The sequence below is a fragment of the Scylla paramamosain genome, chromosome 4 (genome assembly GCF_035594125.1).
Source record: "Scylla paramamosain isolate STU-SP2022 chromosome 4, ASM3559412v1, whole genome shotgun sequence".
In the NCBI taxonomy this organism is placed as follows: domain Eukaryota; kingdom Metazoa; phylum Arthropoda; class Malacostraca; order Decapoda; family Portunidae; genus Scylla; species Scylla paramamosain.
In genome coordinates, this window is record NC_087154.1 from 23,070,205 (window position 1) to 23,214,383 (window position 144,179).

The 144,179-nt window shown below is 38.0% G+C and overlaps 4 protein-coding genes and 1 long non-coding RNA gene across 9 annotated transcripts in view; 3 read left to right on the forward strand and 2 right to left on the reverse strand.

Annotated features, from left to right (window-relative positions):
- Positions 1-1,337: 1,337 nt before the first annotated feature.
- LOC135099877 (putative uncharacterized protein DDB_G0286901) lies at positions 1,338-62,479 on the forward strand. Of its 3 annotated transcripts, XM_064002504.1 has the most exons (8): positions 1,340-1,482; positions 1,786-1,921; positions 25,636-26,694; positions 29,598-29,759; positions 33,879-33,990; positions 45,818-45,987; positions 55,457-55,619; positions 59,839-62,479. In XM_064002504.1, the coding sequence occupies exons 3-8, from the start codon at positions 25,664-25,666 to the stop codon at positions 60,556-60,558; spliced, it is 2,358 nt and encodes a 785-aa protein (XP_063858574.1). In that variant the 5' UTR covers positions 1,340-1,482; positions 1,786-1,921; positions 25,636-25,663; the 3' UTR covers positions 60,559-62,479. The 3 variants fall into 3 exon arrangements, with proteins under 3 accessions (XP_063858576.1, XP_063858574.1, XP_063858575.1); XM_064002506.1 differs by lacking the exon at positions 29,598-29,759 and having other exon boundaries at positions 1,338-1,482; XM_064002505.1 differs by lacking the exons at positions 1,340-1,482; positions 1,786-1,921 and adding an exon at positions 2,034-2,157.
- On the reverse strand, positions 30,608-64,232 carry LOC135099881 (uncharacterized). 2 transcript variants are annotated; one of them, XR_010268412.1, is made up of 4 exons: positions 63,770-64,232; positions 46,639-46,858; positions 36,260-36,323; positions 30,608-31,306 (listed from the first exon to the last, which is right to left on the reverse strand). It is a non-coding gene; the product is annotated as an uncharacterized LOC135099881 (long non-coding RNA). The 2 variants fall into 2 exon arrangements; XR_010268411.1 differs by lacking the exon at positions 36,260-36,323.
- A 2,088-nt stretch (positions 64,233-66,320) lies between these two features.
- On the reverse strand, positions 66,321-71,007 carry LOC135099879 (uncharacterized). The gene is made up of 2 exons (XM_064002509.1): positions 70,250-71,007; positions 66,321-69,767 (listed from the first exon to the last, which is right to left on the reverse strand). Exons 1-2 carry the CDS (start codon positions 70,966-70,968, stop codon positions 69,608-69,610), a joined length of 879 nt encoding a protein of 292 aa, XP_063858579.1. The 5' UTR covers positions 70,969-71,007; the 3' UTR covers positions 66,321-69,607.
- Positions 71,008-79,918: 8,911 nt separating this feature from the next.
- LOC135099878 (uncharacterized) lies at positions 79,919-104,272 on the forward strand. Of its 2 annotated transcripts, none has more exons than XM_064002508.1 (7): positions 79,919-79,972; positions 82,636-82,735; positions 86,532-86,716; positions 91,986-92,138; positions 98,324-98,590; positions 98,776-98,904; positions 103,769-104,272. In XM_064002508.1, the coding sequence occupies exons 1-7, from the start codon at positions 79,934-79,936 to the stop codon at positions 104,003-104,005; spliced, it is 1,110 nt and encodes a 369-aa protein (XP_063858578.1). In that variant the 5' UTR covers positions 79,919-79,933; the 3' UTR covers positions 104,006-104,272. The 2 variants fall into 2 exon arrangements, with proteins under 2 accessions (XP_063858578.1, XP_063858577.1); XM_064002507.1 differs by lacking the exon at positions 79,919-79,972 and adding an exon at positions 81,221-81,286.
- Positions 104,273-120,771: 16,499 nt separating this feature from the next.
- The window catches only part of LOC135099882 (beta-TrCP-like), a 26,424-nt gene continuing 3,016 nt past the window's right edge, over positions 120,772-144,179 (forward strand). The window contains exons 1-11 of the mRNA XM_064002510.1: positions 120,772-120,930; positions 123,931-124,294; positions 129,069-129,255; positions 129,365-129,470; positions 130,431-130,541; positions 130,750-130,818; positions 131,187-131,378; positions 136,104-136,247; positions 140,325-140,443; positions 140,800-140,910; positions 143,169-143,247. Coding sequence (XP_063858580.1) covers positions 120,886-120,930; positions 123,931-124,294; positions 129,069-129,255; positions 129,365-129,470; positions 130,431-130,541; positions 130,750-130,818; positions 131,187-131,378; positions 136,104-136,247; positions 140,325-140,443; positions 140,800-140,910; positions 143,169-143,247 — 1,527 coding nt within the window. The 5' untranslated portion in view covers positions 120,772-120,885. The remainder of the gene's footprint in view (positions 120,931-123,930; positions 124,295-129,068; positions 129,256-129,364; positions 129,471-130,430; positions 130,542-130,749; positions 130,819-131,186; positions 131,379-136,103; positions 136,248-140,324; positions 140,444-140,799; positions 140,911-143,168; positions 143,248-144,179) is intronic.

Consider the following 144,179-nt stretch of genomic DNA (forward strand, 5'->3'; position numbering starts at 1 on the left):
TGTGTTAAGTGTGCTTAAAAGTACAGTAATCAAAAAAATAGTTGAGCATAGAGTTCTTTGGAATCTGATAAAGGAGATAAAAGTAAAAAAAACTGGGATAAAGGGGGTTACAGAAGCGAAAATATTGCAAAGGATTGTGACTGAGAAAATCAAGATGAGAAGGAGAACCAAATGCAAATATTAGAATTAGGAATGTGAAAGTTCATAAAAGGGGATGGAGATTTTGGTACGAAGTTCAGTGAAGAGAGAGAGAGAGAGAGAGAGAGAGAGAGAGAGAGAGAGAGAGAGAGAGAGAGAGATGGGGGGGAGGAGGGATGATGAAGTTTGGCTCAAGTCAGGTATCCATGGTTCAAGTAGCACTCAGTTCTTATGATTCAATTACTTGACTGATCTGTATGCCGAAAATGTAAAACAGACCTTCAAACCATCTTTATCTATCTATCTTTTATATATATATATATATATATATATATATATATATATATATATATATATATATATATATATATATATATATATATATATATATATATATATATATATATATATATATATATATATATATATATATATAATATATATATATACACACACACACACACACATTATAAATAAGTAAGCACATAATTTACATGTCCTGTGACAAATTTGAACCTTTAAGTAGCTCCACCAGCGTCCTGTTAACTTGCCATTCACCAAAAAATGATGTTGCCCTTCTGAGTCAAAAGTAAACATTCGGTACTCGGTTTACTCGGTTTTGGAGTGTTATCAATACCGAATTACTCGGTTTGCAGAAAGTACTCGGTTCGCCCATCTCTAACATTGAGTAGGCTGTCCTCCAAGTCAGATTAGAGTTCTTGTCAGCATTCAAACTAGGACTTCAATATTTCTCTGTTTTCCCGCCGCTTTAACAATATATTATAATCTAAGGATTTTTTATTTATTTATTTATTTATTTATTTATTTATTTTTATTTTTTATGAAGCTAGATTGGGGAGCTCTCATCTGCTATTTTTCCTTTGTTTTTATTTTAATTAACTAGTTAATGAATTTTATTAATTTGTTTATTTTATTTTATTTATTTATCTATTTATTTATTTATTTATATAATGATTGTTTGTTCCACTTCTTAATGGGAGTAGAGGGTGGTGATGTCGCTATCGACTATATACACCAACAAGTTAATGGATGTCTGAGAGTTCACAGTCTAGGGCAGTGATTCTCAATGTGTGTGTCGCGGAACACTAGTGTGCTGCCATTATCTCCTTGGTGTACCGCGAAAATTTGGGTGGGATTTTGATTTGTGTACATAATATAATGAAACTATTGTAAATTATAATTTTTATCTATCAAGGGTCTCAACAGTCAAGAGTTGTGAAATAAATTAATAAGAAGGAGCATGAAGAATGGCAGGATAAGTGGTAAGGTTAGAGGAAGGATAGCGTCAAAAACGCGGCGTGTCGTGTTTGATCACGGGCATCCGTAAGTTCCTTTTTTTTAATATTATTTATCTGTTTATTTTAGATTTCATCCGTGATTTTTGGAAAAGATGAAACATTTGAGTCATGATATAACATGAATAAATAAGACTTTGTGCACGAAAACGTTCTAAAAAAACTTATGTAGTACGTACCTAAATGTAATACTAAAAAAGATATACATTACATATCTGATAATTTCTTGAAATAATCTATACAAAGTATCAAAGACAATCTCTTTATAATTTGCTTTGTCAATAAGACAGGGATATTATTTCCAAATGGGTAATCTGCAGTGCATTGACAGCGAGTCGAGCCACAGCATGGTCGAATGGCTTGTGACTTCTCCATCTTGAATGTTCCTTCCTGCCACCGTGACGCAGCGAGGGATGCGCTGTGTGTGATTCTGCGAGCGTCGACCGCGTGGTGCTGGGAAACATCTGGTGCGTATAGACATCTATCTCTGACAATTTGGTTACTCTGGATCTAATTTATAAGTTGTAAGAGGACCTTGATTATATGTGTCATGAGTCCGTGTGAGAATAAATGGTAAGAGTACTGCAGTGTGTATGCTCACCAGATCGGTTGCTTATTTGCCAAGCAGCATGGCACGTGAGTGAAAAGCCATCATACTGAGGGGTGGAGGCGGTCAAAAACGTGCTAGCATGCCTTTCACCAGGTGGGAATATTAGCTGATGGCATTGAATTTTGTGTATGTAGTGATTACTTATCTACGTGATAATGAAAGAGACAAGAGCTGCAGCTCAATTGGGGTCTCACCTCATGGTGTGAGACATTCACAATTGTTTTTAAAAATGTCAACACTTATGCTATTGATTAGCTCTTCCATTATTTTCACTAAATCTAACGTATCTTAACCAAGCCGATGTAGAAGTCACCATTAGGGATTGAATATATCTTGATTCAGCTTAAAAGTTTGACCAAAAAAGATAAGTACATTTACATAAAAACATGGGATAATGATAACCTAATCACTGAGCCCTCTTGAATACATAACCTAATCACTGAGCCCTCTTGAATACAGTACAGTGATATGAGGCTCACTGAGGGCCCTGTTGCACTACATCCTTGTGTTACTGTGGACCATTGAGGCCAAAAAAGTCAAGGCTGGCCAGAAATCATCTGTGCCGTAGTAATCACGTACATACAGAGTTATGTGTCTCACACACACACACAAAAAAAAAAAAAATAAATAAATAAATAAATAAATTGAGTCAATAGGGTAATGAAGTTTTGAAAAAAAAAAAAAAGGTAAATCTTACCAGTAGTGGCGGCTCTTGAATTCTATCTACGCCCCTCTCCAGGAGTAGCAAGCTTGGGACCTAGTAGGAAAACTGGGATTTAGGGTGGGAATGCCAAAATAAGCCAGATTTAGGAAATCTTTTTTTAAAAAAATCTAAGGATAAAAACCTCATTTTTAAAGAAAATAATAGCTAACAAATAGGGACTATCACCCCCTCCATACTGACCCTCCATACCTGAACTAGCCGGAGGAAGGGGGTTTTGTTCCCCTTGGACCCCCCTTAAGAACTCAAACCTAACATTACCTTCCCTAAACTAACATTACCCAACCAAGTATTATCTAACCTAACCTAAACTAGCTGAGGCCTGGATGACCTCTTAAGGACTCTAGTTTATCCTAACCTAACCTAAATTAGTCTGGGAAGGGAGGGAGGGGTTGCTCCTGCTGGCCCCCCCTTTATGGACACTAATCTAATTTAATACTACACCAGCACACCACACTAGCAAGAATGATTTGGAAGTACTCACAAAATTAAAATATACAGATCATTGGGTTTCCCACTGTAGCGCAGGAAAAATAGAGTAGACCCAAATCGCAATCTGTACGCCTGTCTGATGCCATGAGAAAATATAATTGATATGGCAGCTTCCCTGCTGCCTTTCATATCCTTGCAGAGGACTACACATGGACTAATTCCAAACTACACATGCCATTTGAATTAGTTGCTCTAAGTGAGGAACAGATGTGTCACACACAGTCTTATTTGATTACATATTAACATGACAATTCATTTGCATCCAGTGCACCAGAAATATCTGTCAATAATACAATGGTGAATAAAATACATGCCATGGGATTAGTTACTGTGGTGATGTGATGCAGTCACAGTACCCGCATACCAACATACTAAGACACGCATTACACTGTATCCCTCCAAGTGAGCTTCATTGGCATGGACGTGGAGTTTATGATGTGGCACAACATAAATTGTGTCACGTTTAACCCCAAAACAAAACTACCACACCTGTGTTGTATAGTGAGTATAGGTAGAACAGTAGATAGACTAAAAAAGTTCAAGACACCAGGACCAGATGAAATATATCTCAGAGTACTTAAGGAATGCAAAGAGGTTATTAGTGAACTGTTAGTTTCTGTCTTTAGGAAATCACTTGAGTCATGTGAGGTACCAGTAATGTGGAGGCAGGCTAATGTAGTACCCATCTTTAAGAAAGGAGATAAAACTTTAACATTTAGTTATATACCTGTCAGCTTAACTTCTGTTGTTGGTAAAATAATGGAGTCAATAATAGCGTAGAACATTAGGGAGCATTTAGACGAACCTAACTTGATAAATCAGTCACAGCATGGGTTCATGAAGGGGAAGTCTTGCCTTTTGAACTTGTAAACTTGTTGTTACAGTAAAGTTTATGAGGCAGCAGATAATGGTGATAGTTATGACATCCTATATCTGGACTTTAGTAAAGTGTTTGACAAGGTATCCCATCAGAGGCTCCTAAGAAAGGTTAGGCCACACGGGATAGATGGGAAGGTGTTAGGCTGGATAGGGTCATGGCTGAGCGACAGGCGACAGAGAGTTGCAATAAACAGCTCTTAAATGCGAGTGGGGTCATGTAATTAGTGGGGTGCCACAGGGATCAGTATTAGGGCCATTGTTGTTTTTAATATATATCAATGACTTAGATAGTGGAATTAGTAGTGATGTTAGTAAATTTGTGGATGACACAAAGATAGGTAGATTAATAAGGTCAGAATTGGATGCCATCGCCTTGCAGGTAGATTTAGATAGGATGAATGAACGGACAGACAGATGGCAAATGCAGTTTAATATCAACAAATACAAAATACTTAGTGTAGATAGAGGAAACACACACAATAGGTATACAATAAACATCGAAGCTTCGGTAAGTTTAAGGTACAAAAAAATTTAGGAGTTATAGTTAGCTCTGAACTCCGTCTAAGAAAGCAATGCATAGAGGCCAGAAACAGGGCAAATAGGGTAATACGATTGATTTTAGTAGTGTTAAAAATAGAAGGCCTGAAGTAATATTAAAGTTATATTTGGTGCTGGTCAGACCTCATCTAGACTATGCTGTGCAGTTCTGGTCCCCACATTACAGGAAGGATATAGGTCTGCTAAAATCGGTGCAAAGGAGAATGACTATAAGGATACAAGGGATGAGGAATATTTCTTACAGGGCGAGACTGAAGGTGGTAAATTTACATTCTTTAGAGAGACGTAGGTTAAGAGGGGACCTGATAGAAGTCTTTAAGTGGCATAAGAGTTATAACAAGGGGAACATAAGCAAAATTCTTAGGATCAGTAACCAGGACAGAACAAGAAATAACAGGCTCAAGCTTGAAAAATTTAGGTCTAAAAAAGAGATAGGAAGAAATTTGTTCTCAAATAGAGCAGTAGATGAATGGAATGGACTCAGTGATCAAGTTGTTAGTGCTAAGACAATAGGAAGCTTTAAGGGAAGAGAAGACGGATTTATGGATGGGGACGATAGGTGGAAATAGGTAGATATATTTCATACAGGAACTGCCATGTTCCAAGCCGTTCCAAGCTGCAAGAAGCCTGATGGCTTCTTGCAGCTTCCCTTATTTCTTATGTTCTTATGAGTATTCATCATCATATATGCATAATTTAGCTCAGTGGTTCTCAAGGTTTTCCAACTAATGGAACCCCTTGCTTGTGCCGGTACTCAGCGGAACCCCCTACAACCCCATCACCCATCACCCTGTATAGCTGGAAACTATTCTCCTTATTGGTGGGACTCCCTCACACAAACACACACACACACACACACACACACACACACACACACACACACACACACACACACACACACACACTGCAACTATATAAAAGTGCAGTTTAGTATGTACTCAACATAAAAATTCTGACCTTATTTAATTTGATGGGTGAGCTTGTTTCTGGGAAGAGACCATCAAAATCTGGAAATATGTTTGTTAACTGCAGATGCATATCAGGTGCTGCATCCAACTTTCTTCAGTATTTGTTTTTGGTTGCAGTGTAGCAAGAGAAAGCTGCTTCACTTATGCATGTTGTTGCAAGGGGTATAAGATGTTTCAATGCTCATTTTGCTAATTCCGGGTACTTATGCAATAGGTTTGCCCAGAAAGGAAGGAGAGAGTTATATTTAATTTTCAAACTAATGTCATTTGGAACATCAATTAGCAGTTCTTTTCAATCACTGACATTGTTTCATCATGTTATCTGCATTTATAAATGGGTTGTGTAGCCATGCCAGAGGGTCTGATTGCTTTGGAAAATACTCTTTTAGGTTATCCTTTAATTGCTGTAGGTGCAAAATCTTGCAGTCTCTTGTATTATCAGCCAGTTCTAATGAGTTTTCATTCAAGAATGCATGGCAATTTGGCAAACACTCCATCTCGTTTTTCTTTATACAGCCAATCCAGAACTCAGTTTTAAGAAGAAAGGACTCAACCTTGAACATTCAAAATATTGATATTAGAACCTGGTAATGATAAGTCAAGCCCATTTAATTTTTTAAAATATATCTACAAGATAGGCCACCTTACATATCAGACTTCATCAATGAACTGGGGTGACAGAGAAGACTTGCGATCTCTGAGAAATGCTTCAGTTTAATTTATCAGTTCATGCACACGTGAAAGAATTTTACCACGAGATAGCCAACACACCTCTGTATGTAACAGTAGAGTTCTGTGAATGGACCTCACCTGACACAATGAAACAAACACCCGAGAATGAAGAGGCCTAGCCTTGATGAAATTTACTACCTTGACTACTTCATTAAGTGTCTCTTTTAGATCACTTGGCATCTTTTTCACAGCTAGTACCTCTCAATGAAGGCAGCAGTGTCTGTGCTCCATAGCTGGTGCAATGTTTTTATGAGACCAATAACATCCTTTACTGGACCTCTCATTGCCTTTGCACCATCAGTGCAGACAGTAATGCAAAGGTTCCACCTAAGAAAATTTTTGGTGAAGAAGGTGTCCAAGATCTTAAATATGTCCTCTCCTCTTGTCATTTTGATAACTTGGCACAACAGCAGATCTTTGTGCACAGATTCACCTGAAACATACCATACAAACACAAGGACAGCTAGACCTGCAATGTAAGTAGATTCATCTAATTGAATGGTGAAGCCCACAGATCTTGTTTTTATGCAATTTATTAACACTGTTTCACAGTTTTCTGCCATCTCTTTCATTTGGTGTGATATGGTGTCAATTGATAATGGTACAGTGTCAAGAATCTTACTGTGTTTCTCTCCTAACATACAGGAGATGACATCTTTCATGCATGGTTTCAGTAAAGATTCTGTGATCATATGAGCTTCACCAGCCTTAGCAGTGTGGTAGCTTATGTGGTATTAGGCTTCAAGTGCATTTCCATTGTCTTGGTAAGCAAATTTCTTGATGGAAGCAATATTCCCTTTTAACTGATCTTGTTTTCTTATGAAATAATCACTGTTTGTTAACTAGCTGTGGGTGCTTGGCTTCAAGGTGCCTCCTCAATTTTGCAGGATTCAAACTATTATTAGCCAAAACTTGATTACATTCAACACATTGTCCATCAGGAGCATTTTCATCTCCAACTGACATGGAAACAAATTTTATGTAACCATCATCAAATTTATGCTTCTCTGAATATCCAGTATCTAATTTAGCTCTTGATTCTTGTGCCATAGAAGTAGAGGTATGTGGTTCATGCAGGGATTCTGTTACATCACTAGCTGCATTTGTCTGTTCAACACATTCAGTACAGTCAGTAGAATCAGTAGATGTATCATGTATATCATTTTGCACCTTCAGCCATAAGGTGTGGTATTTCAATCAATTCTCCATCATAGAAATTTCATACAGCAGTGAACAACACAGTAATGCAGTGAAACATGTGTCATGTGGTCTAGCATGACAATATTGACTAGCAGCAGTGGAGTGGATGGGACTGGGATGCGTACAAATGCCGAACGGACCTGTACACTTTACGTACAGTCTCTCTCTCTCTCTCTCTCTCTCTCTCTCTCTCTCTCTCTCTCTCTCTCTCTCTCTCTCTCTCTCTCTCTCTCTCTCTCTCTCTCTCTCCTCAAATGCAAAATATTTCATCACTTCCATATTTTGTATTATCCATTCATGTTCAAACATTTATATAAAAAAGACTAAACTTTCATCATATATATATATATATATATATATATATATATATATATATATATATATATATATATATATATATATATATATATATATATATATATATATATATATACACACACACACACACACACACACACACACACACACACACACACACACACACACACACACACACTATTCGCTACGGAACTCTTGAAAGGTCTTCACAGAACCCTAGGGTTCCACGGAACACAGTTTGAGAACCAGTGATTTAGCTGATCCATGAGGAGCCACTATTGGTAAAATTAACCAAAATGAATACCTAGCAACAACAGAGTGCCACTTAGCTGACGCACACTGTGATGGAAGAAGAAACAAGGGGCCTCCTGTCACTTATAAAGCCTCTCTCACTATTAAACCAAAGCATTAAACATATTTACCCATAGAATGTTTTCTGCTTAGAATAGTGTAACCTTCCATTTCCCAGAGTTTCTGGAGAAGCTCATGAATCACTCTATGTAGCTTTGCACTCAGCAGTGTATCAGTGTATTTCATTTGTCCATTACTTGAGAGAACAGTTCCTTCTGTGCAAGTGGCTTGAGGAGTTTCAGACTGTGAGCCCTGGTGCATTAGAGGGAGAGTCTTGGGACTTGTGGGAAGTATGTACTCCATTCAGCTAGACTTCCCCACTTGAGGAGGTATGGAATGTTGTCCCTGCACCAGTACTCTTTTCAAAAGCTTGAGATCTTTGTACTGCAGCCACCCTTACTTCCTTTTGTGGTGCAAAGCCTTGCTTCTCCAGCTTGGCTTGCAGATTAGCTTAGATAAAATGCTGCAGTGAGGAATGCACTTGGCATTTTATGCACCTCCACACTTGCTTGATGTGATGGCATTGAATTCAGGATGAGCAGGTTGCAGGTGAATCACCTGTTGGCCCCACTCACAGATTATGTTGTCTACTGTGTGCTAGGGTTCTGGCTGGTTCTGTTGGCAAATGTACAGTAGCTCTGGCTGTGTGGCACCAGCAGATAAGGGTTGCCTGTGGTGCTTCAGCCACTTTTTTTTTTAGATTCTGATTGTCTTGACATCTCTCCTCACTTTTTTCTTCATTAGCTTCTGCAACATTCGTGTTCTTAGATCTAATTTTCAATCTGTAAAACACCACCTCTCCTTTTCTAAACCTCATCTTCTTTTCCTCACTGAAACACAGGTGTCTGAGGCAACTGACAGTAGCTCCTTTTCTGTTCCCTCCTACTTTCTCTAACCTCATTTTTCAATCCAAAGCTGGATGTTGCGTTTATGTGCACAACAACCCAACCTGCTCTTGTGGCCATGCTCTTGAATCTTCTGAGTTTTCCACCATCTGGCTACAACTGCAGAGTCACTCTCAAACAAAATTTATCAGTGCTGTATATCTCTCACCTGACTCCTCTGATTATAAGAAAATAAGAAATTCTTTGACTACTTAACTTCCAAAGTGGAGCACATTCTGACTGTCTTCCCTTTTGTGGAGATCTCCATTCTTGGGCACATTCTGACTGTCTTCCCTTTTGTGGAGATCTCCATTCTTGGAGACTTCAGTGTTCACCACCAGCTTTGGCTTTCCTCTTCCTTCACTGACCATCCTGGTGAACTAGCCTTCAATTTTGCTATCCTCCATGACTTAGAGCAATTTGTGCAACACCCTACTTGTATTCCTGATTGTCTTGGAGATATGCCCAACATTCTTGACCTTTTCCTAATCTCTAATCCTTCTGCTTATGCTTTCACCCTCTCTCCTCCATTGAGCTCCTCTGATCACAATCTCATATCTGTATCTTGGCCTTTCACTCCAATCCCTCTTCAGGATCCCTCTAAGTGGAGGTGCCTCTGGGGTTTTGCCTCTGCTAGTTAGGGGGACCTGAGGAGTTATTTTGCTGATTTTCCTTGGAATGACTACTGCTTCCATGTCAGAGACCCATCTCTGTGTGCCGAGTGCACAACAGAGGTGATAGTGTCTGGCATGGAGGCGTACATTCCTCACTCTTTTCTTGACCTAAACCTTTCAAACCTTGGTTAAATACAGCCTGTTCTCATGGTATACTTGGTAGAGAGGTGACCCACAAAAGGTACTTAAGCTTTCCATCACCAGAATCTCATGCACTTTATATTTCTGTCTGGAATCATGCCAAGTCTGTTCTCCAACTAGCCAAAAACTCCTTCATTAATAGAAAATGTCAAAATCTTTCAAGATCTAACTCCCGTTGTGACTTCTGGCATCTAGCCAAAAATATCTCTAACAACTTTGCTTCTTCTTTCCCTCCATTATTTCAACCAGAGGGCACCACTGCTATCACACCTATTTCTAAAGTTGAACTCTTTGCTCAAACCTTTGCTAAAAACTCTACCTTGGACGATTCAGGGTTTGTTCCTCCCTCTCCTCCACCCTCTGACTATTTCATGCTACCCATTAATATTCTTCGCAATGATGTTTTGCATGCCTTTGCTGTCCTTAATCCTCGGAAGATTTATGGACCTGAAGGGGTCCCTCCTGTTGTTCTCCAAAAATGTGCCTCCGTGCTTGCATCTTGCCTAGTCAAAATCTTTCAACTCTGTCTGTCAACATCTACCTTTCCTTCTTGCTGGAAGTTTGTCTACATTCAGCCTGTTCCTAAAAAGGGTGACCGTTCTTATCCCTCAAACTACCATCCTATTGCTTTAATTTCCTGTCTCTCAAAAGTTTTTGAATCTATCCTCAACAGGAAGATTCCTAAACATCTGTCACATCACAACCTTCTATCTGATCACTAGTATGGTTTCTGTCAAGGCTGCTCTACTGGTGATCTGGCTTTCTTTACCGAGTCTTGGTCATCCTCTTGTAGAGATATTGGTGAAACTTTTGCTGTTGCCTTGAACATATCAAAAGCTTTTGATAGAGTCTGGCACAAAGCTTTGATTTCTGAACTACCCTCCTATGGCTTTTATCCTTCTCTATGTAACTTCATTTGAAGTTTCCTTTCTGATCGTTCTGTTGCTGCTGTGGTAGACGGTCACTGTTCTTGTCCAAAATCTATTAACAGAGGTGTTTCTCAGGGTTCTGCTCTGTCACCCCCTCTCTTATTATTCACCAATGACCTTCTAAACCAAACTTCTTGTCATATCCACTCCTATGCTGATGATACCACCCGGCACTTTTCCATGTCTTTTTCATAGACATCCAACCCTTCAGGAAATAAACAGTTCATGCAGGGAACCCACAGAATGCCTGATTTCTGATCTTTCTAAAATTTCTGATTGGGGCAGAGAAAACTTGGTATTGTTCAATGCCTCAAAAACTCAATACCTTCATCTATCAACTTGACACAATGTTCCAGACAACTATCCCCTCTTCTTCAATGACACTAAACTGCCCACTTCCTCTACACTGAACATCCTCGGTCTGTCCTTTGCTTATAATCTAAACTGGAAACTTCACATCTTATCTCTAGCTAAAACAGCTTCTATGAAGTTAGGCGTTCTGAGACGTTTCCGCCAGTTTTTCTCACCTCCCCCCCCCCCACCAGCTGCTAACTCCATATAAGGGCTTTATCCATCCATGTATGCAGTATGCTTCATGTGTCTGGGGGGTTTGCACTCATACTGCTCTTCTAGACAGGGTGTAATCAAAACCTTTTCATTTCATCAACTCCTCTTCTTTGATTGACTGCCTTCAGCCTTTTTCTCATTGCTGCAATGTTGCATCTCTAGCTGTCTTCTACTGCTATTTTCATGCTAACTGCTCTTCTAATCTTGCCAACTCCTCCTGCAGCCTTGCTGCACAAGACTTTCTTCTTTTTCACCCCTATTCTGTCCACCTCTTTAATGCAAGAGTTAACCTGTATTCTCAATTGTTCATCCCTTTCTCTGGTAAACTCTGGAACTCCCTAACTGCTTCTGTATTTCCACCTTCCTATGACTTGAATTCCTTCAAGAGGGAGTTTTCAAGACACTCATCCTTCAATTTTTTACTACCATTTAGGACCCTTTTCTGGGACTGGCATCTCAGTTTTTTTTTTTTTTTTTTCCTCACCCAGTGTCCCATCTACATAAAAAAATAAAATAAAATAAATAAATAATAATAAAATCTTTCTTAGTTGTATGTAAGTGACTTACACCATCATCAGCTGACTGTGGTACAGTGCATTGTCCAGCACCAGTATTGATGGCTCAGTTAGTGATGGTAACACCTGTATTGTTAGCCATTGTAGGAAAAGTTTACTATTTATCTTAATGGTAGTCACTGCTGGTGTTCTTTGCTGGGAAGCAGGATTGAATTCGGTGTGAGTCGATTGGTCATGCCAGCGGTGACTACGTCATTGCAGTAGTGTGACACAGTGGATTCATAATAATGCTGTCAGTGGTAGGAGTATCACTTGTTATTCAGAACTCTGTGGGGGTGGAGCAAAGAGAGTGATGTCACAACAACATCACTGATACCTTCATGCACCTGGCAGGTGGCTGGGTCCTACACACATTCATTTATAAAAGTAATTGGGTTTATTATCCACTTTTGTTACTTGACTAGTGTCAAAACTTAGCAGTGTCTGAATCATGCTTTTGTCAAAGTATGATCCAAATTCATCAGGTTTTTGGAAAGCTATTCCTGAAAAATAATGTGAAATGCTCAGGAGTTTCGTGGAAGCTGTTTTAGCAAGAGAAGAGATGTGAAAAAATTTCCAGTTTAGGTTTTTAGTGAGAGTTCAGTTATGTTCATTGTAGGAGATGGGGACAGTTGAGTGTGATTGAAGAAGAGGGCTTAGTTTTTTTGGAATCTTGTGTTGAGTGGGTAGATGAAAGAACTGTGTTTTTAAGAATGGAACAACATTCTATGACCTCTGTGTGAACCTGTTAATTTCTGCCAAGTTGGGTGTCTGACAAACTACCTTAAGAAATGCAGTCATTAGTGTAAAAATGGATAAGACAGGAAATTTGATGGAGAAGATATTGTTATTACTTATACTAATTATTGATGCATAATTTCATATGCCTAATTTCCCTACCCAGTATAGTAAAGCAAACCTACACCTCTTTCAAGATTATTCTATGAACCTCACTCCCCTTCACCATGGGAATGGACCCTCTCTGTCATTTGTGTTCATGTGCAATGGACACACTGAACCATCACCAACCAGTCCTCAGTTAATTTTTATGTGCTGCATGGTTGACACCTTTACCTCTTACAAGTAAAGCTATCTTCCTAATAGCCAATTTAAGGCTTATGTTGATCATTGGAAATGGCATGACTTCAGTACAAAGAAGCCTTTTAGATCATCTGGAGGTTCAGTTGAGAAGATGCACCAGGAAGAAGGTTCATCTTCTGATCCTTCAAGGTCTAGGACTTAGGGTGACTGGAAGAGGAGGCAGTTAATGGCCTCTTGTGTTGGTCATTTTAATTTTGCTGAGCAAATGCTTACTGTAGTGGAGCAGAGGGAACAGGTATTCTCCCAGTGGGCCGTAGTTGCTCAAATTGCACATGGGGTAATCTTTTTTTGGGCATGGTTGGGAATGAGCATGGTAGTAGGTATCATTCCTGAGAGTTTATGCTGGCTCCCTCTTCCCTTGATCCGTCCCCTTTCGCTCCTAAGTCTGCCTCATCAGGGTTGTCCTTTTGGTTGTAGGGATTCCATCTTGGTTGATTTTAAGGCTGTGGGGGATCTTGCTAGGAAAAATGTGCAGGTGCTATAGCAGGTGGTGGCTTGTCTTCAACAGCACTGGCAGGAGTTGGGAGAGGATTGGATTTTTTATTTTTTTATTTTTTTTATGTAAGAAGGACACTGGCCAAGGGCAACAAAAATCTAATAAAAAAATGCCCACTGAAATGCCAGTCCTGTAAAAGGGTCAAAGCAGTGGTCAAAAATTGGTGGATAAGTGTCTTGAAACCTCCCTCTTGAAGGATTGGGGGAGTAGAGTGGCAAAAACTCTTTGCTCTAGGTACATTCTTCCCTTCTTAATGGATCCTCCTCTATCAAGTGCCATTGTTTAATTTCTAACTTATAAGGTATGGTGTTCCCTCGCTATTTGCAGGGGTTACATTTCAGAGCTTCCCGTGAATGGCAAAAATCTGTGAATCTGAGAGACTACACCTGCAAGTCTCAAAAATACCTATTATATTTCAAACTATTATATTTCAAACCATTTAAAATTCACTTTATCACAATAAGAAATACAATACACTGTAAAATGAAAGGGGACTAAACTGATATGTATAGTAAACCCATGATATGATGAATTTTGGGTATAATGACCCCTTTAAGGCCTTCAAACACTCATTTTATTTAATGAACTGAACAGCTTATTTCAGAATTATCAAATGCTTGCTTTATTTTACAAACATCCTAGGTCTTAAAATGCTGGAGTGTTTTTTTTTTTTTTTTTTTTTTTTTTTTTTTTTTATGTAGGAAGGACACTGGCCAATGGCAACAAATCTAATAAAAAAATGCCCACTGAAATGCCAGTCCCATAAAAGGGTCAAAGCAGTGGTCAAAAATTGATGAATAAGTGTCTTGAAACCTCCCTCTTGGAGGAATTCAAGTCATAGGAAGGTGGAAATACAGAAACAGGCAGGGAGTTCCAGTTTACCAGAGAAAGGGATGAATGATTGAGAATACTGGTTAACTCTTGCGTTAGAGAGGTGGACAGAATAGGGGTGAGATAAAGAAGAAAGTCTTGTGCAGCGAGGCCGCAGAAGGAGGGGAGGCATGCAGTTAGCAAGATCAGAAGAGCAGTTAGCATGAAAATAGCGGTAGAAGACAGCTGGGTATGCAACATTGCGGCGGTGAGAGAGAGGCCGAAGACAGTCAGTTAGAGGAGAGGAGTTGATGAGACAAAAAGCTTTTGATTCCACCCTGTCTAGAAGAGCAGTATGAGTGGAACCTCCCCAGACATGTGAAGCATACTCCATACATGGATGGATAAGGCCCTTGTACAGAGTTAGCAGCTGGGGGGGTGAGAAAAACTGGCGGAGACATCTCAGAACACCTAACTTCATAGAAGCTGTTTCAGCTAGAGATGAGATGTGAAGTTTCCAGTTCAGATTATAAGTAAAGGACAGACCAAGGATGTTCAGTGTAGAAGAGGGGGACAGTTGAGTGTCACTGAAGAAGAGGGGATAGTTGTCTGGAAGGTTGTGTCGAGTTGATAGATGGAGGAATTGAGTTTTTGAGGCATTGAATAATACCAAGTTTGCTCTGCCCCAATCAGAAATTTTAGAAAGATCAGAAGTCAGGCGTTCTGTGGCTTCCCTGCATGATATGTTTACCTCCTGAAGGGTTGGACATCTATGAAAAGACGTGGAAAAGTGCAGGATGGTATCATCAGCATAGGAGTGGATAGGACAAGAAGTTTGGTTTAGAAGATCATTAATGAATAATAAGAAGAGAGTGGGTGACAGGACAGAACCCTGAGGAACACCACTGTTAATAGATTTAGGAGAAGAACAGTGACCATCTACCACAGCAGCAATAGAACGGTCAGAAAGGAAACTTGAGATGAAGTTAGAGAGAGAGAGAGAGAGAGAGAGAGAGAGAGAGAGAGAGAGAGAGAGAGAGAGAGAGAGAGAGAGTGAGAGAGAGTTGGCTGACACAGTCAACCACATATTTTTGAAAGGTGGTAAGGTCCACCCCCTCCCCCCAGAGGCTAGCTACACCCTCTGCAGTGACATCACACATGGTTAACTCCTGATTGGCTGCTGCCTGCCTCTCTCTCTCTCTCTCTCTCTCTCTCTCTCTCTCTCTCTCTCTCTCTCTCTCTCTCTCTCTCTCTCTCTCTCTCTCTCTCTCTCTCTCTCTCTCTCTCTCTCTCTCTCTCTCTCTCTCTCAAATGTTGCATGCATGCATGTTGCATCAATGTGTAAGTGTTAAAATAAACATGAGTCTTCTCGAAGTCACAAGTGAACAATATGTTGTGTTCAGGACTGTTGAATAGGGAATACCAGTGTAATATCAGTATTGTATTGATGTGTGTAATTTATGATAATTGAAAGAATATCCAGGCTCTTTGGCCAAAAGACTGAGCTGGTGGTGACATATAGCAACTCTGAAAAGTCCCCATTTGTTAGGTTAGTTAAGAAAAAAAAATCTATGAATACATAAAGCCATGAATGCTGAACTGAGAGTGGTGGGGGAACACTTTATATTCTGAGTGTTACATAGTGTTGGGTCTTACGGTGAAGGAAATGATGAGGAAGATGGCTATAGAGACAACTGGACCAGGTTCTATGCTTGCATCTTCCTTGTGCCCAAGATAACTGGAGGCAGGAAATGGATTTGCAGTGTGACAGTACTCAATTGTTACTTGGTGGTGATCCTGTTCTGCATGGAGTAAGAGTCATCAATCTTGCAGTTAATGGCCGATTGGGAGTGGATAGTGTCCTTGAATCTGAAGGATGTGTACTTTCAGGTTCCTATTCATTCTTGTTGATGAAAGTACATGTGGTTTGTGTGACAGGGCAGGGTTCACAATATCAAACCCGGTGCTTTGGTCTCACTTTTGCCCCTCAAGTATTCAAGTATGTGGAGAGACAGTTTCAGAGAACAATTGGGGGGAGCCCATCAGGTCTGAAAGCCTTCTGAGGGTTAAGTCTTACAAAGGCATAAAAGTCATCATTGTGAAGAATCTTAATAGGAGGCATGAAATAGTTACAGGGTGGAGGAGAAGGAAGAAAAAGCACTGAATCATCCAAGGTAGAGTTTTTAGCAAAGGTTAAATTTTAGTTACATTAGACGTGTCTTTTGGTGAAATAAATAAAACAATACCTTGATTCTAATTATGGAGGGTAATTGTAATTAGTGTCCATAAAAAAATTATAACAATTATTTTTTAGACATTTTGATAGACAACCTCACAACAATTATTTTTCATATATAAAATTTTTATATCTACTGCTTGTTGTAAGAGATATCCATTACTAATAAGACAAAACAAAAGAATAAATGTAAATAAAATAAACATAAAAAAAAAAAAATATATATATATATATTTATATATATATATATATATATATATATATATATATATATATATATATATATATATATATATATATATATATATATATATATATATTCCATGCTGGCAATCCCACATGGGATGGCCCAGACAAAGCACCATGCACTCTCATGCACATAATTCACACTCAGCTCTGTAGATCCCCAGTAGAAAAGGATAGTCTCATGTACCACCATACTTCACCCCAGGAGCTTTAGGTTTAGCACAGCTGGCCACATTCATCAAATAAATAATTGGATAGAATGAAATAAACTGATTATCTAATTCATTAAATAAATAAATTGAATAAATGAAAATAGAAATAAACTTGTAGCCGCACCGGCTGGGCATCAATTGGCTCTCAGGTGATCTGTTTTACTGATCACACCCATCATCGTAGGGTCGAGGAAAGGCAGTTCTCTCTCTGACGTTTATTGATGAGGTAGGCATGACCGTAAGAACTGCGAACAAGTTCTCGGTCTCAATTTCTTACAAAATAACATTATACACTGATATTAAACACTTTCAACATATTACAATATTCATTAACAATACATGCAATTGACTTAGCACTATGACAATCAGTTTTTACTACAAAATTAAAGTATTTACCTCGGTCACCATCCTGCCCGTCTTTGTCTGAGTGCGACTTGGCCGTGAGTGATGCCCGAAGGCGACTAGCAGGTTAACCCCACACTACCAACAAGTGAGCATCGGCTTCGGTGCTTAATATAGCATTAAATACTGATACTCACACACATTACACGTTTTCATGCAAATAGAAAACTATTGAACATTTCACTTATATATGCCGAGGAATAATCACATGAGGTACATACGCTTTACACACAGTAACATGGCTCCCCTAAATTGTGTAACAATTTACCTTAAATTAAGATTAGTATGTACCTTAAAACTAGGATTAGCACATAATATGTTTTGTTACATTGGCTCCTTGGCGGGGATGCTCCGGTCTATTATTATGCATTACCTTCTAACAGCAATACTAGACTATGTATTGGCCTCTCTATGATGGTCCTGTTTGCCTTTATGTGTCTTCCCTGGTTGTCGAGATTACAGTCTGAAACCAGGACCTTAACCTTTCTTACTAGGCCATCATGATCAGGAGATACTTCTGTTACTCTTCCCAGTTTCCACTGGTTCCTTGCTAAATTCTGATCTTTGATGATAACTATGTCATTTACACTGAGATTCCTCTTTGGTGTTGTCCACTTATTTCTAAGCTGTAGGAATTGCACATACTCCTTTTTCCACCTGGACCAGAACTGGTTGGCCAGGTATTGTGCTCTGCGCCATCTCTTTATGCAGTACAGGTCCTTCTTAATGAAAATGCTTGGAGGAGGCAGTACTACCTTTGTTTTCATAGTTAACAAATTACTGGGTGTCAACGGTGTAAGACTTTCTGGGGAGTTAAGATGGTCCACAGTTAGGGGACGACCATTAACTATATTTTCTGCTTCAACTAGGAAGGTTCTCAGATCTTGGTCATCTAACTGAGTACCATGCTGATCAAGCAACACAGAGAGTACATTTCTCACTGTGCGTATCTGCCTCTCCCAAACACCTCCCATGTGACTGGAATTGGGTACATTCATGTTAAAAACAATCCAGTCACACTGATCTTTCACGAGTTCTTGTCTGACTTTATTGTTATTTAATTCTTTTAAGCATTTCTCATACTCTGATTTGGCTCCTACAAAGTTAGTTCCTTGGTCACATCTCAACTGTCTTACGGGCCCTCTTCGTCCTACAAAGCGACGGTATGCACTTAGGAAGGAACTTGTATCCATGCTGTTGGCTGTCTCTATGTGCACAGCTCTACATGCCATGCAAGTAAAGAGCACTCCATATCTTTTAAGCTCTTTACGCCCCTCTTTGACATAGAAAGGGCCAAAGAAATCTACTGCTGAGTATGTAAAAGGAGGTGATGGTTCTAGTCTGTCAATAGGCAGGTCTGCCATCTTCTGTCCCTGTGTTGTACTTCTAACTTTACGACAGATAATGCACTTTGAAATGTGCCTTGATACTAGGGATGATCCTCCTACTATCCAGTATCCACATGACCTGATTTCATTTAAAGTTATGCCCCTGCCTTGATGATTTGTCCTTTTGTGATGGTGGCATATTATCAGCTGGGTTATGTGAGATGTTTTGGGGAGGATGACTGGATGTTTGGATTCATCTGTCAAATTAGAAAGCCTCAATCTTCCTCCTACTCTCATGATACCATTTTTGTCAATGTAGGGATCTAACTTATAGAGGGAACTGGTCTTGTCTATCACTTTTGTTCCCTTGCCATTGTCTCCTTTAATTAAAGAATTATGGTTAGCAGATGATTTCAGTACATTTATTTCCTTTTGGAATGCCTTTGATTGCAGTTGTTTTATAATTACATTTTCAGCTTCTGACACTTCTGCTACATTTACTGGCTTATATGTGTTCCCCTTTACTTTAGTAGTGCCATCACCTTTTCCTCTGAAGCTGTTCAGAAGCTTGAGGCATACAGCAACTGCCCTCTTTGCTTTAAACCAATCTGAAAAATACTCAAGTCTTTCTAGTATATCTGTGGGCTGTTGTGTACCTACAGCATGGCATACAACTTTCTTCACTTCTGGATCATTCTCACTTATGACCTTGTACTTGGAATGGCTATCCATTTTGCTATGTTGCCAAAGGAATTCTGGGCCATTCCACCAGATCTTGCTATTACACAATTCATCTGCTGTCATGCCTCTAGATGCATGATCTGCTGGGTTATACTGTGTCTCTACAAATTTCCACTGATCTGGTGAAGTGTGATCTCTTATTGTTTCTACTCTATTTGCAACATATACATGGAATCTCTTTGCTTCATTTGCAATGTAACCAAGGACTACTTTGCTGTCTGTCCAAAATACTTCTTCCACATTATTATACTCAAGTTCTCCCTTCAAGAGTTTATGGATTCTAACTGACACCACTGCTGCTGCTAGTTCTAGTCTGGGAATTGTTATGGTTTTTAGAGGTGTGACACGTGACTTTGCCATTACTAATGCACAATGAATTTGGCCAGTCTTGCTAATTAATCTAATATATGAGCACTGGCCATATCCCTCTTGACAGGCATCTGAAAAGTGATGGAGTTCAACCTTTTCTACTTCCCCAAAGTCATCAGGTTTGTAGCATCTAGGTACCTTTAACTGATCTAGTTTGTGCAGCTCATCCTTCCATTTTATCCATTTAGGTTTGACATAATCTGGCACCTCATCATCCCAATCAACTGCATTCTTACATAATTCTTGTAAAATTTGCTTTCCAGTCAGTATGAGAGGTGACACTAGACCTAATGGATCATATATAGAGCTCACTGTTGACAGAATGCCTCTCCTGGTGAGTGGCTTGTCTTTCAGCTTTATTCTAAATTGAAATGTGTCAGATTCTATGCACCACTCAACTCCCAAAGTTCTTTCTATAGGCAGTGTGTCTTCATTCTTACTAAAATCCAAACTTTTAATTCCATCTGCTCTCTCATGAGGAGAAATTGCAGCTAATACATCTTTGTTGTTTGACAAGAACTTATGAAGGTTAAAACCTCCCTTGTAACATAATTCTTTGCTCTGCTGAATAAGAGTGACAGCTTCATCCATTGTAGCTACTGACTTCAAACCATCATCAACATAAAAGTTGTTTCTTACAAACTTGGCTGCATCAGATCCACACCCGTAGTCATCTGCAGCTTTCTTAAGAGCAAAGTTGGCTACACTTGGAGATGAAGTAGCTCCAAACAGGTGAGCTGTCATCCTGTATTCAGCTATCTTATTATTAAGGTCACCATTTTCCCACCAAAGGAATCTTAACATGTCTCTGTGTTCTGGGTTGACTTTCACTTGATGGTACATTGCTTCTATATCACATACAAGTGCAATGCTTTCTTGCCTAAACCTACACAACACTCCAATAAGTTTGTTGGTAAGGTCTGGGCCTTGTAACAGGTGACTGTTTAATGACTGGTTCCTGTAGTTTGCACTACAGTCAAATACAACTCTCAACTTCTTTGGCTTTCTTGGATGATAGACTCCATGATGTGGAATGTACCAGACCTTACCATCATTCCTAACTAAATCCTTTGTCGGTACAACCTCTGCATAACCCTTTGTAATCATATCATCCATGAACACTTTGTAATCACCTTTGTGTTGATTATCCTTCTCAAGTTTAGCTCTTAACTTCTTGAGTCTCTGCTCTGCTAATAGTTTGTTGTTTGGAAGCTTGACCTTATCATCTTTAAGAGGAAGGGGCAACTCATAATGGCCATCCTTCAGCTGATGTACTCCTTCTTTCATCTTACTCATAAACCTTTTATCTTCATATGATAATGGAGTGTCAGCTGACTTTCTATCACTGAAGTCAAGTTCAAACATATCTCTCACTTGAGAAGGATTAATCATCTCTTTGGTTTTAGTAGGAACCACTAAGAAATTAACCCTCTTTTCTTCATTGATTTCTACTTCTTGTGTCACTGTTCTGTAGACTACCACTGTATCCTCCAATGGACTTGAATGGGGTGAGATTTTACCAATGATCCCCCAACCTAGCTCTGTCCTACGAGCATAGGGATGCTTCTTACTATCACCTGCTATTTGCTCTTCTGCCATAATGGCTTCTGCACAATCAAGACCAATGAGAAGTCCTATGTCAATGTTTGGGTCATATTTCATTAGTTTGTCAGAGATTGCCTTTAAGTGGGGCCAGTCACAAGCAGTCTCAGGCCTTGGTATCTGACTCCGTCCAGCTGAAATGTTTTCTGTTGAATATGCTGAAGGGATTGATATTTCCGCTTCTTCATTATAACCTCTTACTTTAAGTCCATGAATTTTGATAGAATCAGTGATTTGTTTTCCACTTATTGTGTGGATATTGAGTGACACTGATGGTCCACTAACTCCCAATTTATTCAGAGTGCTTTCCTTGATGAATGAAGCATCAGACTGCTCATCCAGCAGGGCATACACTAAAAATTCATTCTCTTCGTTACTAACATGATGTAACCATACAGGAACTATCATGGTGTGCATGTCATGTGTCACTGATTCTGTAACTTTGACCTTATTGGCTACTACTGTGGGTTTATCATCGTTAGGCTGAGTTGCTTGTGCTGGCACCTTTTGGCTCTCAGTTCTTGTCATGTCATCATTGTGAAGAGCTGTGGGATGGTATCTCTGACATACTTTACAAACTTTCCTTCTTCTACAATCCTTTCCTTTGTGACCCATTTTTAGACACCCTGTACATAACCGTTTTTCTTTAGCAAATTTGTACCTAGTATTACCATCAAGTTTGGCAAATTCCTTGCAATCATCTAAATCATGATCCTTTGTACAGTAGTGACAGAATCGTCCTTTCCTTTCCTGGTCCTTGGGATACTGTTTGTTGGCTTGTACATTTACTTTACTTTGGAATGACCACATTGGTTTTTCCTCAATTGATTTAGCCATGAAAGTTCTACTCCCTCTATTCTTTGTCATGATGTTTGATTCCCTTGGTTTCCAATTGGTTGCCCATGTTTGAGTTTTGATCCAATCATTTACTTCCCTACTTACTGAATTCCAGGAAAGAAATGGATTGCTTGCTCCTTTTGCTTCTTTCTGGACAAATTCACATAACATTTCAAAGGGTGGGTGGTGCTCTTCATTGCTACTAGAAGTGTTATTACTGTTAGTATCAAGATATATCATCGCTTGCTTTCTCCAGTCATGAACAACATGTTCAGGGAGTTTTGCTAGCACCTTTCTCTGCTCTCTCGGATCATTCAGAAATGACAAATAAGAAGTGTGTTTCATTGCAGCTAAACAGCACTTCAAAAAATCTGAGAATGCTGTTAATGCTGGACCATTATGCGGAGAGATTGGTAGCCAATTCATTAACTTATTTGTGTAAGCATCAGCTATGATGCTTTTGTTTCCAAATCTATCACTAAGAATTTTCTTTGCTTGCACATAGTCAGCATCAGAGTTAAAGTGCATTAACATTTTAATGGCATTCTTTGCCTCACCAGTTGTATACCTCTCTAAGTAGGCAAGTCTCTCTTTACCAATAGGAGTTTTAGACTCTACATAAGTTTCAAAGTTTTTCAACCAACTTGGAAATTCCATGGGTTCTCCATCAAAAGTGTTAGGCTCTATTGGAGGGAGGCTCCACTTGGGATCAGGTATGTTGATTGCAAAGGTTCCCCCAGGATGGGAAAAGGATTGATGATTCTGTCTCACATTATTCACATTATTAGGCATGTTGACATTATGAGTGGGTCTACGAGAGCTTGGTACAAGACTTTGAGCTGTAGGGTTGAGATTTATTACCTGAGGTTCACTAAATATTTGTCCATCTACTTCATTTGTCATCAATTCATTATCTCTATTGCAAGAAGAAGGTTTCTGTGGGTCATGGAATGTAACATATTTGTGAGGCATGGCATTGTCACTTTGTTGATTTGCAATTGCTTGTGCTTTCATTTCATTTTGTGACTCTATGTATTGTTGAAGATAACTTTGCTTCTCTACACTTTCATCATTACCTGGAAGCATTTTTACTTCTTCTTCAACTAAGCTAAGAGCATTAAGTTCTGCACTAGCAACTGCTAAATCTCTCTCTTTCTTTTTCTTTGAGAACATTGCTTCGTCTCTTGCTAACATAACTTCTGCATCTGCTTTAGTCTTAGCTAACATAACTTCTGCCTCTGCTAAACTATCATGATATTCCATTTCCTTTCTAAGTCTGGCTACCTTTGCTGCTGCTTCTTGCTTTCTTTGTGCTGCTGATGAACGTGATGAAGTAGATGAGACTCTAGAATGTCTAGACCGTTTGCTGGAACAAATTGATCCTCTGTCATTCTTTAACTCCTTTCTTTTACATTCTATACTTTCTAATATTTCATGGTGAACTTGTTGATTGTGTTCCAGCTCTTCATTTAGCTCCTCTGACCTTTCTGGCTCTAGTTCCACCAGCTTTGTGTATTCCACATAATACTGATGAAATGCCTCTATTACTTCACTTGACATGGGCTCTAATTCAAAGGGGCTAATTACAAATTTTAATCCTTTCTTAATTTTGCTGGTAACACTGCTCCATTTACGCTTACAGGACTCTGCTCTTCCTTTGGTTACACTGACTTGATATTCTCTTCCTTTATCGGTTGGCACTCGCTCCCTGACACTAACTTCTTCAATACAAGTTTGATCCCTGTCCACTTGCTCACCCTCACCTTCCCTAAGGGCATCTACGGCATTAATTTCCTCAGTATCAGACATATCTAACAACTTAATTGTGTCAATACTGAGACAATGAAAGAGCAATTTAAAATTACCACTCTTAATACTAGCTAATTGTGGGTAATTTTCACTTAGGCTACTCAATTCAGTGCACATACATACTATTATACTTTCTTGCCTGTGACCATGGGTTCTACAAAATGGTGGCGAGGCACAGTGGGTAGAAGGGAGTGGTTGTCGTCAAGGGTAGAGCTGACCCCGGGGCCTCAGAGGTCAACCTATAGGCTTACATCAGCGTCCCCTCGTCCTGTGACTCACTCTTGCTACGGTTTCACATGGAGCCAATTTCTTGCTTGTAGGCCGAGTTCTTACTGTAGCCGCACCGGCTGGGCATCAATTGGCTCTCAGGTGATCTGTTTTACTGATCACACCCATCATCGTAGGGTCGAGGAAAGGCAGTTCTCTCTCTGACGTTTATTGATGAGGTAGGCATGACCGTAAGAACTGCGAACAAGTTCTCGGTCTCAATTTCTTACAAAATAACATTATACACTGATATTAAACACTTTCAACATATTACAATATTCATTAACAATACATGCAATTGACTTAGCACTATGACAATCAGTTTTTACTACAAAATTAAAGTATTTACCTCGGTCACCATCCTGCCCGTCTTTGTCTGAGCGCAACTTGGCCGTGAGTGATGCCCGAAGGCAACTAGCAGGTTAACCCCACACTACCAACAAGTGAGCATCGGCTTCGGTGCTTAATATAGCATTAAATACTGATACTCACACACATTACACGTTTTCATGCAAATAGAAAACTATTGAACATTTCACTTATATATGCCGAGGAATAATCACATGAGGTACATACGCTTTACACACAGTAACAAAACTATTAAAATCAAATATAGTAAGATTAAGTAGTAAATAAAATAAAATGAATAAATAGACCAATTAAAATTAATTAAAAAGTTTATTTGGAAGTGGAAAGACTGTGAGAATTGGTGAGGCTCATCTGGTTTAACATTCTAATAAGGTCAACAAAGTTTCTGTACTACTCCAGCAATAGTGTGAAACTTTGCAGCAGTACTAGAATCTACTACAACAACATTGTTTGGGTGAATTATCTTTATTTCAATTGTTACAACAGAGTAGGAAAAAAAGCAGTATTGTGTTATGTAAGCAATTATTGGCATATGCTGATATCCTTTTCTGAATCCCTACATGGATTCAGGGACCAGTGTATGCATACAGAATGGAAGTGATAAAGAGCCATTGATGTTTAGCAGCTTCTTTGATTCTTAGGGGAAGCTGATCTTCAGTTTAGTGAATTAGTATAATTTTTTTGTTTCTTTATGTAAATAAACAGCTTTATCACATGTTTAGAGGATTTATTTCTAGATTAGCATTTTCATTAAAAATAGTAATTTATTGGTTTACAGGTAACGGGAGATCATACTGAACAGTTCAATGGAGGAATTTCATGAAGAAAACATAATCATTGACATAGAAGATGACAATGATGGTAGTGAAGAAGAAGGTGGCAACAATGAACAGGAAGATAATGACAGTGATGAAAATAAAGAAGGCAACAACAATGAGGAGGAAAATAATGAGAGTGATGATAATGAAGGCAATAATGATGAACAGGAAAATAATAACAATGATGATAATGAGGAGGGCAATAATGATGAGCAGGAGAATAATGATAACAATGATAATGAAGAAAACAGTAGTGAGAATGAAAATGATGAGAATAATGTTTGTGAAGAAGACAGTAACAATGAACGGAGTGATGTATCAAGTAATAATGGAGATAATGAGAACAGTGATATGGAAGACATACAAAGAGTGAAAGCTGAGACACACAATCAGCAATGCATTGAAACAAGAGTTGATGTGGAATGTATTCCACAGGCCAAGAATGGTCCCAGTTGTGAGAATAGATCCACTACCTGGAATGGGACTCCTCAGAGTAAAAATGCACATAAAAAACAGAATTGTAAGAAATGGAAAGGGAAGGGAAAATCAAGCAATGCAACTGATGGAATGAAGGTTCATGAACTGTGTCATAGACAAGGTCATAAAGCATACAAGAGTGGTGCTTGCAGGAAAAATGTAGCCAGTGTTAAAAATCCTCCCAACAGCAAGTGTCCTGATGCTTCTGGTGGAAGTTTAATAAATGTGAACAGTTCAGTACAGCAGAGTAATTCTAACCCAAAAGATAAAAGCATCAGCAAAGGTGGTAACAGTCAAGTTTGGAAGAACACAAGCATTGATAATTTGAACAAAAACAATAACAGTAGTAACACCAACAACAGTTCAAGTGGAAATGATAACAAATATGGAAGCAGTAATGACAGTAACAATAAAGGAAAAGATAACAAAAATAACAACTTTAATAATAACAATAACAAAAATAATAACAAAGGCAACAATAATAACTACAACAGCAACAAGAACCAGAGCAACAACTACATGAATAACAACAACAATAAGCAGTAAGTACAAAAATCTATTTGATATATAGGTTCTATTCCTTTTTCTTTTTTTATAACTCTTAGGTTAATTTTCTTGTGTATGCATTTCTTTCTCAATTTTTGTAAAGTAATGCTCCCCCCCCAAAAAAAAAAGCACAAAAACTGCCTTTTTGAAGTTACAGGTTTCTTTTCATCCTAGAATCATGAATTTGGTTTCCACCACGTACCTTGTAGGAAAAAAAATTACACCATTGCACCAAAACCATGAATTGGAATTTCAACTCATATTCCTCTTGCATACAAGGTGTGATCAAAAGTTGCAAGGCTATATTCATTAAGTGTATCAGGTGAAAAAATTACCTATATCCTCTCTGAAATAATTACTTTATATATATATATATATATATATATATATATATATATATATATATATATATATATATATATATATATATATATATATATATATATATATATATATATATATATATATATATATATATATATATATATATATATTTCTCTCTCTCTCTCTCTCTCTCTCACTCTCTCTCTCTCTCTCTCTCTCTCTCTCTCTCTCTCTCTCTCTCTCTCTCTCTCTCTCTCTCTCTCTCTCTCTCTCTCTCTCTCTCTCTCTCTCTCTCTCTCTCTCTCTCTCTCTCTCTCTCTCTCTCTCTCTCTCTCTCTCTCTCTCTCTCTCTGCTTCTGCCATGCATGGAACACTTACTGCAAATAATGTTCTTCAAATGAGTCAAGCACTGTTGGCAATTTGCTTTTGCTCTTATCACAGAGTGCCAAAGCTAGCAAAATAATGTGAATGGAGGTAATGGAAGTAACACCTGGTTGTGGTGTAGGTAAACAACTACTCTATCTGAGTTTATTGTGCATTATGAGTGGGCACTTGCCATGTCTGGGCACAAACATAATCCATTTTGTTTGCAATGGAATCCATCTCAAAAATTTTTTATCACCAAGTATGTAAGTACTACTCATGTCCAACATCAGTCTTCAATACTGAGATACTACCCAGACTGCTTATCACAGCGGTCATTTTGCTTTGATTACCCTACCTAGCACTACGAGTATGTGTAATCCTTTAACACAAATTTCTTCTTACATTTTTTTTTTTTTACAAATCTCAACAGTCTGGACCATGTTAGCATCCTACAGTGCTTGTTGAGGTCAGATTTCTTGATTCTTTATCAAATATAATGGATTTTTCAGATTCATGAGTTTGCTATTTGTAATATGTGACTTTTCACATTGCACAGTGAAAGTCAGTGAAGGCGGTGTAGTGATACATGGTGGGACTTTTCTCTGTCCTCAGAAAGTGTTTTCTCATACTGGCAGTTTGAATTCTTTTTGTATTAGGCATTTTGTCCTTATCTATGTCCATTATATATATATATATATATATATATATATATATATATATATATATATATATATATATATATATATATATATATATATATATATATATATATATATATATATATATATATATATATATATATATATATATATATATATATATATATATATATATATATATATATATATATATATATATATATATATATATACGAGTATGATTCTGTGTAACCAAAATCAAGCCGGGAGAAAGTGACTAACCGGCATCCTTCCCCAACACTCCTACCCGCCGCGCGTCACGTTTCTCGGTCTCAGTGTGTTACTGGCCAGCGGAGAGTTCGTTTTTCCTGGCTTTGTCTCAGAATTTCTTTAGCTTTTACCATTATTTTTGCTGTCCTTTTGGGCGTGCTATGCTCTTTGCATGATGCCTGGAAACCGTACAAAGCATGATGATGTCGTGAGAGTTGTTGAACTCCACAAAGTAGGTAAAAATAATCGAGAAATAGCCCATTTAGTTGGATTGACAGAATCAACTGTGTCCAGACTCCTTAATAAATGGCGTGTGGGTGGCAAGGGTGATTTTGTGCCCACCCACAAACATGCTGGGGGCAAGGCCCTTGCTATATCTCCAAAGGCTTTAAGGCTTGTAAAGCGTCAATTGGACCTCCAACCTTCTATTACTGCAAAGGAATTGAAGGAAAAGAACCCTAAACTTCTTGGAGGAGTCTCTATTAGGACAATTCAAGAAAATATTCAGAAGCGCTTAAATTACTCGAAAGTTAAAGCACGTGTTAAGCCCTTGGTCACTGCCCGACAAAGGGCTCGACGCGTCAAATTTGCCAAAGAATACAAAGACTGGGACATTACAGCCTGGAGAATGGTACTTTGGACTGATGAGGCGATCTTTTGTATCAGCGAGAGCAAGGGAAAGAAGGTGTGGAAGTCTCCTGCTGCTAAACACCCACCCTATCTCATGGTTTGGGGTGCCTTTGGCTATGGTGGTTTGGGAAACCTTGCAATACTCCCTAAGGGCCAGACTGTCAACTCAGAGCGCTATATTAAACTTCTGCAGGAGAATTTGGGAGAGTGTTTTGCAAAAACCGGATGTGAGATCCTGCAGCAGGACGGCGCCCCTTGCCACACCTCTAAGGCGGCAAAAAAATGGCTCAATGATTGTGAAGTTGAGTATATAAGGGATTGGCCTGGTCAGTCACCCGATATTTCCCCCATTGAAAACTTGTGGGGCATCATGAAGGCACGCCTTCGTCAGGAGGACACATCAACTATTCCTAAGCTTGAATTAGCCATTCAGAAGGTTTGGGATGAAATACCTGCTTCCCACTGTCAGAATTTGGCCGATTCAGTCCCAAACAGACTTAAACAGGTCATTAAGGCCAAGGGCTTCCCGATCCCCAAGTAATTTTGAAGTGTAGGTTTTTATTTTATTTTTTGGATTTTTTTAATAAATGAAATTGAGTTTTTTCTGAAGTTTGCACTACGGTCCGCGCTAACTGTATATATATATATATATATTTCTCTCTCTCCTAAAGAAAGGGTGAGCAGTCAACCAGAAACCTCCTTAAAGAAGCAAAAGAAGTTGTAAACACCATCTTTAAGAAGAGGTTGTGCATGCAGCCCTTGGACAGTCCCATACTCAAGTTTCACTACAGACTTACAGTGCTGTTGTTTGTGATACTGTACACAATAATACAGTGAGTAGTATTTCCAATTTTAATAGCTTATATTTGATAGATTTGAGAAGTATGAATGAATGTGAGATTTAACATGGAATAAGGCATTGCATAGTGTGGAAATTAGTTAATGAAGAGAGGCATTTGAAGTGACTGCAAAAGTTAGAGCAACATGAACATATATGAATAATGTGGCGAGGATACTTCCACAAATGGTGTCAAGTGTGGAGAGCGTGAATGGGTAAAAAGAAAAACTGTAATGGTTTGGTCACTTGGACCATTTTGAAGAATGAAGAGTTTGCAAAGGAAGTGTATGTGAGTGAGATCAGAGATCCTAATTAGAGAAGGCCACTTGGAAAGTGGGTGGATAGGATAAAGGAGTACATTCATGAAAGACAACATTCTCATATTATTTGGATTGAAGCAGGTGCCACATAATCAGTTGTTATTAAATTGATCATGGAGGTGTGTTACAAACAGGTCATTTGTAGAGACTTTTTTTTGTCTGAATAGATTTTTAAAACTTCCAAAGCCATGATTTTTCAGAAATAACATCTTAAGTACTTTAAAATGTTTCTGTGGGAAAATGTTTTATCAAAGCATTCTTTATCGGAAAAGATAAATCAGTGTAAAATACATATATAAAGTTTTGAGTAAAGTTTTCTTATCTTAACATTCCAAAATAATTGTCACAATAGAAAATTTTATTTGTTATGAGGTCCTGTCCTTACTATCTGCAGTCTCGAGGCACAGGAGACAGAGCCGCATTGTCCATATAACTGGGTTCAGCGTTGGTATTGGTAGACATGTAGCTAGTTTTCTCCAGACTCAGGCAACCCATTATCCTACGTGGTAGTGACATACCTGGGTACACGAAACATGTTTATTCACTAAGCACAGGCCACAATACAGGGCACATTATAGGGCACAGTTACATGGCACAGGCAACACTCAAATTAACTCTCACATTGGTTCTCAAGCATATGGCATGTCTGTCCTTCCTCAATTGCTTACATTCTCCAACTGCCAGCTTCATCCCATGCCATGCTGGGCCTCAAGGCCTAGCTTCCTGCACATGTCAACAAAAGTGGGGGGCCAGACTGACACATGCACCCCCGCACACACACCACACAAAGACATAATTACACTACATTACATTACTTATCCTAGTACATTTTATTCCTTTGCAAAGTAGATTATTAGGTGACTTTAAATTTCAAGACAAAAAATGAAGTTTACCACTTAAAAGACCTGTTAAGACAAAAAAATTGAAGTTTACCACTTAAAAGACCTGTTAAGAGATACACTGAGTAAAAGAGAAGTATACTGAAGATTATTCTTAATGCAAAATAAAAGTGATAATTTATTTTAAGAAAATGTAATTTTAGAAAATCTTTGGAAATAATAAAGAGTATTATAAATAAAGATCATAGTGTTTTGACAAACTTGAATTCTACAATCACTGCTTTTCTTCCCCCAACTCCTTCTTCTTGTATATGATAGGTGAGCTTTAACAGTTGATAAGTTAACAATTATCACCAATTCATGTGTGAATCTGGGCTGCCTGTCTGAAAATTAGAGGAATCCAGTCAATGAAGAGAGGCATGACAAATATTGCATATTATCCGAGTGTAAGCCTCCATTGAACAGACTATTACTTTTAGTCTCTCAGCCACTCTCAAAATATTCACCATTGTATTCATCCAAACTTCAGCTTTCTCAGCTTTTTATTTTTCACCACCTCTCACACTTGCTCAAGAATTCCTTTGATTCTCTTAACTCATTCAATTCTCTCTCCATTCCAACTGCAATCTTATGTTCACCTGCCCCTTGTACATTCATCACTCCCTCAAAGTACTCTGCCCATTTCTTGACCTAGAACAACCTTCTTATTTCACATTCTGCCATCCTCATCTCATCTCATCTCTCTCTCTCTCTCTCTCTCTCTCTCTCTCTCTCTCTCTCTCTCTCTCTCTCTCTCTCTCTCTCTCTCTCTCTCTCTCTCTCTCTCTCTCTCTCTCTCTCTCTCTCTCTCTCTCTCTCTCTCTCTCTCTCTCTCTCTCTCTCCACTTCCCAAACACTTGCTTATTCTGCTGAAAATCACTGTCAGTCTCCTATCTTACCTCTCATCTCCATTCAGTTTTGCATCATCCACTACCTATTTTGGATTGATTCTTTTCTTTATATCTTGGGGAAATTATGGATATAAATGAAAATTAAATCCAAATTTACCTGAAGTTCATTCCTGTGTTACACCTGCTGCTGGACCCTGTTACTACAGTAAAATCCCTCTTATCTGGCATCAACAGGACCGCCGACATGCCGGATACTTGAATATTGCCGGATACTTGAATAGAAGTGAAATTATGTCCACAGTCACCACCCTACACTCACGCATCTTACCATAACAAAGATCAGCTGATCTGATCAGCTGCTTAAGTGTAAGCACAACACACTTCTTCTTTTCTACAACTTTAGGCATGATGAAGGCATCAGGCAATAACCAGTGCACACGCGGGACTGAGTCACTGAGTAAACACAGTGCAGTGGGCTGCGGGTGGCGCGAAGCAGTGCACTCTGGTGGCAAGGGGACAAAGTATGCCTTGTGCGGGAATTTTAATCGATATTATGAGTACACATTGATTTTTTATTGATTTTAAGGCTTGGGGAAAAATGTGCTGGATACTTGAAGCTGCCAGATACTCGAATGCTGGATGAGAGAGATTTTACTGTATTCTAGAAATGGCCACACCTAAATATAGGAACTTCTGAACAGAAGTCATGATGGTAATCAAATGGTAATTGTTCTCCTAAACCTACTGACATTGATGTTCTGCAGGGCACCGTCCTATCACCTACCTTTTTCCTATTATTCATAAATTATCTCTGTCAGACTTCTTGTCCCATCCATTTCTAGGTTGGTGACTCTACCCTGCACATTTCACTGTCATTCACCATAAACTCAACTCATTAGGCATTAAACAATTAATGCAAGGAAGCCACATAATAAGGGCAAATCTTATGTTGTTCAGTACCACAAAAAACTCGGTTCCTTGATCGATCTATTCCATACAACCTTCCAGACAACTATCCTCTCTTGAATTTGCTAAATGCCTACCTCCCCTCCTGCAACCTTGCTGTACAACTAAAAACAATGTATCTTGGCTTGTTGAGAGACATGTGTCAACACACCACCCAACACTGCTTTGCCAAGGACCTGAAGGTGCCCTCATGTTCACTTGCCAAAACACATCACTATGGACTTTAACAAAATAGTCTCAAGTTTTCATCAAGGACAAGGATGAGGACAAGTTTTGAGGATGTGGCAGAGAGACTAAAAACTAATGGAAATAACTTCATAAATTAGTACCACAGTGAGCAAATGCATCAGCTGAATCTACCTTGACATGCTTGACTGGCCTGGCAACTCACCAGATCTCAACCCTGTTAAAAATTGTTGGTTCTACATGAAAAGAAAAATATGAAACTATGAAACATTTTCAGTTCTGTGCAAAGTGTGAAAAAACAACTTGGATTGCAATTATTTCAAGAATTGCAATTATTTTAAGAAATTAAGTGCTTCTATGCTTAAAAGGCTACAAATGATTATAAAAGCAAAGGATGGATTCATAAAATACTTATAAAATGTTGCCACAAGGATGATGCTTGCTTATTTCTCCAGTTTTAATATAACTGATGGGAACAAGAGGGGATGGGTGCAATATTTTATTTAGTTATTCATTATTTGTTTATTTTTATTTATTTATTTATTTTTTGTGTATACTGTAGTTGCAGCTTTTCTTAATTTAACATGATTTAGCAAGCATCAAGTGGAGTATGTTGAACTAAAATAACTGAAGGGCAGAATGATAAAGATGCTCCCTCCTCTCACTCCTGCTACCTCACTGAGAAAGATGGCCTTAGCAAATCAACAAGTTATGAATTACTGTAAGCCAGTAGGCAGTGTAAAATATTTTATAACAAATCAAGGGATCAGTGTATTCTAAACTGGTTTGCTTCCTCCAGATGCAGAAAGTATATTCCTGTATGTCTGTTGTTTCTTTGTTTAAAATTGTTAACATCTATTAGCATATCTTTTTAGAAATATCCTATATTTAATTAATTTAATTTCTTCCTCAGGGCCGGTTGGATATTTAAGGAATCCATCTTCTGTGTGTATGGCAATAATGCTGAGGCTACAGTCTCATACTATATCAAGAACTTTTGCCTGACATACCCCTTCGTAAATGAAGTATGGATTAACCAATTTTATTATTTTAGCTGTTACTTTCATTATTCTAACCCATCTGCCTGCATAGGACATTCATATTTAAGTTTGCTGTTTTCTTTAGCATTATAAACATCATATCTATTATTCATTTATTTATTTATTTTTTTTTTTTAAATCCATGTATTCATAATTTCTTAAACAAACCTATATATCTTCAGACCTATTTAATGATATGAAATTATATTGTAATACAGTAGTTCTGTCATTGGGCCCTGACAGATTTAGCTTCACCCTTTTTGATGATGATGATGTCACAGCCTGCTCAACAATCATGCCATCTGCCAAGAGCAGACTTTGTGCTACAACTTGGAGTAATATTTTTTGTGTGTAATTACAGCCAGCTCTCAACATCATGGATTCAACATTAATGGATGGCTCTGTTACTTAAACCTCACAAATATTGAGGGGTGGTTGTACTTTCCCTAGCCATCTGTCTGTGTCTCTTGTGGTGATTTATAACATATATTACTGGTCTTCAGATTTGGAGTAAACACCATCAGAAACATAATATCTTTGATCAAACTGTATGTAACTTGAATTTATGTGTCAGTACTTCATTTGGAAGCACACAACATTGCACTGTGGCTTTCAAAGAAAATTTCTTCATTGTTAGTTTCTTCTGTCATTTATTTTTATTTCTTACAATGATTTGTAATTCCTCTACATTACTGATACTCATAGCTAGCAAAAAGACCATCAGAAGTATACATTCAGAGTAAAAATGAAACATCTGACTTCTTCTGGCTTTCTTCTGGCTTTCCTTACTGAGTCGTGGTCATCCTCTTTTAGAGATTTTGGTGAAACTTTTGCTGTTGCCTTGGACATATCAAAAGCTTTTGATAGAGTCTGGCACAAAGCTTTGATTTCCAAACTACCCTCCTACAGTTTCTATCCTCCTCTCTGTAACTTCATCTCAAGTTTCCTTTCTGACCGTTCTATTGCTGCTGTGGTAGACGGTCACTGTTCTTCTCCTAAATCTATTAACAGTGGTGTTCCTCAGGGTTCTGTCCTGTCACCCACTCTCTTATTATTCATTAATGATCTAAACCAAACTTCTTGTCCTATCCATTCCTACGCTGATGATACCACCCTGCACTTTTCATAGACGTCCAACCCTTCAGGAGGTAAACATATCATGCAGGGAAGCCACAGAATGCTTGACTTCTGATCTTTCTAAAATTTCTGATTGGGGCAGAGCAAACTTGGTATTGTTCAGTGCCTCAAAAACTCAATTCTTCCATCTATCAACTCGACACAAGCTTTCAGACAACTATCCCCTCTTCTTCAGTGACGCTCAACTGTCCCCCTCTTCTACACTGAACATCTTCGGTCTGTCCTTTACTTATAATCTGAACTGGAAACTTCACATCTCATCTTTAGCTAAAACAGCTTCTATGAAGTTAGGCGTTCCGAGATGTCTCCGCCAGTTTTTCTCACCCCCCCAGCTGCTAACTCTGTACAAGGGCCTTATCTGTCCATGTATGGAGTATGCTTCACATGTCTGGGGGGGTTCCACTCATACTGCTCTTCTAGACAGGGTGGAATCAAAAGCTTTTTGTCTCATCAACTCCTCTCCTCTAACTGACTGTCTTCAGCCTCTCTCTCACCGCCGCAATGTTGCATATCTAGCTGTCTTCTACCGCTATTTTGATGCTAACTGCTCTTCTGATCTTGCTAACTGCATGCCTCCCCTCCTCCTGTGGCCTCACTGCACAAGACTTTCTTCTTTATCTCACCCCTATTCTGTCCACCTCTCTAACGCAAGAGTTAACCAGTATTCTCAATCATTCATCCCTTTCTCTGGTAAACTTTGGAACTCCCTGCGTGCTTCTGTATTTCCACCTTCCTATGGCTTGAATTCCTTCAAGAGGGAGGTTTCAAGACACTTATTCATCAATTTGTGACCACTGCTTTGACCCTTTTATGGGACTGGCATTTCAGTGGGCATTTTTTTTATTAGATTTTTGTTGCCCTTGGCCAGTGTCCTTCCTACATTAAAAAAAAAAAAAGATTCTTCCCTTCCCCCCACCCATCCTCTCTCTCTCTCTCTCTCTCTCTCTCTCTCTCTCTCTCTCTCTCTCTCTCTCTCTCTCTCTCTCTCTCTCTCCTCTCTCTCTCTCTCTCTCTCTCTCTCTCTCTCTCTCTCTCTCTCTCTCTCTCTCTCTCTCTCTCTCTCTCTCTCTCTCTTGCATGTGAACACATTTAACCCCCAAAAATACTTTATATTCACCATCGTGTCTTCTTTCTTCTTATCCAGAAGTCTCTAAGTGTTGTGGTTATAGAGAAGCAGCAAACTGAAGAGGAGAGACTTTATATGAGCACACCACTTGCCTGCCATATCTCAGAATCACTGTTATTGTCTGTAGCCATGGTGAAAGTGGGACTAAAGCTCATATGCAGTGTTGCATTGGACTGCAACACTTATTGAAAACAAGCTAAATTTGGTGTAAAAATAGCTAAGTGGTGTTGATTGTCTCCAGTCCTTGGTCAGTAAAGTGGCTATAACTATCTCTGGTCCTTCAGGTGTTACAGTTTTAAATTTCATACATGAGAGAGAGGGAGAAAAGAAGAAAGTAAGACTTCATCATATGTTATATTGCAGTCACTCTTAGTTTGATTATGAATGTGTACTTCTAGTGGTGTTTTATCCTAGCTATGAATATCAGTGATATAGAAGAATTACTAATCATGGAAAGTGTTAATAGATGACTGAGGAAAGTAACGGTAAAGAAATTGTGTTTGAAAATAATGGTGCAATGTTTTGTGTGAATGTAGTGCAGCCATATAAAAATTGCATGCAGTCTGATCATAGATATTTGTTTCTGTTTCTAATAGGATTTACTCTACACTACCCTGAGCTTTGTGCTATCCGAGTTTTGTGATCCTTGAGTTTCACACTCAGTCCTAAATTCTTACTATCCGGAGTTTTATGCATTATCACCCTGACTCTCACACTGCTTTGACAATTATTGGTCACATTTATCTACTGTCAGCATCATGTGTAGATACAGAGTAGGACCTGTATATATTTCCCCACCCATTCTCTCTCTCTCTCTCTCTCTCTCTCTCTCTCTCTCTCTCTCTCTCTCTCTCTCTCTCTCTCTCTCTCTCTCTCTCTCTCTCTCTCTCTCTCTCTCTCTCTCTCTCTCTCTCTCTCTCTCTTTGTGTATGTGTGTGTTTATTTACCTAGTTTTATAATAGAGGGTTTGAGCAGGGCTCATAATGTCCTGTCACCATATCTATGTTTATCCTGAATTTTCTTAAATTTATGCACTTTTGGTGCTGTAATTACCTCCATTTAGACCGTTCCAGATATCCACAGTTCTGTGTGGAGAAGTGTACTTCTTGATGTCCCTCAAACACTGACTCTTCCTGATCTTTGAGTGTCTTCTCGTACATCCAGCTTCATCTTCCAGCAACGCCAGATCCTGCTTGTCTATCTTCTCAGTGTGGTTAATTATTTTATACATCTTTATTAGATCTCCTTTTTCTCACCTAACTTGCAAGGTTGGCAGTCCCATTTCCTTCAACCTCTCTTTGTACGTTAGGTCTCTCAGCTCTGGTACCATCCTTGTAGTTGTCCTCTGAATTCTTTCCAACTTCTTTACGTCTTTCTTCATATGTAGAGACGAAACCACTGCTGCATATTCTAGTTTGGAACATAGCATAGTGGCTATAATTTTTTTCATCTTAGTCTTATTCATGTAATGAAATGCCACCCTAATATTTGTTAACATCTTGTACGTTGAGCCAAATATCTCATTTATATGCAGTTCTGTCTTGAAAAGCCACTCCTAGATCTTTTTCCTTCTTGGTTTTCTTTTTTACTTCTTCTCCCATTTTATAGTCTCATGCAGGTCTTTTACTCTCCCTATTCCATCACATGGCATTTCTTAGCATTGAATTCCAATTTCTACTGCTTGTTCCACCCATAAATCTTGTTAATATCTCTTTGCAACTCTATACAATCAACATCGCTTTTTACTACTCTTAACAATTTTGTATCATCAGCAAACATATTAATAATATGATTTGTCAGACCCTCCTTCTTATCATTGATGTATATTTGGAACATAATGGGTGCTAACGCTGACCCCTGTGGTACTCCGCTTGTTGCGTTAATCCAACTTGAACAGGTGTCTCTGATCACAGTTCTCATTTCTCTATCCTTTAAGTAGTCTCTCATCCATTTTAGCATTGCCCCTTGCAGTCCTCCTGTATGTTCCATCTTCCTCAATAGTCTTTTATGTGGAACTTTATCAAAAGTTTTTTTGATGTCCAAGTACACTGCATCTACCCAGCCATCTCTGTTTTTACTTCATCTATTACTCTTGTATAGAAACTTGGTAAATTTGTCACACATGACCTTCCTTTTCTGAAACCAAATTGACTATTTGTTATAACTGTTTTCTTCCAAATATTTCACCCACTTTTCCTTGATCACTATTTCACAGATCTTGCCTACAGCATTAGTTAGCGACACCAGTCTATAACTTAGTGGCTCAGTTCTCTTTCCTCCTTTGTGTATTGGCACTATATTTGCTCTCTTCCACTCTCTTGGTACTCTTCCCTCTATCAGTGAGCTGTTAATAACATCTCAGATTGGCTCCACCACTTGTTCTCTACATTCCTTTAGTGTCCAGCCTAACACTCCATCAGGCCTCATTGCTTTTCTGACATCCAACTTCTCTAACAACTTGCCAATTTCATGTTTTTGCACCAAGACTTCTTGTAAACCCCTCCCTGCCTCACCTCCTCATTTAGTTCTGTAAAACCCACTTCCACATTGAACACAGACCTGAAACTCATTCATAATTTCACTTATCTCTTCTGCTGTTTGATATATCCTTCCTTCCTTTTACTATCTTATTAATGGTCTCTCTGCTTGTCATTGTTCCATTGATATATCTGTAAAAAAGCTTGGGGTCTTCTTCACATTTCTTTACCACATCCTTTTCAAATTGTTTCTCCTCCTTTCTTCATATTCTAACATATTCATTCCTTGCCTCCTTATATTGCTCTCTATTATTTTCATTTCTTTGTTTCTTCATTTTCTTCCAACCTATATCCTTTCTCTTTTTAGCTTCTGCACATCTAGCATTATACCAAATATGTTTGCTCCTCCTTACTTTACATACAGGTCCATATTTCTGCACACCATCATTGTACTTTTTCAGGAATGTTTCGTTTTTCTCTTGCACTGTCTTGCCTTCCATAAGTCAATACTCCCAAAGAATTTTCTTAACTCTGTAAAATTTGTCTTTGCGTGATTTAGTCTCCCATTTTTATAATCCTCTTTGCATGATAGAAACTCCCAGTCTTGCAGTACCACTTCCAACACCACATGGTCACTTTTTCCTATTGGGCTTAAGTATTTAATGGTTGGACTGGACTCGTTTTTTTTGTGAATACCAAGTCTAGCATAGATGGTTCCTCCTCCCCTCTGTGTCTTGTAAATTCCTCCATGCATTGGTCCATTGTATTCACCATGGCTAACTGTAGCATTTCTTCATTCTGCAGTCCAGCATTTCCATTAACTTCTATCTCCGAGTTTACATTTTTGCAGTTGAAGTCTCCCACTAGTAGTATTTTACTGTTGCCTAGGCACTTCAACACTTCCTTTTGCATTTCCTCGTGATCCTCCAGACTCCATGTGTTAGTCTTTGGTGGCACATACATTAATATGATCCTCCTCCTCCTCTCTCCCACTGGTCCTGATTGTTATACCTCCACCGTGCCATCCCCATATTGCACTTCTTCCACATATTTATCATTTCGAACCATTGTCAGTATTCTTCCTCCTCCTTTTCCCTTTCTATCTCTCCTCCAATAATTATATCCCTCTTCCTTAAAGCTTAAATGGACTTCCTCTTTTAACTTTGTCTCAGTTAGGCACAGCACATCTGGTCTATTTTCCTTTAAGTAACCCGTCTATGTTTGTATACATTACTCTTAATGTACTACTTCTCCCACCACATGCAATTTGTCTGTCTGCTGCTGTGGTTCTTTCATTTCTTGTTCCTTTTCCCGAATATACCATTTCCTTAGTCTCATATCTAGTACCCTCCAATAAAATTTCCTCTTCTTGGTCTCTGTCCTTCTCTTGTTTTTTCCTTGGCTTCATTTCTCAGATCCCACTCTTTTTCCCTTTCTTCCAAGTTCATATCCCTTTTTACCCAAATATTCTTATATTCTGAACTTTCAGCCAGCTTCCCAGATCTTGCTAGGATCTCTTCTACTGCAATTTGGGATCTCATTCTCACTTTTAATGGTCTTTTACCTCCTTCACTATATTTTCCAATTCTATATGCTTCTTCCACTTCTCATTGTGATCCCTGTTCCTCACCTTGGACCATTGTAATAATTTTCCTTACCAACTCCTCTTCTCTCTCTCTGACAGACTGTACTGTTTTTTTTTTTTTTTTTTTCTCGTGCAGTCTGAAAAAGATCATACATTTCTTCTTATCCACTGTGTCTCTCACCAAAACCTCCTTTTCTTTAATTACCTGAATGACTGTGTCCTTGGTCTTTTCCTGTATTTGGTTTTTGTTGTGTGTGTGTGTGTGTGTGTGTGTGTATTTATCTAGTTGTGTTTTACAGGAAAAGAGCTATGCTTGTGCTGTCCTGTTTCCATATCTATAAGCATCCAGCTTAAATTTAAATTCATGAATATTTGTTGCTTGTACTGCTGTTTCATCAAAGTTGTTCCATATTTCTATGCTTCTCTTTGGGAAACCATATTTCTTGATATCTCTTCTACTTGCTGTTTTCCTCAATTTCACTCCATGTCCTCTTGTATCTCTTGTGTCTCACAAAAATAAGTCTTCTTTGTCAACTTGATCCTTACCCTTTAAAGCTCTGTATATAGCAATCAGGTCCCCTCTTTCTCTTCTCTCTTGTAATGATGGAAGCTTCAATCTCCTTAATCTTTCTTCATAGATTAAATCTCTCAAACTTGGTTCCAATTTGGTTGCAGCTCTTTGGATCCTTTCTATTTTCCTTATTTCCTTTTTATTATGGGGTGACCAAAGAACTGTGGCATATTCCAGTTTTGGTCAAATCACATATTCCATCAACTTTTTCATTATCTCTTCATCCATGTAAGCAAATGCCCCTTTCATCTTTCTTAGTAACTCGTAGGTTTCCCAAACTATTTTGTTTACGTTTTTCAAGTGATAAATTATCACTAATTGTAATTCCCAAATCTTCTTCTTTGGTTTTCTTAATTTCCACTTCTCCCATGGTGTAGGAACTTGTCAGTCTTCTTTTGTTTTTTCCTAATTCCATCACCTTGCATTTCTTTGCATTGAATTCCATTTCCCATTTCTTACTCCAAGCAATATGGATTTGACAATCCATATTGCTTTCCACTTTTTTCAATAATTTCGCATCGTCTGTAAACAGACTTATATAACTGTCAACCTCATCCACCATATCATTGACATACACCAGAAACATTACTGTTGCTAAGACTGTCCTCTGTGGTACTCCACTTGTAACTCTACACTATTCTGACTTTTCTCCCTTTATTACTGTTCTCATTTCTCAGTCCCTCAAGAAGTCTGTAATCCAATTCAGTGTGTTTCCTTGCAAACCCCCTATATTTTTAATTTTCCATAGCAGTCTAGTGAGGTACCTTATCAAACACTTTTTTTTTTTAGGTCTAGATAAACACAGTCTGCCCAACCCTCTCTCTCTTGAATTATATCAATTGCTCTACTATAAAAGCTCACTAAATTCGTGACACAAGATCTTCCACTTCTGAAACGAAACTGTCTGTCAGTCAATGTATGTGTTTCTTCTAAATATTCCATCCATCTGTTTTTAACTATTCTTTCTGCTATTTTTGCCCTCCACACTTGTTAGGGACACTGGTCTGTAATTCAATGGATCTTCTTTATTACCTCCTTTAAAAATGAGCACAATATTGGCTCTCTTCCAGTCTAGAGGGATTTTTTCTTCCTTAAAAGAACATACTATAGTATTGTGTATACTTCCTGCCAGTTGTTCACAACATTCCTTAAGTATCTATTTCTAAAGCTGAACTCTTCACTCAAACCTTTACTAAAAACTCTACCTTAAACAATTCTGGACTTGTTCCTTCCTCTCCTCCACACTGACTACTTCATGCTACCTATTAAAATTTTTCGTATTGATGTTTTCCATACCCTTGCTGGCCTAAACCCTTGGAAAGCTTATGGGCCCCTCCTATTGTTCTCCCAAACTGTGCCTCTGGCTTGCACCTTGCCTAGTCAAACTCTTTCAGCTCTGCCTGTCAACATCTACCTTTCCTTCTTGGTGGAAGTTTGCCTACATTCAGCCTGTTCCTAAAAAGGGTGACCGTTCTAATCCCTCAAACTACCGTCCTATTGCTTTAATTTCCTGCCTATCTAAAGTTTTTGAATCTATCCTCAACAGGAAGATTCTTAAACACCTATCACTTCACAACCTTCTACGAGTATCTGATCGCCAGTATGGGTTCTGTCAAGGCCGCTCTACTGGTGATCTTCTGGCTTTCCTTACTGAGTCTTGGTCATCCTCTTTTAAAGATCTTGGTGAAACTTTTGCTGTTGCTTTGGACATATCAAAAGCTTTTGATAGGGCCTGGCATAAAGCTTTGATTTCCAAACTACCCTCCTATGGCTTCTATCCTTCTCTCTGTAACTTCATCTGAAGTTTCCTTTCTGACCATTCTATTGCTGCTGTGGTAGACGGTTACTGTTCTTCTCCTAAACTTGTTAACAGTGGTGTTTCTCAGGGTTCTGTCCTGTCACCCACTCTCTTCTTATTATTCATTAATGATCTAAACCAAACTTATTGTCCTATCCACTCCTATGCTGATGATACCACCATGCACTTTTCCACGTCTTTTCGTAGACATCCAACCCTTCAGGAGGTAAACATTTCATGCAGGGAAGCCACAGAACGCTTGACTTCTGATCTTTCTAAAATTTCTGATTGGGGCAGAGCAAACTTGGTATTGTTCAATGCTTCAAAAACTCAATTCCTCCATCTATCAACTCTACACAACCTTCTAGATAACTATCCTCTCCTTCAGTGACACTCAACTGTCCCCCTCTTCTACACTGAACATCCTCAGTCTGTCCTTTACTTATAATCTGAACTGGAAACTTCATATCTCATCTCTAGATAAAACAGCTTCTATGAAGTTAGGCATTCTGAGATGTCTCCACCAGTTTTTGTCACCCCCCCAGCTGCTAACTCTGTACAAGGGCCTTATCTGTCTATGTATGGAGTATGCTTCACATGTCTGGGAGGGTTCCACTCATACTGCTCTTCTAGACAGGGTGGAATCAAAAGCTTTTCGTTTCATCAACTCCTCTCTAACTGACTGTCTTCAGCCTCTCTCTCACTGCCGCAATGTTGCATCTCTAGCTGTCTTCTACTGCTATTTTCATGCTAACTGCTCTTCTGATCTTGCTAACTGCATGCCTCCCCTCCTCCCGCGGCCTTGCTGCACAAGACTTTCTTCTTTCTCTCACCCCTATTCTTTCCACCTCTCTAATGCAAGAGTTAACCAGTATTCTCAATCATTCATCCCTTTCTCTGGTAAACTTTGGAACTCCCTGCATGCTTCTGTATTTCCACCTTCCTATGACTTAAATTCCTTCAAGAGGGAGGTTTCAAGACACTTATCCATCAATTTTTTACTACTTCTTTGACCCTTTTATGGGACTGGCACTTCAGTGGGCTTTTTTTTTTTTTTTTTTTTTTTTTTGCCCTTGGCCAGTGTCCCTCCTACATAAAAAAAAAAAAAAAAGCAAGCTTTATGAAGTAATAATTAAAGATAGGTGGGTACAATATTTAGAAGATGAAAAGATAATTACAGAAAAGCAATTTGGATTCAGGAAAGGAAGATTCTGTCACAAATCTACTGAGCTTTTATATGAGAGTAATAAATGAAGTACAAGAGAGGGAGGGATGGATTGATGCAGTATACCTGAATCTAAAAAAAGTTCCCACAAAAGTCTTATGTGGAAGTTAGAGAATGAAGGAGAACTAAAGGGATCAACATTGAGATGGATGGAGGATTATTTACAAGGGAGGTAAATGAGAACAGTAATCAGACACACTAATTCAAGTTGCTGCAAGTGACAAGTGGGGTACCACAAGGATCTCTTGTTACCTATTATGTTTCAAATATATGTAAATGATATGACAGAGGATCTAAATAGTTATATAATCCTGTTTGCTGATGATGCAAAAATAATGAAAATAATAAAGGATGAAAATGACAAAATGACAGCAAGGAGTTGCAGAATGGCATTGACAAGATACATGCATGGAGCCAAAGATGAAAACTAAAATTAAAGCCAGAAAATGCCATGTGTTGGAAATAGGGAAAAGTAAAAAGAGACCTTCATGGAATTACAAAATGGTAGAAGAAATAATAACAAAAAGTAATGAAGAAAAAGATTTGGGAGTAATGATTCAGGACACACTGTCACCGGAAAGGCACATAAATGGGATATTCAGCTCTACGTACAGCTTGTTAACAAACATTAGGATAGTGTTTAACCACTTAGATAAAGGAATAATGAAGAAAATTATAATAAGCATGATACCACCTAAATTGGAATACACAGCAGTAGTTTGGGCTCCACATAGAAAAAAAAGATATATGGAAACTGGAAAGAATACAGAGGATAGTGACACGGATAGTACCAGAATTGAGAGATTTAAGCTATGAAGAAGGACTAGGAAGAGATGGGGTTAACAGCACTACAAGAGAGAAGAGAAAAAGGAGAGCTGATAACAATGTATAAATTAGTAAACAATATAGAAAGAACAGACAGAAATGACTTGGTACCACAGATGGAAGAGGGAGAGACAGACGAGGAGGCATGTAAAGAAAAATGAGTGAATGTTTGAGCAACATCAAGAAATACAGCTTCCCATATCAAACTGTTGAATTATTTGAAGGAAGAGGTGGTTGTGGCAAACAGTGTACACATGTTTAAAGAGAAACTGGATAAATATGGTTATGGAGACAGGACAAAATGAGCTTTGGCCCCTGCCTTGTACAATACAACTAGGTAAGTACACACACACCCACCCCACCCACCCACCCCACACACACCCACCCACCCACCCACCCACCTACCTACCCACCCCACACACACCCACCCACCCACACACACACACACACACACACACACACACACACACACACACACACACACACACACACACACACACACACACACACACACACACACACACACACACACACACACACACACACACACACACACACACACACACACACACACACACACTGGTACTGTATTTTTGAGGTAAGGGAGTAAAGTGGGAGAAAAAAGTCAGCTTCTTCATGAGCCAGAATGAATAAGCACTTTTTCTGTGTTTTTAATACCTCAAGTTTTGTGATCCTTAAGTTTAGCACTATACCTTAGGAAGAAAGCAAGCATGAAACTCAGGAAGGTAGTGTAGTTATAAAAACCAGTAATTATGTAAGTGTTACAGATTATTGAAGGGGACATAAATAGGCAATATAGAAAGGTGATTTTTAAGAAATGTATTATTCAAGGTTATAATGCAAAGTTTTGTGTCTGCTCTCAGTGGGAAATGTCATGATAGTTGAGCAGGTCATGATGTCATATGAGCATGGCTTATTTTGCCCAGGCCCACTGATGTGACTGTAGTGCTTCACAGCTATATAGTAATGGTTTTCTTCAGTGTTATTTCCACTAGGTTTAATTTTTTAAATTTTTATTGAGCTTTACTAAGTGAAGTTATTTTTCAGGATCAAGATGATGATCAGAGTCAACGGCGCTACCTCTTATTTTATCGGTGGACACACCACTCATTTTTGATCCTAGCATCTCTGTTTTACATTCCACGTGTAATTGCCAAGATTTTAGATAACCCTCGCCTCAAGCAGCTGGTGCATGACCTGGCTCTGGGAGAACATCGGTAAGATTGGGTTTATATGAACTATATTTTATGTTGAATATATACCTTATATGTTGCTGTAAAAATTTGATCCATCCATTGATATGTTGGTATTTCATGATTGTAGTTTGGTTCCACTATTGGCCCATGTTACATGTTCACTTTAGTTCTATTTACTAAACTCATATAACTGTGTATGGCAGTGGCAACTTCAGCCTGCCTTTCTCCACACTGAACTTGTATCACAGGTGGCTGCAGCCTGACCTGTTCTTCACAAAATTCACATCACTGTGTATGTCAATGGCTGTGGTGTAACTGCCCTTCTCATTAAACTAACATTATTATGGGTGGAGCACCATATGACCATGAAGTTGTGGCATCTTCTCTTTCTAAAATCAGTCACGGAAATTACATTAATCCCTCTATTATTGCAGGTGTTACATTCCAAATCCCCTGCAATAGGTGAAAATCTGTGAAGTAGAAAATAATGTACCGTATTTTTTTTTTTTATATAATTTGTATATATTTATTTTATTATTATATATTTAAGCTTTTTATAAATTTGCCTCACTCTTATAAACATTTTCTACACTCTTAAACACTTTTTAAACTCAGGCTTACTTTTAGACACATCCTTAAATATAAAAATAATAATAAATTCGGTGTACTCACCTGTGAAGATACTACAACTTGACTGATGATGATGATGATTAGCTGTGCAGTACTGAACAATGTAGAGGATGATGATGTATGGAAGATTTTGGCCAACAGATCAACACACACAGGCAGCGCAAGGCAAGGGTTTGTTTATGTTCAGGAAAACTGATTGTACTGCACATTGCCTATCCATCTTCATCCATCCATCCTTTTTCATGAAAATGTACAAAAGCACCTGGTGGGAATTTTATTTTAGGATTAGTTTTGCACTCAAAGATGAAGAAGGTATTTTATTCATTGTAGTGGTATATCACTGTCTCAGTTGTCTGGTGCTCACTGACCTAAACTTCACCAGTCTTATACCACCATTATCAGCTAAAAAACATTAAATTCAAACCAAAATTTGGGGCTCATCTCTGCTGAAATATATGTAAGTTGAATCAAGGGTGTAGAGCTTCATCTCTATGAATTACAATAGTGTATTTTTGTTTATTAACTTTTAGGCCAGAAAATGCTAATTTTACCACAGAAAAATAACTGTCAGCCACAGAAACCTGCAATATACTGAAGACTGTGATATAAATCAGCCAAAAAAATCCGCGATGTATTGAAGGCATGATAGGTGAACCTGCAATAGTTAAGGGATTACTGCACTGTGGGTGATGGCATTAGGGGTGTACTTGCTCCCCTGATGTTGGTGTTACCCTAGTGTTTTTTGCAGACTTTTCTTTGACTTGTTGCAGCCCATCCCTGCATTAGGCTTTAAGTTCCCCACATTAGAGTATGACTTTGAAGTAAACTAACTCCCTGTATTAGAAGTGATTCACATTTAAATATTGTGCTTTAGTGGCAACCTGACTTTATTACAAAAGGCAGTCATTGTTTATGACATCATATATGTTCAGTACATACTTGTAAGAGGTACAAGAAGGCAGAACATTTTAACATTTTTAGCAACAGTAAGGAGAATGAAAGAAGTGAAGTAGATAAGAAAAATAAGACATTAATATGCGTAACAAGAGTTTAGAAAACAGAAACTAAAACTAAAGATTTTGGGGGGGCTACAGATCAAGTGTGAAAAAAAAACTTGTTAAAATTTTTGTTACTTATTAAGAAGTTCAGTATGGTGAGTTGAGAAGCTCAACAAAGTTTTGAAATGGGTGTAGTCAGGCAGGGGATATGGTTTTGCCCTTACATTCCGCTGATGGCCTGCTTTAGACAAGATTCAAGTTTGAGTTTTAAAGCATTGTCAGAAAATAACTCTGGTTCTGACCTGGCTGAGACAGGGCCCACAAAAATTAAAGTGAAATATTTCCAGATTACCTATAACATTTTTTATGCATATAACTGAAGATAATAAATCAGTAGGAGTTCATAAAACATCTAAAGGATGATGAATAAAAGCCAGTACAGTAAAAGTAATTGAACATCCATGCTGAACCATTCTGCTGTAGAAAGGCAGAATGCAATAACTCCAAAAATGTGATTTTTTACAAATTTATTATCTACAGAATCAGCAGAGACAAACATGACCATTATGATGGGTTACACCTATCTTGTCTTTATACCAAGGTCTCAACTGTGTTAACTCCACAACTTCTCTCCAGTATTTGAAGACAAAATGCATTGTGACTATTAACAATCACAGTCAGAAAGCATTAACCCCCTGCCACTAAGAACATTCTGCTTGAAATTGGCAAATGCATGAGGGAGTTGATGCCTTATATCATAAACTTGATGCCTTATGCTATCAAATGAACATGATTCAACAGGCATAGTTGGGGGTGGCAGAGGGCACTGCAACAAGTTGAGTTGGGTCAACCTCCACAATATCAGCTGATTTAAATCAAGACAACCATGGTTTTGTGACTGAAGTAAGACAAGTAGATTTCACCACAACCCAGCAAGTTTGTCACAGAAAGGAATCCTATTAAAAGATCCAGAAACTCTAAAGAGAGGCTGGACACTCAGAGAAAGAAGCATCCACTTTTGCCCTGTGCTGATAAAGCAGGAAGAAATGTACAACACAATTTACAGAAGAGGAGAAAGACAAAATTCATGAAGTATTTTGGAGCATGCATCATGACACAAAAGCAGTGGTTACTTTCTAGAATTAGTAAAAGACATGTTAAGAGAAATAGGCCATCAGCATCAGCAAGGACAGGAAAATCTTATTCCCTTATCTATACCTTCATTATAACTGGGGGAAGGAAATACAGGTTTGCCAGACGTTCTTTGTGCAAACTCTTGGATACGGCAGTAACAGAGTTATTGTTGAACTGTTGAAAAAAAAATCTAGAGTCTACTGGCAGGATGACCATAGCACACCCTGACCAGATTGGCAGACACATCCCCACAAATAAGAAAGATAATTCCATTATTGTGATATTATGACTCCAATGGAAAATTGTCAAAAAAAAAAAAAAAAAAAGTTAAGGTATCGTGAGCTCCTTATGACTTCAGTGGAAAATTGCCCCAAGGCTATATCTTCAACTAAGAAGAAGTAGTTGAGAGGCTACCATGTAAAATGCCTCTGAACAGATGAAAGTTCTGAGTGTCAGAGAGACCTAACAGCAAAGATCTACTGAACTATGTGGGCCCAAAATAAACTTTGTTTATTAAGAAGGGATGCTTCCATAAATGTATTTTCTTGAAACTTAATTTATAATTACAGGGTATGTGACAGCGAACACGATTTGTTTAATGTAGTGTTCGTTATGGCAAATGTGTGGTATGGCAACTGAAGTACCTATGGGAAAAAATTTATTGGTTCCAGGAAACCAGAAAATAATATAAAACATTCCACAATTTTTGAAAAATGCATCAAAATAAGTGCATTTGCACAATAACACAACAAATATATACAGTACCCTCCTGAATTTCACACCTAGTCCTAAATTCTTGCCATCCCGTGTTAGTGCATTATCACCAAATTTTGTGCTGCTTTGACAAGTATCAGTCACATTTACTTACTGTTGACATCATGCTTGTACATATAGTAAGCCCCCATGAGTTGGAGCACTGTCTCTCTCTCTCTCTCTCTCTCTCTCTCTCTCTCTCTCTCTCTCTCTCTCTCTCTCTCTCTCTCTCTCTCTCTCTCTCTCTCTCTCTCTCTCTCTCTCTCTCTCTCTCTCTCAAAGTAAGAACAATCCTAAGGATTTCTAAATAGAATGAGACTGAGAGTGAAAATGGAATTACTTATACAAGTGAGAAAGGATGAAGTGAAAATGATAAAATGAAGGGGAGAGAGAGAGAGAGAGAGAGAGAGAGAGAGAGAGAGAGAGAGAGAGAGAGAGAGAGAGAGAGAGAGAGAGAGAGAGAGAGAGAATCACCCCCTAGTCCATTATGTCAGACAGATAAGGGGGAGGAGAGGTGACAGGGAGAGAGGTTTGAGACAAGACAAAAGAAAGGAGAGGAAAAAAGAAAGGAGGAAGGGACAGGTAATGGATAGGTGAGCAGTGGCTTGCACAGCTGGTGAGTTAGTCTTGCAAGTTTTAGTTCATTATTCCAATTAAATTTTCATTAAAATTTCACTACTTGCACAAATGACAAATTTATCTTGCCAGTTTTAGTTCATTATTCTAGTTAAATATTTATTAAAATTCCATTGCTCGCACAAGCGGCGAGTTTGTTATGTCAATTTTGGTTTATTATTCCAATTAAATATTTATTAAAATTTTAGTGCATTATTGCATTTGTATGTTATAACAACTGTGCATTGTTACATGCCCTATTGTACTTCTGTTAAACAAATTTGATATTTATATACTGTGCAGTAAGTTTTGTGTGTGAATTTATAATGACAGGAATTATTAATGCTGTGTTAATAAAATAAAATTAGTTGCTTATTTTATTTTAATGAAATTCTAATGATTAGAGTGCAGCATTGACACATACAGTAATATGAAGCATTTAGGGTAGGAGAGGAATCCTCACCAGTTTGGCAGTTTTGAGTTTAAGGTCGCATGAGAAAAGCACAACCCTCCTCTACAAGAAGGCATAAGTTGTAAAGTGATTTGTGACCATCCAGGCTATTTATTGAGGGTCGAGAGTTGATTTCTTTTTGTTGAAATATTGTCAGACATTGTTCTGTCTCTGAGCATAGGAGAGGCATCCCTGCCTCACTGGCTTGCCAGTGTGGCCTGCAGTGCTGCCCCAGCCAATCAGTGTGAGTGTGGGAATGTTGGCACACTAGTATCAACATGTGGCTGTCCCTTTAAACATTGGGATTTAATTATGTGCTTATCAAGCAGATTTTGCAGGAAATACAGTGCCAAGATGAATGATAGCAGCAGTGAAAGTGAGGTGGAGGTTCTGAGAGTCTTTCAGAAGTGGCAGAATACATGGAACAATGGAATACAATGGCAGGAAAGTATAAAAGAGAGAGTGGGAAGGTTTAAGATTCACAGCATGATGTAACTGTGGTGGCTTAACAAGTTGGTCTTGCTTGTAATTGCCATCAGAAGTGCTACATGTTGGTAATGAGCATGTGAAAGTGATTTTAAAAAATTGCTGGGGTCTGCTCACATGATAAAGAAAAAAAAAAAATCTTATCTGGCCTTTTATTGGGAAAAAAAAAAAAAAAAAAAAAAAAAAAAAATATATATATATATATATATATATATATATATATATATATATATATATATATATATATATTGAGGGTGTATATGAGTAGGAGATTGTCTCTGATGCATGTTTTGTTGAAGGTGATGGCTAATTCAGCATTGGCGATTTTCTTTAATAAAGTCTCCTTTTTTCTAAGAACTGTCTGATTCTCTTTACTGATGTTTGAGATGAGTTCTCCATAGGTCATCTGTGCTGCCAGATCTGGATTTTGGGTCAAGGTCTCTTCCTCAGTGGCAGTGGAAGTTGTTGTCAACATCTAAGTGGTTGAGAAGTGAGTGATGAGACAATTCAGCGCACATCCTTTTAGGTTGTGGTTGAGCAGGCTGGGGTGCTTGTCCTCTCCTCTGATTAGTCATCGCCTGCATAGTTGTTAACTCTTCCTATGCTCAGGAGGACCTGTGTGTCCTGAGTTTGTAAATTAAATTTTGGCTCCATGTTCTTGATGTGGAGTGCTTCTAGTATTTGGAGGTGTCCTGGATAGCAGAAGCCGCATGCTCACTCTCCTGACATTAGTGTTTCCATGCTTCAAGCTACAGACTTTTCTGTAGCTTGTTGCAGCCCATTTCCTGTGTTAGGCTTTTAAATTCCTGCATTAGAGTATGACTTAGAAGCAAACGTGTTACATGCAATACATGTTAGAATATTGCACATTAGCAGCAACCTGACTAATATATATATATATATATATATATATATATAAACACACACACACACACACACAAAACTTAGGAACATTCAGAGATACAAGCGAGAGATGTGGCTCAGAAGAAATCCTGAGTTATCTGTAGCATCAAGATTAAGATCAAGTGTTGTCATGTTTATACTTTCCAAACTGCTACATCATGCTGAATGTGAGAACAGAATGCACACACACACACATTGCTGGCATAAATAAATATTTTGTCAGTGGTTTTGTGATCTTGGAGTTTAGTGTTATGGCTTTGGAATAAAGCAAGCATGAAACTTTATAGGGTAATGGTGTATAAGTTCAGGAGTGTCTGTACATATATGTTGCAGGTTGGGAATAACATGAAAAAATTTTTCACTTTTGGGTTACTACTGAGACTATTCCTCAACAAGATTTGGGAATTTACTCAATAATTAGTATTATCCCATTGCAGACTTGTAGCCCCCTTTCTTTTCCCTTCTACTTTCTCTATTCTCATTTTCAATCAAAGCTGGATGTTGTGTCTGTTTACACAATGACTTAACCTGCTCTTGTGCCCATGCTCTTGAATCTTCCAAGTTTTCCACCATCCGGCTACAAATACAGAGTCACTCTCAAACTAAATTTATCTCTGCTGTATACCTCTCACCTAACTCCTCTGACTATAAGAAATTCTTTGACTACTTAACTTCCAAAGTGGAACACATTCTGACTCCATTCCCTCTTGCAGAGATCTCCATTCTTGGAGACTTCACTGTTCACCACTAGCTTTGACTTTCCTCTTTCTTCACTGACCATCCTGGTGAACTAGCCTTTAACTTTGCTATCCTATGACCTAGAGCAACTGGTGCAGCACCCTACTTGTATTCTTGACTGTCTTGGAGATACATCCAACACTCTTGACCCTTTCCTAACCTCTAATTGTTCTGTTTATGCTGTTACCTTATCTTTTCCGTTGGGCTCCTCCAATCACAATCACATAACTGTATCTTGTTCTGTTGCCCTAATCTCTCCTCAGGATCCCCCAAAGCAGTACCTCTGGCATTTTGCCCCTGCTAATTGAAGGGAGCTGAGGAGGTATTATGCTGATTTTCCTAGGAATGACTACTGCTTTCATCTCAGAGACTCATCTCTGTGTGCTGAGCGCATAACAGAGATGATAGTGTCTGGCATGAAGGTGTACATTCCTCACTCTTTCTCTAGTACTAAACCTTCCAAACCTTGGTTTAACACAGCCTGTTCTCATGCTATACTTGATAGAGAGGTGGCCCACAGAGGGTACTTGAGCTTTCAATCACCTGAATCTCGTGCTTTATATTTCTGTCCGGAATCATGCCAAGTACGTTCTCAAACTAACCAAAACTCATTCTTTAATAGAAAGTGTCAAAATCTTTCAAGATCTAACTCCCTTCATGACTTCTGGCACTTAGCCAAGAACATCTCATAACTTTGCTTCTTCATCTTTCCCCCTTTATTTCAACCTGATGGCACCACTACCATCTCATCTATTTCTAAAGCTGGATTCTTCTCTCAAATCTATGCTAAAAATTCTACCTTGAATGATTCAGGGCTTGTTCTTCCCTCTCCTCCACTTCAGACTACTTCAGGCTACCCATTAAGATCCTTCACAGTGATGTTTTCCATGCCCTCACTGCCCTAAACCTTCGGAAGGCTTATGGACCTGATGGGGTCCCTCCTATTGTTTTCTGAAACTGTGCCTCCATGCTTGCACCTTGCCTAGTCGAACTCTTTTAATTGTGTCTATCAACATTTACCTTTCTTTATTGCTGGAAGTTTGCCTACAATGAGGCTGTTCCTAAAAAAGGGTGACAGTTCAAACTACCGTCCTGTTGCTTTAATTTCCTGCCTATCGAAAGTTTTTGAATCTATCCTCAACAGGAAGATTCTTAAATGTCTATCACTTCACAACCTTTTATCTGATTGCTGGTATGGGTTGCATCAAGGCTGCTCTACTGGTGATTGGCTTTCCTTACTGAATTTTGGTCATCCTCTTTTAGAGATTTTGGTGAAACTTGTTGCCTTTTGATAGAGTCTGGCACAAAGCTTTGATTTTCAAACTACCCTCCTGTCTTTTATCCTTCTTTCTATAACTTCATCTTGAGTTTCCTTTCTGACTGTTCTATTGCTGCTGTGGTAGACAGTCACTGTTCTTCTCCTAAATCTATTAACAGTAGTGTTCCTCAGGATCCTGTCCTGTCATTGATTCTCTTCCTATTATTCATCAATGATCTTCTAAACCAAACCATGCCCTATCCACTTCTACGCTGATGATACCACCCTGTACTTTTCCACGTCTTTTCATAGATGTTCAATCCTTCTGGTAGTAAACAGTTCATGCAGGAAGCCAAAGAATGCCCGACTTTGAACCTCTCATAAATTTCTGATTGGGACAGAGCAAACTTATTGTTCAATGCCTCAAAAACTCAATTCCTCCATCTATCAATTCAACACAGCCTTCCACACAACTATTCCCTCTTCTTCAGTGATATTTGACTGTCCCCCTCTTCTACACTGAACATTCTTGGTCTGACCTTTACTTTTAATCTAAACTGGAAACTTCACATCTGATCTCTAACTAAAACAGCTTCTATGAAGTTAGGCATTCTAAATCATGTCCACCAGTTTTATTCACTCCCCAGCAGCCAACTCCGCATAGGGACCTTATCCGTCCATGTATGGAGTATGCTTCACATGTATGGGGGTGTTCCACTCATACTGCTCTTTTATACAGGGTGGAATCTAAAGCTTTTTGTCTTATGAACTCCTCTTCTCTAATTGACAGTCTTCAGCCTCTTTTTCATCACCACAATGTTGCATCTCTTGCTATCTTCTACTACCGTTTTCATGCCAACTGCTCTTCTGATCTTGCTAACTGCATGCCTCCCCTCCTCCTGCAGTCTCGCTGCACAAGACTTGTTCTTTCTCTCACCCCTATTCTGTGTACCTCTGTAATGCAAGGGTCAACCAGTATTCTCAGTTATTCATCCCTTTCTCTGGTAAACTCTGGAATTCCCTGCCTGCTTTGACTTGAACTTCTTCATGAGCGAGGTTTCAAGATACTGATCCTTCAATTTTTTACTATTGCTTTCGACTCTGGGCACTTTCATGGGGTCTTTTTCCAGTTTTGTCCTGGTGTCCTTCCTACATAAAAAAAAAAAAAAAAAAAAAAAAAAAAGCTGAAAACAAACTTCTTCAGTAGTATTTTGGCATTAGGTCCAAAGTCATCTTGTGATTTGTTTATATAGACAAGACAAGTTTATGAAAAATTTCTAAAGTTCATTGCAGTCAACTGAAGTGTTCTGCACAGGATTGTTTATAAAGCACATTTTACTTTGACCTCATGTAATCTACAAGCTGGTCAAAAGTATTTGACGAGGACAGGAATAAAAAGTGGTTTACTTTTTTATGTTCAACCTTTAAACTTCAAAGTGCGTCCTTGTGACTCAACTCACTTATCTTTTCCTTCCCAGTTATTGGCATTATATCTCATCGTTAACAAACTTTGTTACTTTTCAGGTATGATACTTCAAAGTGGGAGCAAGACACTAACATGATGCTGCAATACATGAACAGTCATGCTTCCACTCATGGCTATCTTTACTTCTGGCTCATTATCTGTCACATGGTGGCTTTGGCTGTTGATTGTGCAGTTTTTTTTTATTTTGACTACATGCTTCAGGTTTGTTCTTCAGTTTTATGCATATTTGGATTTATGAGATGAAAAGAGTTAGATAACATTGATAAGGTAAATATTATAATTGTGGAAAGCAGAGGGTGCATATGTTTGAGGCAGAGTGTGTAATGTAAACTTTATATATACTCATACCTTGGTACTACAGACTTCTCTTTATTGGATTTTGGAAGTAGGTGACAAAAATCTGGAGTAAATGATGAGAGTCCTGTGCGCTACAGCTGGAGTTGTGGCAACACTAGACATGTTCCGCTGCTTTGTGAACTGACCATTTGTTTGCAGGCGATCACTTTGCTTACATAACTGTTACAACATGTGTAGCTCATTGCTCCATGGTTTTTGCCGCTTTTCATGTGTTGGGTTTGAATTATCATAATTTTCTATAAACATGCTGTCCCATGGTATCCATGGTAACCATGGTTGGTACCCAAGAGAGTAACAGCAGTGATGAGGAAGACAAGATGCTGGTGACATTGCCAAAACTATTGGAGGTGTGTAGCTGTATGAACACTGTGCTACAGTTTGTGGAACACACCAAGAATAGAGATATCACCATCTATTATGGAAATTTCTGAATTCTTTGAGAAGCCATAATTAAAGAACAATTTCTAAGTGGCAAGCAATTCAAATTAGACAGCTTTTTCAAACCAGTACAGACTCTCCGTTCACCTGATGCATCAGTGGTACCAGCCAGCTTTGCAGCTCGTGATGTACTGCTGCTTGTAGGCTGTGCTGGTGGTACAGATGTATCAGTAGTAGGTGAATAGTGTGAGGTAGAGGCTGGTGGTTTGTTAGGTGACAGTGAGGGTGGACAGGCTGGTACTGCTGGTGCATCAGGTGAACACGGATTCTGTACTGGTTTAAAAAGCTAATTTTAATTGCTTGCCACTTTGAAATTGTTCTTTAATTATGGCTTCTCAAAGAATTCTGAGATTTCCATGATGAACAATGATATCTCTATTCTTGGTGTGTTCCACAAATTATAGCACAGTGTCCATACAGCTACATGTCTCAAATAGTTTTGGCAATGTCATCAGCACATTGTGTTCCTCATCACTGCTGCTACTCTCCTGGGTACAGGCCATGGTTACCATGGATACCATGGGATGGCATGGTATACTTGATTAAAAGTACAATACAGTACAATACATCTATCTTTCGTAATGTAATTGTTGATATTAGCTATTCTTAACATTTAGTATCAGTACCTATGGACAGTTGGTTTCATCAGACCGATGTTCCCTCATTTTAGTCTGTAGTAACAAGGTGTGAGTGTAGTTTTGGGACAAGTAATAACATAAACAATTTGTTAAAGACTTTTCTCTTAGCCATTTCTGTCTTTTCATCTCTCATGTATTCTAAATACTCTTTCTTGCAGTGATTATTCACAAGAATAAATGAATAAGCATTATGATGACTAATTAGGCATCATGAGGAGGAGTTTTGTAAAAAAAAAAAAAAAAAAAAAAGACCCAGAAGGAACTACTGTATATTTTGGCATATAAGATGACACTTGAATCATCCTAAAAACAGACAAAAAACTGGATCCTCCTTTATGTTGGATACAAAATAATGACCTTAAAGTTTTACACAAAATGCCATTGTAAATAAACAAACTTATATCATGACTTTTGAGGAAGTTAGACATAGTAAAATAGGAATCCGTTTTGAGAAAATGCACTGAAATGTGTTCTTGTTGAAAATGTGTAAACAAAATTTAATGTAGTACAACTGCTGTCATTGTATACAAATAGACAAAGTAGGAGGCTGTACAAGTATTCCCCAGCTTTTTTCCAAGGCTAAAGAATGAGCTATATAAAGATCTTTAAGGCATGGCCCCCAAGCTAAGCAGCAAAGGAAACCAGCTTACAATGTTGTATAGGGATGAAGTCCATATACTGAGAAAAAAAATTCAAGAATGTCAGTGTAATCAAAGAAGCATAATATATAGAAGAGAATTGTGGTCAACAGCTCAACACATGCAGGCGGTGCAAAGTGCAAGTTTGTTTGTTTAGGAAAACTGATTGTACTGCCCATAATTTTACACAATCTTCATCCATCCATCCTTTTCATGAAAATGGACTTAAACACCTGGTGGGAATTTTATTTTAGGTTCAGTTTTGCATTTGAAGATGGTAACTTATAACTGGTAATACATTCAAGGTAATTAATTAATTTTACTGGTATATCACTGTCTCAGTTGTCTGGTGCTCACTGACCTAAACTTCACAGATGGTTTGGTAGTCTTATATCACTGATATCTGCTGAAACCATTAAATTCAAACTGAAATTTGGGGGTCATCTTATCTGCCAAAATATATAGTATGTTTGCTGTTCTGAGTGAAAAATTTAGGATATGGGAAAAATAAATATTTAGTATACAGTCTGCCCTCAACATTTGTGGGTTCAAAATTCACAGATTTCATTATTTGCGGATTGGTGCTAGAAGGAAAATGAATATGGATTAGATTTTTCATGGGTTGCTACTAATTCAAATCTTGCATGCAGCACAGCTCACCACACATGCACATGCATGCATGCAGCCCCCCTACACCAACCTACTGCCAGGTAGTGTTATCAGATTTGCATGTTTTTGGTGTTCATTGTGAACATTTCCAACTTCATGTAAATTGTGTATATTTCCCACTGCTGCCTAGCTGTCCTTCTCCCTTGTTCTCACATAAAGATAGTGTAACCATGTTCTCACTAGCATCATCACATTTTAACCATGTTCCCTGAAAGAGCTTCCAAGACATCTTGCCATGACTGTTTGCAAAATTGCATAATAGTGGAGGAGTCCTGGCTCCATATCAACCACTTGGAACTCCTGTCAGTTTTTGACATCTTTTGGCACTTTCCATTTGAGTTGAGGGCTTGACTGTTTCTATAGTAGCCACCAACACAGCTGTTGTCTATCTAGATGATGAGGCCAGAGTCTCTCTCAATGTAGATATGAGACTTACTCCAGTGGGACAAAGACCAGTGTTTGTTCCAGGCCACTGCAACACTTGCAGACCTCACCAGGGAATGGGTAAACTCAGTATGGATTCTTCACACAGTGGTGCATAAGAATTTCCACCTGTGGGTGCAGTTTACCACCTCCCAGACTATACAACTTCAGTCTTTGTATCTCCACCAGTGGAGCCAGGAGCATGGCATTAGGATGCCTTCTTCCTGTGGGACAGATTTGATGTTATGGTTGCAGACACCACAAACAAGGTAAAGAGGGCCTGCATCATTGCCTTGAGGCAAGGAGGCATCAGTATCAAGGAGATTGCTACTCATGTTGGCAGCTACAGAACCAAATACTCACAGCACACATGGAAAACATGACAGATAATAAAAATTTATGTATGGTATATTTTTATGTGACATTTAACACGTGGTAATATCATCATGGGCATCAGTGACAGCATGGATATGATGGGGCAGACTGAGGGCCAGTTTTCAATGTAGCTGTGATCAGTTTCTCACCACAGCTGCAGGATGGCTTCCTTGAGGCCTGGCACTGAACTTGTGCTCTTGTTCTTCAGTCCATTCTTGATGAATAACCAGAAATTTTCAATCTGCAGTCAGGTCTGGTGAATGATCTTGTCCTTCTGTCCATTTTTGATAAAGAACTAGGCATTTTCAACTGCAGTAAGGTCTGGTGAGTTGCCTGACCATTCAATCACAGGTATTTCATTGTCTCAGCCATTTTCTCCAGTCACTGCACTTGTGGGGAGGCATGCAATCTTGCAGAAACACACTACATGTTTAGTGAAGATAGAAAAAACTGTGCAAGTGATTCTTTAGCACAACTAAATGATTGTCATCATGCATTATTTGATTTGGTGATAAAATATAGAGGTCATCTGCATCACGCTGAAAACATCCCAAACCATTATAGAGGCTGAGTGTTTCACTGTCCTCACTGTGCACTGTGGGTTACATCTGTTGCTGCCTAGTGGTTGTCGCATACTCCTGCCACTCACACCCAAGCATCTGAAAGTGCTTTCATGGGGGGGGGGGGGACTTTTTCCACTCTTCAGGGGTCCAACTCATATCATGTGCAAAATTTCAGCCTCTTATTCTTCATATTCCCACTCATGTTTCTTCTTCAGGCCAAGAAAATGTCACTAATGTGAATGTTGGTGATGATTGTAAATGCCCAAATTTAAAATTTTAATTCATTAATTAATCAATGTACATATTTATTTATTTTCAGGGACACTTCATGGATCTGGTGTATTCTGCATACCCTCTCCACAGGGACCCACAGTTTTTTACAGATTATTTGTCCCGTACATTTCCTCCCTTTGTGAGATGTAGACTTGAAAAACAGATACTGATCAATAATGAACGTGAGGAAGAGCTTGGCTGCCACCTCCTCTTGATGGATATATATGATAAAATGTTTGTTGTGATATGGTTGTGGTTAGTGTTTCTAATTTTGTGCACAACCATTACTTTACTTGCTCTTTGCTTGTGGGTAATACCTCCCTTCAACCGACTGTTCCTAGATATACGGACAAATTCAAAACATTTGAAAGAAACGAGAAATAAGATTGTAAAGCAATACTGTTTTTCTGATTTGTATGTTCTGTACCTGATGAAGCGTCACAGAAGTGAGACTCAGTTTTCTATGTTAATGTCAAAACTTATCCATTCTGAAGAATCTTACGATATGTCGTCGACATTAAGTAAGAAAAAGAGTAAAGTCACCTTTAAGGATGAGATGATGTCAAAGACTGATCACTTGCTGGAATCATCACCAAGCTCAGGAAAGGAACAGTGGTGTACAAAGAACACACTCCATTATAGTCCAATATTTCCACATGATGAGGCCTTACGCAGCCGCAGAGTTGACACCTCAACTCCTTATTCTGATTATGATGCTGAGATTTCTTTTCCCAGAAACTTCATCAAACATGAGTATAAAGTATAGGTCCTATATAAAGAAAAGTATTTTTCAAAAAATCACAAATTTGCTAAAAGATTATATGGGGCATCCTGTGAGTTCAAGAACATACTTCATAATATGGTAGTTTGTGATTCTTAGTGAAAAATACACATATATTGTGGACTGAATAAATCATTCCAGCAGCATTTCTGTGCTCAGTGAATACTTAGAACCAAGTCTTCATAAACACTCTTTCAACAATGTTAGGTCATGATTTCAGTGAAGTTAAAGTTTTCAAAATATGTGTGTATGTGTTCATATGCGCTTACCTAATGTACCTGATTTAGTAAAACTGGTGGTGTTCTGCCCCTGCTCCCCCCCCCCCCTCTCTCTCTCTCTCTCTCTCTCTCTTCATAAACACTCTTTCAACAATGTTAGGTCACAATTTCAGTGAAGTTCAAGTTTTCAAAATATGTGTGTATGTGTTCATATGCGCTTACCTAATGTACCTGATTTAGTAAAACTGGTGGTGTTCTGCCCCTGCTCACCCCCCCCTCTCTCTCTCTCTCTCTCTCTCTCTCTCTCTCTCTCTCTCTCTCTCTCTCTCTCTCTCTCTCTCTCTCTCTCTCTCTCTCTCTCTCTCAGTTTTATGGATATTACATGATTTCATAATTTTGCCTTCCATCCTACCAAAACCTCTATTTGGTGATGGAAATTTTTGTATTTGATGTGCATCTCTTTCCTTACCTTCAATTTATGCCTGCTTATATTTCCACTTTCTAAGACAAAAAATTATTTGTTTAAATCATTCACCTCTTTGACTGTGGTATCAAGGTGATTTAATTTTTTTGCACTATTTGATGTGTATGTTTGTGTGAATTTTTTTTCTTCAGATCATTAACCAGTGATATTTTTATACATGTTTTGTAATGTTTCATGATTCATTTGAATTGTATCCTTGAATTATTTGCTCCAGTATTTTTTTTCTCATGGATTCATTTATTATGATTCATTTGAATTGTATCCATGAATTATTTGCTTCTGTATTTTTTCTCATGGATTCATTTATGTACTTTTATTTTTCTTTGTACTTTTTGCATATACAGTACTCACAGAGTTATCCAGTGCAGTACCTTTCTTTGCATATACTGGTAAAGTTATCCAGTACAGTGCAAAAATTCTCTAAATTGTTTTTATTTATTCTTAATTTTATTTTTATTTTTAATTGCATTTGATAATGTAATACTCTTGTTATTTAGTTCTTGTAATTATATTTTTCTCTTACAATACAGTAGTAGGCTTACATTCTTTGAATGTGTATTTATAAGTTTGTATATTTATATTGGAAATACTTTATAATGATTATTATTCTTCATGATAATGTATTAGAGATAAGACCAGAATGCTTTTGTAACTTACTGTGAGTCATAAAACTGTAAGTTACTAAAAGGAAAGGGGGTAAAGAACTTTAAATTATTATCTTGGGATCTACTACATACCTACAAATATTAATTTTTATTATTAGTTATTTTTATATGTTATAATTTTGTTTTCAATTTTCTTTGGCACCTCTTCCCTTTGCAAAATTTTGTAAAGAGATTGGTTTGCATTATAGCCAGTAGATATTAGGGCAAGTCTTAAAAAAAAAAAATGTGCAGGCATGTAGCCTCAGGAATGTGGATGTCAACCAGCTGTTAGGTGCCTTTCATTTATTATTTTTACTTTGCTTTAATATTAATTATGTGTCTGCTTATTTATTATTTTCTTTAGCTTCCTAGGTGTTATCTAGGATGTATAGGAGGTAGCAAGTTATATGCATAGAAAATTAATGAGAAGGTAAAGTCTGTCAACTAATTAGTAGACATCTTAGGATTACCTTATTTATGCTAGTTTTATTATTTTTTGGAAATAGTTTTGTTAAGAAAAAAAGTAATATGCTCTCTCTCAAATAAAAGTAATAGCTACATTTTTATCCTGTTAATCAAAAACACTAAAACATTTGTAGAGGAACTTGTTCTGCCTTGTTGTTATGAGAGGGCAGAGGGAGTGATTGGGTAGCTACAAGGATGCTGTATACTAGGGTCTTTGGTAGTGGTGTGTGGAGGAGGATGGCCTCTGTTTTCTTCCTTTCTGAAGCCTGGATATATATATATATATATATATATATATATATATATATATATATATATATATATATATATATATATATATATATATATATATATATATATATATATATACACACACACACACACACACACACACACACACACACACACACACACACATATACACACACACACACACTCTGGAACCTTGGTTTTCGAACTTAATTTGTTCCTGAATGCCATTTGAAATCTGAAATGTTCAAAAACCAAAACTATCTTCCCTATAAGGATCAATGTAAAATAGATTAATCTGTTCTCAGACACCAGTCCACCATGTCTTAGCAGGTAATAACAGTTATTACCTGAAAACAAACAAGGTTTGATGCTCAGGAACAATCCCAAGCCTCCTGTGGTTCTCTCTATGACCCACAATGCCATTGCTACTGCACAACTGCATTTTCCCCAGAGCTTTTCCCAGCAGCAAGGTGTCTAAGTGTCATGATCAGCTTCATTTTGGTGGTGTGTGGGTTGCCTCTCTCTCTCTCTCTCTCTCTCTCTCTCTCTCTCTCTCTCTCTCTCTCTCTCTCTCTCACCCATGAAAGAGAATGCCTGCATGGTCTAAACAATATTTTTTGATGAGTTCTGTGTTACCAAGTTCATTCAATACATCCTTTCTTGATAAAAAAAAATTCTAAGCTGATGTTGTGGAGCAGCCATCTTACCATTGGGAGCGTCAGTTACTGACGCTCCCAATGCTAAGATGGCCACTCGACAACATTTCCAGCTTAGAAATTTTTTATCCAGAAAGATTGAATTACTGTATTATCTTCTGTGTCTCTCCTCCAGCATCATGCACAGGCCACAGGAGCCACTCAGTGTTGGCCACAAATGAGGTCAGTGTCTATGGATCTCATGGAAGTAGCAACTGTCTGTACTTTGTGAAGCCAAAGCACAAAAAGTGCAGAAAGTACTGGGTGTATCTGATAGTCAGTAACAAATTTATTGCATGGAGCATTCCACACATTATTTTTCTGTAATATTCTTGTCACTGTATTCCTTCATATTCAAATCATAAAGTGTTGCTCTCTTCTCCCTCTCTGCAATCAATATTTTAGTCAAACAACTCTTAAACTATTCTTCCCACTCACAGAAAGGAGTACTTGACTGACAGACAGGACAAGACAGTGTGAAAGCAGCAGGAGGAAGGATGGCAGTAGCTGATTGTGGCTTGTGTGCATGCTGCCACTGATAATGCCTTCTATTGCTGGCCACTGTGGCTGGCCATAGTGGTGTGGTTGAAAAAATCGCTCTGCCAGCCACAACTCACCACTTTTTTACAGCTGCTGGGAGAAAAAAAAGCCAATGTGAATAAAGCCATATAGATGTATGTGTTCTATATTTAACCATTTTTTTTGAGATGGGCCACTGACCACAAAAAGTGGCTCATGTGAATGCAGCCTAAGCTGCACCTCATTCTTGTCAATTTTCTTCACTTTACCATGTATTTAATATGTTAGAGTTTTGTTCGTTTCTTCTTGTTTTATCCTTGAAGCAGTAGTCGAGGAAAGTGGACAAATAAGAGAAAAGAAAACAGCATGGTGACATAAAACTACTCTCTACAGAGGCTTGTGACCTCTTCTGCTTTATATCACTTCATAGGTTCTCCTTCCCTTCAGTGTTCCACTGTGGTCCTCTTGTTACCTGCAGAAAGAGAGCAAAGAGCACAACACAGGGAACAAAACTATACAACTTGCATGTCCATCCTCTCCATGCCTGTACCAGTAACTCTTTGGTCTCTCTCTCTCTCTCTCTCTCTCTCTCTCTCTCTCTCTCTCTCTCTCTCTCTCTCTCTTTGGTACAGGCCCAACACTGTGAGGACTCTGCCATCCTCCTCCTCATCTTTTTCTACAGTTGCTGTTATGGAGCCTATCAACCTGTCTCTCTCTTCTTCATACTTAACACACTCAACCAGGAAATGTTCCAGTCTCCCTCACCCCTCTGCAACCTAATGCCCAGTATAAGTCATGATCTGCTGATGCACCATGCAGCCCATCCAATATTATGCACTATTACTTTACCTATAAATCTTCAATGATTAGAAAAATGTAAAGATGGTCACCAAGATGAGCAGAAAAGGATGCCTTGAAAGTTGAAACACTTGTCTGCTATTTTTATAGCTTGGGATGTGCATGTGATTGTCTCAAACAGAATTCCAGTCCCATCCACATGCTTAAACATGAAATATGTTACTTCACAATTGTGTTACCAATACAAACCACATGTGGGTTACACAAATTTTCTATATGCTTAAAGCTGAGAATTATGTCACATGACACTTTCAGAATTGTGTAGAACACAATTGTGAAACGCGACACTTTCAGAATTGTGTAGAACACAATTGTGAAACGCAACAAAGTTGGTACCTCTGTCCATGTTTGTTTACATTTTTGTGCCATTCCACGTTTCCTCAGCTGCATTAATATCTACTTCACGTTTTCAAATAATATAAGAAACATCTACTTTAACCAGTTATTCCTTGAAAAGAACAGGCATTGTTGCCTTAACTTTAGGGGGGGAGGGGAAAAAAAAAAAAAAAAAAAAAAAAAAAAAAAAAAAAAAAAAAAAAACAGCCCCCCAGCTAGATTAATTGATTTGCAGTGGAAATGGCTACTTGATTCAATCAAGGCACATCAAAATCTACTACGAAAATGTAGTTTCATTAAAAAATGTTAGACAGGTGTACTTATATAAATTTACCTTAATTTTAGCATCTGGATCCAGATCATGCCTGCTCATTTCACCAGCTCAACATCCATGTTAAGATGAAAAGGTTCAAAAGGCATCATTTATAGGTGTGTGATTATTGTGCTATTCATTTATAAATGAGCAGGCATGATCTGGATCCAGAATCCCCATACTACCTAACAAAATTATACAAAACTAATCTGGCAAATTTATAAATAAGAAAAGAGTATGAAATATTTGTCCTGCACATACCTTGCTTGAGGAGTTGGTCTTGATGTTGTGGGGCTGTGATGACCCTATAGATCCTATGATTATGAGCCCTGGCAGTAGTTGTCCTGTCTTCTTCGGGAAGGCGCAGGTGAGGTGAATGACAGAAGGTTATTTTGGAGGGGACAACACCTGCTGTGGCAAATAGGTTGGGCAAGTCAAAAGTGGTGATGCCTAGAGCTTGGAGTTATGATCTGAGGATGGCCTGGTGGGAGTGGAAGTGCAGGCACTGCAGCTGGAAGTGTTCTGTGGTTTTGGGGACAGAGAGGCACCAGGGGTTGTGTGGGTCAGGTGAAAGGTTGAGGCAGTGTAGGTGAAAGCTATGAGTTGTGTGACCAATGTGGAGGTGGGTGAGGGTAACATCTAGATCACAGGACTTTTTCCATGTCCATGGGTGTGGGGAGGAATCACTGTAGTATTGGCCCATAGATGTGGTGCAAAGGGCACTGATGAGGATTCTGTCCCTACCAGAGAGGCAGGTTTGGGATATGATGCATTTGGCAGTTGAGCGGGAGAGGGTGGGCAGTAATGTTTACATTGATGAGGGCCAACTTGGAGGCAGCATCTGCCATAAATGTCAGTGTTATAGCACCCATTGGAGTTTGATGTTCCTCCCCTCATTGGTGAGGCGCAAAAGGGCTTGTTGGGAGTCATGAACAATTGTCATAGAGGAGAGTGGGTGGCTGGACCAGAGGAGGTAGAGAAGAGAGAGTCGGTGTATATTTCAGCACTACCCTCAGTGTAGGTGGCAATGTGTATTATGGCTTGGTGGATAGCAGGGCTCTGCAGTGGTGACATCAGTCTGTTGTGGGAGTCAAACTGAAGTGTTAGGGATGTATAGTGCTGTTGACATGGAAGTGGGTGAGTCTAATTTAGAACCATCTGTGTAAATCTTGAGGTGATGGTGGTAGAGGGATCTGTCTGTTTCTTGGAACTGGTGAGAACAGAGGAGGCTGGTTGAGTGCTTGGAAGGAAGGCCAGGGATGTGGAGGGCAAACATGTGGAAGATGTCTTGCTAGGGAGGTAAAAGGGAGAAAGGTCTGGTAGGCTGTGGTGGTGGTGGGACGAGATTGAGGGTGTTGAGGGCTAGCAAGGCTCTTACTAGCAGTGGCAGTCAGGTACCTGGATGCCAGGTTGGTAAGTGGTGCTTGACCCCTAAGGTTGCATAGAGCATGGTTAGTGGATGGGTAGATGGCAGGGTCATGATGCGGTGGTACTGTTGGCACAGTGTTTCTCTTCTGTAACTGGCAAGAAGAGCAATGCCATTTTCTGCGTGGAGGGCAATGGTAGGGGAGGATTTCATGGCTCCTATGGATATCCTGAGTGCAGTGTTTTTAATGGGTCTAACTTGGAGAGGACAAAAGCTGCCACTGACTCATAGATACTGTTGCCATACATTAGTTTTGCTCTGACAGTAGTGAGGTAATCCTCTTCATCAAGTAGAGCCTTTTGCTGCTGGAGGTGCACAGGTACTCAATGTGTCTAGTCCAGGAGAGACAAGGGCCGTCTATGTGAAGCCCTAAGAAACTGTTGTTTGTAGAGTAGGGCATGGTGGCTCCACAAATTCTGACTGGGTGGTGTTGGGAGTTTTTTGAGGGTGAAGCACACGAGTGTGCTCTTTGAGGGGTTAACTGTGAGGCCCCAGGTGGTCACCCAGTCTTCAAGTGGAGTTGTGGTTTCTTGTATGCAGGCTTATGACTCAGTTAAGGATGGTGTGCAGGTGACTATGGTGATGTCATCTGCATACATTAAGGTGTGAATGGTGGGGGGGAGGAAGCAGAGGTTAGAGAGAAGACTGAAGAGGAGTGGGCTGATGGAGGATCCTTGGGGGATGCCTCTCTTTATGTGATGAGGGGTGGAGGTGGTTGCACCTACAGCAAACTGATAGGATATGTCACTGAGGAAGTCTTTGATCCAAGTGAAGGTGGATCTTGTGATGCCTTTCTTGGCGAGTTTGTATAGAATATCCTCATGTGGCGTGGTGTCAAAAGCTCCCTCCAGGTCTATGAGGAGGGCTGTCATGACTTGTCAGTGGCAGAGGTGTCGGTAATGAAGTATTCTATTTGACCAAGGATATCATGTGCTTCTGTGAGGATGAAAGCCACACAATTCTTTGAGTAGGAGCTGTTTTTCTTCAATCCACCAGCTGAGATGGGTGGTGACGAGACATTCAAGGAGTTTCCCAAGGCAGGGGAGGAGGTCAATTGGATGGCATGATGATGGTAGAGTTGGTTAGTTTCCAACATGTTATGAAGTGTCCAGTCAGTCAGCTGGAGTTGTAGACATACAGATGTTGTTGAAAGGTAGGTGTGAGATGAGTTATGAACTTGTATGGTATATTGTCGTGTCCTGGTACTTTGTTGGGTTTGAGTGTCATCATGACTTCTTTAAGTTCCTTGTGTGTGAAAGGCTGGGGAAGTGATGACATTATAGATGATCTGGTGGAGATCTATTGGGGGCTGGAGGGTAGGTAACAGACCCAATTTTGACTGGTATTGGTCTGCTAGTGTTTCTATTTTGTGTTGGTCATTGAGATGTGGTTGGTTAGCAGTGGCTTGTAGAGGAATGAATCGGCTGGGCTCCGTGCCCTCCATGGAGTGGAGAAAGTCTCGTGTTCTCTTGAGAGAGGAGGAGGAGAGTGTGGAGCAGTGGGTGCTGAATGGCCTGGAGGATGGTTTTGGCACAGATGGCATCCAGGCAGCGGTATTCCTTGCCTGCCTGAGTGGAGGGTGCTCTTCGCCATCCATTACAGGCTTACCATTGGTCAGCCACTGCCTTGGCACATGTGTCATCCCACCAGGGTTTCCCCTAGGGTTGGCAAGGAGTGCAACAGGTGACGAGATGGAAGGCGGTCTTCCCTGCTTTTTGTATGGAGGTTGTGATCTGGTGGGCAGTCTCTTCAGTTGGAAGAATGGAGAGGTCAGTGAATGGAGTTAGGGCTGCTACATAGTCTGACCACTTGGAGAGTGTCATTCTCCAACGTGGTATGCATCCAGGGTGGGGCCTGGGTGTGACTTGTGGGAGTGTGGCTAGAACAGGGAGGTGGTTGCTCCCCATGTAAGGGCCTGTGAAGAAAGTTGTGTTATTCAGGCGTGGGTCACCAAGGAAGAGGTTGAGTACTGAGGGTGCTCCTGTATATGGGTGGTATCTAATGGCAAGTCTTGGCAGGCTTAGTAGTGTCAGATGGAGTGAGTCAAGTAAGCAGGTGAAGAGAGCATTGCCTGCTGGATTTCTGTAGTGGAGGGAGAGGGAAGGGTTCCATGATGAATGCAGGTGATGGAAGAGAGAGGTAATGATCGTGTTCTTGATAGGATGCTTCAGTTGGGTCATAACACATTACAACTGTGAGCCAGACACTTGTTGGACTGAGCCTGGCACCTATGATTTCAAGATGCCCTCCTTGCCATAGTGGGAGGGCAAGCTGTGTGTGGACTAGGGTACCTTGGAAGCCTAAGAGGACCCCCCCCCCCCACCTCGTCCCTGGTGACTGTCCTGTCTGAGGATGGTGTAACCTGCTATGCTGAAGATGTGTGGGGAGAGCCATGTCTCACACAGCCCCACCACAGAAGGTGTTGTATTTCCCAGGTACTGCTTGAGTTCTTGCGTCTTCCTGATGAGGGATCTGGAGTTCCACAGGAGAGTGAGGTCCGTTAATGGAAGAGTGAGGAGAGAGTGGAGGAGAGGGCAGGCCAGAGGCTGACAAGGATGTCCAGGAAAATTGTGCCCTTCTGGTATAGGTAGTAGGTGTCAATAAGAGACTGAAGAGTTATTGTAAGGGTTCTTGGTGTGGGGGAGATGAAATGGTGACATGTGGAGGAGGGTGGTGAATTGGGGTATTAAGAGGTGGTGGCCTTTCTGGGGTGTGGTGTGGGTGCTGGCTGGAGTTGCTGGAGATTAAGGTGTGTTTGCTAAGGTGCAAGATTGGATCTGGTGGAAGATGGTGAACTTCCACTAGCATGATGAAATGAGTGAGCTCAGTGTGAAAGGGTGAGGATGTGTGTTGCTTGTGGTGGTGGCTGGTTGGTATGGGTGATTACAGCATCTTGGTTTGGGGCTAAGATTAGGTGGTGTTGGTGGAGGAGGAGCTGATAAGGCTGGTGCTTCTGGTGAGCCACTGTCATCGCTCGGGCACTCCTGGAGGATATCAGAATGGTTGTTGGTTGTGGCAGAGGACCAAGTGTTGGGATGAGTGTTTGCACCTGGCATTTGTGATGATGGTGGAATGGTGGAGTTGATTGACTGGCGAGGTGGCATAGATTTGGGGAGGGAGGGCTGGTGGTGTTTGTTAATATCTGGGAGTGGAACACAGTCTTCAGAAAGTTTAATGTGGGTTTGTTATGTTGTACAGTTGATGGAGCAGTAGTCAGACCATGGGGACCGCCACATTGGAAACAGTGTTAGGGCTTGTCACAAGTTGTGTCACCTTTCCAGAAGGGATGGGGGCCACTACATTGGGAGCAGCGTATTGAAGACCGGCAAATGTTAACAGTGGCCCACCCGCTGACATACAGGGCAGTGCAGGAAGGAAAGCAGGTAAGGCCGTGTCTGATAAACCAGCTGGTCTATGGACACTTTTGATGGGAGGGGGCCTGACACCTTAATTCGGATCTACTTACCCTGGGTGGTGCGGGGGGATATGGTGGGAGTGGATCCAGCAGATCTTGTGGATGTCGGTGTTGTCCATGGCCTTCTGTGCATGGCAAACCTCCTGAAGGTCAGTGTCATCAGCTAGGGGACCAATTTTACCAGAAGTGAATGTGGTGCCATCGTCATCTGTGCGGCGACAAGTTACTTGCCAATCTCCCAAGGTGAAGGTGCCGGTCAGTAGGTCGGGAACCCCGAGTATATTATGTTCCCAAACAGAGATTACTAGGGAGGAGCCATTACTCAGAGAGCGGGTGTCCCCCTCAATGATGTACTTGCCGATTGGGAATCCGTGTAGGGCGTGGGAAACGCGACTGGGGCTGGAGAAGATCCTGGCTCCATTGCAGGTTCTGAGGAGGAATGCCTTGGTATAGTTGTTAAGAAGTGGTGGTGGTACTGGGAAGGTGCGGGAAACTTTACAAGGATCTGTGTCTGAAGAGGTGACACTTCTCTCGGTGGCTAGAGGTGGCAAGGTGGTGTCCAAGTACATATCGGCCACGGCCGGCATGGTGATGACCGGCGTCGCCAAGGGAGCTAACCCTTGAAGGGGACAAAAAGGGGTGGGTGGTGGCACAATATAGCTCCGGGAGTGGTGCACCAAAAGAGCACGAGGCACCGGAGGAGAGCCTGTAGCTAAGGCTTCTGGGATCGGCAGTTGCACTTTAAATATGGTAGAACTTGCTTTGGTCATCCTTTCAATATGGCCGCCAGGCGGAGGACTACCGCTTGAGTTGAGGTTTGTTGTTGTTGTCTTGTATTTTGATGAGTAGATTCACAGTGTTTCAACCGATGTTTGGGCTATCACTTTTTTACCATAAAAATATTAAATATTTTAGCTTGCACCCTCCACATACTAAGTGAGTCATATATACCTGGAATCAGAAGCTGTATTACAATGTGCAACGCAATATCTTGAAAATTCTGAAACGTGTAACGCAAAGGACATTGTTCCCTTTCCTCTACACATTTTTCGGGTGTAGGACGATTTGGCCACGGATGATTTGCCCACGGACAATTTGGCCACGGGATGTCACCGTAGGACGTTTTGGCCACGGGAACTTCCCAAGGTGGACGTTTTGGCCATGAAACATATTTACTGTAATATATATTATATTTTGTATTATTTACATATTTTCACAATTATTATTAATATTTGTATTTATTACCTAACCTAACCTAACCTAACAGAACAGAACAGATTAGAGAACTTTTTTGGATAATAAAACAGACTAAAGATTTTTTCCTTTACTTAATAAGCAAGCTACTAAGTGCAATAGATTCCTAGTATTTTCTCCCGTGGCCAAAATGTCCTACCCACCGTGGCCAAAACGTCCTAGGGTGACATCCCGTGGCCAAATCGTCCGTGGCCAAATCGTCCGTGGCCAAATTGTCCGGATTCCACATTTTTCACAGAATGTGTACAGCTACGGGGCGAATTTGTGCAGCGCATCACAAATAATAATAATAACAATTTATAATAATAATATAATGATAATTTATTTGCCTTCAAAAGAAGATACAAAAGACACTATAAACATATTTCACGAGAAAAGAACATAATACCTTGTCATTCATAAAATTAATTTGAGACTAAAAAACAGTTTAAAGATTACATCGTTATAAAATTTAGAGTATTAAAAGAAAGGAGTCAATTATAAGTATACAAGAGAAATCTTACAACTAGCTAAACAATTTCAAAATTATACATAGATCAAAACATGAATTCTAAAATAAAAAATAAGTTACTTTTAAATTACATTATCATCAGACTGAAATGGAGCAAGTATCAAATTTAAAACATAATTGTCAAATGAATTTTCACTTGCCAGAAGGGCACGGACACTGTCAAATAACCCGTCATTATCAAATATTTGATGTTTTATTTCATATTTGGCCTTCTTTGCATAGCTAGAGTCAAACAGGTATTTCATAAAGTTTACATTGTACTTTGAAAAGATGTCCCTCGCTCTTCCGAGTAAGCATGTTGAATTGAATTCCCTTTAATTCAAAACTTTATTATAACAATATATATATATATATATATATATATATATATATATATATATATATATATATATATATATATATATATATATATATATATATATATATATATATATATATATATATATATATATAACATCTTGCTCTTGAGTTACTATGAAAAATCTGGCCTAATAGGTCAATATTCATTGCATCCACCGTAGACTCCATTGAGGGTATCCTTAAGGGGTTTACTTCTACAGTATTTATGTAGTCCGAACCTAGCCTTGGCAAGTTTTCCTTACATGGACTCATTCATACGTCTTTTATCAATCTTAACAGCATTCAATCCATATGTCATACAGGCCTAATTACAGTTTTCCAGACATAAGGAGCTGTGTCAACATTGGTTTCTAAGTTGCACAACCCAGCTCCTTGTAAGGCGTAAAATGGTTTTCTGCAGGCACTACTGCGTTCATTCACATGAGCGTGAGGTTTTCTATGGGAAAGATTCACTCCCAGGTATTTCAACACATCACATTCTTTCAAAATATCTCTATTTAGGTGCCATGCAGGACGCTCTGTAAAATAACATTCCCCGAATATGATACATTCAGTCTTGCTGGGATTAAAAGACTTGGAACCAATAACAACTCCACCATTATACGCTGATAAGGTATCCACAAAATCTTTGTAAAATAGGTTAAATAATGACATCATGAGGTATAGCATCAAACGCTCCCTGGGCATCTTAAGAACATGCATATACCGGTGAGCCTCAGGATTTACAATATGAGATAACATCTTGCGCTAGCACAGCAGCCATATTTGTACTCCGTCCCGTGACAAATCCAAACTGTTGGTCATTCATTTCATAACCCCTACAGTTATCTATAATATACGGTTCAAGTATCTTAGAAAATACAGTAGAGACAGTAACTGGTCTGTAATTCCCTGGGACCGATGGATCAAGGGTTGCCTTTTTAAGTATGGGTATTTACAAAGGATGCCCTTTGTAAATGACTTGGACACTACATGAAATTGTATGCACAGGGTAAGCATACATCCTAATAGAACTGTAACATGGCTGTCTGTGGCAAATTTTAAATGTTCTGCCATTATGCCATCCATTCCGGGAGAGCAACCATTGTTTTAAAAAGATACCTTACCATGCGGGCCGAAATCACCTTATCACTGGCTACAGTCGACATAACCGTTTTATATCTGACGTCGGTTTCTGCCTTAGCACGACGCCTGGTGTCACTGAGGGTTAATGAGTCTTCCCAGTTTTCAAACTTATTCCTGAAATGTTGTTCTAATGCCTGATTAGTAATATAATTTGTGTACATTTGATTTTTTTTTTTATTTCTGCTTATTCTGTTCCAAAATTTCTTTAAATAACCAATCTTGTATAAAAAAAAAAATCAACTGAGAGGTTAGGTCGTGCAAATCAGTATTCATTGCTTTCTTACAAGCAGCTTGATATGACTTTTTTGCTAACTTGTAACAGGAATAAACTTCGCCCTCACGCGGCCTATCACATGACCTCCATATCCTGAACCAGAATCTTTGTCTATCTATAGTAACGGTGCAGTCGTGATTCCACCAATTTTTGCTCTGGTAAGTTGGTAACGACCTAAATATCTGTTAGGAGCATCTAATATCGCTTTTGTACACGAATCATGCATAACTGTACTCAACTGTTCACACATGGAATCAATAACTAATTTTGCCTCATCATGTGTATTAACCGTTGCAACATCAATAATCGGCAGGTTCCGCGAAGCCACCTTCATATGTTGAGAGTAGCGATCCCTAACTTCAGAATCTAACCAATTAATACGGGGATAGGAAGGCATTCTATCGACATTACCAAAAGCGTTGTCTTGGGAGTTCACATTCAGTTTCATACATATTGACGCCGGGAAGTGATCACTTACATTGCTCTCCAGTTCTGACATAATAGAACAACTTTTGATATTACTCGTAAAATATTGTGGTATAAAAATGTGATCAATATATGACCTAGAATTAACATTAAAATACGTGTAATTACAATTCTGATCAAACATAAAATTTGACACACAAAGATCATTCCCTGAAAGAAAGTCATGTAGTAAATAGCTATGATTGTTAAATGGATGTCGTCTGTACCAATATCTATTCAGCATGTTTTGAGATAGTAGAGGAGCATTCATGTCACCCACAACAACAAAAGGACCCGTCACGTTATCAATAGCAGACTGTAATTTGTCAAGGGTATCATTGTACTTGATCACTTCTCCCATTGTAGAAAGGCATGTATACTCCAAATACTGTGAGTATAACTTATTGACAAGAAATCAGCTGAACACCTGTTATCCTGTCATTGTCCATATGTAAGGGTACGTAGGTGACATTAGGAATCTTATTTCCAATAAAACCCACTCCACCATACCACCATCCACTCTGCGTTTTAGCATGCCGTTCTGAAGTGTAATGCACTTCTTGCTTTACACATTTGTCTAGGCATACGGGCAGTACCAGTTAACTGTAGATAAGTAAAATCTCTTTTAGAGATTTTGATGAAACTTTTGCTGTTGCCTTGGACATATCAAAAGCTTTTGATAGAGTCTGGCACAAAGCTTTGATTTCCAAACTACCCTCCTTCGGTTTCTATCCTTCTCTCTGTAACTTCATCTCAAGTTTCCTTTCTGACCGTTCTATTGCTGCTGTGGTAGACGGTCACTGTTCTTCTCCTAAATCTATTAACAGTGGTGTTCCTCAGGGTTCTGTCCTGTCACCCACTCTCTTCTTATTATTCATTAATGATCTTCTAAACCAAACTTCTTGTCCTATCCACTCCTACGCTGATGATAACACCCTGCACTTTTCCACGTCTTTTCATAGACGTCCAACCCTTCAGGAGGTAAACATATCATGCAGGGAAGCCACAGAACGCCTGACTTCTGATCTTTCTAAAATTTCTGATTGGGGCAGAGCAAACTTGGTATTGTTCAATGCCTCAAAAACTCAATTCCTCCATCTATCAACTCGACACAACCTTCCAGACAACTATCCCCTCTTCTTCAGTGACACTCAACTGTCCCCCTCTTCTACACTGAACATCCTTGGTCTGTCCTTTACTTATAATCTGAACTGGAAACTTCACATCTCATCTCTAGCTAAAACAGCTTCTATGAAGTTAGGTGTTCTGAGACGTCTCCACCAGTTTTTCTCACCCCCTCCAGCTGCTAACTCTGTACAAGGGCCTTATCCGTCCATGTATGGAGTATGCTTCACATGTTTAGGGAGGTTCCACTCATACTGCTCTTCTAGACAGGGTGGAATCAAAAGCTTTTCGTCTCATCAACTCCTCTCCTCTAACTGACTGTCTTCAGCCTCTCTCTCACCGCTGCAATGTTGCATATCTAGCTGTCTTTTACCGCTATTTTCATGCTAACTGCTCTTCTGATCTTGCTAACTGCATGCCTCCCCTCCTTCCGCGGCCTCGCTGCACAAGACTTTCTTCTTTCCCTCACCCCTATTCTGTCCACCTCTCTAACGCAAGAGTTAACCAGTATTCTCAATCATTCATCCCTTTCTTTGGTAAACTCTGGAACTCCCTGCCTGCTTCTGTATTTCCACCTTCCTATGACTTGAATTCCTTCAAGAGGGAGGTTTCAAGACACTTATCCACCAATTTTTGACCACTGCTTTGACCTTTTTATGGGACTGGCATTTCAGTGGGCATTTTTTTTATTAGATTTTTGTTGCCTTTGGCCAGTGTCCTTCCTACATTAAAAAAAAAGAAAAGTTTTGAGCCATCCACCTGATTTCTGAACAATATTAGCTATATGCTGATGAAATTTCAGGGATGAGCCTATAGTTACTTCGAGGTCAACTACAAAATTCTTAATGAGTGTTATTTATATAGTATAAGCCAAAGACTGATAAAGTTGATCAATTCACAGGCCATCTACTGCATCGTAATACTACACACTTGTTAATATTCATAGATGATCCCCAAGAGGATGCCTTTTTTTTTTTTTTTTTATGAAGAAGAATATCTGCGACAAATAGTCATGTCTTGCACAAGAGCATTTGGTGAGTTTGTTTTAACTGTGATTTATAATTTAAGGTCATCGGCAAAAAAGAATGTACTTGATTAAATATCATTAGTGATAAAATTAATGTATAAAAGAAAAGGCAATGGAGCAATGAAGATATCGATATTTTCATTGACATCGTATCGTAAACATTCGATATCTCAATTCCTCTTCTGCAGCTGCTCCCATGTTCATATGGGGTCGCTATTCCTCATTAGTCTTCTCCACAAGGTTCTGTCCCCAACCTCCTCTCCACTCAATCCTCTCTCCCTCAGTTCCTCTCCAATGCGATCCTTCCACCTTTTCTTTGGTCTGCCACGTCGTCTTCTCTCCACTTCCATATCCAATATCCTTCTGCCGACATACCCTTCTTCCCGCCTTTTGATATGACCGAACCATCGCATTCTCCTTTCTTGTACTTTCTTTGTCACCTCCGTTACTTTGGCTGTTCCTCTTATAAAATTGTTTCTCACTTTATCCCTCCTTGTCACCCCAAGCATCCACCTTAACATTCTCATCTCAGCAACCTCCAACTTATTCTCCTGTGCTTTCTTTATTGGCCACGTCTCCGCACCATATAACATTGCGGGTCTAACCACCGATTTGAACACTCCCCTTTACTCTGCCACTATTTTTTTTCGGTCACAGAGCACTCAGTTGTTCTTTTCCAGTTCTTCCAACCCGATTGGATACGGTGAATGATCTCTCCATCCAGGCTGCCGTCCGCTGATATATGAGAGCCCAAGCATCTGAAATCCTTGACACCCTTTAACTTCATATCTTGCATCCATACTTCGCTCTCCTGTCGACCATTAAAATTCAGATACTCTGTCTTCTCCCTACTAATTTTCAAACCTCTCCTTTCCAATGCTCCTCGCCATCTCTCCAACTTTCTTTCTACCCCATCTCTACTTTCATCCACCAAGACGATGTCATCCGCGAACAACATGGTCCACGGTGTCTCCTCCTTTATATTTTGAACACTATCATCCATGAGTAGATTGAACAGATATGGGCTCAGAGAAGATCCCTGGTGCAGACCCACTCTCACACAGGACTCCTCTGTTGTTCCCTCACTGCTCCTTACCCTCGTCCTTGAGCCTTCGTACATGTCCTGGATCACTCTCACATACTTCTCTGATGCTCCTTTCCTTCTCATACTAGCCCAAACTTCCTGGCGTGGTACTCTATCATAAGCTTTTTCCAAATCAATAAAAATAAGGTGTAACTCTCTTTGCTTCTCCCCATACCTCTCCAGTAGTTGTCTTAGCGCAAAGATTGCATCGGTAGTACTTCTCCCCGACATAAATCCAAATTGTTCGTCTCCCACCTGTGTTTCTCCTCTTACTCTTCTCTCAATTATCCTTTCGTACAGTTTCATTGTATGCGACATTAATTCAATTCCTCTGTAATTTTTAGTCCTGTATGTCTCCTTTCTCCTTGTATATTGGGACAATATCGCTGCATCTCCATGCATTTGGGATGTTCTCTTTCTCATAGATCTTATTTACCAACCAACACAACCACTCAAGTCCTTCCTCTTCTAAACTCTTCCACACCTCTACAGGTATGTTATCCGGCCCTGTTGCCTTCCCATCGTTTATTCTCCTCAATACTTGTTTGACTTCCTCCCTTGAAATTGCTGTTGTTCTCCTGTCATTTGGTTCCCCATCCTCCAACACTCCTCTTGGGTTTTCCTCATTCAAAAGTGCCTTGAAATATTATCTCCATCGCTCTCTTATTTCATTGTTATCAATTAAAACTCTTCCTTCCTTATTTTTAACCTGCTTGATATGCGTAAAATCCTTAGTTGACTTCTCTCTCTGTCTTGCTAGTGCAAATATCCTCTGCTCACCTTCCCTGGTTTCCAATTTATCGTACATGTCTTCCCTTGTTCTAGCTTTTGCTTGTGCTACTGACCTCTTTGCTTCTTTATTTGCTTCTCGGTAGGCTCTTTCTACTTCTTCATTTCCCATTCTGTCATATATTTTCTTTGCCTCCTTCTTTGTCTTAACTTTCTCTCTCACCTCATTATTCCACCACCAGGATTCCTTATCCTGCGGGGGGTCCTTGCCTGATGTTTTCCCACATACTTCTTCCCCTATCTCAATTATGTGCCTGCTGTTTGTTGTCCACCATGTGTCTGGATCTTCAGCTTCTACCATCCTGTCCAGCACTTTGATTTTAAACTCCGCTTTCAGCTCATCCTTCAACCTCCACCATTTAATTCTTGATGTTCGTTGTTATCTGCCCCTTCTTTCCTCTTTCATCTCGAAGTCTATCACGATCAGCCTATGTTGAGGTGCGACACTCTCGCCATTGATAACCATAAAATTCTTTATTTCCTTCAAATTATTTATCCTACACATTAAGAAATCGATCTGACTTTTCCTTCCTCCACTGCAATATGTCCACATCTGATTTTCCTGTTTCTTATAAAAAGTATTCAAGATTGCCATGTCGAAAGCCACTGCAAAATCCACCACATTTTCACCTTCTTCATTTCTCTCTCCCACACCCCATCCCCCATGTATTCTCTCAATAACATTTCTATTTCTTCCCACATGGCCATTCAGATCACCCCCAAGGGTGATTCTCTCTTCCTCACCCATCACAGTGATTTGTGCATCCATCTGTTCCCAAAAATCCTCTTTCTCCTCTATACCACATCCGACTTGTGGTGCGTAGACACTGATGATGTTAACTGTGACTCCCATACATTAACTTAATGCTCATTACTCTGTCACTACACCTGTTTACATTCACAATGTGTTTCTTTCACTCAGCATCCAATACCACTTCCACACCTCCTCCTTCCTTGTTTGCTCCACTGTAAAAGAGCTTGTACCCATCTCCCATTTCTCTGGCCTTGTTACCTCGCCATCTGGTCTCCTGGACACAAAGGATGTTAGTTTTTCTCCTCTTCATCACATCCGCTACTTCTCTACTCCTTCCCGTCATGCTCCCCACATTTAGGGAACCAACTCTTTGAGCTATCTTCTTTATCCTTCCGCCCAGGACACGGTAACCTTCTCCCACTTATCGCAGCAGCAAGGCGAGGCTCCTGCGCGTCGCATACAGGGGACGCCCTAGCTGTATTCTCATACTTTTGACTTTGCTCCATGGTTTTGGAACAGGTTTTTACAACTGGATGCCCTTCCTACCGCTAACCCTCCCCATTTATCCGGGCTTGGGACCGGCACTGAGTTGAGCTGGCTTGCTCCCCCAGTGGCTGGGTTAAACATTCGTTATTTCAATATCTCAATATCCAATATTATATAGCTACTGGTGATCTCTCTCTCTCTCTCTCTCTCTCTCTCTCTCTCTCTCTCTCTCTCTCTCTCTCTCTCTCTCTCTCTCTCTCTCGAAGTATGAAAATCAGGATGCAAATAATTACTGAAAACATATTATTTAGCATCTTTGAGCTCGTGTCCCAATGCAAATCATTATCTGCAGCTGACCGCCTACACTAGTCGAAGGCTGTGGCCCGTGGGTTCGTCGCTGCCTACGTGTGAGCCCACAAGTGCAAATAGATAATTATGGGGCCCTTCATAGCTCCTGGCTGTGTCAATACACATTTTCAAGATGTTGACAGATGCGGTGGACCAAAGATGTGACGTAACGGTAGCTTTTGGGTTTCCATCATGTTTTGTTTTAGTATAATTTTGGTGACAGTTTTCAAAGTAAATGTATCAGTATTTTGGATAATAATAAAAGCTATATATTTCCCTTTTTTTTTTTCTTTTAACTTCCATGCTTCTCACTCAAGTTGCGTAGATGTATAAATTATATTCCACTCTTTGCTGCAAGGACACCATGGATAATGAATTGAGGTTATGAGGACCGAATATACGCAACAAATGCAACCACCTTCTAGCGTTAATTGGCATCTCGACTTGATGGTAGCGATTGTGGACATCACCCATCTGGCAACATTTCAGTTCTGTCACTAGCCCGTGTGTGTTCGTGTGTATGTGGACAGTGTGTCTGTCTGTCTGTACCCTCTGCTTGGCTGGAGAGACTGCTGTGGAGAGACGAGGTAAAAATGCGTGGAGAGTTGAGTGTAGTGCTATTCTCAGTGAAAGTATATCTGTAACTGTACTGTGTGTTGTATGGAAGTAAGATATAACGGGATGTTCAAGGAGAACTGTCATTGGGGAGAACAAGCAGAGACAGACCCTATGCCCAATTTATGTATTTGAATACTGGCGTTAAGGGATACAGTTTGCAGGGATGATTATGTAAAAGGTGAACTATAAGAATGTAATTGTTTAATTGTTTACCTAGGTAGACCATTTATTGTTTGAGCATGCAATATGTTAGGTTATCTTTAAGGTTCTAGAACATTTCTCATGTTTGAAATGGTTTGTAGTTAAGCAAGTTTGCTTTAGGAAGTCACTTGGAAACACATTATTAATCAAAGCATCAGTATATTACTATCTTCTATTGTATCTAATGGGAACCATTAACCTAAATTACTGATTCTTCATGTTGAATTAAAACGTGGAGATTAAGGGTATCAGTAAAATCTTCATGAGTATTATTGGCATAGGAAGCTATTGAGAAGAGTTCCACTGACACTTCTCTATCCCTACTTTTTTTGTGCAAGATGATGCATATATACATTGGGTTTTGTTTCCTAAATGCAGATGCTGCAGAATAGTTTCCTCCTGGAAAGACATACAAACAGAGAAAGAGTGTGTTTGTACCAATAACTTCACAGTGTATACATTTGAAAACTGTTATAAGATAGGATGGATGTAGCTAATGGATTGGAAAGCTTTAAAGCACAACAAACTTATAAGAAAATTTACAATTTCAGTAATCCTTTGCAGTGCACCATGGTATGGTCCTGACCTCCAGTTACTAATGAGTATGAGTATGATAATGAGCAGTAAGGAGTCTGAGAGACACCAAGTTCAGTTTAAAAGAGGACTGGTAGGTAAAGGACAAGGGAAGATGCATTTCTCTTCCAGCTCCCACAAACTCATCTGTGTGCACCTGAATCATCGTACATCACCATGCAGCCTGGATGTGTTAGCAGGAGGGTGCAGGAAAGGATGCATTTTAAGCTTTGTAATTTTATGCACCTCATGCTCAAGCTCATATCATCAGATTTTTGTGCTCACATAAAGAAAATAGCCCCTAATTTACACATCTCACATTATCGGTTTCTTGTATAACAGATGCTCGTATAACATCACCTCCCTGTACATATATTGAAAAAAGTGTTGCTGGATATTAGACCTGCAATAGGACACAAATTACATGACTCTACCAATCAAGAAATAATTACCATGGCTCAAGTCCAATTTAATCTGCCTTGACCATCTGGCCACTGCAGTAACATAATTTTGTAAGATAAAATTGCAATTTAAGGATGTGTGTGTGTGTGTGTGTGTGTATTATGTATATATATATATATATATATATATATATATATATATATATATATATATATATATATATATATATATATATATACTTCCTCTCTCTCTCCAATGGCTTAGAAGCTTATAACATGGTACATTTTTTTTTTTATTTTTTTTTTTTTTTTGCATGGAAGAGACAGAAAGGAGTCATATTCGTTAAAGAAAATCACTACATGTAATGATTTAGGGGAATTCATTGTTAGATTTTCTAAAATATATATAATTCTAAGATTTGTTATGCCATTAATCCCTTTGGCACTGTCACTGTCAGACAGAATATTTATAGGTTTAGATGTTCTATTTATCATTGGCATATTAGCTGAATGTAACCTCATAATATAAAATTTCATGAACCCTCATTCCATCAATTATCTCATGGCAGCATGCATACCTAAACATTGCAATTAACATAATTGCTGTTGTAGTCAACAAAACAAGAAGCAAACTGGGAAAAAAAATCTTAAACATATTGTTTAATATTCATGGTAGAGATGAACAGAGAGCAGTTGTGAATGCATAAATAAAGATGCAACCCCCAAGGCTTCATCAAGAGGTTCTCCAACATCAGATGTGGTCAGGGAAGAAGATGGATCTCTTATTATGCAGCAAGAGTAAACTAGCTCTGTTGTCTATCAGAGAGATTATGTATGCTGCAGAACTGATTCTTTCACAATATGAGCAGTGAGGAGTGTTCTCTCCATTAGGAACCTAGAGAGGGAAGTCAGTGTGGTAAATAGATATGATGCTTAATTAAGATCCATCTTCCATGTAGTGTTTCATATTTATTGCTTATTGTTATATTTTCATTATATTTCAGTATATTTAGGATCACCTTAATTTAATATCTTGTTTCAGATGCAGTCCTTTGGTGTGGTTTTGATTGTTGCAGTTTTCAGCGTTACTGATGGAAAGCTGGTGTTCCCGCCTGGTTCTGATATGGGATACATTGTTCCTGGTGAGTTCTGTTTTTATCTCTTTTTTTTTTTTTTTTTTTTATATAACAGGGTCACTGACCAAGAGAAACAAAACCCACTTAGGCATCAGTCCCAAGAGAGAGATGTCAAGAGAATAATTGAAAATTGAAGGATAAGTGTCATGAAACAACCCTCTTGAAAGAGTGCAAGTCATAGGAAGGAGGAAATACAGAAATAGACAGGGAGTTCCAGAGTTTATCAGAAAATGGGATGAATGATTGAGAATACTCGTTAACTTTTGCATTAGAGAGGTGGACAGAATAGGGATGAGAGAAAGAAGAAAGTTTTGTGTAGTGGGGCCACAGGAGAAGGGGAGGCATGCAGTTAGCAAGATCAGAAGAGCGGTTAGCATGAAAATAGCGAAGATAGCAAGAAATGCAACATTGTGGTGATGAGAAAGAGGCTGAAGACAGTCAGTTAGAGGAGAGGAATTGATAAGATGAAAACCTTTTGATCCCACCTTGTTTAGAATAGCAGTATGAGTGGAACCCCTCCCCCCCCCATACTAGTGAAGCATACTCCATACATGGGTGTATAAGGCCCCTGTACAGAGTTAGCCACTGGGATGGTAAGAAAAACTGGTGGAGATGACTCAGAATGCCTAACTTCATAGAAACTGTTTGAGCTAGAGATGAGATGTAAAGTTTCCTCTTTAGATTATAAGTAAAGGACAAAATGAGGATGTTCAATGTAGAAGAGGAGGACAATTGAGTGTCATTGAAGAAGAGGGGATAGTTGCCTGAAAGGTTGTGTTGAGTTGGTGGATGGAGGAATTGGATTTTTGAGGCATTGAACAATACTGTCCCAATCAGAAATTTTAGAGAGATTAGAAGTCAGGTGTTCTGTGGCTTCCCTGCGTAAACTGTTTACTTCCTGAAGAGCTGGACATATACGAAAAAATGTGGAAAAGTGCAGAGTGGTATCATAAGTATAGGAGTGAATAGGACAAGTTTGGTTTAGATTATTGATAAATAACAGGAAGAGTGGGTGACAGGGCAGAACCCTGATTAACCCCACTGTTAATAGATTTAAGAGAAGAACAGTGACCATCTCCCATAGCAGCAATAGAACAGTTAGAAAGGAAACTTGAGATGAAGTTACAAAGAGAGAAGAATAGAAGCCGTAGGAGGGTAGTTTGGAAATCAAAGTATTGTGTCAGACTCTATCAAAAGCTTTTGATATGTCTCAGGCAACAGCAAAATTTTCACCAAAATCTGTAAAAGAGGGTGACCAAGACTCAGTAAGAAAAACAAGATTACCAGTAGAGCAGCCATGATGGAACCGATGTTGGTGATAAGATAGATGGTTGTGAAGTGATAGATGTTTAAGAATCTTCCTGTTGAGGATAGATTAAAAAAAACTTTAGATAGGTAGGAAATTAAACCAATAGGATGGTAGTTTGAGGGATTAGAATGGTCACCCTTTTTAGGAACAGGCTGAATGTGGGCAAACTTCCAGCAAGAAGGAAAGATAGATGCTGATAGATACAGTTGAAAGAGTTTGACCAGTCAAGGTGGAAGCATGGAGGCACAGTTTCAGAGAACAATAGGAGGAACCTCATCAGGTCCATAAGCCTTCCGAGGGTTTAGGCCAGCAAGGGCATGGAAAACATCGCTGTGAAGGATTTTAATGCATAGCATGAAGTAGTCAGAAGGTGGAGAAAGAGGGAGAAACAAGCCCTGAATCATCCAAGGTAGAGCTTTTAGCAAAGGTTTGAGTGAAGAGTTCAGCTTTAGAAATAGATCATCTATATGTATCAAGAGTCTCTGCCTAAATGGCAGAGACACCTCTGCTTTGGGGTATCCTGAGGAGGAATTGGAGTGATAGGACAAGATACAGATATGAGGTTGTGATCAAAGGAGCCCAAAGGAGAAGATAAGGTAACTGCATAAGCAGGAGGATTAGAGGTTAGGAAAAGGTCAAGAATGTTGGACATATCTGCAAGACAGTCAGGAGTACAAGTAGGGTGTTGCACCAGTTACTCTAGGTCATGGAGGATAGCAAAGTTGAAGGGTAGTTCAGCAGAATTGTCAGTGAAGGGAGAGGAAAGCCAAAGATGGTGGTGAACATTGAAGTCTCCAAGAATGGAGATCTCTGCAAAAGGGAAGAAATTCAGAACTTTGAAAGTTAAATAGTCAAAGAATTTCTTATAGTCAGAGGAGTTAAGTGAGAGGTATACAGCACAGATGAATTTAGTTTGAGGGTGACTCTAGCCATAGAGTGGAATATTCAAAAGATTCAAGAGCATGGGCACAGGAGCATGTTAAGTCATTGTGCACATAGATGCAACATCCAGCTTTGGATTGAAAGTGAGGATAGAGAAAGTAGAAGGGAACAGAAAAGGGGCTACTGTCAGTTGCCTCAGACACCTGTGTTTTAGTGAGGAAAAGAAGATGAGGTTTAATAGAAAGATTTCATATAGACTTTCAAACAAATATATGCTGGAAATCAAGGTCATTGTCCTTGATTTAGGTTTCATACTTAGTGACTGCTAAGTAAAAACCACACAACTTGTCTTTTCCAAGCCTAGAATTCAACCCTCTCAATTGTTTAATGTATTATTACACCTTCAGCCTTCCTAAGGGTGTGATGACCACCAGTTGAGGGATAGGCATAACACACTCACCCAGCAGGGTGCAAGTGGGTTTGGCGTGTGTATGTAGGTGGGCCACTCCTCTTTTCCCCTGAGATGTTAGGCTCAGTAAAACAATGTGGATCTTTCATTATGTATATTTTTCTGCATATATTTGGCACAAGTAAAACTTCCAACAGCAGGAGGAGAGGAGGTGGTGTAAGCACTTTGAGGGTCTTGCCTCAGTTGACTGTCCCACTGCGGCTACTGGCTGCCCTACCACTTCACCCACATCCAGGACACACACACGAAGATGTTGTAAATGCTGAAACTGTCAGTGCTTTTAAGACCAAACTAGATAGGTATAGAGACAGGATACTATGAGATTACTCCCCTCCTGTAAACCACAACTAGGTAAATACACACACACACACACACAGACACACAAAAGTGAACCAGCAGGATTTAATAACATAGGATGTAAGAGATTCAAGAGTACGTAGAAAGAAGTTGAGAAAGGCCACCTGTAGAAGGGATATTAAGAACAGCTTACCTTAAAGAATATTAGAGACATGGAATAGCTTGGAAAAGGATGTGGTTCATGTAAGGTCGATTCATGGTTTCAAGACCAAGCTGGACGATAGTAGATATAGAGATGGGAGTATGAGCGTAGGTCCTCTACCCGGAAAACCACAATTAGGTAAATACACACACGACTCCAACACCTGAATCACCTGAACCCCACTCTCGTAACACTATATAGGCTTAATACTATACTGCTGGGCTACTCTGTCTATATACCTGGCTGATATCATAGATTAAGTTTATTGGAATTTAAGTTAGGTGAAATCAGGATGTAACTTGGGGTTGAATGTTTTTTTTTTTTTTTTTTTTTTTTTTTTTTTTTTTTTTATCAGAATTCAGTTTGCACAATGGGCTCAGGAGTTTAACTATGGACAATACACATCCAGTACTTGGTTTTCTGAAGATTGGTCATGGTACATTTAATTTTGATTGGTGTTATACCCATTTTGTTTTCAGTTGCTTGAAGATATTTCTTTGAAGTGAGAAAATTTCAGTAAGTTATGTGTTTTCATTTTTTTTTTCAATAGTTTGAAGATATTTCTACGAAATGAGCATAGTCCAAGAAGTTTTATGTGTACTCTGTCATTGTATCACAATGTAGTCTGTTCCATCAACTACAGATGAACCTGAACCAGAAAGATTCATGGACACTGGCAATTGGTTGCATGACCTTGAAGAATACAGAGCTGAACCATTGAGAGGGGAACGAGAGGCTGTGAGTTCACCCAATAAATCATATTTACATTCTCTTCATGGCAGAATAAGGGAAGATGAAAGCATTGAGAATGAAGAATGGCATCAGCAGGTAAGAGCAGTAGTCTGTGCCACACATGTCATTTATGTTCACTGATAAACTAGATTAGGTTTTTAGATTAAGTTTTTAATATGCATTTGTCTTTGCTAAAGAATATGTACCTTACATTTTAGATAAAATGAAGGACATTTATCATGCTTATTTTGGGGATGCAGGTCAGATGAGCATAAAAATATGGGATCACCTGAAGATCTGCCACCCCAGCCGCACTCGGGGTGGCAGATCTTCAGGTGAGACAATCTGGGGTGGCGGATCTTCAGGTGATCCCATACTTTTAATGAAGTAAACTTTTTTCTGCATTTTTTATATCCACTCAGTTTTTTAATGCATTCATGTTGTTAGGTTAGGTTAGGTTAGGTTAGGTTAGGCTAACCTAACCTAACCTAACCTAACCAAGTGAGAGAATCTGGGGTGGTGGATCTTCAGGTGAGACAATCTGGGGTGGCGGATCTTCAGGTGATCCCTGTGGGGTGGCGGATCTTCAGGTGATCCAAAATATGTAATACAAGGGATCATATTCAAGCTGCTAGGTTTATTATGTTTGGCAATACAGTGAAACTACAGTATATCAGAATTGGAACTTGAATTTACCAGCCTTAAAGATGAACTTTATTTTGTATGTATTATAGAAGTTGTTATATCTAGAAGTCATCCAGACTCTGATGCCTCAGTCCTTTCATCCAGACTCTGTCTGATGCCTCAGTCCTTTTTTCCCTGATTTCATCTACCTTGAACTACTAAATGAGGTTGGGCTTTAAGTGTACTGATGTACCAATAACCTATAGCACCACATACTTGCTTTGGGAATACAGTGGCTGCTAAGGAAAGATCAAGAAGTATTTAATGTCCTTCCCATGCCATCCAGTCATCAGGTTGTAAGTTCTATGTATAAATACATCTGAGACATGATACTGTGGTACAAGTGAGTGAGCGTTGGCAGTGATATATCACTTCATTGTTACTTTGATCCAAGTCAGTGGGTGGCAGTGATGACATATCACCTGATTAAAGCTGTTGTACAAATAAGTAGGAAGCTGCAATGCATCACTTTATAAGCACTGCACTCCAGTGACTGATGGACATCGGCATTGACCACTTGCCTGCTTGCCTTCATAGCAGTGCACCCCACATTATTTTTAGTATTTGGTATTCTATCTATACACTTGTCTGTGTGTGTGTGTGTGTGTGTGTGTGTGTGTGTGTGTGTGTGTGTGTGTGTGTGTGTTTCCAGTTTTACTATATACTAATCCAGATTATTGTCTGATGTATTGGAAAAGGTTTAGAATAGGTTGAGGAAGTCTAGACATAGTTTTAGTGTTTTTACTTTAATTTGAATGTTTTGGATAATGATATTTCTGATAAATTGAATTTACTGTGTTCATAATCATTAGAAGATTTCATAGAAACAGAACCTTCTTGTTGGAATATTGGTTTACCCTTTCTTGCTTGACTTCTTTGCCTTTCACTGAAGCCATGAGTATAACTACAACATTTATTTGCTTTGAAAATGTTCTTATCCTTAAATTAAATGTTTATAGATATATTATCCTTTATAAACATTTTATGAAAAGGTTAATGTTTCTGTGCTTAAGGCAGCTGCTACTTTTATGATAATTGTACAAGAACTAAGAAAGATAGGTTGGCAGTGCATGAAATTTCTGACTATTTCATTATATAATTAGTGATGATTAGATACTTAATTTTTTACTGTATTGTATTTGCAATGTTGTATGTATTGCAAATAGAAAAAAGGCATCTCTGAACATTATGGTTTATTCAAGGTTGTGTTAAATATGGTTGTAGTACTTTGTTATGTATTAGGGAGTGGAACCAAGGAAAAAAAAAGTCCACTTATCATGCCATTCTTTAAGAACTATGGATAGAACAGAGGAAGGTCAATTTATTTTCTGAGGTGTCTTGATATTTATATTTTGAAACAGTTCACATCAGAGGCAGAGGAAAATACAGAAATAGGAAGTGTATTAGAATTTGTCAGTAACTGAGACGAAAGAATGAAGATGCTGGTAAACTCTAGCATTAATAAGAGGAACAGAATAGGGAAGAGAGTAAGTAGAAATTCATGTGTAATGAGGGTGTGGGATGGAGGAAGGTATGCATTAAGCAACTTCAGAAGAATAGTAAAAGATTGTAAGAGATACAACACTGCGACCGTGAGTAAGAGAATCAAGGCTGTCAGTTAGAGGAGAAGAACTGATGAGGTAAAAAGTTTTGAGTCCACCCTATTTAGGAGGAGTGAGTGAGTTGAGCCTCCCCATATGTGGAAGCAGTATTCCATACATGGGGTACAAATTACAAAGTAAATATGTAAGAGGGAAGAGGAAAAGTATTAGCAGAGGCAACACAGAATACTCAACTTCATAGGAGCTGTTTCAGTAAGGGAAGAAATGTAAAACTTCCTGTTGAAGATTTTAGTGAAGTCCAAGTATGTTCAGTGTAGAAGAGGGGTTGAGTGTCATTGAAGAAGAGGAGATAGCTATCTGGAAGAGTGTGTTGAGTGGATGGATGAAAGAATTAAGTATTCAGAGCACTGAATAACACATTCTGAAATAATAGAAACATTAAGAACATAAGAAAATAAGAAATAAGGGAAGCTGCAAGAAGCCATCAGGCCTACAAGTGGTAGTCCATGTATGAATCATGCCTACCTATTTCCACCTATCATCCCCATCATAATTCTGTCTAATCTTCGCATAAAGATCCCTAATGACTTAGCACTAATAACTTGATTATCTCTTTTTTGAACCTAAATTTTTCAAGCTTGAACCTGTTATTTCTTGTTCTATCCTGGTTACTGATCCTAAGAATTTTGCTTACGGCCCTCTTGTTATAACCCTTATATCACTTAAAACTTCTGTCAGGTCCCCTCAACCTACATGAATGCAAATTTAACAGCTTCAATCTTGCTTCATAAGGAATACTCTTCATCTCCTGTATCCTTTTAGTCATTCTCCTTTGTAGTGATTCTAATAGACTGATATCCTTCCTGTAATTTGGGGACCAGAACTGCATAGCATAGTCTAGATGAGGTCTGACCAGCACCAAATATAACTTTAATACTACTTTGGGGCTTCTACTTTTAACACTCCTAAAAATTAATCCTAATACCCTATTTTCCCTGTTTGTGTCCTCTATGCATTGCTTTCTTAGACAGAGTTCAGAGCTAACTATAAATCCTAAATCTCTTTCGTACCCTGAACCTACCAGAGCTTCATTGTTTATTGTGTACCTACTGTGTGGGTTTCCTCTACCTATGCTAACTACTTTGCATTTGCTGATATTAGATTGCATTTGCCATCTGTCCGTCTATTTGTTCATCCTATCCAAATCTGCCTGCAAGGCAATGGCATCCAATTCTGACCTAATTAATCTACTTATCTTCATGTCATCCACAAATTTACAAACATCACTACTAATTCCACTATCCACGTCATTGATATATATTACAAACAACAATGGCCCTAATACTGATCCCTGTGGCACCCCACTAATTATGTGACCCCATTCAGATTTAGAGCCGTTTTTTGCAACTCTCTGTCGCCTGTTGCTTAGCCATGACTTTATCCAGTCTAACACCCTCCCACTCAATCACGTGCATCCTAACCTTTCTCAGGAGCCTGTGATGGGGTACCTTGTCAAAAGCCTTACTAAAATCCAGATATAGGATGACATAACTATCACCATTATCTGCTGCCTCTTAAACCTTACTGTAAAAACTTAACAAGTCCGTCAGGCAACACTTCCCCTTCGTGAAGCCATGCTCTGACTGATTTATCAAATTATGTTTGTCTAAATGTTCCCTAATGTTCTTTGCTATTATTGACTTCATTAATTTATCAACAACAAAAGTTAAGCTGACAGGTCTCTAATTAGACGTCAAAGTTTTATCTCCTTTCTTAAAGATGGGTACTGCATTAGCCTGCCTCCACATTACTGGTACCTCACCTGACTCAAGTAATTTCCTAAAGACAGATACTAATGGTTCACTAATAACCTCTTTGCATTCCTTAAGTACTCTGGGATATATTTCATCTGGTCCTGGTGACTTGAACTCTTTCAGCCTCTCTATCTACTGTTCCACTATCTTAGTTATTGCAGTATCAAGAACAAAGATAAATTTAAGGCTGCCATGGCTCCACAGGGCATCACTAAGTTGGTGAAAACAAGAAACAGTATCACAGATAAGATGGAAAACTTGTTAATGGTGTGGATAAGAGAAAGGATATGAGCAGGTGATTCAATTTCTGAGGCATTTATATGTAAAAAGGCGAGAAAAATCTATGATGAGCTGAGGGCAGAGGCCACCAAGTCTGGGGGGCATTTTTTGTGATTTTGGGTAAATGTTTGTGTTATTCTTGTGTACTTTGACATTTACATTGCCATTGCCATGGCTCATTGCCTTTCTCTTATCCACACCATTAACAAGTTTTCCATCTTATCTGTGATACTGTTTCTTGTTTTCACCAACTTAGTGATGCCCTGTGGAGCCGTGGCAGCCTTAAATTTATCTTTGTTCTTGATGATGGTGTCAATGGTGCTCTTATTATGATCATAAAGGTGACACAACTGTGTGATGGTTGTTTGAGGGTCATTGTTAGTGATTTTTGGTATTTTTTTGTGTTATTTTTGTGTATTTTGTATGTTGTGAAACCAATTAAATTATTTGCCTAAGTTCTTAAGATCGCAAAACGAACTTTTCCTTTAACGAACCCCTCAATGGAACCAATTATGTTAGTTATTCAAGGGTCCACCGTATAGGGAAAGTCACGGAAATGTCAAGAATAAGCCTATGGTTGACTGACATCCTCTTGAGAGGGAAGTAGTAATGAGAGCTTTAGCATACTAGCATTGACATATAAATATGAATAAATCACAGGTAATATCAGTACTTGCTGATATTGACTTCCAGATTTAAGAGGTTTCTGTGTTTTAGAGTTTGGATAAGGTATTCTCAACATGTGTTATTACCATAATTTTTCTCCTGTTCATTTTCTCTTCATTCTCTCTCTCTCTCTCTCTCTCTCTCTCTCTCTCTCTCTCTCTCTCTCTCTCTCTCTCTCTCTCTCTCTCTCTCTCTCTCTCTCTCTCTCTCTCTCTCTCTCTCTCTCTCTCTCTCCTCTCTCTCTCTCTCTCTCTCTCTCTCTCTCTCTCTCTCTCTCTCTCTCTCTCTCTCTCTCTCTCTCTCTCTCTCTCTCTCTCTCTCTCTCTCTCTCTCTCTCTCTCTCTCTCTCTCTCTCTCCAGGATGATTCCCATGCAAGCTGGAGTCAGAGGAGATCTCTGCATCAGTCAGAGGGAGCGCATGGAGGTCCTCCCAAAGATCTTCCAGACAGTTTGAAAGATGACAAACATGGAGTGGCCATGGGAATACCACATGTCAAGTGTGATAATGCAAGGGTATGGAGAAAAACTGTTTTACTCAACAACCATGTCATCATTTATACTTACTCAAATGTCACTAACCTTCACTGTCACTTCTTGTATTACTTGATCTACATATAGGTTAAATAGCTATAGAGATCATTTGCTAAAGCAAACATACAGGTAAGAGTAGGTGTTTTGTTTCTATATTTGGGAAAGCCTAATTTTTCTTGTGTTGGAAGACAGTTTAGTGCAAGTCTTCCTGCAAAGTACACACCCTTATATCACCAGACTGAGTTCAATAATCTTTGTTCTATAGTGTAAAATGCTCTCATTCTCTGAGCATGTATGTTCTGATGTCTTGTTCCCCTCAATTGAATGTATCCATTATTTTTTGTTGAGATTCATAAAAATATCTTAAGTTCATTACTGTTGAGATAAGTTATGATCAAATATTCTATATTATGTCATTGATTAATTAACATATACAGTATGAATTATAAACTCGAGATATTCTATGCTCAGAAGTTTTTTTTTTTTTTTTTTTTTTTTCTTCTTCTCTTCTCACTACTACCTAGACTTTCTCTTGTTGAGGTTATTTAAAAGAAACCATTGAAAATTGAAGGGGTCTTCTTGGTGTATCCGCATGATAATGGCTCTGGTTAATGCATTTCCACTCTTAAATATATATAAATAGTATATGTATATAGATAAGGTATAATTCACGTATGTCTGGCAGTTTTATGTGCAGAGATTTGTTAGTCCTGTATATATATATCTGTAAATTTTTTACTTTGAGCTCAGAACTATTGGGTCCAGTCTTTGGAAATGGCATGAATTCAAACATTTTTGCTTTCTTGCTCATACTGATTGTGAGACCTCAAGCTGTGGCTTGCTCAGTTTATAAGCTGAGATGTTTCCTTTATATTGTAGTAAGATGGAGAAATACTGGTAAAGTATGTGTGTGTGTGTGTGTGTGTGTGTATTTACCTAGTGGTGGTTTATGGGAGGGGAATAATCTCATAGTATCCCGTCTCTATATCTATCCAGTTTGGTCTTAAAAGCATGGACAGTTATGGCATTGACAACGTTATCACTGAGTTCATTCCTTTTGTTCACACTTCTGTGAGGAAAACTATACTTCTTGATGTCTCTTCTACAGTCAACTTTCTTCAGCTTCTTACTGTGTTCCCTTGTACTCTATGTGTCTAAATTTATAAAACATTTTTTGTCAATATTTTCCATACTATTTATCATCGTATAGATGTTTATTAAATCTCTCTCTCTCTCTCTCTCTCTCTCTCTCTCTCTCTCTCTCTCTCTCTCTCTCTCTCTCTCTCTCTCTCTCTCTCTCTCTCTCTCTCTCTCTCTCTCTCTCTCTCTCTCTCTCTCTCTCTCTCTCTCTCTCTCTCCCCCCCCCTATTTTCAAGGGTAGGAATTTCCAACATTTTAATCTTTCTTCATAGCTTGACTTGCTCAACTCTGGAACCATCTTAGTGACTGCTCTTTGTACTCTTTCTAATTTTACAATATTCCTCTTTGTATGAGGAGACCACACCACTGCCACATATTCCAATCTTGGTCTTATCATGGAAATCAGCAACTTTTTATCACTCCTTCATCCATATATGAGTGCCATTTTTACTCTTTAATAAATTCATCATCTCCAGTAATTTCATCAATGTGTCTGTCCGGAGTCAAATTTTCCGTAACTTTTACTGCCAAATCCACTTCTTCTTTTGACTTGTTTAACTTCACACCATCCATCTCATAATGATATTGTATTCTTTTTCTTACTCTCACCAAACTCCATTATTTTACATTTACTTAAATTGAATTCCATTTGCCAAGATTTACTCCATCTATTTATCTTATTTAAATCATCTAACAGTACCATACAGTCTTTTACATTTTTACCCTTCTCATCAGCTTAGCATCCTCTGCAAATAAGTTCATATAACTATCTATTTCTTCATTTATGTCATTCACATAAATTTCAAACATTATTGGTCCCAACACTGACCCCTGTGGGACACCACTATTTACTTTCAGCCAAGATGAATTTTAGTCTTGTATTACAGTTCTCATCTTTCTATCATTCAGATAATCCTCCATCCACTCCCGTGTGTGTGTGTGTGTGTGTATTTACCTAATTGTCTCGTTGTATTTACTTAGTTGTACTGTACAGGGCATGAGCCAAAGCTCATTTTGTCCTGTCTCCATAACCACATTTATCCAGTCTCTCTTTAAACATACATGTGTACTCTGTTTAGTACAACCACCTCTTCCTTCAATTAATTCCAGATTCCAATAGTTCTATACAGGAAGCAGCATTTCTAGATGTCACTTGAACATCCACTCTTCTTTATATTCTTCCCATGCCCCCATGTTTGTCTTTCTCCCTCCTCCATCTGTGGTACCATGTAATTTCTGTCTGTTCTTTCTATATTGTTTACTAATTTGTAAATTGTTATTAGGTCTCCTCTTTCTCTTCTCTCTTATAGTGTTGGTTTGGTTAGGTTAGGTTCTCTTCAAGTCTTTGTTCATAGCTTACCTAAGTCTTTCAATTCTGGTACCATCTTTGTTGCTATCCTCTCTCTTCTTTCCAGTTTCCGTATATTTTTTTTTTTCTGTGTGAAGCCCAAACTACTGCTGCATATTGCAATTTAGGATGTATCATGCTTGTTATAATTTTCTTCATCATTTCTACCTAAATGGTTAAATGCCCTGTTAATCTTAATTATCAAGCTGCATGTAGAACCAAATATCCCATTTATGTGTATTTCAGGCAATAATGTGTCCTGAATCATTACTCCCAAATCTTTCTCTTCATTACTTTTCTTTATTATTTCTCCTCCCATTTTGTATTTCCATGGAGGTCTCTTTTTACTTATTTCCTATTTCCAACATGTGGCATTTTCTGGTGTTAAATTATAGTTTCCATCTTTGGCTCTGTGCATGTATCTTGTCAGTATCCTTTTGTAACTCCATGCTGTCATTGTCATCCTTTATTATTTTCATTATTTTTGCATCATCAGCAAACAGGTTTATATAACTATTTAGATCCTCTGTCATGTCATTACATATATTCGAAACATAATAGGTGCCAATACAGATCATTGCAGTACCTCACTTGTCACTTTGCAGCAACTTGAATTAGTGTCTCTGATTCCTGTTCTCATTTCCCTCCCATGTAAATAATCCTCTGTCCATCTCATTGTTACTCCCTTTAGTCCTCCTTCATTCTCTACTTTCCACATAAAGCTTTTGTGGGGAACATTATCAAATGTTTTTTTTTTTTTTTTTTTTTTTTTTTTTTTTTTTTTGAGATCCAGGTATACTGCATCAACTCATCCATCCCTCTCTTGTACTCCATCTTTCACTCTCATATAGAAGCTCAGTAGATTTGTGACACAAGATCTCCCTTTCCTGAATCCAAATTGCTTTTTCTGTAATTATCTTTTCATCTTCTAGATATTCCACCATCTATCTTTAATTTCTATTTCACAAAGCTTGCTTATAATACTTGTTAGTGACACTGGTCTGTAATTTAATAGTTCCATTTTATTTCCCCCTTTGTATATTGGCTCTATGTTAGTTCTTTTCCATTCCCTTGGTACTTTTCCTTCTCTCAACAAGCTGTTAATTATATCCCATATGGGTTCTTCCATTTGTTCGCTGCATTCTTTTAATATTGATCTATTTACTTGATCTGGTCCCGTAGCTTTTCTAACATCCAGGTTTTCCAGCAGTTTTTTGATCTCTTGTCTCTTTACTTGTATTTGTATCTCTTGTATTCCCTCATTCTGTGATACCACTTTCGGTGCCACATATTTGGTTTCCTTTGTAAACAGATTGAAAACCCTCATTCATTAGTTCACTCATCTTAGTAGTTTCATAAATTCTTCCTTCCCTTTTTAACTTGTTTATGCCATCCTTATGTTTCATTTTCCTGTTTATTTATCTGTAGAAGAGTTTGGGTTCTTCCTTGCATTTTCTTACTATGTCACTTTCAAAGTTTCTTTCTTCTCTTCTTATTATACTATATTCATTCCTTGCCTTTCTGTATTGTGTGTGTGTGTGTGTGTGTGTATGTATTTACCTAGTCGTATTTACCTAGTTGTGGTTTACGGGAGGGGAGTAATCTCATAGTATCACGTCTCTATACCTATCCAGTTTGGTCTTAAAAGCATAGACAGTTATAGCATTGACAACGTTTTCACTGAGTTCATTCCATTTGTTCACACTTCTGTGAGGAAAACTATACTTTTTGATGTCTCTTCTACAGTTAACTTTCTTCAGCTTTTTACTGTGTCCCCTTGTACTCTATGTGTCTAAAGTTATAAAACCATCTTTGTCCACATTTTCCATACCATTTATCATTCTATAGATGTTTATTAAATCCCCTTTCTCTCTCCTATTTTCAAGGGTAGGAATTTCCAATATTCTTAATCTCTCTTCATAGGTCGACTTACTCAACTCTGGAACCATCTTTGTGACTGCTCTTTGTACTCTTTCTAACTTTATAATATTCCTCTTTATATGAGGAGACCACACCACTGCCACATATTCCAGTCTTGGTCTTATCATGGAAATCAACAACTTTTTTATCATTCCGTCATCTAAATATGAGAATGCTATTCTTATTCTTTTTAACAAATTCATCGTCTCTCCTATAATTTTACTAATGTGTCTGTCCGGAGTCATATTTTCAGTAACTGTTACTCCCAAATCCACTTCCTCTTTTGACTTCTTTAACTTCACACCTTCCATCTCATAATGATATTGTATTCTTTTCTTACTCTTACCAAACTCCAGTACTTTACATTTACTTAAATTGGATTCCTTTTGTCAAGATTTATTCCATCTATTTATCTTATTCAAATCATCTTGCAGTACCATACAGTCATTTACATTTTTTACCCTTCTCATCAACTTAGCATCATCCACAAATAAGTTCATATAATTATCTATTTCTTCATTTATGTCGTTCACATGTATTACAAACTTTGTCGGTCCCAACATTGATCCCTTCGGGACACCACTAGTTACTTTCAGCCAAGATGAATTTTGGTCTTGTATTACAGTTCTCATCTCTCTATCATCCATATAATCCTACATCCACTCCAGCAGTCTTCCTCCAACTTTTCCATAATTTTTTTATCTTTGGTGTGGTACTTTGTTAAATGCCTTCTTCAAGTCTAAGTAGACACATCATCCACGCATCTGTCCCTCTCCTGCACAATATTGACTACTGTTGAATAAAAGGGCAATAAGTTCATGGAGCATGATCTTCCCCTCCAAAATCCAAATTGACAATTTACCAAAACTTTATCTTTTTCCAAGTGTTCCATCCATTTTTCCTTTATTGTTCTTTCACATAATTTTCCTACAACACTAGCCAAGGACACTGGCCTATAATTTAGTGGGTTTTCCTTATTTCCTCCTTTGTATATTGGTGTAATATTTGCTCTCTTCCAATCATTTGGTACTCTTTCCTGTGATAGTGATGTCACCATTAGACAGTGAATTTTTTCAGCCATTTGTTCTTTACATTCCTTCAATATCCAGTTTGATACACCATCTGGACCAGTTGCTTTATTTACTTCAAGTTCTTCCATCATCTTAAGTATTTCTTCATAACTGACTGGGACTGTACTTAGTATATTCCTCACCAATTTATCCCTTCCAGCATCAATCTCCCCTTCCTCAGTAAATACCGATCTGAAACTATTGTTCATAACCTCCGCCATGTCCTGTGTATCATCATAGATTTTTTCTTCAGCTTTCAGTTTTGATACAGCTTTCTTCTTCTTCATCTTCCCATTAATATGTCTAAAGAATAGTTTGAGTTCATTTATACACTTATCTATTATATCTCTTTCATAGTTTCCTCTCCATTCTTATTTTTGTGTGTGTTTGTGTATGTGTGTGTGTGTGTGTGTGTGTGTGTTTGAAAAATTATTTTGTAAATAGCATTTTAATATTACAAGGTATTTATTAGATTCTTATTCAGTTTTAATCGTTGGTTATTGGAAGAAAATTCCAAGGCTTCTATAAACTTTCATAGCAGAAGATTGTCCAACTGTGTTTAATTATTACATGTAATGAAATGACAATTCATTACATGTGGATAGTTTTGATTAAAGATGTAAAATAGAAAATAAGATAATAAAAAAATTTTGCAAGATCAGATACTACCATGTTTATTATCATTTCAGATTAACCTCACACTGGACTGGGATTACTCTCCAGTGAATTACACTTGCTTCGGCCTGAAATACAATCGCTTACCAGTCCGAAAGAATATCAAGTCTGTTGAGAAATGCATTGAGTTGCCAAAAAAATATATTCCACAGCATGTGTGCATGAATCAGAAACTTTCATACAACACTACCTTGCCAACATATGGACCACATCGTCCCCTATGGCCCGTGTTTGGAGAATATAAATTTGTTCCTGTACAGAGATGGCTTCATTCTTTGGAGGTAAGAGTGGAGTTGACATGCAAAGAAAATACATAGAAGGTGAAGAGCTCAGAGACCAATGTGAAACTGGAAGATTATAAAGTTGAGAGAAAGAAAACTCAAGTACTACTGTCTATTGTACTTTGATGTAATCAGTAACTTCTTTAAAAATTTATGTATAATATGTGCAATTACTATTCTTGCAGCATGGAGGTATCGTTATGCTGTATGATCCATGTACTGAGCCGCTACTGGTTGAACAGCTCCGCAAGTTACTTACTGGGTGTTTCCGGAAACATATTATTACCCCTTACACTCTTCTGTCTAAGGAAAGAGTAAGTTATCTTTTTTTTTTCTTTCTTAAATTTTACTTATATTTTTAAATATTTTTGTGTGACATGAAGTTGACTACAACAATGGAATCCTGTTTAATAACTCCAGATATTCAAAGATCTCAGTTAACTGAATTTTGGTAATTAGTTTTAACTACAAACTACTATACTATGTATGCTATGAACATACTATTAAGAAATATGCTTAATTAAAAAAAAAAAAAAAACACTAGGAGGCCATGAGCTAAAATTAATTTGAATTCAGCTCCAGGTAATTTTCAGGGTATGTTTTTGTATTTACCTAATTGTACTGTACAGGGCACAAACCAAAGCTCATTTTGTGTTTATTTTACCTAGTTGTATTTACCTAGTTGTGTTTTACAGGAAAAGAGCTATGCTCGTGCTGTCCTGTCTCTATATCTATAAGCATCCAGCTTAACTTTAAATTCATTAATATTTTTTGTTTGTGCCACTGTTTCATCTAAGATGTTCCATATTTTTATGCTTCTATTTGGGAAACCATATTTCTTGATATCTCTTCTACTTGCTGTTTTCTTCAGTTTCACTCCTCTTGTATCTCTTGAGTCCCACACAAATAAGTCTTCTTTGTCAACTTGATCCTTACCCTTTAAAGCTCTGTATATAGCAATCAGGTCTCCTCTTTCTCTTATCTCTTGTAATGATGGAAGCCTCAATCTCCTTAATCTTTCTTCATAAGTTAAATCTCTCAAACTTGGTACCAATTTGGTTGCAGCTCTTTGGATCCATTCTATTTTAATTATTTCCTTTTTATTATGGGATGACCAAACAATTGTGGCATATTCCAGTTTTGGTCGAATCACATATTCCATCAACTTTCTCATCATCTCTTCATCCATGTAAGCAAATGGCCCTTTCATCTTTCTTAGTAACTCATAGGTTTCTGCAACTATTTTGTTTACATGTTTTTTGGGTGATAAATTATCACTGATTATAACTCCTAAGTCTTTTTCTTCTTTGGTTTTCTTAATTTCCACTTCTCCCATGGTGTAGGAACTTCTTAATCTTCTTTTGCTTTTTCCTAATTCCATCACCTTGCATTTCTTTGCATTGAATTCCATTTCCCATTTCTTACTCCATTTATATATCTTATTTAGATCTTTCTGTAATATTTCACAATGCATATTGTTTTCCACTCTTTTCAATAATTTTGCATTGTCTGCAAACAGACTTGTATAACAGCCAACCTCATCCACCATATCATTGACATACACCAGAAACATTATGGGGGCTAAGACTGTCCCCTGTGGTACTCCACTTGTAACTCTACACCATTCTGATTTTTCTCCCTTTTTTACTGTTCTCATTTCTCTGTCCCTCAAGAAGTCTGTAATCCAATTCAGTGTGTTTCCTTGCAAACCCTCTGTATTTTGAATTTTCCATAGCAGTCTCTGGTGTGCTACCTTATCAAATGCTTTTTTTAGGTCTAAATAAACACAGTCTGCTCAACCCTTTCTCTCTCTCTTGAATTATACCAGTTGCTCTACTATAAAAGCTCACTAAATTTGTGACACAAGATCTTCCACTTCTGAAATCAATTGTATGTCAGTCAATGTATGTGTTTTTTCTAAATATTCCATACATCTGTTTTTAATTATTCTTTCTGCTATTTTTGCCACCACACTTGTTAGGGACACTGGTCTGTAATTCAGTGGATCTTCTTTATTACCTCCTTTAAAAATGGGCACAGTATTGGCTCTCTTCCAGTCTAGAGGAATTTTTCCTTCCTTAAAAGAACATACTATGGTACTGTGTATCCTTCTGCCATTTGTTCACAACATTCCTTAAGTATCCAGTTGGATACACCATCTGGTCCTTGAGTCCAAATCTTTCATAATCTTCTTAATTTCACTTATGTCCACCTGTATCTCCCTCGTCACATTATCTCTGTGCCATACTCTTTCTCCTTCAAATTTGCTTTCTTTGGTAAATACTGACTGTCTGTCTGTGAGTGTGTGCGTATGTGTGCATGTGTGTGCGTGTTATTCACCTTGGGTTGTCTGCTGGTTACCCAGCCAGCTATTTCCCTATGGAAAGAGCTCAGAGATTGTACTGACTGATTTTTGGGTAGGATTGAGACCACTCACATTTCACACACTGGGACAGTGAGGTCACAACCCCTTGGGTTACATCCCTTACCTACTTGCTGCTGGTGAACAGGGGCTGCACATTAAGAGGCTTGCCCATTTGCCTTGCCACACCTGGAACTCAAACCTGAGCCTTCTCAGTTGTGAGGCGAGCGTGCTAACCACTACACTATATAATAATAATAAATAATAATAATAAACGGTTTATTATTTAGGCAGTTGACAAACTGAAAATGTACATAGGGGATGGGGAAAAACTTAACATTAATCCTAACGGAAGACTAATCTAGGAGGGAAATACTATCGATTGATGGCTCGCACCATGGTGGGAATCGCACTGAGTCTGTACCGGTCCGTGCGCGGCGCCTTCAGGGGCGTTATTTTGTTGTGGTGTCTGGTGGCACGGACAGGGCGAGGCGCGTCGGGCGGCAGCATGTCTCTGAGACGCGTGTGCATTTGTGTGCATCTTGGTATTTAATATTGGCTATCTCCTCTTTCTCAGGAAGGATGTTAACTAGATACACAAACATAACAAAAAATAAATAGAAAATGGGCAAAATCTGTCTGTGCCATTTAATTGGTTGTGTATCACTAGGTGTGTAGTGATGAGACAGTTAGGGCTGATGAGCTCCATCTGGACAGTAGTGATCATTATGGTCCAGTTGGTAATATATTATGTTTGCATATTAAATTCTCTGCCAGGGGCTTGATCTCCATCTGTTCTGTTTTATGGCTCAAGTTGCATAGGCCCATACAACATTGTGACAGTGACATCTCATGGATGTGGATAGTGTGCTTGAAAGTTAGTGATAGATTTTTATTAAAAAAAAATTTATTTACTTTTATTTATTTATTTTATCTATTTTTTTGCATATAGATGCTACATCATTGAGTGAAGGTAAAGAATAATGATAGATGGTACAGATCATGTTTATTATGCTGTTGGCCCCTAGTGTACATGGGTGGCTTGTGAGTTTTCTTTCAGTTGATATCTTGTGGGAGGAGAGCTTTTCCAGCTATATACTTAAGCGCTAAGTTTAAGAGATGCAACCCATAACATGACAAAAATATACAGGGTGTCCCCTGAGGAAAGTCACATATTCTCAGAAATGAAAGATCAAGCCATTCAAACTGTGAAATATTCTGTAGTCAGAACCATGGTTTAGAAATTACAGGACATTTGAATGTGAATGCGCATCAGTGGTAAGTGACTGCAGACAGGCTGTGTGCAACATCCAGCTGATTGTTGTTGTGTGGAGCTCATTGTATTTTAACTGTTATTTGCTACAGTAATGTACTGCATTCTTAAATTCTATCTCATCTGTGGGATCCTTTTGACCTGATCACTCACCCAAGTGTCTCCTAGCTAATGCATAATCACAGAAAGCATTGCTAAATATAATTATAAATAACTGATAACTTAGCTGTGGTTCATGTGGTTGGGAAAATGGTGATGGCCAGGGTGAGTTGTAATCACTGAAGTTACCCTGCCAGTGGCTGGTCATGTTTATGTAGTTAAGACAGCTTCCTTGGGATTATCCAGTGGTTCTGAGCTTCTAATTAACTTAGTGAATTTAACTACAGGTAACCAGTAAGGTGACAAAAATGCGTCTTAAAAGGACTGTTTATCTGGTGGCTGGTGGTGGATGACTGCTCCTTAGGAGGGCTGCCAAGCCATGTCAAAAAAAGCTATTTACAATCCCTGCACATTTACTTCCCAATTTATTTACAGTAATAACTAATACTTAGCTTGTACTAGATTAACCTTAATTACCCTTTGATATAACATTACAATTTATATACAAATCACTACACAAACCAGTAATGCATTGACATTATGTGTGATACAAGTGGAAATTTCTGCATCATTGCTGGCCTCCCTGCCTCCCCTCACCTAGTGTGTTTATATTTAAATGTCGTACAAGTTATAAATCATGGCATTAAAAGCATTTCACCATAGAACATTTCTGACTTAGAGTGACTTGCTCTTTCATTTCTGAGAATATGTGACTTTCCTCACAGGAAACCTTATATATAAGGAAGGATGATGACTTGCCACAAATCTCATTTTATGGGATCCCCATATATACCCAAACCATTGGGCAGCATTTTCCTGTATTCAGGCAATGTGTGCAAACCATCCACACAAGGTATTGCAAACAGTATCCAAGATAAACATTATGACACAAAGCTAATGCTCTTGAAGAAAAAGAAAAGAAACATTATATTGGTGCCTTTGATGTACAAATTCAAGTTGGTGATTCGGTGAGTGATGCCACTGTTCCTACATTTTTCATTTGTGAGTCATTGTTAATAATATACTGCTTGAATTAATAGCATACTACTTGATAGGCCAGGGAAGACATTAGCTGAGGTCTTGAGAGCTTGATGTAAAAAAAGTTGTATGTAACAACAAAATTTGGTGAGATATCATCAAGTAACATAGGACCTACCTTTCAGAGTAATGGTAATGTTCATGTTGACATGTAATACCTCACTTTTATTCAGTGTCTTTAACCAAGTCTAATGTAGAATACATTTTTACTTCATACCAGGTTATAATATACCAATTGAATTCTTTCTCACTGTAAACATACATCATTATTGTTAGGCCATCAAAAAAAAAAATCAGTCAATTCTTACCTTACTAATAAACTTGATAGAATTTATTTCTTGTGCTACCTTTTACTCTTATCATTTTATGAATTTGATAAATGTTCTTAAGGGTCATCCTCCTACAGCCACTGGCACTGATGGCATGGGGATGCAGTTTGGAGATGGCCACTGTCAATGAAGCTGAGGTGAAGACCTTCATCAAGACTCGTGCTCTTCATGGACCAGAGGGACATTATCCCAAGAATGGAAGCTTCAAAGAAGGGCTGTTGCGCAAGGCCAAATACCCAACTAAATATGAAAATGACTCCATTATTTGCCCAGAATCCCATGGAAATGAACAGATTATACATTATCTTAGGTAGGTTATACTGTCTTGTCCAGAATCTTGTTTTCATAGGTAAAGAAGACTAAAATTACAACTTTCCCTTTAAATATCCTCCTTCCAAAAATACTTGATTAACCCTTAAAATCTGGGCAGCCTCTTGAAACATATAAATAATTATACTCCAACTTGAAATTATATAAAACTAGATATTTTTAAACTGAGAATTTTACTAGATACAACACAGCTCTTTGATTTTAAGGCAGCACCTGTAAAACTCAGTAAAAGCAAGTAATCCCAACCTAAATAAGAGTTTAAGACAACCACTGGATTCAGGTTAAAAGGCATTTTTGGATAAAAATTCTGAAGTGAAGTTGTTCATGAAAAGAACATAGTACTCTGATCTTGATTGTTTATTTTGATGTTCTTAACTTATTTTTCTTTCTCGTAGCAGATTTATAGGTGAACATAAATTTTCAAAATACTTGTATTGTAATTTATTCTACATGGGTACAACTTTTCTTTGGTGAATCTCATAACAGACTTGTCTGTAAATAACCATTTTTGTAATATTTCAATTTCAATTCACTCTACATGGATACAAATTAATATTCATAAATATTGGAAAAATGACCAGTAGAGATAAAAAAAACTCATAACTTCAAGGACAAATTTGATTATTTTATGTGTTGAAGTTGCTGTCCTCTATTTTCTATACATATTCATTTAACTCATCCCTCAACATTTGCTTGTGTCAGGATACAGAGACACCCACAAAAAAAATTAAAAATTAATTTCATCCCTCTCATGGTCATACATTACATAAAGTACTGGTATATGAAAACATGGATACAGAGAGTGGGGATACAGAGACCCTCACAAAAAAATGATAAATAAATTTCACTCCTCTCATGGTCATACATTACATACATACTGGTATATGAAAATAATAAAACCAGAATCACCAATTAACCCTCATAGTGTTAAAAATATTAAGACATAGTAACTATAGCAACTGCTCCCAACAAATTGGCCCTGATGGGCTAAACAGTTTCCACACATCACCACAAGATAGGACAATTGTATACAGTGGTTTGTTGGGACTCCTGATATATAAAATTTGTACCAAGTTAAATGACCTACTGTACACCACATATTTTTGCTGTCATAGGTTGACTGGGAGCCACCCACACACCCTTTCATAACCTTGTAACACTGCTGAGTGTTTCCAGGAGTGTTGGTGACACACTGTTTTTATTTTTTGGGTAAAACTTTTGGTGACCCAGTTATGTCAAGTTTCAGTGCTGTCTCTCCACCAGCAATTTTTTGAGCTGTAGGACATTCATGATATATATATATATATATATATATATATATATATATATATATATATATATATATATATATATATATATATATATATATATATATATATATATATATATATATATATATATATATATATATATATATATATATATATATAATAAGGAATATGGCCTTTATATTTTCATAATATACATGAAAAATGTGAACTTTATTTGGAATGAGAGGGAAAGAACACACTAAATTTACAACCTTATCCTGTTAACTCAGTGATGCTTACCCTAGGCTTGTCCACTTCACAGTCCTCCCTGATCTCACACTAGCAGCATCATGGTGTGCAGGGGAAGGAAACTAATACATAAGGAGATTGAAGAGTTGGCTAATCGCACATGGAACATTATGATTAATGATAGTGATGCATCTGAGGATAGTGATGATGATAGTGTAATAAATAAGCATTATGAGCCTGATTTTGATGATGAAGAATTGTCAGTTAGTGTTCTACCTTAATTTCATGTTATCTTAGGACAATTTATGCAAGAAAATAAGAAATTGAAAATCAGCAGATACCAGCATGTATCTGAGCTCAACATTCAGTTGATGCTGTATGGTTAAAAGAAATGCTATCCCACTGTACACACCACTTTGCAATTAACAGTGATGTGGACACTACCTAGGCAAGCCAAAGGTATATTATTCTTGCCTTATCTCTCAGTGCATTGGTTTTTGCTTTTAGTTCTCTCTTTCTGTTTAATGAGACATTCATAATGCTGTAATATGAGTATACCTAGTCAGCACTCACTATAATTTATTTCTCAACAAGATGAAAACTACAATAGGTGCAGGAGAGCATAGATATGTATATACCTCATGTGAAAGACTCTCTCTCTCTCTCTCTCTCTCTCTCTCTCTCTCTCTCTCTCTCTCTCTCTCTCTCTCTCTCTCTCTCTCTCTCTCTCTCTCTCTCTCTCTCTCTCTCTCTCTCTCTCTCTCTCTCTCTCTCTCTCTCTCTCATGAAAAATCAGAACCACTAAAATAGAATCTGTGAATGTCTTAGAATGAGTGTACCTTTATTCTAGTAGTTTATCCATGTTTACCTTCATTTTACTTTTTAAATTGATATTAGGTTGCAGATATGCTCATACTCATTATCATTAATTCAAATTTACATACATTTACTTTATTTTTTTTTTTATATTTAATAATATATTTAATAATTTCCTTAAGGTCATGTCAGGATGTAGAGCTACTCACACCATATCCCTTATATAAAAAGTCCATTTACATGTTGGAACCCACTGGCTACCTAGAGACATTTTCATTATTCTCATACCTTGAAGGAATGTAACATTGAAGGAATTTTAACAATGGACATGATGTGAAGGGTTAAAGTATGAATGATTTGATTACATTAACAGATCAAATCAGTTACTCCAGGTGTGTGTGCTATAACTGTTACAAGACAGTTATGCAGACCAAATCTGAAGAATGGCTATTCTTGAAGTGTATATGTTGAAATGCTTAGGTTTCACATGCCAGTAATTTTTCTGACATTTTCATTATTTTCATTATCAAATTGTGCTGATATCAAAAGTTTGACAAATCCTGATATTCTTGTTATTGCTTTTCATGATCTTAAAATTCTCCAATCTCACATGCTAACTTCTCTTCTGATCTTGCTAATTGCATGTGTGGCCTCGCTGCACAAGACTTTCTTCTTTCTCTCGCCCCTATTCTGTCCACCTCTCTAATGCAAGAGTTAACCAGTATTCTCAATCATTCATCCCTTTCTCTGGTAAACTCTGGAACTCCCTGCCTGCTTCTGTATTTCCACCTTCCTATGACTTGAATTCCTTCAAGAGGGAGGTTTCAAGAGACTTATCCTTCAATTTTTTACTATCGCTTTGGACCCTTTTCTGGGACTGGCATCTCAGTGGGCTCTCTCTCTCTCTCTCTCTCTCTCTCTCTCTCTCTCTCTCTCTCTCTCTCTCTCTCTCTCTCTCTCTCTCTCTCTCTCTCTCTCTCTCTCTCTCTCTCTCTCTCTCTCTCTCTCTCTCTCTCTCCTTGGCCAGTGTCCCTCCTACATAAAAAAAAAAAAAAAACTAGATAGGTTTAGCTGAGTGCATCTAAGTGGGCCCTGAATACCAACTGCTTGTGGGACTCTTTTTGTCTCAGAGAAGGGTTTAAAAAACCAGCGCCCTTTTGATCTATGGTTTCATTGTATTATGATGGCTTAGCATCATAGCATGATCTCTTTCTTATTTTCAGAATCTATGTAAACTCTGTTTTTCAATTCCTCCACTTCTTTTAGTATATCTGTTACCCATATACTTTTATGCACCCTATCCTTCTACCTAAGTGGCCTTTATTTCATACAAAGACCTTCAGTTTCATTTGCATACAATTTTTTTTTACATGCTCTACATAATTTCATAATTTCAGTAGGGCTAAACTACTTTTTATTTTATTTTTTTATTTATTTTTTTCTCTCTCCCACCCATTGCACTATTCCACATTTCTCTGTATGTCTTTGTACCAGTTCCCATGTTGTGTCTTTCATACATATTTTCATTTCTGTCAGATAATTAATTTTCACATTATGTACTGTTGACTGTTGTGCCCAACCAACACTATGTTCAGCTTTTTTTATCTATACATCAGTGCTAGCATTATAATATTTCCTAAATATCTCTTTATCTCCATAGACATCTTCCTTCTCTTAATCTTTGCAAAAAAGATTCTACAACATACCTACTTTTCTCAGCCTTCTCTTTTTTCTTTCATCTATTTGCATAACACTGTTTAGAAATACTTAAACTCTCTTTTTTAATTTTTCAATTTTCTGTCTTTAAACTTCATACTATCCTATTGCTGGCAATGACTCTCTAAGGTGTAATAGAGTCACACCTCTGCATCCTTTTCTCAGAAAAAAAAAAAAAAAACTTTTCCCATCATTCACCTTTAGCATATTTTCCACACATTAACAGACTTTGGCAAATATATAGACATTACGTATTTTTATATTTGCTGCAGGGTTTATTTATAGACATCATGTATTTTCAGATTTGCAGGAGAGCCTTTCTTTATGTAGTTGATTATTTATTGGGTAATACATAGTACATTTACTGTGCTGCTGGAAAGGAGTTAATCATATGCTTTTTCTATATCCATGATGACTGTATAAAATTTTCCATTCTTACCCAAGTAATCTTGTAATATAATTCAAATTGCAAATATTTCATTCATACTCTTTTTCCTTCTTAATTCTTTCCTGCTTCCTTCACTTACTTCCATCCATTGGTTACCTGAGAAATGTCTGTGATGGGTTTAGTATGGATGGTGATAGCAACTAAAGTTTATAAACTAGTTTTGGTATGATAAATAAGGGTTGATATATGAAATTTATGGTGGTTGAGGGGGTCAAATGCAGTATCCCAAGTTGGTTTGACTACAGAAAGAATGGCAGAAAATGAGATGATTTGCCATTATCAAGGAGAACCAGTTGTTGCTTTATGAGGTCATTAATGGCTTTGCATGCAATTACAAGAGTCTAAGCTAATGGTTCACAACCCTGTTTGCCCCATGCAGCCCTTTCACCATATGTCAAAATATCATTCCCCTCCTTCCCAAGGTTGTCTGCCTCAAGAAGTGCATTCCAAATAATATGCATATAATAATGAAAATCCTTTATTTTTTCCATGTTAGTACATATACATTTACAATTTTAGGACTAGGATCCTAAGCAAAGTATAAGCCTTCATAAGGGTATTTGCAGACAGACCACTCAGTGGCACCTATGTCTTTCCTTTGTGGCAGCCCTGTCAATGGGTAATCTATTTTGATCCTTGTGGTTCATGAGCTTGTGGTGAACGATTTGCTAGGCTGCTTGCAGCAGGTAACCGATGCATACTGAATTTTGTGCCATCCTGGGGAGCTCAAAAGTAATAAAAAGATCAACATTCTAACAGTTTGAGTTTCCCAATCTGTGGTCCCAATTCCTACCCCACCTTAAAAACCTGAAATTTCCCCCCTTGGGAGAATTCCTCCCCCTGGTTGAGAACCCCTAGTCTAAGCCATGGGGATCACAGACTCCTTGCTCCAGCTGAACCAAGACAAGAGTTAGAGTTATATACTGGCAGAAATTATAGGATGTTCAAGTGACCAACTTCAGGCATGCTAACATTACCAAATTTAGGGGAATCGAGGATACATCATATGTAGTGAGCTAAGTGGTCACTTTGTGTATTATGACTCCTTCCTGCCAGTGAGGTGTTGGGTATGAAAAGTAAATATACATACATTTTCACTTTTAGTTAAATATTCATTGAAACAATGCTTTTTTGTGCATTGATAATAAAAATAATATTAATCTCATGAAGATTGCTAAGGATATGAAAGCAAATAATAAACATTATACATGAATACTTCCAAAATGGATTGGACCTACAAAGTGACATTTATATGAGAATGATTCTGCGGTTCTCTTCGTATGCAAGATAAGCTATTTTTGTTTATGAGGACCACTGCTGTTTAGGAGTGGGAGCTTGCAGCAGAAAGAGAAAATGGAAAAGAATTTATAACTTTTTTTCCCTAATGTACAGACATGTACAAGGAATATTGCTCTGGTAAAACTTTGCCTGATAACATGAAAGTGTAAGGGTTTGGCTGCCCTGGGAACAAAAAAGAGAGGCAGAGCAAGAACAAATGGAAGAAAGTACTAGTGACACTGAATTAGGAGTTTCTCATGTGGTATCTCCCAGTTAGCTGGAGTAATGTTTCTTTATTATATGTCATATTTCAGTTTATACCCTACAGAAGCCATTTTTGGTAACTGTTAAATGCAACAATAATTATAGAACCAAAACAGCTTTTTGAAAACTTGTTTAAAAAATGATGGGTTGAATTCAGACAAACTTCTAATTAAAAAAAATAAATACCATTTACATATGACTATCATTTACAATGGTTATGGGATGAATTATAATATTTATTCTGTAACCACTATAATACTATACTGAATTATTTTACCATGTGTGGAAAAAGTTTCCTGAATGCAGTGGTATATGCAGATTTTCTATAGCATGTCATTTAAGAAAAGCACAGAACTTTTTTGCAAAAAATGTATCATGCACACTATATTATTAACACAAAAGATTATGTCAAGTGTGTTCATAGACAGTGTATTTGAAAGATTTTTACACATGAAATTAAACAGTTTTAGTTATCATTTCAGAGCTGCTGCAAATGGCAGTCAAATGTGTTATAAACTTTACAGAGTCATTCTTTGAACTCAGCTTATCAAAATTTCATTATTTTTTCATTTATTTAAATTCTTTTTACTGAGTTTCAGAACTGTGTTTTTGAGTCTTATAATCACTGCTGCATGTAATGGTTTTGACTGAAATGGCTCATGTAGTGTATGGCAGCTGATTAACATCTGTAACCAAGAATTTCATTTTGATGACTACTACCACCTCCAATTGCTTCCATTGTACTATCCTATACTACCATGTTCACCTTTGCATTCTTGCACTCATTTTATATATATATATATATATATATATATATATATATATATATATATATATATATATATATATATATATATATATATATATATATATATATATATATAATATACAGTGGAACCTCAGTTCTTGAACGTGATTCATTCTTGAATGCCGTTCGAAATCCGAAGTGTTCGAAAACTTAAACTATTTTTCTCATAGGAATTAATGTAAATTGGATTAATCCATTCCCAGACACCAGTCTACACTGTCTTAGCAGCTTATGACAGATGCTCTCAGAGCCAAGATGGCTACTTCACAACATCCAGAAAGAATGTAATGAATGAACTTAGTGTAGTGACATAGAACTCATCAGAAGATATTGTTTTGACTGATCTTGTGAAGGAAGCCTTACAGAAGGACAAAGAAAGGAGCAACCCACTTACCACTAAAATGAAGGTGATCATGATACTTAGACATCTTGGTGCTGGGAAAAGCTACTGGGAAAATGCAGTTGTGCAGTAGCAATGGCGTTGGGGGTCATCGAGAGAGCCACAGGTTTGTTTACATTGAGGCTTTTCAATGGGATTACATATACCTTATTTCAAAGATTGAATTGCTGTCTTACACTCTGAGTCTCTCCTCCAAATATATAAAAACAAAGTAGATATTTATAGAAACTATAAATTAGTAATAAACAACAGCTTTTGCTATTGTCTTTCAATATTTGAAATCAAGTAGCTTTGTTCTAGAACCAAATTATGGTACCACAACCAAAGCAATAATAATAATTGTTTGAAAACCAAATTGTTAAAAAAAGTTCAGTAACCAAGGTTCCATTGTATATATATATATATATATATATATATATATATATATATATATATATATATATATATATATATATATATATATATATATATATATATATATATATATATATATATATATATATATATATATATATATATATAGACACACACACACACACACACACACACACATATACTGTATACCTATGAGGTGTGCAGTGAGAAGGGCTTATTTGCATCATAATAAGTTCTGATTAATTGAAAGTTAAAGCACAGCAATACTTACATTTTTACTCTTGAAGAGATCTTTTTAATGGTGTATTAATTTCATCACTTTGGTAAAATTAAAACACACATCCAACCTTCATTAGTTTGTACACATACAAGATTCATTTAGCTTCATGATGATGTAAGTAAAATAAATAGTATATAATAGTTCCATTTCATATGTCATATTTGTTGATTTGTATATATTATTTAAATGTTGAATTAAATTTTTGTTTCACTTATGTTATGTTTACTGCCACCTGGAGGACATTTTAATTATATTTATCCTTGGAATCTATACTCATATACTCACCAGCCTACAGAGCAAAACAATACTGGCTGATTGGACCACAGGGCCATAAGCACCTCCGTGCTCTTAGATTTAGACCTGATTGGAAGATTTTGCTGCGTAAAATCTTGAATCTTCACAATTTTTGCTATCAGATAATCACTTTTCCTATCGCATGTTTTCCAGTCATGTAGAGGATGAATTGCTGTGTCCTTTCACATGGTTATCTCAAAACTGGACATCTTAATAAGTATGCCCTTCTGCCACTACAAGCCTCACACACACACACACACACACATATATATATATATATATATATATATATATATATATATATATATATATATATATATATATATATATATATATATATATATATATATATATATTCCTCATTGATACAATAATGCGAGTGTTTCGTTACTGGATATTGTAATATTGTTCCATTTATAATGACTTATTGAGCAAGAAACTACCAGTATTTTTGTTTAAAGAAAGACAATCTGTAATCATATACTCATATATACAAGTATTAGTGTATAAGCTATGTGTAATCTGTGTCATATACCACATATATACTCATACTCTGTACTGGAAATCTTTGCATCCCCAAGTTTGGGAACACTTGGGTCAGTATATTACTTATGTTCTTATAATGTAACAAAACTGGTGAATATAACCTCATTTAGAAATAAGTTTGCATTTATATATGAAATCCTAATGTGCATCCTTGAATAGTCAAGATACTGACTGAACTCAGTGGTTCATAGAGAAAATGCATGGAAAATAACATCTCGAAAAGTTACTTTCTCTCTCTCTCTCTCTCTCTCTCTCTCTCTCTCTCTCTCTCTCTCTCTCTCTCTCTCTCTCTCTCTCTCTCTCTCTCTCTCTCTCTCTCTCTCTCTCTCTCTCTCTCTCTCTCTCTCTCTCTCTCTCTCTCTCTCTCTCTCTCTCTCTCTCTCTCTCTCTCTCTATATATATATATATATATATATATATACAGGGTGTAATATGAGTTTGTGTGGATATTGCTACAGGTGAAAGTACTCTTAAGTTGAAAACGTTCTATGCACATATGGATTTTGAGGGGTTGTTTAGCTGTGTGGTCTGGTGACAGATACAACAGCTGGGCTGGGCATGTTTCCATGGTGGTATATGTAGACCTGGATGTCCATTGATGAAAATGTGAATTATTCAGTCTTGATTTCTACAAGGTTTGGGGTTTACAGTATTCCCATGATGAGACAAGCAATAGCAATGGACAGGTGATTTACTGATAAACATTACACAGTGATAGTGTGGATGTAGTAAATGACAAATAAAATAATATGCTGCATGGCACCATGCATTGCCTGGCTGGGCAGGGAGTGGGAAGAAGTGAGCTAGCAAGAAATCAGCTAATTGCAAGTCAGTTACATGCAGATCCCTCCAAGACAATGACAATGAATGCATCTAGATTGTATTGCATAACTTAAAGTAGTGTGGAGTGTGTGGATACGGTGTTTCTCCATCATGGTTATTCACCTGGCCTGGCTGTTGTGTCTGTCACCAGACCACACTTGAATGTCACACCATGGCTAAACAATGCCTTAAGATGCATATATGCATAGAACATTTTTGACTAAGAATAACCAGAGCTTTCACCTCTGGTAATATCTACAGAAGCGTGTGTTACACCCTGTATATACACAGGGTGATTCATGAGTTTCTCCAGAAATTCTGGAAAACAGAAGGTTGTGCTATTCTAAGCAGAAAATATTCAATGGGTATATTTGTTTAATGTTTCAGTTTAATAATGAGAGAGGCTTGAAAAGTGACAGGAGGTGTTTTATTTCTCCTTTCGTCATGACAAGCATCAGCTTTGTGGCTCTCTCTGCTGTTGCCAGGTATTCATTTTTGTCTTTCAAAATTTGCATGTCATTCTCCTGCCATGCCACGTTGCTAGTTGTGCTTTTCTAGTCATAGATTTTCTTCCAGATCATCTGTGCTTGATGCTATGCTTGAATGCTTTTTAAATTAATAATTTATGTAAATGAAAATTAAAAGGAGAGTTTGAGTCAATAGGAGAATGATGTGCAAGTCATAAAAGACAAAAATGAAGACCTGGTAAGAGAGAGCAACTCAGCTGATGCTCACCACAACAGAAGAAACACGGTGCTTTCTGCTACTTTTCAAGCCTCTCTCATTATTAAACCAAAGCATTAAACACGTATACCTATAAAATATTTTATGCTTAGAATAGGATAACCTTCCATTACCCAAAGTTTTCAGAGAAACTCGTAGATCACTCTATATGACCCTTGCCTAATATGACAATTAGGTAATTTAATGAGCATGTCATGCATGGCAAATTTCATGACCAGTTAAGTCTCTCTGACTTGTGATGTATGATGAGATCATAATTATTTTCACAGGTACATTAGAATCAAAATTATTTTCTCAAAGCCATTGCAAATCATGCTCTTACAAACTATAATGCAATTGTGGACCTATGTTCTGTTGGGCTTACCACTGGGTCCCCCAAATATATATATATATATATATATATATATATATATATATATATATATATATATATATATATATATATATATATATATATATATATATATATATATATATATATATATATATATATATATATATATATATATATATTAATAAAGTATTATGCCTTGCCTGTTTGCCACCTCCATGGTGTGCCACATACTATTTCTGGTCTCTTATAGTAAGCACCCAATCTGCACACACACACACACACACACACACATTTGACTTACATTGGAGAAGGCCTGGGTTCAAGTCCTGAGAGTGGTGAGGCAGATGGATGAGCCTTTTGATGTGTAATCCCTATTCACGTAACAGTAAGAAGGTATCAGATGTAAGATGAGGGGTTGTGATCTTGCATCTTATTATGTGAGTGGTCTCAGCTCTTTCCAAAGATTGGACACTATGAGTTCTAGGCTCTTTCTGTAGTTGAGTGGCTGGCTATGTCGTGTGACCAGCAGACAATCATGAGTGAAAAACACACACACACTGAAAAAGGACATCATTATAAGAAATATTATCCATGTATTATGAATTTCATGATGAACTGTTTATTATTATTACAGTACATATATTAATAAATATAAGCATTAACCTTGCTTGTTTTTAACTACTGTATTATATATTTGATCTGAATGGATACTTTCAGTGCAGTCATGAAATATGAATAGTTATTTCTAGGTGTACAGTATTTTAGTTTTACCAATGCAATATATTTTTATATTTTCACTGAAAACCTCAAGTATTATCCCTTATTGCTAGGCAATAGCAGTGTCAGTTTTGGAGTATTGCATCATGCCACATGTCTTACAGTCTTGTGTGCCACAAATTTTACATAATAAAATAATTCTTACATAGGCATTGCATTATTTCAACAGAGAAATTTCAAGTTCAGATAATTAGACTCAACCTAGCGTATTACTTGTGAACATTTATTACAAAATTTATGCCAGCCTACTACTAATTTTACAGTGTTCATTTTCCAAACTCAGTTATTTAATCCTGTAATGAAGTAGTATTGTTGTATTTACATTAAAGTGGTTCAGCATCAAAAAACAGTTTTGATTCAGATTTAAGATCCTTGTTTGTAAGGAAAGAGCAATGGTGATCAAGAATTTATTCAACTTCACAGCTAAGTGGATGTTTGAGTCAAAGTAAAATCATGAATAAAAATACAGAAAACCATTTATTATGTTAGAATTTAAATGATGAAAGTTAAAATAACTGTTAAATATAGTGTTAAATATAGTGTAGTAAAATGAATGTAAAACTTTTTTGCACAGTTGATGTTTCAAACATACAAAATCCTAATGCTTGTTTTTATATACATTCTTACCCTTATTATTATTTTCCTCAAATGTTTTCTTTGACTTCAATATATTTCTTGTACAGTCAGGCTTCTGCTAACGCATAATATTCTTTAACACAAATTGTGTTTAACACATGGGGTCAGTTTGCATCCAAGTCATGTAACACAAGGAACTTAAAGTCTAATGTGGGGATGTGCTGCAACAAGCTGCAGAAAAGTCCATAACACAGATTAGGTTAACTCTAATGCTGGGAAAGCAAGCATGCTGCTGCCACCACCACTGCCAACCCCACCACCCATAATGATGCTAGTTTAGTCAGAAAGGCAGACACCAGTTGCTGTTGCTGTTGCTGTCACCACTGTAAAAAGTTATGTGAGTTTAGTAAGAAGGACAGGCTACAGCTGCCACTGCCATCATATACAGTGATGTGAGTTTAGTGAGAAGAAGGGCGGGTTGCAGCCACAGTTGCTGCTGACACCAATGCTGCCATCCACAGTAATATCAAGAGTGAGCATTCATCAATTATGTGTGTAAACAATTGTTCAACATGGTATTTTTACTGTTTTCACCATACACTACTAGTATTTATTCATTATCCTTTTTATGATTTATGAACACTTATGTATTAATTACATTCAGTTAAAAGCTTAAAAGAAATATAATGTTATAACATCATATTTTATGGCAGTAGTCTGTAAATATTTTAACTTTATTATTGAGGGCCTGTCTCAGCCAGGTCAGAACCGGTCATTTTCTGCCATTGCTTTCATTAGAAGTTTAATGTGAATCACATCCAATGTAGACTGATAGTGGAGCTGAATCCCTGCATTAGCAGTGACATGACTGCATATGATGATTCTGTTATAAATGCAGGGTGGCACTGGGATTGTAAGCTAGTCTCTCCTTGATACTTAATTCATGTGTCATTCACAGATCTTTTATAGGTCCTTGCATCAACATTTTTTTATTAACACTGGTCTGTAAGGCCTATAGTTCAGTGGTTTCTCTTTGTTCTCATCTTTGTGAGTAAGCTAAGAGTTGAGATTTTTCCACTCCATGGTCTTTAATTTATTATCATCTTAGTGAACTGGTGTAGTGTTTGCTCCCTTCCATTCCAAATCTAGGTCCTTATTGATTAAGCTAGCAAATATTGAAGTAATAAATGTAAAAAAAAAAGTAGACAAACGAGGTCTGTGCAGCCACTGTATTTTCACAGCCTCCTTCATGTCTTGTGACAGTATTACTGAAGCAAAGCAGTGAGTACAGAGGAAATGCAAGCATAACAATATATATATATATATATAGTATTAGAAAATGAGCAAGTAAAGGTCAGGCTTCTACCAAGAAATGCAGAGAAAACAGGAATCAGCTACTATTATAAAATCTATCTATCTATCTATCTATCTATCTATCTCTTTTAGACAGGGTGGAATCAAAAGCTTTTCATCTCATCAACTTCTCTCCTCTAACTGACTGTCTTCAACCTTTTTCTCATTGCCACAGTGTTGCATCTCTAGCTATTTTCTACTGCTACTTTCATGCCAACTGCTCTTCTGATCTTGCTAACTGCATGCCTCACCTCCTCCCGCGGCCTTGCTGCACAAGACTTTCTTCTTCCTCTCACCCCTATTCTGACCACCTCTCTAATGCAAGAGTTAACCAGTATTCTCAGTCATTCATCCCTTTGTCTGGTAAACTCTGAACTCCCTGCCTGCTTCTGTATTTCCACCTTCCAATGATTTGAATTCCTTCAAGAGGGAGATTTCAAGATACTTATCCTTCAATTTTTTACTACCACTTTGGAACCTTTTTGGGGACCGGCATCTTTTTTTTTTTTTCCCTTGCCTGGTGTCCCTCCTACATAAAAAAAAAAAAAAAAAAAAAAAAAAAAATATATATATATATATATATATATATATATATATATATATATATATATATATATATATATATATATATATATATATATATATATATATATATACACACACACACACACACACACACACACACACACACACACACACACCAGGCTGGCAATCCCCACATTGGGTAGCCCAGATGAAACACCACACACACACATCATTCACACTCTTATCTCCATCATTCCCCAGTGAAAAGGGACAGACTTATACTCCCTCTACTACACCCCAGGAGTCCAGGCACAGCACATCTGGCCACACACATCCACAGCAAGCCCAATAGGATACAATGGTTTACCCCTGTCCCTTCATAATGAGATTGTTCCCAACTCCAATCCTGAGATCACAGCAGATGCAGCTACTTCTATATACATAGTGTCCTGCACTCTTAACTGGGTCCATATACCAATGAGCCCCACCAAGTGCACCCACACCCTGCCCAGAAGTTGACAAGACTGTATAATTTTCATGCATGCATCACTGTCTCTCTCCATTCATCTCTATCATGTACAGTCTCTTTCTTGCTGTACAGTCATTCCTCTCTTATTCAGTGGTCTCTTCACATAATTCATCCACTACAGGCATCGTCTTAATCATTCACTGTACACATCTGACTGCATTATTCTCTTTACCAGTTTACTGTCTTCCATTGTAAATAATGAAACCATTAGCATTAATAGTAATAAGATAATACACATAGAAAAATATTGTATATAGTAACAATGTTTCATTTAACTGAAACACTACAGAAACATTTACAGGTTAATATAACAAATAGAATGAAATACATATTTAAATGTAAAATTTGAATTATGGGAATCACTATATTAAGAATGCTTGGTTTACTTTGCTTTTTCACAGCAATGAGGCTGAATTTACAGTAGCACAAAACTTACTCTCTATCATGAACTGATTGTTAAACCTGCATGGAAAAACAAATCTTGTCTATCGAAGTTACCAACAAAAATATCAACAAAAATTCATTAAGAAGAACAGGGCAGAGCATGGCTGGCATGAACATTACTTTCTAGACCACACCCTTCTTGCCTCAAAACTACTACACCTTTTCGGTGGCTATTGTTCACCAAACAGCAGAGTTTCTGCAATTTTCCTTCAAGGTATTTTGTTTAGCATTGATACATGTAGGTGCCTGGTAATGATAAAAAAAAAAAAAATATATAGAATAGATAAATAAATAAAAATAAATAAAATAAATAAATAAAAATAAATAAATAAAAAATCTGGATTTTGTACAAGGAAAGAAGAAATATACATGATATTGTAAAGGATGTATTTTGTTTAATGGATGCATAAATATGGTGACATACCAAGTGGAAAGAAACATAGTGATCTATCTTTACTGAATAAAGACAAAATTAAAACCTAAGAATTTTATATGAGACAAAAAAAGATATACATGAAGGAGAAAACTACATAGTGTCAATCACCCAGCATGACATATTTTCATATATATCAGGGAGGCTTTCCAAGGAAAAAATAATGAATAAGAAACATGCCTGCTGAAATGCCATTCAAAAAAGAGAAAATAGTAATAGAAGAACCAAGAGAGAAACCGACTAATTTTCTAAGGAGGAAATACACGACTAAAAAGAGCGTATCAGAGTTTAATAGTAAAAGGGATGAAGGAATACAGATACTGGTTAACTCTTGCATTAGTGATGAAGTGGACAAAATAAGAATGAGTCTTGTGCAGCAAGACTACAGGAGAGGCATGTAATTAGTAAGTTCAGAAAAGTAGTAACCATGGAAATAATGATAGAAGACAGCAAGAGGTGCAACATTATGGCAGTGAGTGAGGGAATCAAGACAGAATTGATGAGTTGAAGAGTTTTTGTGTCCACCCTGTTCAGGAAAACTGAATGAGTTGAACTTCTCCGTATGTGGGGAGTAGTACTCTGTACATCAATAGAGAACAACAGAAAGAAGGAAAATATTGACAGAGGCAATGCATAACATCTAACTTCTAGCCAGAAAAAAAAAAAAAAAAACGAATTCCTGTTCAGATTTTTAGTGAAGGATGGTCCACGTATGTTCAAAGTAGATGAGGAGGGTAATTGAGTGCCACTGAAGTAGAGGAAATATATAGTTGTCCGGAAGGTTGTGTTGAGTGGACAGATAAAGGTATTGAATTTTTGAGGTATTGAACAACAGAAGATTTACCCTGCCCCATTCAGAAATAATAGAATGATCAGAAGCTAGGCATTTTACATTAGCAAAGGTCTCACCAAAATCGAGATTAGAGGATAAGGAAGATTATGTTAGGAAAATTAGAACATCATCGATTAATTTTCCATTATGGAATTCGTGCTGATAAGGAAGGTTGTGGGTAGGTAGGAGTTGCAGAATTTTCCTGTTGAGGTAAGGCGCAGAAGGCTTTGTAGGTTTTATTCACTACGTCATTATTCACAAATTTGTCTTGTTATTTCATTATTTATAGTTCTCATTAATTATTTAATTGGTCGGATGTCATTCAGCATTTCGTCCTTATTATGAACAATTTCGATGATCTATTTCACTTGATAACGCACTGTTTTCATCCATTATTTAATAATTTACAAGTTTAATTCTTCATCCCATTTTCCTAGGATTGTTATATTTTGTGATGGTGTAACGCCATATAATTCAAAACAGGCGGTGAATATGTTCGCGCGCCTCCAAACATCACTTCATCCATGACGTCACACTTGGGGTCTCTTCCTGATCCAGACCTCCAATCATAAAAAAGCAGACTTAACCAACTATGTAGAATCCAAAGCCACTAGAAAGAAATAGATAATGAGGAAAAGAGAGTTAGATTTTTTCTTTTTGCAGCTCCGATAGTCAATTGTCCAGAATTGTGGTTTCGTATACCTTGGTCGGGTCTGTGTTTGCGTCGTCTATAGCCAAGGAAGGAGGGTTTCCCCGAGCCTGTCAGCGGAGATGGAAACGGAGCATATTTTGGACGATAGTCTTGATTCTGTTGAGGTACGACCTTCCTGTTGTCTTTATTTGTATGGTGAGGAGGCGCAGAGAATCCAAAGTACTGCCAGACCTCTCCACTTAATCCATAGGCCGAGTTTAGTATAGTTTCTTCTAGTTTAAATTTTGTGAAGGTCAATATTTATCTTTCGTATCCTCTCTTTCTCCTTAGATTGATGAAAATCATTTGAGTGAGGTGTGTGCATTGCAACACCAGCATGTGGTGCGCCTAAAGAGGTGTGGGGAAGTAGTGTTATCTTGAACTGTTTCCTCGCCCCCGTGGTGAATGAAGGTCAATATTTCCAGAGGTGTTATTCCCATTGTGGCACAGGAAATGGTATGCAAGAACACGTATAATGATGTGTAGGTGATATTCCGTTGAGTGGTTGAGAAAACACAAATAAATAGTTCTTCCTTTCTCGTCTAGGCCATGTTATTATTCAAGGGCAAAAAGTGTGTTGTTTGTGATTATTACTGGGCAACTATGGTGAAAGTCCCAAATACCAATACAAAACAATGAACAAGGCAGTTTTGCTTTCTTTGTGTGTGTGCGTGCATTTGTTTTCGTAGATAGGATTAAGAGTTGGTAGTTAACACTGGTTTGGACAGGATATATGTGAAGAAAGTGCATGTAGCAGCTCAGTTTTGTAGGTGTTGATTTCACCTGCAGGGTGCCAAGACCAGTTCATCATTCACCGGTGTTTGTCACAGAGATCAGTTTATTAATGAAGCTTGAACACAATGGTGGATCACGAATGTCTTAATACACATGTTTTGTTGATGTATCCCCAGTAATTTGCCAGATGTGCTGAGGTGCTTCATTTGGGGACCAACATGATTAATTAGTGGCCTGATGGTGTAGGGGTTAGGAAATGATTCACACCTGAGAGGATCCAGGTTTTAATTCTTTGCCAAGTAGATATTTATAGTGGTTATTTCCTTTTTATGTTGTAGTTAGGCCACCACCCTTTGCCAAGCCATTGTGCCTTGGATACTTATCTACCTTAACCAAATTGCACAGGCTGAATAATGATAGGACAATTGAACAGTTGTGCATATGGATTTTAGTGTTGAGTATTTAGTGACATTTTTTGGGTGAAAAAAAAAGGTCATTAAGATGCATTATGTAAGAGGTCTTGGTATTATTATCAGTTTGCCCTGACACTTATTTCTGGGAACTCTTGTAAGAGATTGCTCATGACAAGTGCCCACTTGCTCCTATTCAAACTCTCTCTCTCTCTCTCTCTCTCTCTCTCTCTCTCTCTCTCTCTCTCTCTCTCTCTCTCTCTCTCTCTCTCTCTCTCTCTCTCTCTCTCTCTCTCATATGGCAAGCCTTATTTTAGTACGGCAAGCCTTATTTTAGTATGGCAAGCCTTATTTTAGCTTTACATTACCAGTCCAAATCCTCAGCATTATGCATGATTATTATTATTATTATTATTATTATTATTATTATTATTATTATTATTATTATTATTATTATTATCATCATTATTTTACTTAATTTTGTTATATTTTGTTTATATTTTCTATTTATAATGTGATCAAATTGTGATTATGAATACGAATGATGAGAGCACTGCTCACTTCCAGTGTGTGGCAGCTGCTGTAGCAACAGTACCTAACCTTCCATTTTATTGTTTTTTTGTTAGCAAGATTTAAAATTTCATCTGATTGACAAGTATTTCTATGGCTTTACAAGAATTTCATTGTAATTCATTCATTCATTGTGATGTAAGTCAAATGTTGACCAGAGATAGTCGTCAGGGAGTATGCAGTGCCAGGACATTCTGGGTTGGCCTTGGTGATTACTTTTGCAATAAAGCTCTTTGCAAAGAATGTGAAATTTAAAGATTGGAGAAAATACTTGTGGATTTGGGGGTATTGCTCCTTGGTTTTTTAGAGAATCTTGTTAAAAAAGTCTTAGTTATATGGAAATAGAAATTTATCCGGGAGGAGGAGAAACTGTGTTATAACTGGATAGTCAAGGCTGACCAGTATCCATTTGGTGTTGACTTATGGCATGATGAGCACTGAGTCAAAGTTGTATGTGGAAATTTTAAGTATATAAATGAAAATTAAGTCTGAATATATCCAAAAAAAATTTTTTTTTCATGTTTAAACTTTTTGCTATATTGTTAGTGTGGTTATAGCTAAAGATGCGAACTTATCTGACCAGAAGCTGAGGTGATGATGATAGATCAACTCCAGTGATTCTAGTGTTAGGATTTGGAACAATCACTATGATTGTTGGGTGTCATGATGGTAACATGTTCAGGTGTTGGGTTGGTAAGAGTGCTTTACTGATGTGACGTTGAGAATATAAGTGTTCTGACTGTGACACCATGTCATATAGATAAATTTGATTGGTAATTCTAGTTCACATATAATTACCATGATATAAATCAGGGTGGTCCAACTACGGGCCTGTGGGCCTCAAGTGGCCTGCTGGTTTGATTGTCTGTGGGCCGTGACTGATTGTATTATAAATTTTATTTGTGCACAAAAAATACAGACGAAGGTTCTGTGTCTATATCAAATACTACTAGGAACTAGGATTATATATATATATATATATATATATATATATATATATATATATATATATATATATATATATATATATATATATATATATATATATATATATATATTAGTGGCCCTCCATGTAACCATTTAGTGCTGTAGTGGCCCGAGATGTTGAAGAAGCTGGACCATCCTGATATAAGTATATTAAATGTTATAAAGATTTTATATCTTTCCCTTTAATTTAATTATAGCATAGGTTTATCTAAATTAGAACACTAACACATATCATATAGGTATTTATAATGTATTACAATAATCATAGATGCATAATCCCAGACAATCCTCTCTTATTGCTATCTTATAGATCAATTTTTCACTTTCAGTATATAATTTGTCTTAAGGAAAGAATAGAAAATGAACATTTAAGTTTTTGATACAACTTCAGTGAAATAAGAAATCACCCTTGTTTTTTCACAGGCACCCATGACGGTGATCTACGACAACAATACCTCGCCCATGAGTGTCACCACCAGTGGTGGCATCCGTGGAGATGACGGGGGCAGTGATAATGAAGAACAGGAGCCCATGACCACTATCCCCTTGACCCACTCTTCAAGTGGTGGGGTTGGGGGTGGGGGAGGGGGTAGGCGGAAAAAGGAATCCACTGCACGGTACAACAATGAGCGGGAGATGTGCCTTCAGTGCTTTGAGAAGTGGAGTGAGCAGGACCAACTAGAGTTTATGGAGCACCTCTTGTCCCGCATGTGTCACTATCAACATGGCCACATCAATGCTTTCCTCAAACCTATGCTACAGAGAGATTTTATCACACTTCTCCCAAGTAAGTGTCTGTATGTACAATACCTGGAATAGTTTACTGGGCAGCTACAACTCTCATTATGTTTACCACTTGTTTGTTATTTTTATTTTTATTTATCTTATTTATTTATTTATTTTTTTAATTTAAGAGGTGGTTCTGGTTTGGTTTGTAAAACCATTGCTATGATTTCTGAGATGTGTACCGTAGGTGTCAGAAGTGGCATCATATGTAAACACCAGTCTATATCTGTATTAGAAAAGTTGAAATATTGATAAACTGGGCAGTGGTTTCATTGTGCGTGCATTATGATAACCATTTATAATATGAAGGATTAAGAGAATAGATTTTTTAAATTTGATGCAGAAAGTGACTCCAATAACCAATTAAACATTATGAAAGGAGTGGAATATAGGAAGAATGTACTAGATCACTGTTACATGCATCTACTGGTACATGCATACTTTTAGGTGAAATTCATTTCATACATTCTCTCACCTTGGGGAGGCAAGAATACTAAGTAAATGTAAAAGCTGGTACAACTTATTGCTTCTCCCTCCATGCTAGTATTGCTGGGATGAAGTTCAGAAACAAATATGACTTCTTGAGAACAATAGACATTGGTTGGCATCCCACAAATGAAATTGCTTGGTGCATCATTATTAATACAAGTAAATGAATACCTTTATTTACCATTTCTGAAATGTTTGCATTGGCATGTACATCACATGAGTGCTTCAGTAATGTGTCTATTAGGATGCCACTTGGGAGGCAGTGTAAATATGCAAGCACATGTATTCTGAGCTAAGAAAATGGCAGCATTTACATTGTATTTAAAAATTGTAAGAAAAAAGATAAACAAGTGATTTATTTATCTATTTCAACAGTGCCTTGTTTCCTCCAGGAGTGTCCACATAGGGAGTGACCACAGCAGGAACCCCCCCCATCTCTCTCTCTCTCTCTCTCTCTCTCTCTCTCTCTCTCTCTCTCTCTCTCTCTCTCTCTCTCTCTCTCTCTCTCTCTCTCTCTCTCTCTCTCTCTCTCTCTCTCTCTCTCTCTCTCTCTCTTTAAACTTCCCCTTCTTGCTTAGTCAACTATTAGGCTTCTACTAATACTGCTTTCACAAATGGACTCCTTTACCCTGTCCTTCCTCCTTCCAGGTGGCCTTACTCTCCTATTAATGTTTTGAAATTTACTTACATACACATTTTTACAAACTCTTTGGCCTTCATCCTCTTAGTATGCTCATATAACTTCCCTAAGGCTGCATTCACATGAGCCACTTTTTGTGGTCAGTGGCCACCACAAAAAAAATGGTCAAATGTAGAACACACACATCTATGTGGCTTAATTCACATTTTTTGTAGCAGCCACAAAAAAATTGTGAGTTGTGGCAGGCGGAGCCTTTTTTCTGACCACACGCAGTGGCTGGCCACAGTGGCCAGTGATAGAAAGCGTTTTCAGTGGCAGCATACACATGAGCCACTGTCAGCTACTGGCACCTTTCCTCCCACTGCTTTCGTGCTGTCTTGTCCTGTCTGTCAGTGTCAAGTATTCCTTTCTGTGAGTAGGAAGAATGACTGAAGAGTTGCTTGACTGAAATACTGATTTCAGAAGTGTAGAAGAGATCAGCACTTTATGATTTGAATTTGAAGGGATACAGTGACAAGAATATTACAGAAAAATAATGTGTGGAATACTTCATGCAATAGTTACTAACTATCAGGTACATCCAGTACTTTCTGCGCTTTTTGTGCTTCGTCTTCACAAAGAGAGTGCAGACAGCTACTGCTTCCATGAGATCCATAGACACTGAGCTCATTTGTGGCAGACACTGAGTGGCTTGTGTAGACAGTATTCCTACTGACCATTTTATTGTTGTGACCATTTTTTGTGGCTGCAAATTTTTGTGGTGGCCACTGACCAGAAAAAGTGGCTCATGTAAATCCAGCCTAATATGCAGTTTTATTGGTGTCACTCCCCATCTAGTTATTCCATGTGTCCTCAGATAACTCACTTTCATAGCTCACTCTCTTGATTGTTGTGCCCTATTCCACATCCAGGACTCTGATCCATATGTCAATGCTAGCAGGAGAACACTATTCCTTAAATCTCTACATGTATAGACACCTTCCGCCATCTCTTTGCTGCCCACAAGAACCCCTTCTTCTCTATTCATTTTCATATTTCAGTGCTTCTTTCCCCATCCTCTCTCCTGATTTTCCAAAACAACTTCTTATTCTCACTGAACTTTTCACTCAGCTTCCTCCCAAACTCATCAACTCTCTTTTTAACTTCTCTTATCAATTCCTTCACTTTTCTCATGTAAGAATTATACTCTACACTTCTCTATTTTGATTTCCTCTTGGATATTCCTAAGCAGAATTGTGTTATGTGCGTATTTTCTCTTATTGCTTTGTCAGGTCTCATCTGTCCACCATGCACTTTCTAGTATTCATATTCCGTAATTTCTGTTGCTGAGGTCACTTTGTCATTTACCTGTTTTTAACCCCTAAGCGATGGGCATTTGGCCTGGAAACCTCTTATCATAATGGGTGTTTTTTAAGTGAAAAATCACTCTTATTCTTAGTTATATTTTCTCTAATACAGATACTAGAATAATGAAACTTACAACATAAGAAGCATCTATCCTTTCTAATGATGTTTTTATCTTACCCATTATTATTCTAGTTCATCTGGTAGTAAAGGTTGAATGGCAATATATCGTTAACTGCTCCATGAGGGTGGTGGCCTTTGTATGCTCGTTATGCTGGATATGGCGCTGGCTTCAGCTTGTGTGCCTCCAGCTCCTACCTTATTTTGCCCCATCTGCCCCTCACCACTCTCCCCACATCTTGAATGTTGTTCCACTGTGCCCAGAAGTTTCATAAATGTGATTCCCTGTCTAACAGCACTTATTGGGAGTGGATGAAATTGGCTTGCGTTTGCACTAGACCATGTATCAGGATGAGGGCAGATCACCACCTTTCATGATTCTCACTTTTATTGACTACCAGATGGAAAGTCACAAAAAGTGGTAGGGAGCAGCTTTTTAAGTGTTGCCAAATAATGTTCAAAACCTTTCTCTCCTTCCTGTTTGATTTGATTCAAGGCAAAAAAATTGTCTGGCACATGTATGTGTCACCCATTGGAGCCCTTGGACATGCACCACTGTGTGTTATTTGGCAGCTAATAGAATAAGCCCTGAATAAAATTATACAGTAAAATCCCTCTTATCCGGCATCAACGGGACCGCTGACATGCCGGATACTTGAATAGAAGTGAAATTATGTCCACAATCACCACCCTACACTCACGCATCTTACCATAACAAAGATCAGCTGATCTTAATCAGCAGCTGATCTGATCAGCTGCTTAAGTGTAAGCACAACACGCTTCCTCTTTTCTACAACTTTAGGCACGATGAAGGCGTCAGGCGATAAACAGTGCACACGCGGGACTGAGTCACTGAGTAAACACAGTGCAGTGGGCCGCGGGTGGTGCGAAGCAGTGCGCTCTGGTGGTGAGGGGACAAAGTATGCCTCGCGCGGGAATTTTAATTGATTTTATGAGTACACATTGATTTTTTATTGATTTTAAGGCTCGGGGAAAAATGTGCCAGATACTTGAAGCTGCCAGATACTTGAATGCTGGATGAGAGGGATTTTACTGTATAGTGTTTTGTGACACATCATACACAACCTCCATGTTTCCCTTCTGTGTTATCCCTGAGCCTGGGTGATACATTTTTGCATTAGGATTAAAAGGAGGGACAAAAGAAAAAAAATGTGAATGTATGATAATAAATAATGATACTGATACTACCATAATATTGATTATTACATAATAATAATCATTAATGACAATTGACAATGATGATGATAATAAAAAAAATATAATAAATAGGAGTTATGAATGTATGACATCTATTTAATGCCACTAAGACCATCATTGCTCTCAAAATTGGTTGGACAGTGGGTACTTAGGTAGTCTGTTTCAGCAACTCAGAATATTCCTCTTCTAGCAGTTCATAATTATGAAACTCAATTAAGTGTCCAGGATTAACAGCTGAATGGGGCAACAGCAGTAGCATCTCAGATATTACATAACTTTACAGTTAACAAGCTTAAAATTCAGTGCACCTTGTTTATGAATAGATGATCTGTGGTGATTGGCTGCTACCACTGCCACCACAGTAGTGCACTACTTCATGGCAATGGAAGCAATGTCAGAGGTGTTACATAACCTTCAGTGTGTTGTTTACGAATGTTGGGTGAATTGCTGTGGCTGGCTGTTGCTGGAGGCACTACAGTGACTCATTACTCAGGTTGCTCAACATGTATTAGATGGCTATGACCATTGCCTATTGGATTTAGGTGGCATGTTAATGCCTCCTGTGTTCTTTTGTATAAGCAATGCAAAGATGATTGATCTTTAGAGAGCATCACTTTTCTCTGCTTTTTTGACTTAACAACCTTTGGTATTTAGTTAAGATTCCCAGAAATGTGTATTGTAGGACAATAATTCAAGTTACAAAGTATTGGTTTAAGGGACTTTTACTGTATTTTCTAAACAGTTGACATTTATAATCATACTATATATTTGACAGCCTTTGAGGTTGTGGCATCACTTTTATGTTGTTGCCAGAAACATTGAATAGTTTCATCATTATTTAGGTGAATGTCTCATCTGCTTTGAATTTTGTCAGTACTTACATTACTGTTGTCTTTTTGATGTAGTTTAATATATGCTACACGTTTTATAGACTTAGTAATATATTTTTCTTTTTCTTTTCCAGAAAAAGGTCTTGATCATGTAGCAGAAAAAATTTTAGGTTATCTAGATTTTAAGTCATTAAGAGAAGCTGAGCTAGTATGCAAAGAATGGCACAGAGTTATTGCTGATGGTCTGCTGTGGAAGAAGCTAATAGAGCGAAAGGTGCGCACGGACCCCTTGTGGAGAGGACTGTCTGAACGGAAGGGATGGTAGGTGTTTGATTCTCCTTTGGATTGTTGTGATATTTCATGTAATATTGATGACTATATAAATAGATGAATGAGATGTCAGTTAAGTCAAATTGTGTTCCTATCTCAGGGGAATGTACCTGTTTAAGCCGAGGCCTGGCGAGCAGCATCCAGGACATTCTTATTACCGCAAACTCTACCCCCAAAATTATACAGGTGAATATATCATTATGCATGTTATCATGATGCTTACAAAATGACAATATTGCACCATTTTCATCACATCACATCACATCCAGACCTGTACATTCCTTAAGTTTCCAGTTACTTTAATAAGTCTTCGATTTTCTCTTGTTCATGTATCCTCTCAAGACCATAATTTCTGTCACAGTAATTTGGTTTGAAAGTATAATTATAACTATTTAGAGTGATATCATTATGTACCTAAGGGAAGAGATTTTAAGTGGTATGGGTTTTTTTTGTTGTAGTGGACAGTATATCTAGTATTTACCCTGTGATATATAGGAGTTGGTTCTTACATTCCGTCTCCATATCTCCTTGTTGTCCAATTTGATTTTAAATATATGAATATTTGGGGTGGAATATCTTCTTGACACCATTTCAAATGTTTGTGCATGCATAGGGGTGACTGTATTTCTTGATATTAGGCATCAAGTCCACTAATGTCTTGCCATGCCCTTGCTTGTCCAGTGCAATAGTGCAAATTCTTATGATGGCTACTTGGTACTTAGATCTGTCCATTTTATTTTGAATGATCATTCATGATTAAATTTTTGGTAGGTGTGTCCATTTTATTTTGAAAAATCATTCATGATTAAAGTTTTGGGTATTCAGTGCTTTATGAGTTGGAGGTATTCTCTCATGCAAGAAAGTATATCTTTTATGTAGTGATCCTTATGCAGTGTGGTGCAGTGAGAGTCAATCTCCTTTACCCCAGAGGATAAGATATGAGGGATGTTTATGAATGTGTGAATGCATGAATATAGCTTTGTTTCACCAGTCTTGCTTAAAGAGAGATGTCAGCCAAGTATACAGATAGATAGAGTGGAAGAAATGTAGTAAAGGTGGATGGTGTTGACTGATGTTTCCACATATTGATTTTATAATTGGGTTCAGTTCTGATACCTTACACAATTGATATGCATGAATCTATATTAACTCACCAATACTTACAGGATATTCAAACTATAGAAGCAAACTGGAGAATGGGAAGGCATAATCTACAAAGGATAAATTGTAGATCAGAAAATTCCAAAGGTGTCTACTGCTTACAGTATGATGACCAGGTTAGTTTTGGGTCAAGGTAGGAACTATTTTAAAAACCCTGTACAGTATCTGCAATGTTTCAATGCTCTTAGGTAATTGCTCAATGCAAGTCTTAAATGTTTTTGTATAAAGTACCTCAGTTATGTTTTGCAAAATGATTTATAGGGTTGTATTTCTTTTTGTAATGGATTTCTAAACATAAACTCTTATAGAGTTGTCTTGTTGTAGAAAATTGTATCAGGCCTCCGAGACAACACAATCAAAATATGGGACCGAACTTCCCTGCAGTGTTACAAGGTACGAGGGGTACGTCGAATCATCCTTAGTAATTGTTATATATTTGTTATATCAACACTTGCTAAATGTGCAAAGCCAATTAGAATATGTGTATGTAAGTTTATGCATATATATGGAAAAAAAATATAACTGCTTGGTGTGTGTTTTGCACACTTTTCCATTTAGCAAGTGTTCTTAGATTTAATCTTGATGAAAATTGTGATGTGGACATATATGTATATTTGAAATACACTAATGTACATTTTGAAATATTTTCATGTTTCACAACATATGATGTGTAAATTTTATTTGTTGTACCATGATAGACACATCATAGTGTAGTAAAAGATTTAGTTGAATCCTTTCTACTCGGCATGCTTTTGCTTCAGGTGTTGACAGGACACACAGGCTCAGTGCTGTGTCTTCAGTACGACGAGCGTGTAATTATAAGTGGATCTTCTGATTCTACGGTGAGAGTGTGGGACGTAAACACTGGAGACATGACCAACACTCTCATCCACCACTGTGAGGCCGTCCTGCACTTGCGCTTCAACAATGGCATGATGGTCACTTGTTCCAAGGTGTGCATTAATAAGTTGATTTATTTATGTATTTAATCACCTCTCTGCTTATTTCCTGCTCAGGTAATAAATTGATTTATTTATGTATCTAATCACCTTTCTACTTATTTCCTGTTCAGGTTTTGTACTTTGAGCTCCTCTGATTAAGATCTTATTTATGTATTCTTCCCCATTGCTCCAGTTCTACCTTTTGACTCGCCAAGCAGAGTTTTTTCTGCTGTTCTGTCTCTGCTAAGTGGAGGGACCAGGGGAGGTACTACTCTGATTTTTAATTAGATGTCCATTTGTGCAGAGCACACAAGTTGATTATTTCTGGTGTGGCGTCAAAAATTCCACACACTTTCACCTGTCCTGAGGTTGTAAATATTGGTTCAAATCAGGTGGCTCACAGACACTTCCTGTAAGTCACACTCTTTGTTTCTATTTGAAATTATATCAGATCTGTTTCATAGTTTGTTAAAAAAAAGTTTTCATCAATAAGGAATGTGAAACTCTTAACAAGATCTAATTCAGCCTGCTACTCATAAGATGTAGATAATAATACTTCCTAAAATTTTCCTTCTTTACTTTATCTCTCTTATCCTTTATTTCATCAGAATGCCACCACTGTCATCTTTTAAGCATCTAGAAATTAATTTCTCTTTAGATAATTCAACTCTGGATAAATCAGAGCTTGTCACTCTTTCACTTCAGGATGATTCTAGTCTTTCCCTTCCTTCACCTCCACCACTTGACAGTATCATGCCTATTTGGAATGACATTCTCTGTGTCATCTGGCCAGGCCCCTATAGAAGGCTTATGCTTCTGATGGAGTTTCCTTATTGTTTTCTGTAACTGCATCCATACTAACATCTTTTCCATTTAACCACTTCACTCCAGATGCTTAAAAAATGCGTGTTGCTCATATATAGCGTAGACTTGTGAGCAGTAATTTATCTAAATTCTAATACTATAATTCCTCTCTCTCTCTCTCTCTCTCTCTCTCTCTCTCTCTCTCTCTCTCTCTCTCTCTCTCTCTCTCTCTCTCTCTCTCTCTCTCTCTCTCTCTCTCTCTAATTTCTAATACTATAATTCTCTCTCTCTCTCTCTCTCTCTCTCTCTCTCTCTCTCTCTCTCTCTCTCTCTCTCTCTCTCTCTCTCTCTCTCTCTCTCTCTCTCTCTCTAATTATCTAATTTCTAATACTATAATTCCCCTCTCTCTCTCTCTCTCTCTCTCTCTCTCTCTCTCTCTCTCTCTCTCTCTCTCTCTCTCTCTCTCTCTCTCTCTCTCTCTCTCTCTCTCTCTCTCTAATTTATCTAATTTCTAATACTATAATTCCCCTCCCTCCCTCCCTCCCTCCCTCTCTCCCTCCCTCTCTCCCTCCCTCCCTCCCCCTCTCTCTCTCTCTCTCTCTCTCTCTCTCTCTCTCTCTCTCTCTCTCTCTCCTCTCCCTCTCTCTCTCTCTCTCTCTCTCTCTCTCTCTCTCTCTCTCTCTCTCTCTCTCTCTCTCTCTCTCTCTCTCTCTCTCTCTCTCTCTCTCTCTCTCAGTCAACCCTTCAGCTGTCATAGAAATATGAGGCAGTTGTTTTCTGGGTGTAAGTATGACACACACACACACACACACACACACACACACACACACACACACACACACACACACACACACACACACACACACACACACACACACACACACACACTGAATTGGATTACAGACTTCTTGAGGGACAGAGAAATGAGAACAGTAATAAGGGGAGAAAAATCAGAATGGTGTAAAGTTACAAGTGGAATACCACAGGGGACAGTCTTAGCCCCTGTTATGTTTCTGGTGTATGTCAGCAATATGGTGGATGAGGTTGACAGTTATATAAATCTGTTTGCAGATGATGTGAAGTTATTGAAAAGAGTGAAAAACAATATGGATCGTGAAATATTACAGAAAGATCTAAATAAGATATATAAAATGGAGTAAGAAATGGGAAATGGAATTCAATGCAAAGAAATGCAAGGTGATGGAATTAGGAAAAAGCAAAAGAAGACTGACAAATTCCTACACCATGAGAGAAGTGGAAATTAAGAAAACCAAAGAAGAAAAAGACTTGGGAATTACAATAAGTGATAGTTAGGGAAACCTATGAGTTACTAAGAAAGATGAAAGGGACATTTGCTTACATGGATGAAGAGATGATGAGAAAGTTGATGGAATATGTGATTTGACCAAAACTGGAATATGCCACAATTGTTTGGTCTCCCCATAATAAAAAGGAAATAATTAAAATAGAAAGGATCCAAAGAGCTGCAACCAAATTGGTACCAAGTTTGAGAGATTTAATCTATGAAGAAAGATTAAGGAGATTGAAGCTTCCATCATTACAAGAGAGAAGAGAAAGAGGGGACCTGATTGCTATATACAAAGCTTTAAAGGGTAAGGATCAAGTTGACAAAGAAGACTTATTTGTGTGGGACTCAAGAGATACAAGAGGACATGGAGTGAAATTGAGGAAAACAGCAAGTAGAAGAGATATCAAGAAATATGGTTTCCCAAATAGAAGCATAGAAATATGGAACTTAGGTGAAACAGTGGTACAAGCAACAGATATTCATAAATTTAAAGTTAAGCTGGATGCTTATAGATATGGAGACAGGACAGCATGAGCATGGCTCTTTTCCTGTAAAACACAACTAGGTAAATACACACACACACACACACACACACACACACACACACACACACACACACACACACACACACACACACACACACACACACACACACACACACACACACACACACACACATATTTATGATTTGAGGTGGTTGGAGAAGAGGTGGTCATTACAGAAGAGGTAGTGATAGGTGAAGGAGGAATAAATGGGGATTGAAGGTAAGGCGAAGGTATCGGAAAATAAATTAGTGGGCAGTTGTGTGTTTATGCACTCGAGTGAGTCGTAAGGAATGAACCAGGGAGGAGGAGAGAACTGTACCCCCTCACTGTTTCCCCTTCCTGGATAGAGAGAGAGAGAGAGAGAGAGAGAGAGAGAGAGAGAGAATATAGGGAGGAGGGAGGGAGAGGAGGGTAAGAGGGCAAGGAATGAACAAAGGAAGGGGATGGAAACTGAATCCCCTCTCAGTCTCTCCTCCCTGGTGGAGAGGGTTATAGGATGAAGAGAAGGATAGGGGGGGACATGGAAAATAAGGGAAGGACCATAAGGGGGAAAACTATGATGTAAGACTCTGCCAATGAGACTTCCTCATTCTGGACAGAGGGTTCGGCATGGAGTAGCTCATTTACATGATTGGTGGGAACAGGGAGGGTGGGTGGAGCAATAGAACCTCAAGGACATAATACAGACCGTCAAGACAAGTCAGTTACTTTGAAAGCAGATTTTGCCTTCAAAGTAAAAGCTACTACTAATATTTAAAGTAGTGATAATATAGTGGCTTTTTTACATGTAGCAACTTTATTTGGAATCTAATGTAATAAGATTTCAGTGTTTCAGGAGCAGTATGTTGTTCTTGATTATTGTTTTACATTTTCAATTATAGATAATTGTTAAACATTATCAAGAGTGACATTGCGGGGTGTCAAGATACTTGTGCCTGATACCAAAAGAAGAGCAGTCCGACCTGGGGACACTTGTGGTCTCCTGCCCCCAGATGATGGCTCTGAGGCTGGTGTAGGAGTTGCCATAAAAATTTGAGTGAATTTTGAGTAAAGTGTGTGTGTGTGTGTGTGTGTGTGTTAGGTGCATGTAGTGTTGTATGAAGGAAAAGAGGTGCCTTTAGAGTGCAGGCTGTGACTGCCCCTTTGTATTGTGTTACACAAAGGGAAACATTTAGTGAGATGACAGTTGGGTCATTGGAAAGTTCACAGCATCACAAGATTCATTACAAACCAGTCCAGTGCTTGAGACCTCACTGGGAGTTATTATTGTTTCAGTAGGTGTGTACTGCTTCCCCCACATAATTCCATGATACTTTATTTTTGTCTTTTCTCATCCTTATATTTATCTTTTGTAAGTGATATATTAGTTTCAAATTCAGACTCAAAACTAGTAGTTGGTGACCATACAGGCCATCCTGGATGGATTTCATGGGAAACAATTAAATAAGGATCACTTCAAGGTGTATGCACATTACTTGTGCCTGGCTCAACTTGCTGTTGGTAATCCTCTATAGGATACATCAGTAATATTTGTGAGGTTGTTTTTAGGGTCTTGGAGTCTGTTGAGTACCAGGATAGTGCTACACACTCATGCATGAGTGTGTTATTGATGGGCTCTGATGGCCATGGCAAGCAGGGTACATGGTGCTTTTTTACCAACATGTTGGGGGTTCATTCATACAACTTTATCAACCCTGGAGCTGCATGAATTTTTAGCATTCTTCTCCCCACATGTGAAGAAGTTCTGGCATTTTGTCAAAAATAGCTTGTTTTCAATCATCAATTGTACTTATGTCCATTCCCATATCGTGTTAAGCTGTATGACAATGCAGTCTTGCATCCTTCCCATCAAAATGTGAAAAACCTAAAATCTCTTGGTTGAGGACTGTATCTATTGCATGATGAAGAAGAGGTGTAACTATCATTCTCAGTATATCTTGTATTCATTGGAAGATGGGGATTTCTGATAATTTGTATGTATTTTTATACTGATAACAGCTTGAAATTTATTTATTTATGAATGATTTTCAGCATTTATTAACTGGGATATTAATTGCATGGTATTTTCATCTCTTGCAGGACCGATCCATAGCTGTATGGGACATGGTGTCACCCACGGAAATTAATCTAAGACGTGTACTAGTAGGCCATCGAGCAGCTGTGAATGTGGTTGACTTTGATGAGAAATATATTGTGAGTGCATCAGGGGACAGAACAATCAAGGTAAGATTTTGCTATCTGAAATATATTCACATGCCATTGTGAGATGAGGATGGTGTTTCAAAATTTAAAAGATTTATAGTAAATCACACTTCAACACAAAGCTGGAAATTTAAATATTAAAGGAGATAAGAAATATTTTGTAATGTGGTAGTTCTATAATCTGGCTAGTTAAATTTGTATAGTTTGTTTTAAAAATTGAGAGCAGTTGTGAGTGCATAAGGAATGATGTGGCCCTGTGACCTCTTGAGGGGGTGCCACATAACAATAGTCTCACACAGGTGTCAGGCAGTTAGGTGTGGTAGGGGAGGATACTTGCTGTAAAGAAGCCTTGCTCTGGACTAAGCTGTGCAGCTGATCTCTATAAAGTACCATCATGAATACTTGCTGTTCTCTGTATAGGGGCCATAGGGCAAAGAGAATGGTGCAAATGAGTGTGAACATGACAGTTGTGTGCCTTGTTTTGGCTATGCCTGTTTTTGGGGAGACAGCCTTTGTATATGTATGTTTTGTCTTTGAAATAGCAATGTACAGTATAACAATATGCTTGTGAAATAGCCATGTACAGTATAACAATATCCTTGTTATCAGACAGTCATTAGGTGAAAATGTTGAACATAACAGCAGTTTCAGGTGTTTATGAGACTGAAAAGCCTTCTTTACAAATCTGTTTTCTGTTTCATAGTTAATACAACTCGTTTATACTTTACTGCTATATCCTCAATAGGAAGATTCTTAAACATCTATCACTTCACAACTTTCCATCTGATCACCAGTATGGGTTCCATTGAGGCCACTCTACTGGTGATCTGGCTTTCCTTATTGAGTCTTGGGGGCTCAAAATCTTTTAAAGATTTTGGTGAAACTTTTGCGGTTACCTTAGACATATCAAAAGCTTTGGTTTCCAAACTAGCCTCCTACGGCTTCTATCTTTCTGCAATTTCATTTCAAGTTTCCTTTTAGACGGCTCTATTGCTGTTGTGGTAGATGGTCACTGTTCTTCTAAATCTGTTAATAGTGGTGTTCCACAGGGTCCTGTCCTGTCACCCACTTCCTGTTATTCATCAATGAGCTTCTAAACCAAATTTCTTGAACTCCCTGCCTGTTTCTGTATTACCTTCTCCCTATGACTTGAACTCTTTCAAGATGGAGGTTTCAAGACACCTACCCTTTAATTTTTGATGACTGCTTTTGATTCTGTTTGGGGACCAGCACCTTACTGGGCCTTTTTTTATTATAATTTTATTGCCCTTGGGTGGTGCCCTTCTTAAAAAAAAAAAAAAAAAATTGAAAGGTGGCTGATAGTGTGGACAATGAAGTAAAAAAATAATAATAATGCTGGAGATTTTAATGTAAGTCATGTTTAAATATTATTATTTTTTCCCTGTCTTGCAGGTGCACAAAAATACCATTTCCTGTTTGCTCATAAGTTCTAAAAAAAAAAATAATACAAAAAAATAATAATTAATTAAATAAATAAATACTATGATAAAAATACATTTTTTTGTTGATGCTTCATGATTGAATATGGTTCACCAAATGGAATTAGAAGGCATGAATCTGTCTTATGTAAAAATTACCAGATTGCATACCAAAATTTTTTTCTTATGAACTGACTTTGGGAAGGAAGAGGTTTGTTGCATAACTTAATTTTAACAGCCTAAGGTAAAAATAATGATGTAGTGTACATGTTAAGATTAACATGTGCCATCTTGACTATCAGCTGCCTTTCAAATATATATATATATATATATATATATATATATATATATATATATATATATATATATATATATATATATATATATATATATATATATATATATATATATATATATATATATATATATATATATATATATAATATTTTTTTTTTTTTTTTATTTAGGAGGAGTACCAGCCAAGGACAATAAAATTATAATAAAAAAATGCCCACTGAGGTGTGGGTGCCCAAACAGAGTCAAAAGTAGTAGTCAAAAATTAAAGGGTAAGTGTCTTGAAATCTCCCCCTTGAAAGAGTTCAAGTCATAGGAAGGAGGAAATACAGAAGCAGGCAGGGAGTTCAAGAGTTTACCAGAGAAATGGATGAATGATTGAGAATATTAACTCTTGCATTAGACAGAATAGGGGTGAGAGAAAGAAAGTCTTGTGCAGTGAGGCCCCGAGAGGAGGAGAGGCATGTAGTTACCAAGATCAGAAGAGCAGTTAGCATGAAAATAGCGGTAGAAGAAAGCAATAGATTCAATATTGCAGCAATGAGAGAGAGAGAGAGAGAGAGAGAGAGAGAGAGAGAGAGAGAGAGAGAGAGAGAGAGAGAGAGAGAGAGAGAGAGAGAGAGGCTCAAAATAGTCATTTGGAGGAGAAGAGTTAATGAGATGAAAAGGTTTTGATTCCACCCTGTGTAAAAGAGTGGTATGAGTGGAACATCCCCCCACTCAATACATGTAAAGTACACTCCATACATGGATAGATAGGGTTCCTGTATAGAGTTAGCAGTTGGGGGATGAGAAAAACTGGCAGGGACGACTCAGTGCCTAACTTCATTGAAGCTGTTTTAACTAGAGGTGAGATGTGAAATTTCCAGTTTAGATTATAAGTAAAGGACAGATTGAGGATGTTCATTGTAGAAGAGGGGAACAGTTGAGTGTCATTGAAGAAGAGGGAATAGTTGTCTGGAAAGTTGTGTTAAGTTGATAGATGAAGGAATTGAGTCTTTGAGGCACTGAACAATACTAAGTAACCTGGATAGGGTTTCCCAACCTTGCTCTGCTTTTTGAAATTTCTTTTCTGTCTTTCATTTTTAGACAAATTTTCTGCTATGTGGTAAATTTTAAAAGTATAGTACAGCACACTTAGCTCACACACATCACTGCTGTATGTCTTTTCTTTTCTTTTTTTTTTTTTTTTTTTTGAGTGAAGGACAATAGATGCATTGTCTCTGGACTTTAGCATCATTTCCATCATGGGATCCTGTCTCTCCATTGAAATGTCTTCCACTGAGTTGTGCTGGAAATGCCCCATGAGAGAGATCACCACTTTGTATAATTAGGTGATAGGTATCACCAACATATTTTGAGAATATTTCTTCAGTCAACTTCATCTGAAAGTCAAGGGAGCATTTGTATCCACCATTAGCTTTTTAAATTACATGGCAGTTGTGTCTTGCAATATCTAGCAATGTGAGAAATATTATCTTGTAATATTTCTTCACACCCTTTCAAGCTGACGAATGTTCTGAAATTACAGTTGGCACCAAGAAAGATGACAAAATTCTCAGTTGGTGTTAGCATTAGAGCACCATCCAACTAATTTGATCCAGTTGCATGGGAGAGTGGAGCAGTGATATTATCTGACCTGACAACTCAAGACAGATGGTGACCTTGGGCACACTTACACATTGATGTTTTTAGTATAGATTTGAAAGTTGAGTGATAAGATGTCTTTTGTGTGTGCTTTCCCAAGTTGACTTCCACAAGTTACTGTTGAGTATCTTTCCATTTCATTCACCAGTGGCTACTAAACTACCCATTACTGGTGATGAAATAGTGTCTGTGGTTGCTGTGTGCCGAGGAATAAAAACATCTAAGAAATAATTAGAATTGCTAGAGTTAGAGAATTGTTTACTGGTGTGTCAAGAGGTTAAAAAATGAGAGATTGTGACATCATAAAAATTTCAGAGACCCACCATCAAGAACACAGTGGTTCTTTCTTTCAATTCCCTTCCTGTTAGGTCAGGATTATGTTTTATTTATATTTTCATGTTCATTTTTGCTGAACAACTTGTTTTTCAAACTCAGGCATCACTCTATGCTCTGCAATAAACAGTGTGGCCACTGTCTCTAAACCTCATGACCCATCAGTACACACTTCTCTCCAAATAACAATTTATGTGAACTGTTTTACAAGTAGAAAGGAAACATCTCAATATAGACCATGCTAAAACCTAGTCTAGTCATATGAAAGCAAATGTCTGTATATAGACTTGTTGACTAATGAGCCCATTTTCAAAATGTCTATATCTAGATTCTCTACTTTGCACATTTTATGGTACTTGATTATTTTTCTTACAACCAATTGCAGGTATGGAGTACAGGCACATGTGAGTTCGTACGAACACTTAATGGACACAAAAGAGGCATTGCTTGCCTACAGTACCGTGACAGACTAGTAGTTAGTGGGTCTTCAGACAACACCATAAGGTGAGTGCATCCTTGGTTTGGCTGTCACTGATAGTATTCGTATCCCTTCAAAATATTCTGGAAAGATCTTGAAAATAAGCAAACATAAGTATGCAAGTATGATACAGCAAGTTTAGGTATTACCAAAAATTTACAATCAGTGATACACCAAGTTAAGAATCTTTGTGCATATGGGCTCATCAGTTAATCTACTTTTGGTGATTAAATTTGTGTACTTTGTGAAAACAAAACTTAGTGTAGCATTGTAGATATTTGGAACATATTAGGTTAGAGGAGTAATCTGTAATTTAATGTGCAAGTTTTCTTGAATTATTTGGTCAGAATTTAAGAATAACTAGCTAATTCTTTGTCCTCAGGTTATGGGACATAGAATGTGGTGCCTGCTTAAGAATACTGGAGGGTCATGAGGAATTAGTTCGTTGCATAAGATTTGATAACAAGAGGATAGTTTCAGGAGCATATGATGGGTAAGTAGATAAAGCTTTATATCTATTTTTTTTTTCAGTTGCAAAAAATATCTACAAAAGATTTTATGATGATTATTTCATCTAATGGGACTCATTCATCCACCTGGAAGGATGATGGTAAATATAAATGTATGTAAAGTTGCCTGTATAGGCTGGGATGTAATCTGCACTTTGGAGGGCTGTCACTGTAAGGAGCTTGAAGTAAAGTCCAGGAGACCATCAAATACTATATTGTTCTTATGCCGGCTACAAGGGACACAGTAATCCTGGCTCTCTCTACCATGTGTGTATCCTGTCTTACAGTCTGTGTGCAACTGGTGCCTTCTGGGTATGTGATAGTAGTTGCCAGATGTTGCTAGTATGTGTGTGTAGGATATGTGTGTTGTGTTAGGTGTTGTCTGTGTCTGTCCTACCTAACTAAATGATATTCCTACACCTCCCTCATTCCAGTTGCTTTGACTGTCATTACATAATAAACTATATTTGATTTTAGAGACAAGAATTTAACATTTGTGTATGTCTAATTCTTTAAAAAGGATTTATTTCATATACACCAGTGGTGGGCAGGAACTGATAGATTAAGTATTCAAGGAACTGGTTCCTTGGACTGACAGAACCATCGGAACTGGTTCCGCAGAGAATGGGTTGAGCATGGCTGGTGAATACCAGAGTCTTAGAAATGCAATGCACTACTTGGCAGTTACCAGGGTATAGTGGTTCCAGGATTCATCTAGAATATTGGCAGGGATGAATATCGAGTACAACAGACTCCTGGACCTGAGAGACCAAGGGTCTGGGATGGATGCTGAATGGATGCACCATTTAGTAGATGTTTACTCTTACCTCACACAGGATTTGTTTAATAATAAACATGCTCGGGTTTATATCAACTTGCATATTCAATGGGATGTCTAGTGTGGAGGTGTTTCATGTTGGATGTAATTCCATTGCATTTCAGCTTGTCTTTACAGACTTAAGCTTATGATATATCAAACAATGTGTGCTCCATATGATTCTATTTCACTTGGATGTCGTTGCTTTATGTTAAGTTGACTAGGTTTAAGTGTGATAAACGCTCCTCTTAACATCACAAATTTAGATATAATCTCGATATGTGCACCTTTAACACATTGGCCTTAAAAAATCCTTGTCACCTGAAAAAAATGTTACATTATATTTCAAGATGTGAAGAATTACAGTACAATCAACAAATAAGATATTTTATTTACTTACTCATGAGGACAAAGGTCACAAACTCCCCTTCATTTGGTAGTCTTAACTTTTATGATGCATCGCTGGGAGTGCACCAGTATATATGTACCCCATGTTATGATGTCATAGGATATCTAATTATATATATATATATATATATATATATATATATATATATATATATATATATATATATATATATACTTATTGCAACACTAAATAGGTCCCTACTGTTGGCTAGTGTGAGTGAAATATTTTCATATTCTTCATGCAGGTAGGCTTATTCATATTTGATTGTATTACACTACTTCATTCATTGGTAGGTACCATTTCCAAGACTTCCTAAATAATGTTAATGATTACATACATATTTTAAACACTACATAAATATTTGAGTTGTAACATGTGTATCTGCCATTAGTAATTGTTTGGAACTGTTAATGTGAAATTGGGTCCAAGACTCCGAACTGGTTACTAGTGGTTCCTGGCGGAGCCGTCAGAACTGGTTCTGGAGCCAGTTCCCACTCAGCCCTAATACACACACACACACACACACACACACACACACACACACACACACACACACACACACACACACACACACACACACACACACACACACACACACACACACACACTTTTCCTGACAGCAATCATCCAGTGGAATACATTCACTGACAAAGTATTGTGTGCAAGGAGCATTCATAACTTTAAAGAATAATATGACAAATTAACTTTAAAAGATGGGACATTTTGAGCTTGACTCAATTCTGTAAAAATACAGTTACATAAGAACTAGTTACACTACAGTTACACTAATTAACTACAACACTACGGTTACACTAGTTAACTACAGTTAGATAAGAAAGTTAAGCACACACACACACACACACACACACACACACACACACACACACACACACACACACACACACACACACACACACACACACAAGCAGTTGAAGTTGGTGAATTAGTAACAACATTAATTTGTATCAGGAAGAAAGCATAAACTGTGTTTTTCTTTCTTTCTTTCTTTTTCATAGGAAAATCAAGGTGTGGGATCTTCAAGCTGCATTGGATCCTCGAGCTCCTGCGGGTACTCTCTGTCTGCGGACTCTAGTGGTGAGTAAACATGTAAACTTGCAAAATTCTGCCTCAAAACATTGTGCAAGGATTTGTATGTATTGTCTTCATTATGACATTTTAACTGCAACTCTATTCAGACAGCCACATTATAAATCAACCTTACCACCTTCCCCTCCCCCTTTCCTTCAGTAGAAATCCCCATCTGCTCATTATCAAAGATGAATCCACTCCCCTTCCCTTCCTTGGAGATGCTTGTGAGCTAGCTTGTTATCCCTGGTAGATACATGCATATGGAAAATTTCATAACTGAAGCATTTTACACACGTTGTTACAATTTATTTTGTGTAACGTATAATAAAACCTACAATGATTGCACAAATAACAAATACATTAGAATAATCATGTACACAATGTAAGTAATGTAGTTAGCTGCCTGGTGCCAAATTTGAGCTGTATTTACCCTACAAGTCTCACCAGTAAGGCCTTGGTCACATGTTCAATTGCTGTTGGTATGGTGACAAGGGAATACTGGTGGATCTCATAAACCAAGATGTCCTCCACAATAAGATGATAGATGAGAGGATGCTCTTGCTGAAAAAACAAGCATGGACTGGGACAGCTGCAAAATTCAATAGCAGGCTATGAAACAGGGAATTGTGGACAACCAGCAATCAGACCAGCCGATGTTGACATGGGCCTATAATCATAATAAACACTTTAAAGTCTTTTACAAACTAAGAATATTTATTTGAGTTAAATTTGCTCATTCATATTTGATCAGATATATATTCTTATAAATCATAAATTATTTGTTATTATAGTATCTAAGTAAAGCACTGGATTAGTCCATAAAATATGTGAAGAAGAAAAAGAGGTCCATACCCATTCCCAAATGCCAACAATGTCAGCTCCCATCCTCGTCCTCCCATTCCACAAGCCGCCCTATTACGTTTATAGTACCACAATAT

Coding starts and splice junctions, on each gene's coding strand:
- LOC135099877 (XM_064002504.1), top strand. CDS start 25,664: ATGGAGGAATTTCATGAAGAAAACATAATCATTGACATAGAAGATGAC. Junction 29,760..33,878: donor ATACTGTACACAATAATACA/GTGAGTAGTATT, acceptor TTTCTTCCTCAG/GGCCGGTTGGATATTTAAGG. Junction 55,620..59,838: donor ATTTTGACTACATGCTTCAG/GTTTGTTCTTCA, acceptor ATTTATTTTCAG/GGACACTTCATGGATCTGGT.
- LOC135099879 (XM_064002509.1), bottom strand. CDS start 70,968: ATGACCAAAGCAAGTTCTACCATATTTAAAGTGCAACTGCCGATCCCA. Junction 69,768..70,249: donor ATCCCCCCGCACCACCCAGG/GTAAGTAGATCC, acceptor GATATCCTCCAG/GAGTGCCCGAGCGATGACAG.
- LOC135099878 (XM_064002507.1), top strand. CDS start 81,224: ATGAGTATGATAATGAGCAGTAAGGAGTCTGAGAGACACCAAGTTCAG. Junction 82,736..86,531: donor TATGGGATACATTGTTCCTG/GTGAGTTCTGTT, acceptor CATCAACTACAG/ATGAACCTGAACCAGAAAGA. Junction 98,905..103,768: donor CTCTTCTGTCTAAGGAAAGA/GTAAGTTATCTT, acceptor ATCCTCCTACAG/CCACTGGCACTGATGGCATG.